General features: G+C 42.8%; 1 protein-coding gene and 1 long non-coding RNA gene across 2 annotated transcripts; both read left to right on the forward strand.

The window, feature by feature from the left end:
- Window positions 1-8,983: 8,983 nt before the first annotated feature.
- On the forward strand, window positions 8,984-9,680 carry LOC142652828 (uncharacterized). The gene is made up of 2 exons (XR_012847940.1): window positions 8,984-9,379; window positions 9,641-9,680. It is a non-coding gene; the product is annotated as an uncharacterized LOC142652828 (long non-coding RNA).
- A 2,330-nt stretch (window positions 9,681-12,010) lies between these two features.
- LOC142652539 (uncharacterized) lies at window positions 12,011-75,735 on the forward strand. The gene is made up of 17 exons (XM_075828188.1): window positions 12,011-12,078; window positions 14,366-14,434; window positions 15,865-15,910; window positions 20,319-20,402; window positions 23,853-23,983; window positions 27,597-27,719; window positions 32,102-32,141; window positions 32,662-32,790; window positions 33,539-33,584; window positions 39,201-39,234; window positions 56,033-56,107; window positions 56,187-56,243; window positions 57,508-57,627; window positions 67,910-68,000; window positions 69,049-69,132; window positions 69,556-69,669; window positions 75,569-75,735. Exons 1-17 carry the CDS (start codon window positions 12,025-12,027, stop codon window positions 75,733-75,735), a joined length of 1,464 nt encoding a protein of 487 aa, XP_075684303.1. The 5' UTR covers window positions 12,011-12,024.
- The last annotated feature ends 68,444 nt before the right edge of the window (window positions 75,736-144,179 follow it).

Here is a 144,179-nt window from a genome sequence, read left to right on the forward strand (position 1 = left end):
TAATTACATTTTTCCGTGACCTCCTCTATGTTTGTGTTGTGGTCTATCTTGATGATATCTTGATTTTTTCTCCAGATCCTATGGCGCATCAGAGACATGTTCGTCAAGTTCTGCTAAGGTTAAGGGAGAATCGTCTGTACGCCAAGTTGGAGAAGTGCATGTTTTACAGAGATGCTCTACCCTTCCTGGGCTACATCGTCTCGAATCGAGGCCTCGAGATGGATCCTGAGAAGGTAAACTCTGTCCTGGAATGGCCACGCCCTCAAGGCTTGAGGGCCATACAGCGCTTTTTGGGATTCGCAAATTTTTACAGTTTATTCTAAACTTCTCCTCACTGACTTCTCCTATCTCTAACCTCACTAAGAAGGGCATGAACGCCAAGGTGTGGACTCCCGAGGCAGAGTCCGCATTCAATAGCCTGAAGAGTGCCTTCACGTCAGCCTCTATCCTCCAGCATCCGGATGTCTCTCTGCAGTTCTCATTGGAGGTGGACGCATCCTCTGTTGGTGCTGATGCACTCCTGTTCCAGAGAGTTCCCAAGGGCAAGTCAATGGTATGTGGATATTTTTCTAAGCTCTTTTCTTCCAAGGAACGCAACTACTCGATTGGCGATCGGGAGTTACTGGCCATCAAATTGGCTCTGGAAGAGTGGAGACATCTACTAGAGGGCGCAGCTCATCCGATCCTAATTTTTACAGACCACAAGAATCTGACCTACCTCCAGACGGCCCAATGGCTGAACCCTCGTCAGGCCAGGTGGTCACTGTTCTTTACCAGGTTCCAGTTTGAGCTCCATTATCGCCTTGCCGACAAGAATGTGAGGGCTGATGCCTTATCCAGGTCTTTCGAGACGGAAGACACCATGGAGATTCCACAGAGCATTATTGATCCGTCTTGCATTGTCTCTGTCAATCCCCTGCAAGTTGGGGACATTCCTCCATGGAGGACTTTTGTGCGCCTGGCTGATCGTGGAAGAATCCTCTGCTGGGGACACTCCTCTAGACTGGAAGGTCACGCGGGGGTCCGTAAGACCGGGGATCTGATTGCTCGTCATTTCTGGTGGCCCACGCTGCCCAAGGACATTATGGACTTTGTTTCTTCCTGTTCTGTATGTGCAGCCAACAAGGTCACTCACTCCAGACCTGCTGGTCCGCTCCAGCCATTGCCTGTGCCCAATGCTCCCTGGCAGCATATAGCTATGGACTTTATCACGGACCTGCCGCTCTCTGCTGGATGCACTGCTGTCTGGGTGGTGGTGGACCGATTTTCGAAGATGGCCCACTTCGTTCCTCTGACCGGTCTTCCTTCTGCTCCTCAGTTGACCAAGTTATTCATCCAACACATCTTCCGCCTGCACGGCTTGCCGCGGCATATTGTATCTGATCGGGGGATTCAGATTACTTCGAAATTCTGGAGAGCCCTCTGCGGACTCCTCGGTGTGAAGTTGGACTTTTCCTCAGCCTACCATCCTCAGTCTAATGGTCAGGTCGAGAGGATCAACCAGATTTTGGAGAACTACCTACGCCGCTTCATCTCCAAGCACCATGATGACTGGGTGCAGCTGCTTCCGTGGGCTGAGTTCTCATATAATAATCACACCAGCGAGTCTACTAGGCAAAACCTGTTCTACGGCCAGCACCCACGAATTCCTCTCCCGGTGCCTGATACTTCCAAGGTACCAGCGGCTGACTCCACGTTTAGAGACTTCTTGCAGATCTGGCAGCAGACTTGATCCTCCATCCTAATGGCAGTGGACCGCATGAAACGGAAGGCTGACACAAGGAGAAGAGAGCCTCCTCGGTTTCTTCCTGGCACTAAGGTCTGGCTGTCATCCTGGAATATCCGACTGAGGCGTACCATTCGAGATCCTGCAGCAGGTCAACCCTGTCGCCTACAAGCTTCGGCTGCCTCCCACCCTCAGGATTCCCAACTCCTTTCATGTCTCCCTCCTGAAACCAGTGATCCTGAACCGTTCTTCCATGACTCCCAGCCCTGCGGTTGCCTCCAGTGGCCCTTCGGACATCTTTAAGGGTCAAGGAGATCTTGGACACCAAGAGAGTGAGAGGAAAGACTTTTTATTTGGTGGATTGGAGGGGGTTTGGCCCTGAAGAGAGGTCCTGGGAGCCAGAGGAGAATCTCAATGCTCCTACTCTTCCGAAGAAGTTTCTCTCTCGCTCTGGTCCCAAGAAGAGGGGGGATACTCTAATGTCTGTGACTGCGGGCCATCAGCTCCAACCTCACCCTGACAGCCACAGCCACGAGTCGGCAAGCGCTGGCCACAGCCTCCACCTCAGGAGATGCCACCGCTCGCGTCCACTCACCTCAGCCGGATCCCGTAGGGTGCGAGCGCACGCTTGTGCCCGCTCTTAAAGGGGCAGCGCACGCCGGATATTCTGATGAACCTTGACCCGTGAGTGCCCTGGACTATAAGAGGGGTCCAGCCCCCTGCTTCTATGCCTAAGCGTTGTTGTGTTCCCTATAGTTTGTCTATGTGATGGCCTCCTAGTGTGTTTCCAGTTTCCTGTACCTGTTCCAGTTCCTGTTCCTAGCATTCCATACCATCCTGGTCGAGCACTGTCCTGTGCCAAAGTCGTGTCATGCTGTATCCACGTCTGACCTGCTTCACCTCGCCTGACGTCTACCTGCTGCCTTGTCCTAGCCGAGCCTGCCCTGCTGCTGTCTGAGCTGCCACAGGTACCTATACGAACTATAGACATTCACCTGCACTCTGTTGGCCAGCTGCCTTACCGTCAAGACGGTACGGCCCAGTGGGTCCACAGACCCTTCGTGACAGTTATCACAATTGCAATTATTTCTCTTTATCGCAAATTTTTTTATGTATGTGAATATAACTCCCTAAAAACTCCACCATGAGAAAGAACAGCTCATAAGGTTTCTATTGTACTTTTGTCTCCAGCTGCAAACCTAACGTCTGCATCTAATGAAGAATTATAACATTACATTTGAAATGTAATGTATGTCAATTTGAAATATTCTCATTGTGTGCTATTGGCTGAATCAGAGTTATTGTTACATTGCCACTGATTGGTTACCTTAAGCCTACACCCCTTTTGAATGATATTATTGTAATTGAGTTGACTTAGAGGAGTATTTTGAGGATACAAGCAATGTCTGTGTGTTTATTCCTCTCCAATATATATTGATATCTAATCTATGATTAGGATGCTGGATACATTTCCTGGAGTGAGTTTCTGTTGGAACACTCGCCTAAATTTCAGTAATATATTTTGAGCCATGACTTCTAAGACAATAGCCAATAGATCGGCAGATGAAGGGGGAGGGGTTCTTATGCAGGTTAAATGTGACTACATTTATGAAGCAGTCAGATTACTGTCAGACCTGAACTTCTATGAGAAACTCACAAGTAACCCCACCGATGGATATGCCCTAGAGTAGGGGTCTCAAACACGCAGCCCGTAGGCTGCATGTGGCCCCTGAGACTGTCATCTGCGGCCCGCGGGGCACCGCAGCTCCCTCGGAAGAGGAGAGAGCAATCTGATGGAGGAGAGTGCCAACACTCCTTCATGCCGTCACATAGCCCACTGTAGATAGTGCACCCCCCCAGCGAGTTTGACAGTGCAACACCCTCCCTCCCTGTAGATACCTCTATTGGGGCTCGCTCTAGGAGTGGAATCCCCAGCCAGAGCATTGCCGACACCAGTGATGTCAGGGGCTTCCCCAAAGAAGGAGTCCCAGCACAGAGACTATACAAGCACTCTGCTCCGAGACTCCTGCTCTGGGGAAGCCCCTTCTGTCAGAAGCAGAGCTGGAGTCCCAGTCAGAGTGCTAGAAGCGGCTCTGCTCCAGCTGCAGCAGTTAAGTGTGTGGCTAAGTTACGCTTAGATGCCTTATACAGAACAGACGATTTAGAGAAAGCAATCACGTCAAACGAGAAAACCAAATCTATACCAGTGATTCGCATTATCATTCTTTCAACATGTTTCCAGAAGGGGGTTATAACGGGACATGACCACCATATGTGTGTATATGAACTCAGGTGTTCTATACCATCTAGATAAGAGCTTATAGTGGTTTTCCTGAAGGCGGATACAATTCGAGAAACCATGCGAATTCCTAAGCACGAGAATAGTGTCCGAGTCAGAGAAAGGGATAACTGTCTCCTTTCCCATGATAAAATAAAGTTTGGCATAGGAGACGAAGATCTATTTACCAGTACATTTTACAAATATTAAATTTTTCTAGTAGTGGGAGTCCAAGCTAATAATATCTTTTCCATATCATTTACGTCTCTAAGTGGGGAGTAAAGGTTTAAAAATTTCAAGCACAATTGTCTGAAGTGAGCGTAATGCAAGAATGTAAGACGCAATCCTGGCAAATGAGTGTGAAAATGATGTTCGGACAAGTTGTAATTTTTAATAGCACCATTTTGGGGTGCATAGAATTTATTGATTAACTTTTTTTTTGGAGGGGAATAGAAAAAAAACTGCAATTTCGCAACTCTTTTTTGCGTCCTAAATTTTCGCCGTTTACTATGTAGTATAAATAACATAATAACTTTATTCAGCGGGTTGTTGCAATTGCAACGATACCAAATTTATATAGATTTTGTATGTTTTACTACTTTTACACAGTGAAAACACTTTTTTTTCAAAAGTATTTGTTTTTGTGTCTCCATATTTGAAGAGCCATAACTTTTTTATTTTTTCACCGATGCGGTTGTATGAGGGCTTTTTTTTTGCAGGACGACTTGTAGTTTTTATCGGTACCATTGTGGAGTAAATGCGACTTCTTGATCACTTTTTATCACATTTTTTTTTAAGGTAGGATTCAAAGAAAAAAGCAATTTTTGCATTGTTTTTTATTTTATTTTTTACGACATTCACCGTGCGGGTTAAATTATGTAATAACTTTATAGTTTCGGTCATTACGGATGCGGCGATACCAAATATGTGTAACTTTTTAACTTTATTTTGTTTTTTTAATAATTAAGCAGTTTGTAAGGGGAAAAAGGTTGTTCATTTTTTGTAACTTTTTTTTAAAACTTTTTTACTAGCCCCACTAGGGGACTTCACTATGCGATCCTACGATCGCATTTATAATACACTGCACTGTACACTGTGTATTATGCTTGTCCGTGTAAAACGGACAGGAATCTGCTAGGCCATGCCTCTACCATGACCTAGCAGGCATACACTACAGGCAGACCTGGGGGCCTTTATTAGGCCCCCGGCTGCCATAGAAGACACAGACACTCTGCGAACTTCGCCGGGTGTCAGTGGGATGAGAGGGAGCTCCGTCCCTATCTCCAAAACCACTCAGATGCAGCGCTCGCAGGGTTAAACAGGTGAGATCGATACTGATACTGATATCGATCTCACCCGTTCGAGCAGGGATGCCCCAAGCCCTCAGCTACCTCTGGTAGCGGAGAGCAGGGAGATTTAACGGCTCCCTGCTCTTATTTACTTATTCTGGTGCAGCGCCGTAAAAAGACTATTGCATCAGAATAAAGCCACGAATAAAGGTCACGAATGGGTTAAGATCAAAATAGGCCTGGTCGTTAAGGGGTTAATATGTGCTAAAATACGTTTTTTAAAAATCCCCCGCTGGTCTTTGGTTACGCTGCACCAGTGATTACTTTTTGTCTCAGCATTTGACTGCAGCCGCCAATCATTGGCACAATGGTAATGTCAGTGGGCCTGTCATGGTCATATGTCAAAACAACACATCATTGCTAGAATGGCATAAAAAAAAGACTAGCAGATGACTTAGGGAACAGTCAGCCGAAGATAGGTTGAACTTTATTTTTAGGCTCTGTTGACACTGCCGTAGAGAATTGCGCTTGGTGCCTCCATCGGCAGTTGTGCCACATTTGACAGCAACAACAGCACAGCATACATCGCTATTCTTAGCATCAAACGGACGCAACAAGGCATCCCGGTATGGGGTTCACCTGGCGCAGTTAGCACCCGTTGTATGATGGATCCGTCACTGTGACTTGATTTCTGTTACGGATGAAAGTCACAATTCTAAGATATGAATATAGCCTTTCCTCCATTTGAGGGATATTTATTAATGCAATTACGCCATATTTATCAAGATGACACATACACACATTCGGCCACACAAGTGAAATTTTCATCTGTGTAAAAAAATAAGTGATTTTATTAAATGTTTCTCCACACTTTTATTCAATAGTGTTGTAGGAAGATTCTTTAGTAGCTGTACCATATTTCTCTGCAGTTTTACGTTGGGTAACATAGAGTGCAGTAAGCGAGTGAGTGTGCCCTATAGCGTGTGTGAATATAATTGTATATATATATATATATATATATATATATATACACTGCCGTTCAAAAGTTTGGGGTCACCCAGACAATTTTGTGTTTTCCATGAAAACTCACACTTATATTTATCAAATGAGTTGCAAAATGACTAGAAAATATAGTCAAGACATTGACAAGGTTAGAAATAATGATTTTTATTTGAAATAATAATTTTCTCCTTCAAACTTTGCTTTCGTCAAAGAATGCTCCATTTGCAGCAATTACAGCATTGCAGATCTTTGGCATTCTAGCTGTTAATTTGCTGAGGTAATCGGGAGAAATTTCACCCCATGCTTCCAGAAGCCCCTCCCACAAGTTGGATTGGCTTGATAGGCACTTCTTGCGTACCATACGGTCAAGCTGCTCCCACAACAGCTCTATGGGGTTGAGATCTGGTGACTGCGCTGGCCACTCCATTACAGATAGAATACCAGCTGCCTGCTTCTTCCCTAAATAGTTCTTGCATAATTTGGAGGGGTGCTTTGGGTCCTTGTCCTGTTGTAGGATGAAATTGGCTCCAATCAAGCGCTGTCCACAGGGTATGGCATGGCGTTGCAAAATGGAGTGATAGCCTTCCTTATTCAAAATCCCTTTTACCTTGTACAAATCTCCCACTTCACCAGCACCAAAGCAACCCCAGACCATCACATTACCTCCACCATGCTTGACAGATGGCGTCAAGCACTCTTCCAGCAGCTTTTCAGTTGTTCTGCGTCTCACAAATGTTCTTCTGTGTGATCCAAACACCTCAAACTTCGATTCGTCTGTCCATAAGCCTTTTTTTCAATCTTCCCCTGTCCAATGTCTGTGTGCTTTTGCCCATATTAATCTTTTCCTTTTATTAGCCAGTCTCAGATATGGCTTTTTCTTTGCCACTCTGCCCTGAAGGCCAGCATCCCGGAGTCGCCTCTTCACTGTAGATGTTGACACTGGCGTTTTGCGGGTACTATTTAACGAAGCTGCCAGTTGAGGACCTGTGAGGCGTCTATTTCTCATACTAGAGACTCTAATGTACTTGTCTTGTTGCTCAGTTGTGCAGCGGGGCCTCCCACTTCTCTTTCTACTCTGGTTAGAGCCTGTTTGTGCTGTCCTCTGGAGGGAGTAGTACACACCGTTGTAGGAAATCTTCAGTTTCTTGGCAATTTCTCGAATGGAATAGCCTTCATTTCTAAGAACAAGAATAGACTGTCGAGTTTCACATGAAAGCTCTCTTTTTCTAGCCATTTTGAAAGTTTAATTGAACCCACAAATGTAATGCTCCAGATTCTCAACTAACTCAAAGGAAGGTCAGTTTTATAGCTCCTCTAAACAGCAAAACTGTTTACAGCGGTGCTAACATAATTGCACAAGGGTTTTCAAGTGTTTTCTAATCATCCATTAGCCTTCTAACACAGTTAGCAAACACAATGTACCATTAGAACACTGGAGTGATGGTTGCTGGAAATGGGCCTCTATACACCTATGTAGATATTGCATTAAAAACCAGACGTTTGCAGCTAGAATAGTCATTTAGCACATTAAGAATGTATAGAGTGTATTTCTGATTAATTTAATGTTATCTTCATTGAAAAAAACTGTGCTTTTCTTGCAAAAATAAGGAAATTTCGAAGTGACCCTAAACTTTTGAACGATAGTGTGTATATATATATATATATATATATATATATATATATAATAGTTGCCAACATTTAAAAAAAAATTCCAGACATTTAGGCCTCATACACACTTCCATCACCGTTTTCACGGCTGTTTTTCACGGATTTGTGTGTCCGTGATTGGATCATTGTGTACACTTCCGTGTTTCCGTTTCCGAGCACCGCGCATGGTACTCACTGTCCAGCGGTAGTCACTGTCCAGAGTGCTGAAAGAGTTGCGATCAGTGCTGGATAGAGAGAAGGGGCTGCACTGATCGGCAGTAACTCTTTCAGCACCCTGGACAGTGACTACCGCTGGACCGTGAGTACCATGTGCGGTGCTCACAATATAGATTTTTAATGTTTCCTTTAAAAGTCCCAACTCAGAAAAAAATAGTCTGGACTCCTGGGAAAACGTTTCATCCCATGTGACTGCTGCAGCCAAGCACAGGCTGCAGCGGTCACATGGACTGCCGCGTCACCCAGGGAGGTCGGACTAGATGTCAAAAGAGGGACGCGTCACTAAGACAACGGCCGGGATACGTATGAACTTATGTTTCTTTCTATCACTATCACTCTCTATCCAGCACTGATCAGCAGCCTCTTCTCTCTATCAGTGCTGGATAGAGAGAAGGGGCTGCCGATTAGTGCAGTGCAATAGCTCTCTCTACGTGTACTTCTGCCCACCCCCGGCCATTGCTAGGCAACGGCTCCGTGGACGCAGATACAATTGAATATGGCACTTGCCGGGACGCGTCAGTTGCCCGACAGTAATTTGGCAGGACTGTCTCTGTAAATTCAGGACAGTGCCTGCAAATACGGGACTGCTGAAAACTATGACTAAAAAAAATTTAAAATAAAAAATAAAAATATATATATATATATATATATATAGAAAATCTCGAAGTTGGGGATTCTTAAAAAGCACCCAACACTCGATGCACACACAAAGCGGAACGTGAGCACAAGGGTCTCCTGGTGCACTGTTTAATAGTGCCCCCACGTCCACTGTTTAATAACGTCCCCAACGTGTGCTTCCTGAAGCCCAGAACCAATAGGAGTGCTGCACAGAAATATCGTCATCATACAGTATTGGCCACAAGAGATCGCGTTCTCATGTACAGCGTTTGTCTCCGGTACAATCTTCTTGTTGGCGCCCATGCAGCTCGGAATTACTGATTAGTGATCGCCGGAAAAATGGTTATTTTATGCTCCTACCCTGAGACATAAGTGTATATACTTTGACGTGCTCTGTAGTTGCCTTGCAATGTAGAAGATGGTGCCACAATGTGATTTTCAGCTGCAGGACGAGCGATAATAACACGGACAAGAGCGGTTTCATGGAGTTTATCTTGGTTCGTTTCTGTGCCTCGGTTTTCTCCAGATGAGTGGGATAGGCGGCTAGCTACATAGAACTCCTGGACTGCGTTGCTTGACTTGGTGAGTGACCCATAGAATACAGTGGTTGCTGAAGTGGTCACCTGCTGCATCTGAGTGATCTGTATAGTACACAATGTGATCTAGTTGTGGACACGTGAGGACCATTGTAGTTTGTGTAAGAAGAATGGATGTTCTGCACTTTCATTGTCCAGTGCATTATCCTTCTCAAGTTGTCTAGCTAATTTATTATTACTTCCTGTTATTTACATACTACCAACACATGCCATCAAAGACTTTCCCCTCATTGTATTATTTATTTAGGTACCGTAGGCACAATGGGCCTCATGTACAGTATCAAAGGTAACACCTGCTATGAATAAAAATATGTTCAAATCTGTAAACGCTTCTCAATGGACTGAAATGAAGCTTCATATATTTCTCCTTCGTGCCGGGTGATCGATTTAGTATGACTACCAGTAATTCCATACTTTCCAACATTTTGAATTATTTTTCCAGGGATACTTAGGGTGTGGTTTATCTGGTGGGTGTGGCTAAGGGGCGTGGCTTTCTTCCCAGAATTCTGTATACCAATAAGCGAACAAAAATGTATGCACTAGTTTGGCTGATTATCTGGTTGTATACAGGCAGGTGATGTCTCTTATCACGAGGGCTTGGTGATATGTGCTGTCCGCTACTGGTAGCGTAAAGACCAGCGTAGATAGTGCCCTGCTTAGATAGTGCCACAGTGCCAGACACAGCCCCCTTTGTAGGTGGTGCCACACACTCCCCTCTTGTAGATAGTGCCCGGGTACCACCCAAACAAATAAAAAAAAAAAAAAAAAAAGCTTATACACACTGAGCCCTGTTCCCGCAAAGAACGGAGATCCACAGACTCCTGCCAGGGAATGCGGTCCAGGAGGAGCCCCTGAAGTCACTGTCCATACGTGGACTGGGACGTAAGGGGCTCCCTCTATGAGCCTCCCACTCCTGGTGGAGTGCATGGCTGATACAATTGAATATGGCAGTTGCCGGGACAGTAATTTGTCCGGGTTGTCTCAGTAAATTCAGGACCGTCCTGGCAAATTCGGGACGGTTGGCAACTATGTAAGGCTGGATTCACACGAGCACATTACGTCCGTAATGGACGGAACGTATTTCGGCCGCAAGTCCCGGACCGACCACACTGCAGGGAGCCGGGCTCCTAGCATCATACTTATGTACGATGCTAGGAGTCCCTGCCTCTCCGTGGAACTACTGTCCCGTACTGAAAACATGATTACAGTACTGGACAGTTGTCCTGCAGCGAGGCAGGGACTCCTAGCGTCGTACATAACTATGATGCTAGGAGCCTGTTGTACAGCCCGTAAGCGTATGCGCGGTCTCTGCTGTTCTCGCGGTCTTTTTGTCTATTTTTTTTTTCTGAGTCCACAGGATGTTTATTTATACTGCAGAATCCTGGCACTTTTGTTGCTGTCTTTCCGCATTGAGTTCAATGGGAAGTTAAAAGTCGCAACAGGTAGGAAATGTTGCGATTTTTGCGACAGTAAAGCTTCAATTCTGCCGCAAAAAAACCCACACAAATCTGGCGGGGAAAAACAACCTTTTTCTTGTTTAAATTCAATAGGAAAGTCTACGCTCACCGGTGTTCCCATAGCGTTGGCTTCTTGTTTCCCCTGGCCGTTTTCCGTTAAGTCAATCACAGGCTGTAGCGGTCATTTGGGCTGCAGCGACATAAAAGGTCGTTTTGCATGGAGACTAGAGAGACGCGTCGCTATGGCAACGCCAGTGAAGGTGAGTGCTGGCTTTTTTTTATTTTTTTTTCTGTTTTACGCCGTGGCGATTCTGGCCAAAAATCGGCACCACAATTTGGTGTGGTCTTTTGGCCGGAATTCCCTGCGGGCTCTAGGTCCGATACACTGTGTTTTTTACACAGCATATCCAACCTGTGTGAACATACCCTAAATCCGCAGATGAAACATCTGAGACGTTTGTGCAAACACATGGATTTCCCATTGAAATCAATGGGAGGAGATTTAGGTGCGTGAAATAAAACCCGTTTTAGCATCGCATAAGTTTCCCTTTATCTAAAGTCAAGTTTTGCGTAATGTTCATACACCTTTTCAATAGAAAAAATAATGCAATATTAGTCTACATGCAGGCGGTACATCTTTTGCTGTGGACAATACGCACCTAAAACGCAGGAAATTCGCAGATCAAAACGCACCGAATAGTGCAGTTTTTACCTTTTTATTGCATTTTTTAGGGCGTTTTCATGCTGCGGATTTTGATGAGATTTTCCTCCGCACTAGGCATATACAATTCGCAAGCGGAAACGAAAGATAAATTGCCATTCTGCAGATTTTTTTAAAATCCGCACCGCAGGTCAATTTACGGGCAGAAAAATACCACAGCGATTTCCTGGAATCTCATTGACTATGCCTGGAATGTATTACACTGCGGTTTTGCTGCACGAAAATACGCGTGGTAAAAACCGCACGTATTACGCATGGTGTGCATTGACCCTTAGGAGTACTTCTGGGCATGGGAATAGCCGTGGTATAGGAATCACATGCTGCAGCTTACATTTCTATTTCTGAGCAATTTATTAAGCACAACTGCTTTTCAAAATGGTAAATATGAGAAATATATTAACCTTTTTTATTTCTTTTTTTTTTTCTCTCTTTAGGATAAAAAATAAAATAAGGATGGAGGACTCGTCATCAAGTAACATTGAACCTGAACCCCAATTTTTTTGCCATGTAAGAATTAATAGGGGTTGATAAATATGTAATAAAGTTTTTCATTTGTGCTCTGAGACACATTATTATTATTTTTTTTTTTTTTTTATACCAGACCCGAACAAATCTTTGTAAGGTCTGGTGGCGGCTCCAAAACTTTGCATTAAGCATTGACTCGCCCTCCGTTTAAAGATCAGTGAGGGGGGGGATTCTAGATCAATGTCTCACAACTTATCTAAGCCTGACACCCCCTAGACAAAGAAATGTGAACCAAGTACCTCAAAATTACTCTTCTGATGCAATGTTAAAGGGGTTTCAGCATATTTTTATTTTTTATTTTTTTTGGATACACTACTCCGATTATACTCTCTGTATTATTTCCTCAGGTTTTCAAGATCTCTGCTTGTTGTTATTTAGTGGGAACATTTATTGTTTACACCCAGCGGCTACAATTCTGTCCATGGTCATGTGATGGACACACAGGTGCACGGCTCGTTATGGTGTGTGTATCCGAGCTGTCTCTTATCCACTGGAAGGAAACAAATGTTCCTACTGAATAACAACAAGCAGAGATCTTGAAAACCGTGATAAAATTAATAGAAAGTAGGGCAGATCTGTGTTTGCCGGAGGAAGGAAAGGCATATTATTTTTATAATATCTTTTAGGACAGACCTCCTATTCTTCATGAATAAGAGGCTAAATATATATTAAAAAGCCTGAAAAATCGGTTTGATGGCACACTCGCCCACACAACAATTAATACCATCTCACGCATTTCAATTATAGCACAATTTGTCCACAGGATATGCAATAAATGTCTTTATTGGTGGTCTGGCTGCTGAGACCCCAATTTACTTCTATGACCAGTCTATAACATGAGAGCACCATCCTTTTTGCCACACACATGCATGGCAGTCTCTAATAGTAAGACGGTAATAGAAACACTGGCGCAAGAAACTGGTGGACCCTCCACCTCTTCTCTGCTGGTTTTAGTCCAGCGACCAGGGTTATCCAGGCTTTTCGACATTTATGGCATATCCATTTAGGTTACGATACCAGAATACCGATACTTTGCGTAGTATTGCGATACTCTATACCAAAACGATACTTGGCCAACAACAATAATAATAATAAAAAAAAGGTTCTTCCATTTTCTGATGTGAGGCACTGGTGTGATGAATTTTGAATAATGTGCTTCACATTAATAGTAATTAACCCCATCATGTTCCTCGCAGTCATAATGGACAACAATGGGTTAATGTGTGAGGTACATGATGGGGTTAATTACTATTAATCTGGGGCACATGGAGGTTCAAAATTCATAATACCTCGTGCCTCACGTGAAAGAAAGCCGTTTTTATTATATTTTTTAACGGCGTAAACATCATAGATGATATAAATTTGTTATTACGTGCACGACAATATTGAATATGTGTGTATTTTATGTATTGAGACTTATTTTAATTTTTATTGTATAAAATGTGTTATTTTTTTATTTAACATTTTTTTTTACTTTTTTTATTTTTAAACTTTAATGTACTGGCATATATCTATATGCCAGTACGTTAGCCTGTGTACGGATAGTACACAGGCAGCTGTTAGGACATACCTCAGTATGCCCTAACAGGAAATATGGTGAGACAGCCCTGGAGTCCTTCAATGGACCCTGACTGTCTGCCCATATATGGTATGTCCCTCGATCGCATCACAGAGATACCCTGTAACGCAATCCAAAGGGCATCCCCCCCCCCCTTCTTATTTTCCTCTTGAATGCTGTGGTCAGTTTTGATCGCAGCATTCAAGGGAATAGCAGCGGAGATGAGATTTCTCTTATCTCCGCCATTAGAGCGGGGCTTCGGTGTCCCTGACAACAATTGTGCGCGGTCAGCGTGAGGTGATGCGGCCGGCGCTACACCAATGAACGGCGGCGCAGGCAGGAAGACAGAGAACATGGGGGAGTTTTGCAGTGCGCCCGCCATGTTCTGTCTTCAGTGCCGGCGCTCATACGTGTAGCGCTGGTTGCATCACCTCATGCTGACTGCGCGCGCCACACTTGTCAGGACTCCGGAGCAATGGCTGTACAACACATGTATTACACAGCTGCAGCCCCGCTCTCACTACATTCGTGTGTTACAATACTAAGCTGTGCGGCCGCACTGCTTAATATCCAAATACATGAATTAACGGTGTTTGAGGGTGCACGGTACTGAAATAGTATTGATATTTCGATGCATCACGCAATACTATATCGAATAGATATCTAGCATATTAGTGTAACTGATTTTCCTTTTTTTTTTTCTTTTTATAGCTGTGCAGTATTTCTTGTGCTTCAGCACTCAACCTTCAAAGTCACTTTTTGGGCATGAAACACAGAAAGGTGAGAACCTTTGATGATTCAAAAATAAATTGATTGATTTTTGTGTTTTAGGTTGCTCATGTTGGAATAACCCATATTTAGTGGAAATGAATATATTCTTCAGTATAGGGGTGAATTAAATGTTAGTGTCCAAGTTAGGGCTCATTCACATGACCGTTGTTTCCTTCAGTGTTTGTTTGTTTTTTTTGTGTGGATAGCATACTGAGCCATTAATTTCTATTGGGCCATGCAAACATCCGTTTTTTTTTCACGGATTCGTTTGTCCGTATTATTCTTGTCCGGATTTGCACCGACCTTGTCTATGGGTCCGCAAAAACAACTGACTGCACACACAAGCCAACATTATCTGAATAAAATAAATTACATAATTTTTTTTTTATGATTATTCGTAAAAGATGTAAACGAATATATTTCATTTAATACGAGATGGCCAAAAACTTCAAGGGAGGGCCATCTCTTACCCAAGTTAACGTTGTTTTTGGCTTTGTCTTTTTTTGGCGGGGGGGAGGGTATTTGTTTTACTAATGCATAGGGGCTTTTGTGGAAGTAAAAAAAAAAACTTGCAGTGTTTTGGTGGGACACATTATTTCAGCAGAAGATGCTTGGCTTTAAAGGGAATGTGCCACTCTGATGTCTTCGGCACCTCACTTTTCCAACATTTGCACACCTATAAACGAAGATAAAATTCTCATGGTGCCATACACTGTGCCCCTAAATATAAAAATAACTATACACAGTTCCCCTGTATTAACTAGTACCATACATTGTGCCCCTGAATATAATTGTCAAACACTGTAAAGCACCACATACACTGTGCCCCATGTAGATTGTGCCACACACGGCCCCCACATGTAGATATAGTGCCACTCCCCCTGTAGTTAGTGTCATTTTACCTGTCCCCCACTCCAGCGCCGTCCTCTCTTCCGACGATGCAAGTTTGTCTCTTCTGACCAGCCTGCATCTAGTGGAGCAATGTCGTCTTCGCGCCACCTGCATCACAAAATAAGGCCGAACGGCGTGATGTCAATTGTATCTCCCTCCAGAGGACGCGGATACAATTGAGTCCAGGGGCCTTCAGTTTTGTCACGGCTTTTGACGCGATTCGCGGTTAAAAATGGGACAAATCTGTGATGTAGTCTTTGGGCCGCCATGGGCCCCCCTTAACAGATCTATGAGGATCCGCCACTGTCTGTGACATGTATAAAGCTCATTGTGCAGGGTGGGAAATTAGGAGAGCAGTGTCCTTCACCTTTTGTGAATGGTGTGATCCTATGTAATCTATATGTAGATGTTATCCTTCGTTATGATCATGCTGAGAAGTCCTCTCTACAAAACAAAGTGTTAAGATGGTTTTACACAGGCAGATATCGCTGTTTTTTTGTTTTCAGTTTCTGACGTTCTTGCTTCTTTTTCTTTTCTTGCGCTGTAAGGTAGAAGAGGCTGTCCGAAATAACACAACTGGCGAGAATAAAACTGGTGAGCGCAAAACCTTTCTTTACTGCACTGTAGAAAAAAACGAGAGCTTAATCCCAGAAAGCAGTTGAACAAGCAGCGTGGTTTGTGACTGCGAGGCCTCAGAACTGCTCTGGATGGAGATGTCCTGCTGACTGTAGTTTGTTGCCTTTGTATACAAATCTTTCAGTAGTAGACTGTTTGGGGCACAGAGTCTATTTTATGTTTAGGTATGGCTGGAGTTCATAAAATGCTGGTTGTTTGAAGGAGAAGGCAAAAATTGGATCCAGCGCTGGTATGAATATAAAAAGGAAACTTCTTCCAAGTTTTATTAAGTATTTAAAAATAAAATCGGCAGGATAATTTCCTTGGTACAAAGGGTGGTTCAGGAAATATGCAATGCATACGTGTTTCAGACGCTTGCTGCGTCCTTACTCATGGCTTGTACTGTACAACCCATGAGTAAGGACGCAGCAAGCGTCTGAAACGCGTAGGCATTGCATATTTCCTGAACCACCCTGTAAAGGATCTGCCAGGCACAGCTTCGGGGTTAACGCCCATAGATAATCAGTCTGCACCTGCTTCTATGTCTGTGAGACTGACTCCATCTTCCACCACTCAGGGTGGCAGGCTTAGAAGTGGGAGAGCCTATCACAGCCTGGCCAGACGGAGCTAGCTCCCGCCCTCTGTCTATTTATACCTGCCTTTCCTGTTCCTCCTTTGCTTGTGATTCTTCTCGTTTGGTTTCCTGGCCCTGCTGCATCGTCTTGTACTATTGCCCTTGCTTCATATTGACACCGGCTTGCTGACTACTCTCCTGCTCTGCGTTTGGCACCTCGTACACTCCTGGTTTGACTCGGCTTGTTCACTACTCTCCTGCTCTGCGTTTGGCACCTCGTACTCTCCTGGTTTGACTCGGCTTGTTCACTTCTCTTGTTGCTCACGGTGTTGCCGTGGGCAACTGCCCCTCTCTCCCCCTATCTCTGTGTACCCTTGTCTGTTTGTCTGTCGTGCACTTATTGAGCGTAGGGACCGTCGCCCAGTTGTACCCCGTCGCCTAGGGCGGGTCGTTGCAAGTAGGCAGGGACTGAGTGGCGGGTAGATAAGGGCTCACTTGTCTGTCTCCCCACCCCCGTCATTACACACCCTTTGTACCAAGGAAATTATCCTGCCGATTTTATTTTTAAATACTTAATAAAACTTGGAAGAAGTTTTTATATTCATACCAGCGCTGGGTCCAATTTTTGCCTTCTCCTTCTAATCCATGCTGTGTGCCGACACGAGGACCCGAGCGCTGCAAGCATCACAAGTCTGTGTCAAGATGAGCTGGAGGATTCCTCCTATTTCTTCCTTCATTTGGTTGTTTGAGTAATATTTTTTTGTAGTATTAATCAGGAGTTTTCACTTCTTATTAGGAAACTTCTTCTCACTCCTGCTTTAGATACTGATGATTTTATTGCTGCCTGTGGCCCATGATCTTTCTTCACACTGCTGGTAGCAGTCCTTGTTTCCCATCATTAGGCGTGGAGAAGTCGCAGCCAGCTAGCCCTCTCACCTGCTGTTCCCCTGGGGGTCAGAATTTTCCACAGGGGCTACTTTGTATCAATTCACTATCTACCCCATGGTCAGGGAGTCTGTAAAAGGGACAGGGATTAGCAGCTGCTTCTGGTGAAATCCAGCAGCCAGTGTTCAATACCCTGCAGCACAGCCGCATGGGAAATTGAAGCAGTACAACCTTTAAAGGGAAACTATTAGCAGCAGTTTTGAGGAGAAATGTTTTTTTGATTGCGTATTTGATGTAGAATTTCGGTTTTGGAATCCACAATGAAATTCCCCAACAGATTACAGTGCAATGTAAGTGAACCCCATTCACTTACAGCATAAAAAGAATCTGAAGCGGATTCTAACAATGCTACAGATTTTCAAATCGGTTTCAGATTTCTGCTGTGGATTTTATTTGACCTATTGCAATGTAATAGGTGAAATCCATTGCTAAATCTGCGTATAACACATGCACATTTTGTTAGTGCGGATTTCCAGGCTGGTGTTCCAAAGTATTTACGCAAAGTGTGAACCTGGTCTTATTTGAAGTGACGGTTTTTGAATATTCATCAGGGGCTTCTGCCTTTTTTAGAATACATAATTTACCAGATTCCTCCACAAGCTAACAGCTGATTGGCATGTCATGTGACCTCATGCAATAGTGAATGTGATAGGTCAAAAACTGAAGCTGCAGCTTTTAGACTCCTTCACAGACCGGAAAACGCCTTAGACTCATTCACTCATATGTGAAATTTCTGTGGAAAAAAGTTCAACTGGACACTTAAAAAAGCAAAAGACCATATTTAATTAAATTCTCTTTAATGAAAAAATATTTTAAATGCTTAAAGAGATTGTCCACGCACGGACAACTGATGACCTATCCACAGGATAGGTCATCAGTATATGATCGGTGGGGGTCCGACACCTGCCCCCGCACTGATCAGCTGCCTCCAGGCGCCAGATGTTATAAAGGGTACGCAGTAGTCGGAGCCGGAAGCAGATGGCTCCGACTACTGCATAGCGGCCGTGCTGCAGAACTGTAGCTCTGCTCTTCTTCACTTGAATAGGAGCAGAGCAGCGGTTCAGCCGCTATTCCGTGACCGGAGCGATCTGCTTCCGGCATAGACATCCTGTCTGGAGGCAGCCAGGGCAGCTGATCAGTGTGAGATCCAGGTGTCGGACCCCCACCGATCATATACTGATGGCCTATCCTGTAAATAGGTCATCAGTGTGTGGACATTCCCTTTACTGACACATTATGTGTATGCTCGTTATGAGTAGCAGGTCATTGCCGCATCATGACGAGCTAATCGTTTTTCGTGGTATTTTTTTGTGCGGCCAGAAGTTACATTAAAGGGGTTGTCCACTACCAGACAACTGATGACCTATCCACCGGATAGGTCATCAGTATACGATTGGTGGGCGTCCGACACCCGGACCCCGCTCTGATTTTCAGCTACATCCATGCCGGAAGCAGATGGCTCCGGTCATGTAATATCGGCCGAGCTGCAGCTCTGCTCTTATTTAAGTTCTGCAGCATGGGCGCTATGCAATGTACGGAGCAAACTGCTTCCAGCTCTGTGCATTGTATACTGTGCAATGGCATACGGTTCCCTCAGGCTGCTGAAGCAGCTGATCGGTGCAGGTCCGGATGTCGTACCCCCATTGATTGTATAATGATGACCTATCCGGTGGATAGGTCATCAGTTGTCCGGTAGTGGACAACCCCTTTAAAGTCTATAGTAACATATACAATACACTACACACCACGTTTTTGAGGCAATTTTGTGGTCGATGGCTATTCTTTCCAATTGTAGCATTCTCTAGGTATGGAATTTTGATAGGGCATATTTACCATAAGCTTCTTTATAGAATGTCAAAAATGCCAGACAAACGCATGTACAAAGTGACACCAAATGAAAAACTCTTTATAAAACGTTTTAATAACACTAGTGTACTTACTTTTTGGACTGCTGCTTTGTCTGTGCTTTAAAAAAGCCTCCATCTTTATTCTTAGATTTTCCCCAGCTTTCTCTTCCTCTCTGCTTTGCTATCAATCCCATGATGCTTCAGCACATGACAACCTAAAGACAATACCATTTCTGCATGCCGGGGGATATATTTTCCTAAATAGGCAGAGAAACCATAAGTATACAGACAGGGAGGTGGCACTATATTCACTATATACTTCTACATTATACCATGTGACAGTAATCTAAGTATCAGTGGTAGCTGATTCTAATAGTTTCTGCCCCCCGCTTGTGCAAAACTAGTGTGGTACAGAAACTGCTGAAGCCTGAGATGGGTGACACCATAGATCTCCATAGACACAAGTAGAGAAAGCGTGTCACTGAGCCTCATTCACTCTGCTGCTAAGCAACCATCCCAGTCTGATATATAGAGATAGAAGCAGCAAGAAAAATAACAGGTGAGAGACTGACACATGGAATACCATAACGGTACACATGGGAAAGTTTAGCTTGGCTGGAGTGTCCCTTTAATAAATTTGATGCCACTATTACATCTTCTTTTATGAACTAGCTGCCATGCTGGCATAATCCAAAAAATAAATAACCTATTTCTGTGTAGATACATATATACATAGACTTGCACGTCACAATTTCTAGAGATAGGATTCCTCAGTGCCCCCATATTGGGGGGGGGGGGGGGGGAACAAACAGCAGAGCTGTTCTATAATTTATTTGGCAGAGCTCTCTGCTTACTGGTGGATGTCTGAATGGAATCCTGAAGAAGACAGCTGCACTTGATAAATTGACCTACTTTTGGGGCTACACATCAAGCACATGAGGACTGCATGCGGTTTTCTCAGCTGCCAGTTGTGCCCTACTGTCTCACAGCATTATTCTCAATTCTTTCTGTTTTCTTTTAGACGATGAGGAGCAAATCTTCGTAAAGCCTAATGCAACATTACAAGAGCAAGTTGATGCATGCAAAAATTCCGAACCTGCTTTAGGTAAGGGAATTTATTATATATTTTTATGCAGCATGTTGATTTCAAGTAGCACTTTAATTTCTAAGGAAAATGTCTCAATCCATTGTTCAGGGACCATAATTTCATGGATTCTCAAGTGTACAGGGTTAAATAAAAGTTGCAGTCAAAGCATATTACCAGTAATGCACAGTTTTTAATGTACCAGGAAACGAAAATAAATTGTTTGTTGGGTTTCCGCCATTGTTTTTTGGGTTTCCGTTTTTTACGCCTTGCATGTCCACTCTATTTTACGGGTCAATACAATAGGCACATGTGACTTTTTGATCAATTTTATTAATTTTTTTTTTTGGCGAAAGCTAGTTGATTAAAAAGCATTGATGCTTGCATTGTGAATATTTATATTCCAATAGCATTTGCCTGGCTGGTTAAAGGGAATGTGTAGCGAATTAAAAAATGTACACGTTTTCATATTGCTTACATAATTTCTTGTCAAAAATGGGGGAAAAAATGTTTTTGTTTTTTTACTTTTTAGTTATTTTAATTTTCTTATTTCATTTTTTTTTTTAAATAAAACTTTAGATATTTTTTAGTCCCCTCCCTTTCAGGAGACTTAACATGCAATCTTTGGATTTATCGTGCAATATACTACAATACTTGTGTATTGCCGTTATCTGTGCTCTAATTATAGATCGCAGAAGGCAGACCTGGAGGCCGGCAACCGATCGGCACCCTGCAATTTCTGCACAGGGAAGCGGGGGTGCGAACGGGGACAGAGGGAGCCCCCTCCCTCTGTTTAACCGCTGAGATTCTGCGTTTGCTATTGAACGCTCGTTCATTCGATAATTGGCCTTTGTAAAAGGACCTTTTAGGCAACACCTCCTAAAAAATGGGCAGGTACTTATCTGCTGTGACTGAAAACAAAGATGGAGACTTGTGAAAAAATTTATTATATGGATTAATTTAAAATGCGTTACTGCTATATTTACTGTACTTGGCACACATTTTGATCACCATGGGAATGCTCTAACCAGGAACTCCAGTATTGAAAAGCTCTTGACATCACTGTCTACACCGTGTTCCAAATTATTATGCACATTGGATTTAAGTGTCATAAACATTTAATAGTTTTTCAATGAAACTCATGGATGGTATTGTGTCTTAGGGCTCTTTGGATCATTGTAATCAATCTCCGACACCTGTGATAATCAGTTTGCCAGGTGTGCCCAATCAAAGGAAAACTACTTAAGAAGGACGTTCCACATTATTAAGCAGGCCACAGGTGTCAAGCAATATGGGAAAGAAAAAGGATCTCTCTGCTGCCGAAAAGCGTGAAATAGTGCAATACCTTGGACAAGGTATGAAAACATTGGATATTTCAAGAAAACGTAAGCGTGATCATCGTACTGTGAAAAGATTTGTGGCTGATTCAGAGCACAGACTGGTTCGTTCAGATAAAGGCATAATGAGGAAGGTTTCTGCCAGACAAATTAATAGGATTAGGAGAGCAGCTGCTAAAATTCCATTGCAAATCAGCAAACAGGTATTTGAAGCCGCTGGTGCCTCTGGAGTCCCGCGAACCTCAAGGTGTAGGATCATCCAGAGGTTTGCAAGTGTGCATAAAGCTATTATTCGGCCACCCCTAAACAATGCTCACAAGCAGAAACGGTTGCAGTGGGCTCAGAAATACATGAAGACTAATTTTCAAACCGTGTTGTTTACTGATGAGTAAACCCTGGATGGTCCAGATGGATGGAGTAGTGGATGGTTGGTGAATGGCCACCATGTCCCAACAAGGCTGCGACGTCAGCAAGGAGGTGGCGGAGTCATGTTTTGGGCTGGAATCATGGGGAGAGAGCTGGTAGGCCCCTTTAGGGTCCCTGACGGTGTGAAAATGACCTCTGCAAAGTATGTAGAGTTTATGACTGACCACTTTCTTCCGTGGTACAAAAAGAAGAACCGTGCCTTCCGTAGCAAAATTATCTTCATGCATGACAATGCACCATCTCATGCTGCAAAGAATACCTCTGTGTCATTGGCTGCTATGGGCATAAAAGGAGAGAAACCCATGGTGTGGTCCCCATGTTCCCTGACCTCAACCCTATTGAGAACCTTTGGAGCATCCTCAAGCAAAATATCTATGAGGGTGGGAGGCAGTTCACATCAAAACAGAAGCTCTGGGAGGCTATTCTGACATCCTGCAAAGATATTCAAGCAGAAACTGTCCAAATACTCACAAATTCAATGGATGCAAGAATTGTGAAGGTGATATCAAAGAAGGGGTCCTATGTTAACATGTAACTTGGCCTGTTAAGTTTTTTTGATTGAAAGAGCTTTTGATTTCTGTAAATATGACCTCCTGATGCTGTAAATTCAACAAATTACCATTTTACTTCTCTTTACAACCTTTAAAAAGTCAGCGAAAAATAACATTTGCATAATAATTTGGAACGCAGTGTATATATGGACAGTGACTTCAGAAGTTGCCCTAGGGCAGTCCCTGGGACGACATATCACACTTTATACCATACAGTATATCTCCGACAGAAGGCCAAAACACGTGAAGGGGGCCTTAGCCAGAAAATGACTTATTGACTTCTGTAATGGCGTGTTGTGCACAATCTGTGTCATATGTGTAGGGGTCAGGAGGGGTGAGCTGTTTACATCACATTGTCTATGGTGTGATCCTGTGTCATCTGCCTTCAGCTTTATAATCGGAGTGTTTAGGCCCTTTTACACGGGCCAATGATTGGGCAAACAAGCATGAAAGCTCCTTCCCGATAATTGCCCTGTGTAAACCGGGCAACGATCAGATGATGAACAAGCAAACGCTCATTCGTCGGCTGATCTGCTAGTTTATGCAGCACAAAACATTCTAGTTGTCGGCAGCACGTCTCCTTGTGTAAATAGGGTGATGTGCTGCCGACATGATTGAAATGCATGGAGACGAAGGATCGTAGTAATGATGACTCATCCCCATACATAACCAAGCATCGCTCCTTGTGAAAGGAGCAAACGACTGCCGATCAATGAGCTGCCACGTTGATCGGCGCTCATTTTTATGGCCCATTTCATGCCACGTAATAGGTCCTTTACCTGTCATTGTTATCCTGCCCTCTAAAGTAAATGGATGACTTTAGAAAAGTTATTTCTGCAAATCAGGAAGTGTCTGCCTATTGTGAGTACTCTATGGCCAGTGTTAAAACTTCAATATTTTAGGTCCCCTGTGTGAAGGAGTGGCGGTCACAAATTCGCACTGCCACTCTCTTAATTCTCTATGGTACTCCGAGCTAGCCGAGAACTGAACTTATTGTAACCAGTGCATATGGTCAGGGTTTATATCGCAAGTCACACAATTGTAGTTCACAAGCCGCTGATTGGAAAACACTGATGTACTTGCATAATGATGTAAAGAGTGGTGAATGTATAGTTAAAATAAGTTTCATATTTAATTATTCTCTTCTTTTTTTGCAGGTCTTGAGTACATATATCAATACAAAAAACATGGCTTTAATACCTATGAGTGCAAACTGTGTGAATGTCGGTCAGGACTAACACACATGTTCATGCATATTGTTGGTGCCAAGCACAGAATTACTTATTTGGTAAGATAATTCTGAGATGTGTAAAATGTGCTTTTTAACAATTTAAAGTATCAGTGTGAACAGTGGCGTAGCTATAGGGGTCGCAGTTGCGTCCGAGCCCTGAAGCCTGAGGGGCCCACGGGCCCCCGTTGCCATACAGCAAGCTTCCTAAATAAATCTTCTGTGCAGTGAAGCCGGCACTTCCTGGTTACTACGGTCACATGGTACACTTAGTGTACCACGTGTCTGTGTTCAAACGTGACACGTCTTCCAGACAGTGGAGTGGAAGAGTCGGTTCGGAGGACTCCAGGTAAGCTGCAGTCTGTAATGTGTTGTGATGCCTTGTAATGTGTTGTATTGTGCTGTTAAATCACAGCCCCCCCTCCTATCTCCACTGCAAACTGCACAATCCAACACAATACAGTATAGTACACATGACTGTATGAGAGCGGGGCTGCTGTGTGATACATGTGTAATACAGCCATTGCCCTGCTCCTGAGTCCTGACATGTGCGCGCCGTCAGGATGATGTGATTTGGCCGGCGCAGCACTAATGATCTGCGGCACTGAAGAGAGAACATGGCGGGTGCACTACAAAACACCCCCATGTTCTGTCCTCAATGCCTGAACCGCCGCTCGTTAGTGCAGCGCCGGCCGCATCTCCTCATTCTGACCGCGCGCACACACTTATTGTCAGGAGCGGGGCAATGTCTGTATTACACAGCCGCAGCCCCGCTCTATAACCGCGGAGACCTCTCATCTCCGCCGTTATTCTCCTGAATGCTGCGATCAAAGCTGACTGCAGCATTCAGGGGAAAATGAGAAGGGGGATGCCCTGTGACGCGATTGAGGGACATACCGTATATGGGCAGACAGCCCAGGGTCCATTGAAGGACCCCAGGGCTGCCTTACCATATTTCCTGTTGTTAGGGCATACTTAGGTATGTCCTAACAGCCTATGTACTATCCGTACACAGGCTAATGTACTGGGATATAGATATATGTATTATAGATTGATAGGTATTACCCTCATACAATTTTATATATAATATGTTGGAGCAATGAGATTCACACTAGGTGTACACCACCGATTTATGATATATGTATAGTAACAGGAAAGGGAAAGAGGAAAGTAGTGTGATCAAATAATATTGAAAATAATAAATTCTTTATTAGTAAATAGTTAAAATAACAATGTTAGCTGAAAATTTGTAGTGCCAATGACCCCTCACTTGACACTATAGACAAATAAATGTCTTAATTATTCTTACTCCGTTGGGGAAATATGCGAGTAATGGGACAAGTAGCCTAAATCTTAGATGTATATTGATATATTGATTAGCCCACAGTTGTATATGCTGAAGCAAAGTGTTGTGGATATAGATATATGCCAGTACATTAAAGTTTAAAAAATAAAGTAAAAACAAAGTAATGTTAAATAAATAAAAAATACACATACACCTTTTTTGCAATAAACATTAAAATAAGTCTCAATACATAAAATATACACATATTCAGTATTGGCGCGGCCGTAATAACCTGCACAACAATTTTTTTGCATCATTTATGAGGTGTACGCTGTAAAAAATAAAATAAAAACTGCTTTCTATCACTTATTGTGGGGCACGAAGTGCGATGATGAATTTAACTTCCATGTGCCTCACATTAAGGGCTCATTTACACGAGCGTGTGCGTTTTGCGCACACAAAAACCGTGGCGTTTTGCGTGCGCAAAAGGCACTTAACAGCTCCGTGTGTCAGCCCTGTATGATGCGTGGCAGCGTGCTTTTCGCGCAGCCGCCATCATGATGACACTCCGTTTGAATGTTTATCAACTGAAAAGCACGTGGTGCTTTTCTGTTTGCAAACATGCTTTTGACTGCTGTTGCGCGAATCACGCGCGTCCCACGGAAGTTCTTCCGTGTGGTGCGCGTGATTTTCACGCAGCCATTGACTTCAATGGGTGCGTGATGCGCACAAAGATAGGACATGTCGTGAGTTTTTTTCAGTGGACTTAGGCTGAGCAAAACTCACGGACTGTCTGCACAGCCCCATATACTAATATAGGTGCGTACGACACGCGTGAAAAGCACGCGCGTCGCACGCATGTATATCACGCTCGTGTAAACGAGCCCTAACCGTAATTAACCCCATGATGTACCTTACACATTAACCCATTATGACTGAGAAACATGATGGGGTTAATTACTATTAATGTGAGGCACGTTCAAAATTCATAATCACACCTCGCGCCTCACATCAGAAAACGGAAGAACTTTTTTTAAAATTATTACTGTTCACAAAGTATCGGTATCGTAGTGCAAATTTTGGTATCGTGACATCCCTACACTGTGGGTCGCGTCCCCCTGGGGGTCCGTGTGAAGACCTCCGGGGGGTCGCGAGTCACTCACCGAGGTCCCGGTTCCATTCAATGCTGGAGCAAGGAGCGGACATCTCCTTGATCCAGCATTCACTGTGCCCTGAGCGGCTCGACACAGGCTGGTGGGATGTAGCGACATCATCGCGCCTGTCTGCGCCGAGTCACTCATAGTACACACCGGAGGAGGCGAAGGATCCTTCACCCGACGTGGGAACGGGGATAGGTAAGTAATTATGCTATTTTTCTATTATGCACATATTGGGGCATTATACTGTATGGGGGCTGATAAGATGGGGGGCATTATACTGTATGGGGAGCATTATACGGTATGGGGCTGTTATGGGGGGGCATTATACTGTAACGAGGCTGATAAGATGTGGGGCATTATACTGCATGAGGGCTGATATGGGGGAATCCTACTGTATGGGGGGCTGTTATGGGGGGGCATTATACATTATGGGGCATTATACTGTGTGGGGGCATTATACTATGGGGGCTGTTGGGCAAGGCGTCTGGGCATGGGCGCGCACAGGGGTCTGATGATGATGATGGTGGTGTTGGGGAGTGGTAGGGGGGCCCAAGCTGAATTCTTGCACCCGGGCCCATTAGCCTTTAGCTACGCCCCTGAGTGTGAATATTTAGAGTGGGCAATTTAAACATTTATTTTCACAGGGCCTGCAAATTTGGGCTATCACATTTTAAACCGCAGTCTGAAGTAGGGACCCCATTGACGTTCTCTATAGATATGTCTATAGATTTGCAACTGTGGAGAATGCAACACTGTAGCTTTGAGGGTTGGGTTTATTTTTTTGCTAGTCCAGGTGTATTTTTCAATGCATATAAAGTAAATAATGAAGCAACTTTACAAATTGACTTGATGAAAACTATCCTACCTTGTGCCTACAGATCTTATACAGCCCTATGTTTCCATGGTTGCAGACTACATACAAAGCCTGTGTAGTCTCCTACAGTCATGTCTTACTCCCCCTCTTCTGTTGTCTGAAGGTTAGCAAGAGAGAGATACATGACTTCAGGATCAGGCTACACACAGGGTATGCTTGTAGTCCGTAACCATGGCAGACAGTTTTTTAATGAACACTAAATTAATTTTATTTTTTAATCTTAGATAAATTGGAATTATTACAAAGGTGTACATACTCTTTTTTTATTTACAGTAAATTGCAATTATGACTCTCACACTCTCTCCGTATAATATATATATAATGTGTGTATTTATTTTCTTTCTTTTTTTGCAGAGTAAACATCATCCTTCACTGGGAATTTCTGGGCCATATATAATGAAAGGTCCAAAAAAGCTGAGAAAATTGAGGGAAACCTGCCTTACGGTTGAAAAGGAATTTGGAAGGCAAAAAATAAATGTACATTTTTTTTTTTATTTTTTTTTTATTCAACCAATTATCTTCAAATGATGTAATAATGTAGAAACTAATATGACAACATGTTTCTCTCTAGAATTAACTTGGATGAAATTCTGTCCGCATAAGGGTTCAATTAAAAGCTTCAATATGCAAAAGGAAACATGCGTGCGAATAAGCTATGTGTCGCTGGTGCGACCTATATAAGACTGGTTTTAAAAAAAGCAACGCCTTTTTACATATGAATATTGCGATGAAATTGTAATCGTAGTAACATAGTAAAGAGGTGGGACACCAAAGTCTAGATGGGTGGTTTAACACCTTCCCGACATCCGCTGTATATATACGGTGCTGTCGGGCAGGGCTTCCCGCAAAACGCAGTACCATTACGCCGCGGTGATAGTGCGGCCTCAGGAGCTGAGCCCGCACCATCACCGCCGGGTGCCAGCTGTATATTACAGCTGGCACCCTGAGATATCGGCCAGGACCGGAGCTAGCATCCGATCCGGCAGATTAACCCCTCAGATGCTGCGTTCAATAGAGATCGCAGCATGTGAAGAGTTTTTAGCCACCGGCACCCCAGCAACGTGATCTCTGGGTTGCCGGTGGCTGCAAAGGCGATCGGTGGCCTAAGACTTACCTCCCGGTCTGTCGGCAACTGAAGCCTGCTATACCCCGTTCGACGGCGGGGCCTAAAAGGCTTCCGGTACCATCGGCAAGATGGCATCGGCTCAGCTTCCGGCTCAGATGCTGAGCCGGAGTCGTCAGCAGTGGATGTCCGCTGTACGTTACAGCAATGGCCTCCTGTCTGCCAATACGGATGCCTATTAGGCCCCGACCGGAGGCTGATCGACTTGCTGTCAGTGAATAACTGACAGTTCTAATACATTGCACCACATAGGTAGTGCAATGTATTAGAGCATCAATCAAACAGTTGGAACTTCAAGTCCCCTAGTGGGACTAAAGAAAAGTGTAAAGAAAGTAAAAATAAAAGTTGTAAAAAATAAAAGTAATAACCTAAAACACGATCGCCTTTTTTCCCTTATGTCATTTTATTATTGAAAAAAAATAATAAAACCATACATATTTGGTATCGCAGCATCCGTAACGACCTGAACTATAAAAATATTATGTTATTTGTCCCTCGCAGTAAATGCTGTAAAAAAACAACCTAAAAAATAATGCCAAAATTGCTTTTTTTTTGGGTCACTTTGTCTTCCAAAAATTGAAATAAAATGATCAAAAAGTCGCATGTATCAAAAAATGGTACCTTTAAAAACTATGGCTCGTCTCGCAAAAATTACAGAAAAAATACATTCTTTTTACAAAAGTAATTTTATTGTGCAAAAAGTTGTAAAACATAAAAAATTGCTATAAATTAGGTATCGCCGGAATCGTACGGACCTGCAGGATAAAGATAACATGTAATTTATAACACATGGTGAACGCTGTGTAAAATTGGTTAGCGCTCCAATAAGTCAGGAAGGAAAAACATGCAGTTGTGCCAGCCCGAGGGGAACATTCCTCCTGTTTTCAAGTGGCGATTTATCAAGGCCCTAAAATTAGGCAACCAGGAAGGGGAGGGCTCAAACATATCTGCTGGTAGCGAGGGCGCCCGTATTATACCAGGACAACACTTTGCCAGCAAAATTCCTCAAACTGCAAAGGAGCGGAGTGTGGACCAAATGGGAGATAAGTAAGGACATGATTTATCAGTGCGACACCGGCATGTGCAGAAATGATAGCTTCGCAGCGTAACAAATATTTATGGATTATTTTATTGTTTACCCCATTATTATACCACCTGACTATGCCCCTGATGTACTCTGCCCAGCTTACATGTACCCCCACATTATAAACTGAAATGCCAGTAAAACTCAAAACAAAACTACTACCAAGCAAAATCCATGCTCCAAAGGCTAAATGGCGCTCCTTCCCTTCTAAGCCCTACAGCGTGCCCAAACAGCAGTTTACTTCCACATATATGGCATCGCCATACCTGGAAGAACCCTTTTAACAATTTTTGGGGTGTGTGTGTCTCCAGTGGCATAAGCTGGGTATGACCTATTTCCCACTGAAATGTGACATCTAGGGAAAAATTGTAATTTTTACTTTGCACCGTCCGCAGCGCAATCATTTATGGAAAAGACCTGTGGGTGAAAATGCTCACTACACCCCTTAATAAATGCCTTTAGGGGTGTAGTTTCTAAAATGGGGTCACTTGTCAGGGGTTTTTTATTATTTCACATCAGAGCCTCTGCAATTTTGAACCAATACTTTGTAAGTTGCCAAATTTGGCCTCAATTTTGCATGGCACGCTCTCACTACTGAGCCCTGTCTATAGTCCAGGCAAAAGATTAGGGCCACATGTAGGGTGTTTCTAAAACCGGGAAACACAGCATAATAATTAGAGATATGTCTTGTTATGGTAGCACAAGCTGGGCACCACATATTGGCATATCTATGGAAAAAATAAAATTTTCACTCTGCAACATCGAGTATACACTAATTTCTGCAAAACACCTGCAGGGTTAAAATGCTCGCTACACCCCTTGAGGGGTGTAGTTTCCAAAATGGGGTTACTTGTGGGGTGTTTCCACTGTTTTAGTCCCACAGGGGCTTTGCAAATGCGACATAGCAACCGGAAACCAATCCAGCAAAATCTGCACTCCAAAAGCCAAATGGCGCGCCTTCCCTACTGTGTGCCCAAACAGCAGTTTATTACCACATATGGGGTATTGCCGTACTCAGGAGAAGTTGCTTTACATATATTGTGGTTCTTTTTTTCCTTTTATTTATTGAGAAAATGAAAAAATTTTGAGCTAAAGCGACGTCTTATTGAAGAAAATATTTTTGTTTTATTTTCACTGCCCAATCCTAATAAAATCTATGAAACATCTGTGGGGTCAAAATGCTCACTACACCCCTAGATGAATTCTTCAAGGGGAGTAGTTTCATGAATGGAGTCACTTTTGGGCAGTTTCCACTGTACTGGTTCCTTTAGGGGCTTTGCAATAGCAACATGGTGTCAAGAAACCAATCCAGAAAATCTCTACTCCAAAAGCCAAATGGCACTCCTTCTCTTCTGGTCCTTGCCTTGTGCCCAAACAGCAGTTTATAACCACATATGGGGTATTGCCGTACGCCAGAGAAGTTGCTTTACAAATGTTGGTGTTAATTTTTTCCTTTATATGTTGAGAAAATGAAAAATGTTGAGCGAACGCTACGTCTTATTGAAGAAAAAGGATTGTTTTTATTTTCACTGCCCAATTCTAATAAAATCTATAAAACCCCTGTGGGGTCAAAATGCTCACTATACCCGTAGGTGAATTCCTCAAGGGGTGTAGTTTCCAAAATGGGGTCACTTGTGGGAGGTTTCCACTGTTTTGTCCCTTCGGGGGCTTTGCAAATGTGACATGGCCTTCGCAAACCATTCCTGCTAAATTTGAGCTCTAAAAGACAAATAGCGCTCTCTGCCTTCTAAACCCTGCCGTGTGTCTACACAGCCGTTTAAAACAACACCCCACATGTGGTCATAGTTGGGAGAAATTGCTTTACAAATGAGGCAGTGCTTTCTCTCCTTTAGTACTTGTGGAAATGAGAAAAAAATATTTAAACCTATGTTTTCTTTGAAAGAATGTAGATTTACATTTTCACTTCCTATTTCTGCAATAAACCTGTGGGGTCAAAATGCTCACTATACCCCTAGATATTTTCCTTGTGGGGGTTTCCCAAATGGGTTCACTTTTGGGAGATTAGTATACCAAAGCATTATTGCCTGTCAGTGTAAAACTGACAGGCAATCTATTAGGCCATGCCTCTGGCATTTGCTGAAGGCAGACCTGGGGGCCTTTGTTAGGCCCCCGGCTACCATGGAAACTCGACGGCACCCCGTGATTTCTTTGCGGGGGTGCTGATGGGGGTGACAGAGGGAGCTCCCTCCCTCTCTCAAACACATTAAATGTTGCTGTCTCTATTGACAGTGGCACCTAATGGGTTAAACTGCCGGAATCGGAGAGCACTTTGATTCCGGCAGGAGCCAGGCTATGTATAACAGCCGTGCTCTTGCCGCTGATCGCGTGGGTACACTGGCAGTACCCGCGCGATCACAGGACGGATATATCTGTCCTTATGCGGGAACTAGCTCCTACACAGGACGGATATATCCGTCCTTCGTCGTTAAGAGGTTACTCAGCCTGACAATTTTGTCTCTTTTCACTTTATGGCTATATGGTGTTTTTATAACGTATTACAACTATATGTAGTATTGCACCTATTTTTGAATTGTGCTGCATTTTCACGAATTTTTTTATTTTATTTTCTGTACTAATTCCAAGTTCTGTAAAAAATGTTATGCTTTTTTTTTTTTTTTTTTTTTCGCTTAGGTTATGGAAGGAATGGAAAGTGAGTGGTCTTTCAGTACTGGTAGGTATTGTTACTAAATGTGTTATTTCTTTTTACTGTTTAATAATGAGAATTTACACATTAGACCTCTTCATTTCTTATAGTTGCCTTTTATTTGCGTTCGAGAACATTAATAAGATTAAAGGGGTATTCCAGTTTTAGCAAATGGTTTAATCGTTTTATAGAGTAAAGATATCCTATTTTCTAATATACTTTTGTGCATAAATTCATCACCTTTTTCAAGATCTTTGCTTGTAGTCATTTAATGGTAATCTATATTTTTTACTTCTGGAGAATGAAAATCTTTTCTGGTCGTGTAATGATTACACAGTTGCACAGCATGTTAGTCATGGCAGCACTCTCAGAGCTGCCCACCTGTGTGATCACCACATGACCAGGACAGATCCCAAAAACGGTTTCCATTACATGCCTGCAAGCAGCTCTTGTTAACTGAACAATCGATGAAGACTTAACTTGCTTCAGCTTGCACAATCTGTTCACACTAACTATAACATAATTATGTTTTGTGATGATCACATAGATATCAGTGGTGCGTCAAGTGTATATTACAATCCAGACAGCGAACAGGAACATCTGGACTTCACCACTGATGACTTTTTTGACACCGATGACAAACCTGCAGCTTCTGAGCATGATGTAACGTTTCTAGGTAATCTACTAAATATTGATGCACCATCCTTCAACACTGAGAAATATGCATAAACGGCTATATCTTTCGTGGTTCTAGTTACTGCTCGATCTTTAAAGGGTGACTTAACTTGTCCTAGTGACATGTCAGAAGTTTTGATCGGTGGAGGTCTGCGCACTGAGACCACCACCGACTGAAGAAGCGAAGCGGCAAAAGCGCTCGGGTGAGCAATGAGCCGCTGAGTTTCTGATCGGCTTTTCTCTGAACGCTGAGCAGTTAGTGTACGGGTTCATAGACTTTCTATTAAGCCCGTACACCAATTGCTCGGCTTTCCCAGAAAAGCCGAACAGAAACCATGCGTCTCAGCACTCACTCGAGCGCTTCTGCCACTTCATTTTAGCGATTGGTGGGGGTTTCAGTGCTCGGACCTCCACCGATCAAAACTTTTGACATGTCAGAAGTTTTCTTAAAGTTTTTAGTTATGCTTTAAATGTAGTTTCCCTATATATATTCTTACAAGTGGAATATTTATCATAATAAACTGTTTACTTAAAGTATTTAATTTTTTTTTTACATTTTCCAATTATACAGCAATTCACTCGCAATTCAAAGTATAAATTAGCTGTAAGACATTTACTTAGTGTCTATATATGTCAAAGTGAAAAGCGAGTTGTGCACTCAAGCTATATATTGCTCAACATAATTGGCCATATTGTGTATTCCTTTGTCTGTGAACATATTTATGAACATACACTGCTTATTTTTGTAGACTTAAAGTCAGCACATGAAGCAAGTCAGAAGGCGGCAGAATCTAGGTAAATATGAGCGATGATATTAGACAATTTCTTAAAATGGATTTATGTATATATCCGTGCGGTAATTCATTGCATTTGCAATACATCCAAAAGACCATGAAAAGAGAGGTTCTGTTAGTTATGTGCTCACACATAAAGCCATGAATTGCTACTCTATTTGAGCAGTGATGTGAACGAAGCATTAAAGGGGACCTGCTAGGTGGAAAATGCAGTCCAATTTGTGAGCAGCATGTTTTGGAGAAGGAGCAATTGAGCAGATTGATACATTTTAGTTTTGTAGGAAAAGATTTAGCATAACTTTAAACCCCTGCTTATTCTAGGCTTTGGAGTCTAGTGGGTGGTCCTACTCCATTATTGACCTCTCTTTCCATGCACACTTATACAGGGAAGGCAGTCAATCATTGATTTAGACCACCCACTGGACTCCTAAGCTCAGAATAAGCAGAGGTTTAATAAAGTGGATCTGTCACTTCTTTATGCTGCCCTGTTTGAGGGCAGCATAAAGAAGCGATCGGTGATTTCCGCGTGCTATCAATTATTTCATGTTAAGTAGTTTCTGAGTATTTCCATTTTATACTTATGGCGTGCGGCCTGCGATGTAGCCGATGAGCCCAAGTGTGCTCAAAATAGACACACACACACAGGCCGGCATAAAGAAGTGACAGATCTGCCTTAAATTAATAAATGACAAGTTATGCTGAATCTTTTCCTGCAAAATTATATATCCATCTGCTCAGGTCCCCCTGCTCTATACCATGCTTCCTGCACATTGGACTGCGTTTTCAACATGTCCGGTTCCCTTTTAACCCGTTAGTGACCGCCCCATAGTGTTTTTACGACGGCCACTAACGGGCTTTATTACGATGCATAGACCTTTTTACGGCACTGCATTGGAATAAATAAACAGAGCAGGGAGCCGTTCAATCTCCCTGCTCTCAGCTACCAGAGGTAGCTGGGGGCATCTCTGCTCGAACGGGTGCGATCGATATCCGTATCGATCTCACCAATTTAATCCCTCAGATGCGGATCTCAGTGGTTTTGGAGAGAGGGAGCTCCCTCTCATCCCACTGACACCCGGCGATAAGATCGCCAAGTGTCTGTGTATTCTATGGCAGCCGTGGGGCCTAATAAAGGCACCCAGGTCTGCCTGTAGTGTATGCCTGCTAGGTCATGTCTCTGGCATGACCTAGCAGATGCCTGTCCATTTTACACGGACAGGCATAATACACTGCAATACAGAAGTATTGCAGTGTACTATAAATTTGATTGGATAATCGCATAGTGAAGTCCCCTAGTGGGACTAGTAAAAAAGTAAAAAAAAAGTTTACTAAAAAGTGAAAAAAAATAAATGGAAAAACCCACTATTTCGCCTTACAAACTGCTTTATTATTAAAAAACATAATAAAGTAAAAAAGTTACACATATGTGATATTGCCGCGTCCGTAACGACCCCAACTATGAACTTATTACATAATTTAACCCGCACGGTGAACGTCGTGGAAGGTAAAATAAAAAAACTTTAAAAAATTGCTGTTTTCTTTGAATCCAGCCGTAAAAAAAAAAAAAACTTGAGAAAGTGATCAAAAAGTCGCATCTACTACAAAATGTTACCGATAAAAACTACAAGTCGTCCCGCAAAAAAAAAGCCCTCATACAACTGCATCGGCGGAAAAATAAAAAAGTTGTGGCTCTTCAAATATGGAGACACAAAAAAAAATACGTTTTCACTGTGTAAAAGTAGTAAAATATACAAAATCGATATAAATTTGGTATCGTTGCAATCGCAACAACCCACTGAATAAAGTTATTGTGTTATTTATACCACACAGAAAACAACGTAAATTTAGGACGCAAAAAAGTGTGGCGCAATTGCAGGTTTTTTTTTCAACCCACCCAAAAAAAAAGTTAATAAAAGTTAACCCGTTAGTGACCGCCAATACGCCTTTTAACGGCGGCCACTAACGGGCTTTATTCGGATGCATATGCCTTTTTACGGCACTGCATCAGGATAAAGTAAACCGAGCAGGGAGCGTCAAATCTCCCTGCTCTCAGCTGCCAGAGGCAGCTGAGGGCTGGGAGCGTCCCTGCTCTGCCGTGTGAGATCGATGTAAGTATCGATCTCACATGTTTAACCCCTCAGATGCGGTGCGCAATAGCGAGCACCGCATCTGAGTGGTTTTGGAGAGAGGGACGGAGCTCCCTCTCTCTCCCACCGACACCCGGCGATAAGATCGCCGAGTGACTGTGTCTTCTATGGCAGCCGGGGGCCTAATAAAGGCCCCCAGGTCTGCCTGTCATGAATGCCTGCTAGATCATGCCGCAGGCATGACCTAGCAGATGCCTGTCCGTTTTATACGGACAGGCAGTAATACACTGCAATACAGAAGTATTGCAGTGTATTATAAATGTGATCGGAGAATCACATAGTGAAGTCCCCTAGTGGGACTAGTAAAAAAGTTAAAAAAAAAAACAGCTTTTCCCCTTACAAAATGCTTTACTATTAAAAAACCAAAATAAATTTAAAAAGTTACGCATATTTGGTATCGCCGCGTCCGTAACGACCCCGACTATAAATCTATTACATTATTTAACCCGCACGGTGAACGCCGTAAAAAGTTTAATAAAAAACTATGGAAAAATTGCTGTTTTCTGTGAATCCTGACTTAAAGGGAATGTGTTGCCAGAAAAACATGTTTTTTTTAAAAAAATTAAACATTTAGGCCTCATGCACACGACCGTGTTCGGTCCGTGATATACGGTCCGCATGTCGGCCGCTTGTCCCGGACCGTACAAAGTACAGGGAGCCGGGCTCCTAGCATCATACTTATCTATGACGCTAGGTGTCACTGCCTATCCACGTAACTACTGTCACACACTAAAACATGATTACAGTACGGGACAGTAGTTCCGCGGACAGGCAGTGACCCCTATCGTCATAGATAAGTGTGATGCTAGGAGCCCGACTCCCTGCACTGTGTTCGGTCCGGGACATGCAGCCGACATGCGGACCGTATATCACGGACCGAACACGGTCGTGTGCATGGGGCCTTAGTGTGTGGGTGATTAAACATTGTTCAAATTTTTTTTATTTTTTTCACGAGTCAGGAAATAGTCAGGAAATATTATAAATGAATTCTAATTTATAATACTACCCATTTTTGGTCACTAGATGGAGCTATTCCCAAAATTGCAGCATTGCAACATTGGGTTAAAAGCCCTCGCTCTAGTGAGCTCTCAGCATCCCCCCCTCCTTTATCCTGGCTAGTGCCGGGATAAACGAGGGGTTTGAACGGTGTAACCTCCTACACTGTGTCGCCATTTTTTTAGCTAACACACAGTGTAGTAGGTTTACATACAGTAGTAAACACACACAAACACGAACATACATTGAAATCTCTTACCTGCTCCTGCCGCCGCGGCTCCCTCCGGCCCGTCCGCTCCGTTTGCTGCCGCTGGTCCAAGTGCACAAATCCGGAAGCCGCGACCGGAAGTAGTAATATTACTGTCCGGCCGCGACTTCTGGTCCACAGGAAAATGGCGCCGGACGGCGCCAATTTCGAATTGGACTGTGTGGGAGCGGCGCATGTGCAGTTCCCACACAGACGCCGTACACTGAAGTCAATGGGACGGGAGCCGTTTGCAGTCCCTATGGGACTGTGGCTGCCGTATTCCATGTCTGTATGTGTCGTTAATCGACACAGACAGAAATGGAACAAAAAATGGCAGCCCCCATAGGGAAGAAAAAGTGTAAAAATAAGAAAAAGTAAAACACAAACACACAAATAAATATAAACGTTTTTAATAAAGCACTAACATCTTGAACATATGAAAATTTTTTTGGGTGATGACACTGTTCCTTTAAAAAAAAAAAACGTTATAAAAAGTGATCAAAAAGTCGCATCTACTCCAAAATGGTACCAATAAAAACGACAAGTCTTCCCGCAAAAAAAAAAAAGCCCTCATACAACTGCATCGGCAGAACAATAAAAAAGTGACGGCTCTTCAAATATGGAGACACAAAAACAAATAATTTTGAAAAAAAAGTGTTTTTCCTGTGTAAAAGTAGCAAAACATACAAAAACTATACAAATTTGGTATCGTTGCAATCGTAACAACCCGCTGAATAGAGTTATTGTGTTATTTATACTACACGGTAAACAGCGTAGATTTAAGACGCGAAAAAGCATGGCGAAATTTCAGGGTTTTTTCTATCTCCCCCCCCCCCCCCCCCCAAAAAAGTTCATAAAAGTTAATCAATAAATAATATGTACCTCAAAATGGTGCTATTAAAAAATACAACTTGTCCCGCAAAAAAACAAGACCTTATACAGCTGTCGACGCAAAAATAAGAGTCCTAGCTCTTGGAATGCGACGATGGAAAAACTTAAAAAATGGTTTCTTCATTAAGGTTTAAAATAGGCTGGTCATTAAGGGGTTAAGGTTGACCTCTTATTTTTAAATCCTTACTTATCTCTTTTCAACAAGTACCTTTCGCAAAAAATAAATAAAACTGACAGCAAGTTTACTCCATTCTAGGCAATATATCAATAAGCCTAGACGGAAGAATACATTTATTAGGCTTTAGATTGTAATGTTTTTATTTTATTACACAATTTGACAAAAAGCAAGAAAAACGCGAGGAGCACGATTACATGTAAATGATTGCCTCTATTCCACCACTAACTGAATTCACAAACTTTAAGGAAAGGGGGGAAAAAAGGCAAATAAATAATGATTCTCACAGCCCCTTGGAAAGTTGAGCACCTAGGATCATCCTTCTTGCGCGTTAAAAATGTTATGTATATACAAGGCTAATCACCTCCCAAAACCTTTTTGATCTTTAGAGTACATACAGACATGGTGGAAAAAAAATAGCGTAACAAAATCTGCTTTATATCTGTTTTGAGGCCCTTTTACAGCTGTCGACACTCGGCCGGTGCAGCGAGCGCCGATCAACGAGACAGCTCTTTGATCGGCGCTTGCTTGCTCCTGTCACACGGAGCTATGAATGGGGACGAGTGGTCGTTACTCCGTCCCCATACATTATCATGTCGTCAGCGCGTCTCCCTGTTTACACAGGTAGATGTGCTGCCGACAACAATAGACTTTTACTTTTTTAAAACCATACGACCAGCAGATGATCCAGCATTTGCTCGTTCATCTGCTGATCATTCACCTGTTTACACAGGGCAATTATCAGCAACGAGCGTTCTATTAACGCTCGTCTGCCCGATAATAGTCCTGTGGAAAAAACCCTTTACATGCAGGTTCTGCTGTGGATTTCACCATTTGCATTGTGTTCCACTATCTCTCCTCCATGTTCCCTAGTTGTCAGAGCAGCCCCCCCACCACTTCCCCAGTGATTACGGCAGGGCCACCTACTCCCTTTTTCTCAGCAGGCAGTTGCAGCAAGCCTGCCAAGACCAGTCCCCCTCCCAGTAGTATCCCCCTATGTACTCCCGTGATGCACCATCTGCTGTATGTAGTGTCCACTAGATCTGTTTTGGATGCTTTCTACTTGTACACTTTCTTCTGCATTAAATGTAATATCCTAGTTATATATGTTGTTTTTCATGAAGTATTAATTTTAGCACATATTTTTTTTTTTGCAATCAGTGACTGTATTTCACAAACCGCAGAAGAATCAGAGGTAAGAATTGTGTCCCTGAGAATAACCATGTATGTGAACAACACAGCCACTCCAGTTACATATGTAATAAAAATAGATTTCTTGTTAATATAATTGGGTATAGGCCACTAGGATTCGGACACTAGGTAGAAAAAAAGTGCTGAGGCAGGCTAATCCGTTTTAGCCTACTGCCTCTTGGAGATGGACACAACCTGCTCCTCAGGTCTGCTGCACTTTCTTCTTTCTCTTTCTTTTTCTTTTCGGTGATTCTCTAGACAAAAGATTTGGATTCCCTAGCCAAATCTGCCTTTGTGGCGGCAGGTTCTGTCCTGCACCCAGCATTCACCACCTCCTGGGTCGAAGCTTGCTCTGTCTGGGCTAAGACTAATTACCAGAGTTTTACAAAGTAAGCTCCACAGGAGGACCAGATTGATCTGGCTTCCCAGCCTAATCATGCCTCTCTTAAATTCCTATGCGAGGCCTCTCCGGAGTCCACCATGTCGCTGCCAGATCAACTGATAATTCTGTGGTGATACGCCACTCAGTTTGGCTAAAATTTTGGGCGCCGGACCCTGCTACTAAGAAGGCTCTCATTGTTCCCTTCACCGGAGGTAAGCATCTGGATGAACTTCTCTGAGACCATGGTGGTCCTCGGCGTCAAGAACGGTTCTTGACGCCAACAGCCTTTTTCATCTCACTGAACTCTTAAGCTCAGAATGAGCAGAGATTTAAATGAATAAAGTACAAGTTATACTGAATCTTTTCCTACAAAATTGATATATATGTCAATCTGCTCAGTTTCTTTTCTATATAACGTGCTGCACACAGAATAGTCTGCATTTTCAACATCACAGGTTCCCTTTAAATCTCATTTGCCACTTCTCTGCCTAATACCTCAACTTATCCAGATCCATTTGTAACCTAATACAGTCCTCCTTTTGTGTTTATTACTTTACACAGTTTAGTACAATTTATTTTACTGTGCAATCCCTCTACAAGGTCATTAAAAAAGATTGACTAGATTAGGGCCCAATACTAACCCGTGTGGTACCCCAGCAGTAACAGTGACCCAATCTGAATATGAACCGTTAATAACCACCTTCGGTTTTCTATCACTAAGCCAGTTACTTACCCATTTACACATTTTCCCCTGTCTTAGCAGTCTTATTTTGTTTATGAACCTTTTATGCGGCACAGTGTCAAATACTTTGGTAAAATCAAGAGATGACATCCAATGATAAAACCCTGTCCAATCTAGAACCCCTTTATAGAAGCCAATCCGATTTAGTTTGACCGGACCGATCCCCTCATAAACCCAAGCGGATATGGAGTTATATGTTTATTTTCAATGTGATACTCCAGGATAGCATCTCTTAGAAAACCTTCAAATGTTTTAGCCACTATAGAGCTTAAAGAGGCTCTGTCACCAGATTTTGCAACCCCTATCTCCTATTGCAGCAGATCGGCGCTGCAATGTAGATTACAGTAACGTTTTTTGTTTTTTTTTTAAAACGAGCATTTTTGGGCAAGTTATGACCATTTTTATATTTATGCAAATGAGGCTTTCTAAAGTACAACTGGGCGTGTATTATGTGTGTTACATCTGGGCGTTTTTACTTCTTTTACTAGCTGGGCGTTGTGAATGGGAGTGTATAATGCTGACGAATCGGCATCATCCACTTCTCCTCACAACGCCCAGCTTCTGGCAGTGCACAGACACACAGCGTGTTCTCGAGAGATCACGCTGTGACGTCACTCACTTCCTGCCCCAGGTCCTGCATCGTGTCGGACGAGCGAGGACACATCGGCACCAGAGGCTACATTTGATTCTGCCTCTTTAACCCCTTCCCGCTCCTGGACGTACTATTAGGTCATGGTAACTATAGCGTTCGCGCTCCATGAGCTAATAGTACGTCTCGGGAGTAACGGCCGTTTCGGCCGTCCTCCCGACACATACAGGAGCTTTGACAGCTGCTGTCTTGTTCAGCAGCTGTCACAGCTCCTACAGCGGGGACCGATCGCTGTGTCCCCGCTGATTAACCCCTTAAAAGCCGCATTCTATAGAGATCGCGGCTTTTTAGGGGTTAAGCTGCCATCGCCGGCCTGCTACACGATAGCGGCCGGCGATGGTGACTATGGCAACCGGACACCAAACAATGGCGTCCGGCTATGCCATAGACGGAAGCCTAGTGGGTCCTGACAACGTCAGGACCCACTATGCTTGCTGTCCGTGAGTAGCTGACAGTTCTAATACACTGCACTACGCATGTAGTGCAGTGTATTAGAATAGCGATCAGGGCCTCCTGCCCTCATGTCCCCTAGTGGGACAAAGTAATAAAGTAAAAAAAAGATGTGTAAAAATAAGAAAATAAAAGTTTTAAAAGTATTAAAAGTAAAAATCCCCCTTTTTACCTTATCAGTCCTTTTATTATTAATAAAAATATATAAACAAACAAATAAACTATACATAATTGGTATCGCCGCGTCCGTAACAGCCTGAACTACAAAATTTTTTTGTTATTTATCCCGCACGGTGAACGCCGTAAAATAAAATAATAATAAACCGTACCACAATCACAATTGTTTGGTCACTTCACCTCCCAAAAAATGGAATAAAAAGAGATCAAAAAGTCGCATGTACCGAAAAATGGTCCTGATCGAAACTACAGTTTGTTACGCAAAAAATAAGTCCTCGCACGGCTTTATTGATTGAAAAATATAAACGTCTGGCGCTTAGAATAAGGTAACACAAAAAGTGAATGATTGTTTACAAAACGTATTTTATTGTGCAAACGCCATAAGACATAAAAAAAAACTATAAACATCTGGTATCGCCGTAATCGTATCGCCCCGTAGAATAAAGTGAATATGTCATTTATAGCGCACGGTGAATGCTGTAAAAAAAAATAGAATAAAAAACAATAGTAGAATTGCTGTTTTTTAGTCACCACGCCACCTAAAAATAGAATAAAAACTGATCAAAAAGCCGCAAGCACCCCAAGAAAACTACAATGTATTCCTCAAGGGGTCTAGTTTCCAAAATGGGGTCACTTTTGGGGGGTTTCCAATGTTTTGGCACCACAAGACCTCTTCAAACCGGACATGGTGCCTAATAAAAAAGAGGCCTCAAAATCCTCTAGGTGCTCCTTTGCTTCGGAGGCCAGTGCTTCAGTCTATTACCGCACTAGAGCCACATGTGGGATATTTCTCAAAACTGCAGAATCTGGGCAATACGTATTAAGTTGCGTTTCTCTGATAAATCCTTTTGTGTTGTAAAAAAAATGGAATAAAGAGGATTTTCTGACAAAAAAAAAAAAATGTAAATTTCACCTCTACTTTGCTCTAAATTTCTGTGAAACACCTAAAGGGTTCATAAACTTTCTAAATGCTGTTGTGAATACTTTGAGGGGTCTAGTTTCTAAAATGGGGTGTTTGATAGGGTTTCTAATATATGGGCCCCTCAAAGCAACTTCAGAACTGAACTGGAACCTAAAAAAAATAAATAAATGAGGCAATACTTCGCTTCTTACATTATACTGATAATGAGCCGTGCCCACCCCGAGATGACCCCAGTTTTGACCGTTTGTATAAACGGAGACCCCTATTAGACCGTTTCAGTGCCCGGTTTTCCAAAGCATTCACCCCCAAGAAGTGTATTTCTATTGATGAGTCCCTGGTACATTTTAAAGGGAGGGTTCAATTCCGCGAGTACCTGCCGGGTAAGAGGGCAAGGTATGGCGTGAAGATGTCTAAGCTGTGCGAGAGTGCATCAGGGTATACCTACAGGTTTAGGATATATGAAGGAAAGGCCACCCCCAAACCAGACTGCATCCTGGACTACAAAAGGTACATGGGAGGGATGGACTTGTCAGATTAAATCCTGAAGCCCTACAGCGCCATGCGGTGTGGTATAAGAAGCTGGCCGTGCACATCATACAGATGGCTTTGTACAATGCGTACGTGCTACGTCGATGTGCAGGCCAGACGGGAACTTTCCTGGAATTTCAAGAGGTGATTATCAAGAACCTAATCTTTAGGGACCAAGAAGGGGGGGGGGGCACCCAGTACTTCTGGAAGCGGGGCCACACGCATCGTACCAGGGCGGCAACACTTTCCAGGAGAAGTTCCCCAAACTGGCAAGAAGGCAAAAAGTCAAAAGAGGTGCAAAGTCTGCTATAAGGGATGACACAATATATCAATGTGACACGTGTCCCGAATAACCAGAGCTCTGTATGAAAGAGTGTTTTAAAATTTATCATACATCCCTTGGTTTATAATTTACCCCAATTTTACTTACCCTGATGCACTCCGCACAGCTTATCCCCCCTCGTCTTTCCCCTCTGAGCCCTGCTGTGTGCCCAGGCAGCTGATAACAGCCACATGTAGGGTATTGCCATACCCGGGAGAACCCACATTACAGTTTATGGGTTGTATGTCTCCGGTCAAAATGCTCACTACACCTCTAGATGAATGCCTTAAGGGTGTCGTTTTTAAAACGGGGTCACTTCTTGGGGGTTTCAACTGTACTGGTACCTCAGGGGCTTCTGCATACATGACTTCGCACTAGAAAATCCCCAGTAGGCCAAATGGTGGTCCTTTCCTTCTGAGCCCTCCCATGGGCCCAAACGGCAGTTTATCACAACAAATGGGGTATTGCGGCACTCAGAACAAATTGCGCAACAGAATGGGGTATTTTGTTTCTTGTGAAAATAAGAAATTGTCAGCCAAAACTACATATTTGAAAAAAATAATTTTGTTTTCATTCCCAGCCCAATTCAAATAAGTTCTGTGAAAAAACTATGTGGTCAAAATGGTCACAACACCCATAAATGAATTCCTTGAGGGGTGTAGTTTCCAAAATGGGGTTACTTCTGGTGGGTTTCCATTGCTTTGATACCTCAGGGGCTCTGCAAATGCGACATGGCACCCGAATACCAATCCAGCAAAATCTGGACTCCAAAGAACAAATAGCGCTCCTTTGCTTCTGAGCCCTCCCATGGGCCCAAACAGCAGTTTATCACCACAAATGGGGTATTGCCGCACTCAGGACAAATTGGGCAACAAAATGGAGTATTTTATTTCTTGTGAAAATAAGAATTTTTGAGCTAAAATGACATATTATTGGAAAAAATATATATTTTTTTCATTCCCAGCCCAATTCAAATAAGTTCTGTGAAGAAACTATGGGGTTTAAATGGTCACATTACCCATAAATGAATTCCTTGAGGGGTGTAGTTTCCAAAATGGGGTCATTTGTGGTTGGTTTCTATTGCTTTGATACCTCTGGGGCTCTGCAAATGTGACATGGCACCCGAAAACCAAACCAGCAAAATCTGCACTCCAAAGAACACACAGCGCTCATTCCCTTCTGAGGCCTCCCATGAGCCCAAACGGCAGTTTATCACCACAAATGGGGTATTGCTGCACTCAGGAGAAATTGGGCAACAAAATTGAGTATTTTGTTCCCTGTGAAAATAAGAAATTTTTATAAAAAATTACATCTTATTGGAAAAAATGTCTTTTTTTTTTTTAATGTCACAGCCCAATTGAAATAGGTGCTGTGAAAAAACTGTGCGGTCAAAATGCTAACAACAACCATAAATGAATTGCTTGAGGGGTGTAGTTTCCAAAATGGGGTCACTATTGGGCGATTCCTACTGTTTTGGCACCTCAACACCTCTTCAAACCTGGCATGCTGCCTAAAATATATTCTAATTAAAAAAAGAGGACTCAAAATGCACTAGGTGCTTCGTTGCTTCTGGGGCTTGTGTTTTATTCCACGAGCGCACTAGAGCCACATGTGGGACATTTCTAAAAACTGCAGAATCTGGACAATACATATTTAGTAGTATTTCTCTGGTAAAACCTTCTGTGTTACAGAAAAAAAAATGAATAAAATTGAAATTCAGCAAGAAAAATGAAATTTGCAAATTTCACCTCCACTTTGCTTTAATTCGTGTGAAATGCCTGAAGGGTTAAAAAACTTTCTAAATGCTGTTTTGAATACTTTGAGGGGTCTAGTTTTTAAAATGGGGTGTTTTATCAGGGTTTCTAATACATAGGCCCCTCAAAGCCACTTCAGAACTCAAGAGGTACCTTAAAAAAAAGGCTTTTGACATTTTATTAAAAATATGAAAAATTGCTGTTTATGCTCTAAGTCTTGTAACGTCCAAGAAAAATAAAAGAGTGTTCAAAAAACGACGCCAATCCAAAGTAGACATATGGGAAATGTGAACTAGTAACTATTTTGGGTGGTATAACCGTCTGTTTTACAAGCAGATGCATTTAAATTCTGAAAAATGCTATTTTTTCAAAATTTTCTCTAAATTTTGCAATTTTTCACCAATAAACACTGAATATATCGACCAAATTTTACCACGAACATGAAGCCCAATGTGTCACGAGAAAACAATCTCGGAATCGCTTGGATAGGTTTAAGCATTCCGACGTTATTACCACATAAAGTGAAATATGTCAGATTTGAAAAATGGGCTCTGAGCCTTAAGGCCCAAACTAGGCTGCGTCCTTAAAGGAACAGTGTCATCACAAATTATTTTTTTATATGTTAAAGATGTTAGTGCTTTATTAAAAACGTTTATATTTATTTGTGTGTTTTGTGTTTTACTTTTTCTTATTTTTACACTTTTTCTTCCCTATGGGGGCTGCCATTTTTTGTTCCATTTCTGTGTGTGTCGATTAACGACACATACAGACATGGAATACGGCAGCCACAGTCCCATAGGGACTGCGAACGGCTCCCGTCCCATTCACTTGTGTGTACGGCGTCTGTGTGGGAACTGCGCATGCGCCGCTCCCACACAGTCCAATTTGAAATTGGCGCCGTCCGGCGCCATTTTCCTGTGGACCGGAAGTCGCGGCCGGACAGTAATATTACTACTTCCGGTCGCGGCTTCCGGACTTGTGCACTTGGACCAGCGGCAGCAGACGGAGCGGACGGGCCGGAGGGAGCCGCGGCGGCAGGAGCAGGTAAGAGATTTCAATGTATGTTCGTGTTTGTGTGTGTTTACTACTGTATGTAAACCTACTACACTGTGTGTTAGCTCAAAAAATGGCGACACACAGTGTAGGAGGTTACACCGTTCAAACCCCTCGTTTATCCCGGCACTAGCTGAGAGCTCACTAGAGCGAGGGCTTTTTACCCAATTTTGCAATGCTGCAATTTTGAGAATAGCTCCATCTAGTGACCAGAAATGGGAAATTTTATAAATTAGAATTAATTTATAATATTTCCTGACTCGTGAAAAAAATAAAAAAAATTTGAACAATGTTTAATCACCCACACACTAAATGTTTAATTTAAAAAAAAAAACATGTTTTTCTGGCAACACATTGCCTTTAAGGGGTTAAAGAGGCTCTGTCACCAGATTATAAGTGCCCTAATTCCTACATAGTATTTTTTTAATTTTTTTTTTAAAACGATCATCTTTGAGCAAGTTATGAGCTAGTTTAGATTTATGCTAATGAGTTTCTCAATGGACAACTGGGCGTGTTTTTACTTTTTACCAACTGGGTGTTGTACAGAGGAGTGTATGAGGCTGACCAATCAGTGACTAATCAGTGACATACACTTCTCATTGTTCCAGCCCAGCATGATCCACAGCACAGTGTGATTGTGCAGTGAAAGAAGTAAACACGCCCAGTTGCTAAAAACACAATACTCGCCCAGTTGGAAATAAGAGAAAACACGCCCAGTTGTCCATTAGAAAGACTTATTTGCATAAATATAAAATTGCTCATAATTTAGCCAAAAATGATAATTTTTCCCCAAAAAAACCCAACACATTACTGTTATCTACATTGCAGCGCCGATCACATGCAGTAGGAGATAGGGATTTGATAATCTGGTGACAGAGCCTCTTTAAACGTAAAGGCCTATATTTTCCGGCTCACCTTTGAATTTTTTTTTTTTTAATATTGGCACTACATTTGCTATTCACCAGTCCTGTGGAACAAATCCTATCATTATATAGTATCCTGAAATATTAAAAATAATTTCTGTGTTTCAAATGCTCAATAGCTTTTCAACAAACGGTGTATAAATTAGTAGTACAAGAGAATATAAGAAGCATTGTTATAAATACTATTAGAGAAAATTCCTCTCTCCATTTATCAGGCTCCTATCCTACCCCTCTTACGTCTCCTTTCTAAGGGTTCATTCAGTCTGACTGTACTGCTAAATACATCTCCAGACAAGATGGCCTATCGGCTTACTGAGGGAGCAGGTTACATAGAAGTCTGGGGAGGGAGAAGGAGGCAGCATCCTTAGAGATTGGCAGAAAGACAGTCGCTGCTGCAGCATCTGGTGGGTGTTCTATGGCCCCTCAGTGCTGATTCACAGCAACATTGCTCATTACTTGTGTAATGTCCTCAATGTTGCTGCTGTTTCTGAGGGTGTTCTACAAAGAGATAGGAGAGCAGGTTGTTCTTTTCTCTGTGTGCTTTGTATAGCAGACATGCCATACAAAGAAGTCAGACTCCATCCACTAGTTCAGGAAAAACTTAGTATTAGAGCCTGCAGAGGGGAAAACTGCTTTAAAATGTCCCGAAATTTAGTGTTTTTCCTCTTATGCACACACATGATAGCTTATTCTGAAAAATCACCTAAAAGGTGTGGTATGCTTTAATCTTTTTAAGGTGGCTCTGCACTTCTTCCTAGCTTAGACAGGTGACATTTAATGGCGAATTTACTTTATCCCTCTGCATTAAACCCAACATTTAATTATAGACTGAGGAAAAGAAAAAGCTCAATAAGTTTGCTTTCTTCTCATCCACTATTTCTTCCTCATTACTTTTTAAAAGGTTAACGCTTTCAATTTTACCATTTTCATTATGGCTACAATTGAAGTACATTTTAGGGTTAGTTTTACTCCCTTTGGCAATAAGTGTGTCTGTCTCCAGCTTTGCTGTTTTTCAGTTTTGTTCTTTTTTTTGCCAAATACATTTTTTCCCTTGTAGCTTTTTAGTGCTTCTTCATTGCTTTCCTGTTTAAGAAGCTTAAATGCTTTCTTTTTGTTATTTATTGCCCCCTTTATTTGCCCAAAAGGACTCATTGTGATTCCTTAACTGGACAACTACTTAGTAAATGCCTCCTCCAGAGAGGAAAATATTTCGAGTCTCAGGATCATGCTGGACACCTTGAACAGATTCAGATGGCTCATCAATGAAGACTAGTCGTCTCTGGTCCCAGCCCAGCGCATGGAGTTTACTGGGAATGATTTTCGACACCAGAACTGCCAGTGTTCTCTCTGGGCACAAGATCATTGCAGTCCAGGCTGGGGTGGCTCTCCTTTGCAAGTAGGATCCAGTTTTCTGAATCCATACCGACAACTACACGGGGGTTGCCTATATTGGACAGCGCCTGGAGCAGAGCGGCAATAATATACCATCTGTTTCAGCAGTCCACATGCCAGGTGTGGACAAATGGGCCGCAGATTTCAGTCAGAGGAAGCTAGATCTGAGGAACGATCACTTCATCCTTAGATTTTCCTCTAGATCGTGCAGAGGTAGGCACTCCAGACGTCTGTCCTTGCATCTCGTCTCAACCATAAGGTTCCAGACCACGTGGCCAGTTCTCTCGTCGTTGACGCCCAGGTCACTCTAAGGAAGGGTTCTCTTCTTTTTTTCTTCCCTCCCCTTCTGCCACCTACGAGAACTCTTAAGTGCGTCAAGGAGGAAGGCATTCCAGCCATCCTGGTGGCATCAGACAGGCTGGGCCTGGTACGCAGACCTGGTTGATCTACTCGTGGACGCCCCATGGCGCTTTCCGCCACGACATGGCCTTTCTCAAGGTCCCTTGTTCCACCCCACTCTTTCAGCTTCGTTAAACAACTTAGCTAATGAAGCCGAGATTCTGAAATTGCGCAGTCTTTCTGAGCATGTCATCCAGACAGTTTTAACAGTAAGTAAGCTTCAGTTGGCTAAGGTGTACCGCTGTACGTGGAAGGCCTATTTCCGTTGGTGTAAGCAACGCAATTTCCATCCCTTGGTGCCTCACACCTAGGATTCTGTCTTTTCTGCAATCTGGATTGAGCAGTGCTTGGCCCTTGCTTCCTTATAGTGCCTGGTCTCTGCTCTCTCTATCCTCTTTCAGTGAACGCTGGCTTTTCATTCCCTGACAGATTAAGACCTTCTTGCAGGGTGTGGCTCATGCTGTTCCTCCTTTTCGGCAACCTTCTGAACCCTGAGATCTCGACCTGATTCTGGAAGTTTTTCAGGCCATCCATTTCGAGCCATTGTGGGATGTCTTTCTCAGAAGTAATGTTCACAAGGAAGGCAACCTTCCAGGAAAGAAAACTATCAGATTGGTTTTGGAACTGGCAAGGCTATTTCGTAAGCCGCCTTCTTGGTGATCCACAGGGATATGATAGTGTTCCGACACATCCCAACTTTTCTCCCAAAGGTGGTCTCTGCCTTCCATATCAATGACACGGAGAGAAAAACAAAAAACACCCGGCACACATCGTGCATCATCTCTTGTTTAAAGTGACAACGGGTCGGGGGTAAGCGGTTGTGCTTACCTTCTGGTGTTGTGCTAGGAGCACAACACCCAGAAGTGCCTGGATGGTCTCAAAGGACTGCAGCTGCTAAATCCGTGCAGGGGCTGTCAGGGCTCCCTCAGTAGATCGAGATAAATGGAGAAAAAAAGGAGGATAAAAATCTCCAGCGCTGTCCAAATGTTGTGGAATTGAAGGATTCAATCCAAGGCAAGAAGTTTAAATGAGCTATATGTTTAATGGATAAGAATGCTACGCGTTACGAGATCGGACCGATCATACCATAGGTATGTTTCTTTGCCTGATGTAAAGCTCGTACATAATCGGTTAACCTACCATACTGCATCTGGAGCAACTGTGGAAAATAACATCCTAGCTTAGGAACCGTGCCAAATAAAACTTCATAGGGACTCAACCCTGTCCTTTTGTTGGGTGTATATCTCACCGAAAAGAGGGCTAATGGTAAACACTCGGTCCATGGTTTCCCGGTTTCCACCATTGCCTTTTGGATTTTAAATTTTAGAGTCCCATTTAACCTCTGTACCTTCCCACTACTTTGTGGATGGTATGGTGTATGGAATGCTTGATCTATTCCTAAATCTGTCATGATCTGAGTCATTACTTCTCCTGTGAAGTGAGAGCCTCTGTCACTCTCCATTACCTCGGGTACTCCATACCGGCACACCACTTCAGCCATTATTTTCTTGGCAGTGGATATTGCAGTTGCTTTGGCCACTGGGAAAGCTTCTGGCCAACCTGAAAACAAGTCAATGCACACAAGTTCGTATTCATAAACTCCCACCTTTGGTAATTAGATGTAATCGATCTGCAGTCTCTGAAAAGGATACAAAGGTCTTGGGGTCTGTTTCTGAGGTACTCTTACAGTTCTTCCCACATTATTGTGAGCGCATATCATACATCCCTGGGTGTATTTTGAGGCCATCAAGCTGAAACCAGGGGCGAACCAATGTCTATTTACCGTGAGTTACCTGGGCCATCATAGGATGCAACGTTCTGGGTAGGCAGAGCCTGTCTTTTAAAGTCCATAACCCATCTCCCCCCTTGGATGGCACCTTTTTTCCTGCCATGTCCACTGTTCCTCTGGGCTGGCTTGTTTCTGTAGAACTTGTAACATTTTATGGTTAACAAAGTCACGCACATCCTCCGGGTGTAGTACAGTCTTTTGTGGCAGCATGGGGGCAGATGTTTTTGCTGCTTCTTTGGCTGCTCTATCTGCTAAATCATTACCCTTGGTTTCCATGCTGTTCACCTTTAGTGTGTGCTTTTATTTTTATAATGGCTACCTGAGTGGGTTCCATTAGGGCTTCCATTAAGACTTTTACCAGGTCTGAGTTTTTGATAGGTGTGCCTGCTGACGTGAGGAACGCTCTAGCTTTCCATATAGGGCCATAATCATGAGCAATCCCAATAGCATACCTTGAGTCCGTATATATGTTAGCTGTCTTATCTTTTGCTAACCTACAGGCTTCTGCGAGAGCTTTCAACTCTGCTTCCTGTGCTGACGTGTGATGGTAGTGCCTCGGCTTTGTGTACTACTTGTGTATCTACTACTGAATATCCTGTATGGAAATTACCATACTCAAAGTACCTTGAACCATCCACAAAGAGAATAAAGTCAGGGTTATGTAATTGTGAATCCTTGACATGTGAAAAGCCCACAGTCTCCTGGGCCATACGATCATGATCTTCCATGGAAGGAAGAAATTTAGACCAAATACCTGTATCTTCTCCCCCTTGCTCCAAAGGCAGTAAGGTAGCTGGATTCAGGGTGGTACATCTCTGGATGTCACCTGCTCAGGAAGAAGCAAAGCACATTGTAATTTCAGATATCGAGCAGTAGACGGGTGTTTCGGCTGGACCTCTGTGAGTACTGCTGAAATGTCATGGGGGGCATAAACAGTCACAGGGGGGTTGAGTACAAGATCTGCTGCCTTGTCCAGGACTGCCTGCACTGCTACTATTGCCCTGACACAAGATGGGGCCCCTCTGGCTACCGGGTCCAATCTGACTGAGTAGTAGGCAACAGGATGGTGTTGTTGACCATGTGACTGTGTAAGGACAGCGCTGGCATGTCTGTGTAATTCGGTGCAATAAAGCCTAAAGGGCTTGGCATGATCTGGAGTTCCTAAAGCGGGGGCTGTTTTAAAAGAATAAAAATTTGTCCAGCGCCTCTCCTGTGAGATAAAAAGGTTCAGTTTTGAGACAATCATATAGCGTTTGCTTAAGAGCCAAAGCATTGCGGACCCAGGATCGACAATATGATACTAGCCCTAAAAAGGTACATGGGGCACTAAAAGTTTGTGGTGGGGGTATTTTTGAAACTACTTGCACCCTTTCAGGTGTTAGGTGTCTAATCCCTTGTGACACACATTGGTCCAAAAATTTCACCGTGGTACAACAAAACTGAAGTTTCGCTCGTGAAACCTTGCATCTTTTTGTCGCCAAAAACTGCAGTAATAACATTGATGTTTGGATACACTGATCCTGGCTGTGGCAACATAATAAAAGATCATCTATATATTGAAGAAGGACCATATCGGGGTCAGGATTCCAATCTTCAAGACCCATTGCAGCCGTATACATGCTGGGGGAATTCTAGGTGAGGCAAACGAGTGAAGGCAAACAAGTACCAACAGTCAGGCTATAATGGCACAGAAAAGAAAGCATTTGCCAAATCAATTACAGTAAAATGTGTGGCATTGTAAGGAATTTGGGCCAACAAGGTCTGGGGATTTGGCACAATCAGGGTATTAAATACAGTAGCAGTATTGACCGCTCTAAAATAATGTACCATACGATATTGGGCTGGTTCCCCCTTATCCGTCTACTTTTTAACTGGGTACAATGGGGTATTACATGGGGACACGATTTCAGTAAGGATTCCTGCCTGCAGAAAATCCTTAACACTGGCAGAAATGGCTTCGGACTGAGCTGTGCTCAAAGTGTATTGTTTCTTCTGTGGGAGTGGGTGGCCAGGATTGAGACTTAGTCACTGGTGGAACTGGAAGAACTCCTACATCCGTAGGGCCAGCTGCCCATAAGCTGACTGGTATCACGCTAAGGAGTGTCTCCACTTCTGATGGGGGACAGACATAACACTTGAGACAACGACCGTTCATCCCAAGAGTTAAGATCACACGAAGCAATAAGACATAATTCTTCCTCTCCCCGGTGTCGTGTCAGCTGCACTGTCCCAGCTTCTAGATATTCTATACTGGCCCTGAGCCTCTGTAACAAATCTGCTTCTAGTAAATTTACATGGGTAGTTTCACTAGTGACGATGCGAGTGACTACAGATTTGTGAGGACCAAACCAGAGGACAAGTGGCTTTGTGAGGGGGTTCTGGACTACTTTCCCCTCTACCCCCACACATGGTCGTGTTTCACCAGAGATAAATGAGTGGGTATTTGACTGGCACTTACTACTGATGTGGCTGCTCCAGTATCAATGAGAAAAGGAATTGGCCTCTGCCTCTGCCCTTCTATGGGTAGAGATCCTAACGGAACGGGTCCTAATTTAATGGGCAGTATTGAAGCTATTGTGCCAGCTCCTGGATTACCAATTTCTCATTGATACCCATAATCCTCCTCATTGGGGCGATGCCTGCCTGAGTGCTGCAGAGGAGGTTGTTCTTGAGCTCCTTCCTGTGACTGAGCTCGTGGCTGCCAATTGGGGTCTCTAGGTCACCTTGGGGCTTTGCAATCTCTGGAAATATGTCCAGGCTTAGCATAATTGTAACAAACTAATTATCTGTTTTTGGGGTCCCCTGCCCTGTCCCCCTTGATTCTGATGCTGGGGATAGTAGGGAGCCTCTCCCGCTACAGGATTTTTTCTTCCTCGGTTGTTTCTAACTTTGTTCTAATCCCTGCGCCACTTTCATGAGATCTCGTGGGTGTAGGCTCCTTCATTCAGGGCGGGCTACTCCTACAGCTTCTTTTATGGGTCTCCTTAACCCTTCCATAAAGGATAAATCCCTTTTTCTCTTTCACTTCCTCATTCCTTTCTCTGTTCCCGTCATCATCCCCATCTCTTACCATCATAACATTCATAATAAAACTTTCCTCACATTCGATCTCCCTCGCCCCTCCTCTCTGTACTTCCTTGGACACTTTTTCACAGGCATTCGCTTGCTCCGTAAACTTTTTATCTTTCAACCATCCTCTATGGGTTCTACATACCTCACCCCATTCATGAGGGTCTCCTCATGTTTTTTTGACTGCATATCTCCCTTCTCTTTGTTTTACTATATCCACCGGAGAAACTCCGGGTTTCTCCTTCTGGGGTGTCAGTGTTACTAAATTCCCCATCTTGGTCACGCTACGTGTCCCAGAATCACCTTTTTTTTATTTTTTTTTTATCTACTGGCATAGGGTTAGACTGATTAGATTCTCACTTACTATCTATTTTCTACAGTCCCCCAAACACGTACGTGTCCCAGCATCACCTTGTCTACTGGCATAGGGTTAGACTGATAGATACGATTTTCTACAGTCCCCCAAACACGTACTTGTCCCAGCATCACCTTGTCTACCGGGAGGGTGCTGATAGATTCTCACTTACAATCTATTTTCTATAGTCACCCACAAACTACTCTGGCCAGAGCTTTAAACTGCGGACCGGGGTCTCTGACACTCACCCACACAAAGACCAATACAATATAGTAACAAAACTCCAAAAATGGCAAACAAAAACAACAATCCTAGCATGAGTGAGGCATGATCAAAAACTCATTCTTTACCTAAAACACATTCACACAACCGTTACAGAAATCAGGCACTTTTCCTGATGGAACAAGGATTCATGGACTGGCAAGCATTTAAGTCCCTCTTACCTTATGTCTCCCACTCATCCCCGAACTCACAGTGTAGGACAGAGAAGGTGCAGAGCAAAGTTGTAAGAATAAAGGCTTCTTACCTTCTGCTGCAGCGATGGTCTGCACGTTCCTGGCTAGTCACTGCAGGGTGTTCGGAGAGTCAGGGGAGCATCAAGGTGTAGCTGCCGGTCCCTGTTCGGGCGCCAATTTCTGTGGTCGCAACGGTACCACTACGCCTTGATTTCTGTAGGTTCCAAATTTAGAAGAAGGTATATACGAGCTTGGTGAGTCAAATCACTCTGAGACCATGTTCTCAAAAAGAAAGACTCCAATTTATTATCATACACAGCGTATATTTATAAGACACAGAACAAAGAGCATAACGCTTATTGTAATCAGCAAAGGGAGAATTCCTCCCTCTGACTTGAGCTCCATCCCAAACTGTTACTTCTAGCAACTATTTTACTGCCAAGAAGAAATACCTTAAGTAATCTGCAGAGCATCTGCAGACTATTACAAGGCAAACTAAAAGACAAAAATGAATATCACACTGTACAGTGTATACTGATACAAAATACAAAACATGGAATTTTGAAATTATTCCTTCACACTATGGTCTACTACGCTTTTTCCATCCTCAAAAAAAAAAAAGTGCGCATAAATATATATATATATAACATTTATTTTTGAAGATGGAAAAGCGTGGTAGACAAAACTTTCCGTCCCGAGGGATACCGCAAAAAACTTACACTGCACTACATAAATTTTTTTTTAAACATGGGAGCCTAGGGGTGACATATGCCACTGTATAGCATACTTCACAGTTATACGTTTAATGTAATAGCCTTTTATGACTTCTACATTAAACTGATACCATTATAATCTATGGGCGATGGATGCATTAATCTGATGCCTATAGTGGCATCCATCGCCATTAGACTCTAATGACCCTGTTCATGACGTGTAAGTTAAATGGATACCATTAGAGTTCATAAAGTATACATTTAACGTACACCTTTAAACTTTATGGTGACTGATACCACTGTTAAGTCATCCGTTAGCGCCTTCGTTCAACGTATACGTCTGAAGATTTCCTGGCATATACATTAAAACGTAGGCCAAAAGCATGGTGTACATGGCATTACTGATATCTAAATTATTCCCTATAGGAGTTAATTGGATTTAACTAGGTTTTATGTTTAACTACGAATGTCATGAGACTGATGCACTTAATATACGTACTGTAACTAGAGGTACATTTTAAAGGCGATAGTTTGGGGAGGCATATTATTGTATCTTTAAGCAATAAACCTCTCTTGCAGACATTGCCCAGACTCTCAAACCATATTATTATTCTAGTTTAAGCACCATTACATAATGTTAACCCTGTAAGATTCTGGTTTATGGTAAACATGCCCCCACTGAGAGCACATCAGAATTTTTGTTAAGTAATTGGTATTGTGCTTTCAAGGAAGGAAAACATAAAAAAGATACGGAGAATGAAGAAAGTAAAAAGGATATTCATGAGAAAGAAGTGCACAGCAAGGTAAATTCCAGTTTTATTCTTTGAACGGTTTGCTCATGTTGACTGAAATCCATATTAATCAGTTTTCATTTTTTTGCAGGAACCTTGCGAGTCTGGCCCAAACTTTACAAATACCGAAGAGCTATTAGATTTCTTGGTTAGTATTATTGTGGGCCATGTGCACGCGCTGCGAATACTATCCGCTACGGAATAGGCTGAAATTTGCGTCAAAGTCCGAATGTGTTACATTTGTAATTTACACGTAAAAATACTGAACTGTTTTAGTAATGTGCAGTATTTTTAAATTTTTTTTTATGTTCGACTTTTTTGTCTCTGTCGATTTGTCTAAGCCAGTGTTTGCTATCCAGGGTTCTTTGGAAAGTGGCAGCAACAAGACCTGCCGCAACAAGCAGTCAATAAATCTGAGCCAAAATATAGCGCTGGACAAGAATTCTAGAAAGCTTTAGCTACCGCTAAATCAAGCTTATTTGAGATGAGTAGCGGGGGTGGATTCACACATCGCGTACTTGTTGCAGATGTTTTCTTGCGGAAGAGGCGGAAACAAACCCCATTCATTCATAGCATAAAAAATTTGGATTCTAAGCCTGTTCCAGATACATACCAGCAGCATGCCCTATCTTTTTTTGTGGAAATGAAATGACAAGGATTTCATTTATTGCAATGAAATGAGTGAAATACGAGGCTACATTTCGCACCTGAATCAACAACGAAATCCGTATGTAACTTCCTTGCGGGTTTTGGTACAGATTTTTTGATGGTTCTACAGCGTAATTTTTATGTGATGTGTGAAACTAGCATAGGGCTTCCTATGGAGCGGGAATATTTTTACAAATAAAAATAAACCCTTCAGTTGTCTGATTTTTACATATGATTGACAATAGCGCAAACCAGAAATCATTTTATTCTCCTTATCCCGTGGTGCAGCTACAGTAACACCTTTCATATATAGATACAGAACAATTCGGATACGTTTTCTAGCAAATCTGGTTGGTTATGTGACATTTCTAATGGTTTTCCTCCAGTTGGCTCGGACTATAGCTAATCCACAATGCCATGCAATCTGCTTGGCTATCTTTTGACATGGGGCATAGAGAGGGCATTTATTCACATTGATGCCTCTGTTCTCTGACACCCCATGGTGCCTCTGCACCAAAACAGACGATTGCCTGAGAAAGAAAAGGAAAAGCGCATGCTGTTTTTTTTTTTTTGTATAGGTGCCTTGTTTTGTTTTTCCAGAAATATCGGCCACCTCTCTAGTCTTCTGTAAGAAATAAAGTAATAAATCTCATGTTCAGTGGTCCTTCGTAAGTCTTTAGATAGTAATGGTAAAAAAGGAAATTGTATTGCAATATACATAGTAAATCGGAATTCTAGCTAATGGTTGTTACCATCCCTTGTAGGAACATTTCAGGATTTTGGAAATTACAGATGCTAAATTTGTCATTACCGTTGTCGAAATGTTGTCAATTGCTGTCGTGCGGTACAAGACGGCCTGTAAGGAAAATAACAAAAAGGACTTGGTGAGTTATTTTTACACAAACATATATACTTGACTATTCTGAAGCGCTTGTGATGATAGTATATTCTTAAGGCCTGTTCACATTACGATTTTGGCAGCGCTTAACATATACAGAGACCAGGAAAATGCTCCCAGTGTATACGTTAAGCATAGGCTGTGACAGATGGTTAATAATGGCACCCCTCTCTATAGACTTTAATGTTACATGTTAAATGCATAAGTCATGAATTCTTTTGCCCCTATCCATGACGTACACGTTCAACGGATACCTTTATAGTTTATGGTTGACGGATACCACTGTTAGGCATCTGTTTAACACATCAGTCACTCAGACTTTAATGATATCCGTTTAACGCGTAAGGCATGAAAGGCAATAATGTATACTTTATCATATACTAGTGACGTATGCCGTACAGTGGATGGTTAATGCGCAGAGGATGGTGCAGAGTGAAAATTACAATTTCCACTGATGTGCCATTTTAGTGCACTATATGTTGTGCCCAGTTTGTGCCACAAATACTACATAAAATATTAACCAGGTTCTCCCGGGTATGGCTATGACATATCGGTGGACGTAAACGGCTGTTTGGGCACGCTGTAGGGCTCAGAAGGGAGGGAGCGCCATTTGGCTTTTGGAGCGGATATTTTGGTTGATAGTAGCTCTGGCGTTTTGCTGGTATTTCAGTTTATAATGTGGGGGCACATGTAGGCTGTGCAGAGTACATCAGGGGCATAATAAGAGTATAATAATGGGGTAAATAAATAATAATCCACAGATATGTGGCCAGTGTCGCACTTATAAATTGCACCCGATCCTATCCGCTTTTGGAACGCTCTGCACATTTTGCATCGCCATAATCTGGGAGCCGGAACTTTTTTATTTTTTCACCACTGGAGCTGCGTGAGGGCTTATTTGTTGCGGGACAATCTGTAATTTTCATTGGTACCATTTTGGGGTACATGCGATTTTGTTGATCACTTTTTATGCCATTTTTCGGCAAGCCAGGTGACCAAAAACCATCAATTCTGACAATGATTTTTATTTATTTTTGACGGCGTTTATCCTGGGCTATAAATGACCATTACACTTTATTCTGCGGGTCGGTACGATTACGGCGATACCATATGTATATAGGTTTTTTTATGTTTTGCAGCGTTTGCGCAATAAAATAACTTATTTAGAAAATAATTTATTTTCTGTGTCACCATATTCTGAGAGCCATAATTTTTTATTTTTCAGTCAAAAAAGCTGTGTAAGGACTTGTTTTTTGCGGGACGGGTTGTTGTATGTATCGGTACTATTTTGCCGTACATGCGACTTTTTGATCACTTTTTATTACATCTTTTGGGAGGGGTAGTGACCAAAAAATAGTGATTCTGGCATTTTTTTCGTTTATTTTTTTTGCGGTGTTCACCGTGCGGGAAAAATAATATTATAGTTTTATAGTTGGGGTCGTTACGAACGCGGTGATACCAAATATGTGTACTTTTTTTTTTTAAATGTGCATTTTTTTCCTATAATAAAATACTTATTATAGGAAAAAAAAGCAGTTCTTGTTTATATCACTTATAACTTTTATTTTTACACTTTTTTTAAAACATTTTTGTTATATTTTTTTTACTTTTTTCACTTGTCCCACTAGGGGACACTTAGACTTGCAGCTCTGATCGCTGCTGGAATACATTACACTACACACGTAGTGTAATGCATTCCAACTGTCAGTGTGACTTCACAGTCAGACTGACAGGAAGCCTACGACGAACACCCTCCGGCTGGTCCTCATAGGCTTCTGTACATGGCAGCCCGGAAGCCATTGTCTGGCGTCCGGTTGCCATGGGTACCATCGCCAGCCCCCGTGATTTCACGTGGGGGCTGCCGATCGGCGCTAAACACCTTAATTGTGGCGTTCAAAATCGAACGCCGCAATTAAGGGATTAACTGCCGAAATCAGCGGCGATGGGCCGCTGATCGGCAACGGGGAATGCAGGGCAGACACCCTGCACAGTTAACCGCCGCTGCGGTGTAGCGCCGCGCGGCGGTTAACTGTTAAAGCACAGACGTAACTTCACGTCAAGGTGCGCGAACTTCCTGCTCACTTTGACGTACAGTTACGTCATGGTGCGTTAAGGGGTTAAAGGGAATGCGTAGTTAGAAAGTAACTATTTAAAAAGGTTGTTGTTATAATCCTATTGTTTTTAAACAATTTTGGGTTTATAGTCTGACATTTGTCAGTTAACTCTGATTCGGTGCAATTGCCATAAAGCACACTGTACTGCCCTCTGAGGAAATATACATATAAAGTAAATCAAATGCACGATAATTTCCAGAATATTTGTTATTGTACAAAAATTTTTGTTCATGATTAGTATTTTGCTGACTAGTTTCAAAAAAATAAATAAACTCTAATGTTCACATGATGTTTTTTGCCGTTGTTTTACCTATAAGCAGGGAAAAGCTGGCTGTGATGGATGTCTAGCTGTGGCATCCATCACCCATAGGCTATAATATCTGTATAATTGATACATCATAAAAAGTGAACATGAAAGTTAATGACCTCAATTGAACGGAAACTAATGTAGTCTGAGTGTAGGATGCCACTGATCCGTCATAAAAAGCTATTGAAAAGCTCATGACTTGGGCTATGTTCACATCAGCGTTGCTCTTCTGTTGATGGGTTCCGTCGGAGGTTTCCTTCGGGTTAACCCCTCAATGGAAAGGCAAACTGAAACCTTCACTTCCGTTTCCCTCACCATTGATCTCATTGCCCCAAGGCAATAAATGTTAAGAAAAAAAACGTTAAATCAATAAAACATTATATATAAAAGTAAAATAAATACAAATTATAAATCTTTTTTGCACTGGTCACTAGAGCAGTCACAAAAACCTGATATTTCCTGTTCTCTATAGCTCACTAGTCAGTTTTACTGTTTATACAGGCACAAGAAGAGGTTCATAATTTAATTATGATTCGAGGGCAAGCGCTCTGATTTTCTATTTGCGATTCCAAAAGGGCCATGCTAGGCCGTTGCATCCTCCTAGGCTACTATTGCTCACTGGATTTAGTCTGCAGTTATGGAATGCTGTCGGTACAAAGATAAGGTTCCCTCCTTTCGGGTTAATGCCCATTCCACAAGGGCAGTCTGAGGTTCCTGGGCGAAACGACATAAAGCTTCAGTCTCTCGGGTCAGCTAGGCTGCTACCTGGGTTTCCATGCACACGTTCATGAAGCTCTACCAGATTCATAGCATGGCTTCCTATGATGCCAGCCTGGGTTGCAAATTGCTCCTAGCTGCTGTGGGTTAGGCGGGTCGCATGGCAGGTTCCTTCTTTCCGGATTTCCCGGCCCGACCAAGGTACATGTGAACTAGACTCTTTGTATCGTAGTCATTTAGGCTACATTCACATGACAGTGAAAAAGAATGGCCATTTAAAAACTGTTTAACTCTCAGTTTTTCATGGCATTTTGCATCAGTGTGTCTCCAAATTTTAATCTATTTCAAGTCTGTTTGTCCATTTTTAATGGCTGCTTGTCATCCAATTGCCATCCGTTTTTCAAAAGCCGTTAAAAAAAAAAAAAGTTAACAGCTTTTATTTGTCAGTTGTTTTTTTGTCCCTAACCCCTGAAAATACCACAGTGCCCATGTAGACAGTGCCACAGTTCCCACTGTACATAGTGCCACAGTGCCCATGTAGCTAGTGCCACACAGTGTCCATGTAGATAGTACACAAAAAGGAAAAATATCACAGCACTGGACAAAATATGGGTGCATGCCTCAATAGGACTTGATCCAAAGTCCCTTGGAGTAGGCAAAAAGAAAAGCGCAAGGCAGCACTTCCAAAATACAAATAGGAGCTTTATGCACCCAATGTGATAGGTCCTGCTGTACGGAAACTTCTCAAGCATGTTTTTCACATGCTTGAGAAAGGTCCTGCTGGACTGCAACGTCGCATTGGGTGAATAAAGCTCCTACTTGTATTTTGGATGTGCGGCCTTGCTCTTTTCTTTTTGCCATGTAGATAGTTTGACATCCCCCCCCCCATATAGTGCCACAGTGCCCCTGTAGGTAGCGCCACTGTAGCTCCCTCTAATAGCGGAATCCCCGGCCAGAGCACTCCATATATGGACAGTGACGTTAGGGGCTTTCCCAAGATTGGAGTCCCCAGCCAGAGATCTTGCGATGCTCTGGCCTGGGACTCTGTATCTAGAGGGAGCCCCTGAAGTCACTGTCCATATATGGACAGTGACGACGAGCTCCTCTTGAAGAGAAATCCCCGGCCAGGAGTAGCCGACGCTAGGAGTCCCAGCTTTCGCACGGAACTGCTGTTCCGTACTGTATCATTTTGTACAGTACAGAACAGCATTTCTATGGGGAAGCAGGGTCTCCTAGCACCATAAATGACTATGATGCCAGGAGTCCCGTTCACATGTACTGTGGTCAGGCCGGCAAATCCGACCGTCACAAGGACCGTTTTTCGCGGTCGTGTGAAACGGTAGAGGCAGAGCCGGGAGAGAGGAGATGAGGCTCAACTTTTCAGAAGGGGCGGGCCAGGCAGGTGGCAAGAGCTTCCTCCTGCAGCGCAGCGGCGCCACTAGGGAAAAGAGTAAACGATTCTGTTAAAAAAGCAGAATGGTCAGAGGCATTGATTAATCGCCCAGCCCTAATCCAAAATGTATTTATCCAAAATGTGTGTTGCCTTTTTAAGATGCACAAAGAAACGGGTAACATTGAGGAAAATATACCAAGGAAACTTAATGCAACAGGTCAGACACATCATGCTTAATTCACTTTGAAATCGGAAGATGTCCAGAACTTCCATCCGCTCAGAACTGGCAGAAACCTGTGGGACACATGTACACCCAACTACTGGCCAGACTTCTCCGAACAGAAGTGCTTTTCTTGAAAGAATTGTGGCCAAAAAGCCATACCTACGACGTGGAAACAAGTCAAAGCAACTCAACTATGCACAAAAACATAGGAACTGGGGTGAAGAAAAATGTCAGCCGGTGCTCTGGACTGATGCGTCAAAATTGGAAATATTTGGCTGCAACAGAAGGAAGTTTGTTTGCCGAAAGGCTAGAGAGAAGTACAATAATGAGTGTCTGCGGGCAACAGTGAAGCATGGTGGAGGTTTCTTGCAAGTTTGGGGCTGCATTTCTACAAATGGAGTTGGGGATTTGGTCAGGATTAATGGTGTCCTCAATGGTGAGAAATGCAGGCAGATACTTATCCATCATGCAATACCATCAGTGAGGCATCTGATGGGCTCCAAATGTATCCTGCAGCAGTACAACGACCCCAAACATACAGTCAATGTCATTAAGATCTATCTTCAGCGTAAAGAAAAACAAGGAGCCCCGGAAGTAATGATATTGCCCCCACAGAAACCTGATCATCGAGTCTGTCAGGGATTACAGGAAGAGACAGAAGGATTTGGGGAAGCCTACACCCACAGATGTGTGGTGTAGTTCTCCAAGCTGTATGGCACAACCTCACTGCAGAGTTTCTTCAAAAACTGTGTGCAAGTGTACCTAGAAGAATTTATCATGTTTTGAAGGCAAAGGGTGGTCACACCAAATATTGATTTGATTTAGATCTCTCTTCTGTTCAATCACTTTGCATTTTATTAATTGATAAAAAAAACTCCAGTTATAGTTTTGAAAGCATTTTTATTTTGCAGCTCATTCTAACTGCCTAAAACTTTTGCACAGTACTGTGTGTGTGTATGTATGTATGTATATATATATATATATGTCGCAATAACACCTCTAATGCTTGTAAAGCCTCCTAAATGCTTTGAAATCAATCTCATGCATATTCTTACATGTGAGACTGAATTCATTTTCAGCGAGAGGGCGGCACAATAGGACATGTACTATAAGTGCACGTGTGGAGAGGTTCTCAGTACTTCTTTAAATTCCCTGGCAGTTTCTAATATCATAGGTAGTCAACCAGAATGTAGGAGGGAGTGCAGCGTCACACGTCCCAGTATATGGGAGGGTGTCACCTTTTCCAGGTCTGAATAAACCCATCTATAGCTCTCTATGTGCGGCTGTGTAGCGTCCTTAGGACCCCCTGGCCGCGCCCGGATTTTAGAAGGGTTGCGAAGGACAGAGGAGGGAGAAGTCTCTTCTGTGGCAGCACCCGAGTCAGTCCTCACAGGAGGTAGAGATCGAGGTAAAAAGACCTCCAGGTCACGGTGAAAATGCGTTTTGCCTGGAAAAACCACATTATTTTGACGCAATTTTGGAATATATATCTAAATCTCATGTAAAGTGTGCGCTGCAGTTCTAGCTACAAAAGTATTTAGAACTATATTCTCATAGTATATAGATGTGTGCGTTTTTTTATAGCTTTTATACAGAAATGCAATACAAGTTTAAAACTGGACAAAAACATTGAGCAATTTCTAACTATGTAGAACAACTGTAACGTTAAATAATATTGTAGAGTAACCATAATTACCTAATAATGTCAATACTTGTGCGTAACTTTGATGCTGGCAGGACCAGTAGTCGTCAGCTGGGTGCTGCTGTTGACTCCCTGTTGTGCTGTGTGCCAGGAATTCTCTGCTTTCTCAGCATACCCAGGAGATTCTCTATGATTTATAAGCAGGGTGTCTTTATTAACTGTCGGGGTTGTTCCTTGGAGACCTGTGTGCACCACGCCAAAAAAACTCTAAGTAGGGGAATGAGGATGGTATAAATGCAGATGGGAGCTGTAGAGAAGGTAGCGCCCATTTTGAATGTAAAAGAACTCCGCACAGGTTGCACATTAAAAAAAACATTAGTCTGCCTCGAGACCCTAAGTTCGGAAACATCATCACAGACCACATGTACAGCTACCAACTTCTCAACCACCAACCCTCAGTTTTATCCTAAAACATCCAGAACCGAATCGATGGATCAATTTCAACTACTGGTGGAAAAAGAGCTACAAGAGTTATCAGACAAAATAAAGGAAAACACAGTCGAATCAAACATCTCTAGCCGACTGAAAAATGCTGTCAAACTACTCAAAGAAAATAAAGACACAACCATCAAAAACTCAGACAAAGGAGGAGCAATTGTAATAATGAACAAAAAAGACTACCAACAGGCCATACTGGACCTGTTATCGGATAAAGACACTTACATTCATCTGGACGTCAATCCAACTGAAAAGATTCAACTCCTAATGAAATCGTTACTAACTGAAGGTTTTACTCAAGGTTTTCTTACCCAGAAACAATTCAATTACATCTATATAGAGAACCCCATTACTCCGATCATACACGCGCTACCAAAAATCCACAAAAACATTTCTCCTCCACCCATGCGGCCCATAGTGTCAGGCATAGGGTCGTTATTGGAAAAACTATCTGAATGGTTGGACTCTTTACTACAGCCTCTTGCCCAAAAATCACCAGGATTTTTGAAAGACACTAGAGATGTACTCTGTGCGTTCCAACAAAAAATCTGGAAAAACAACTTTACTTGGCTTACTTGTGATGTCATTTCACTGTACACGTCAATCCCACACAAGTTGCACATGATGCACTAAAATACCATTTGGATACCTACAGTACATATAGTCCAGATTTCCAGAAATATATCCTGGACATACTGATGTTTCTCCTTTTACACAACTACTTTCAATTTGATCGAAAATATTTTTTGCAAATAGCAGGAGTTTCAATGGGAGCTAAATTCTCCCCATCAATTGCCAATCTCGTTATGTCCTGGTGGGAACAAAAATTCATCTTTTCAGCAATTAATCCATATGATAACAATTTGGAATGGTATGGCAGGTATATCGACGACCTTCTATTTATATGGAAGGGAGACGTTAATACTATCCTGCCATTCATCAAGTTCCTTAATAACAACGATTACAATCTAAGATTCACCCAAATTCTATCACATTTTTAGACTTAGATTTAAAAGGTGAAACCGATAAAATTATCGAAACAAAAACCCACAGAAAACCTTCAAGCGGAAACACAATACTGCATGCAAACAGTCATCATCTTAAACAGACCATCAAATCCATACCAGTAGGAGAAATGTATCGGGCAAAGAGGAATTGCACCTCATACTCTCAATACACAAAAGAAAAAGATCAAATCCAAGAGAGATTGTCTAACTGAGGATATCCAAAATGGTCCCTCAGACGAGCGGACAACATTACATCAAAAACGAATAGGGCCGATCTACTTAAACAGTCAAATACATGCAAAAAAATGGACCCGAATAAACCAACACTCATCCTCCAACAAAGCAATCAATTTTCACAAATAAAACAGATTGTTAACAAGTACTTACCTATACTCATGGAGGATGACAGCTTAAGGACCATTCTGAAGGAGGGATGCAATATAGTAGCAAGGAAGGCTCCATCCTTAGGAAACATCTTGTCCCCATCTCTTTTTTTCTTCTGCAGAACCCAAAACAACGTGGTTAGAAAATAAAGGTTTCTACAAATACGGACAGCATCCGTGCAAAGTTTGTACATATACCCTCACTTCCAAAACCTTTTAAAACTCAAAATATTCCGAAACTTTTACCATACAAAATTATATAAATTGTAACTCAGAGTCAATAATATATCTAATTGAATGTACCGATTGCAAGTTGAAATATGTCGGGTGCACTAGCCGCAAATTAAAAACCCGTATACTCGAACATCTCAGTTACATTAGAAATACCAATATTATTAATATATCTAATGCAGCAAGGCATTTTATCCAACACCACAAAAGATCAACAAATACGTTCGCCTGCTATGCAATCGAAAAGATTCACAGATCTAAAAGAGGGGGAGATGTAAAACACAAAATGCATCAAAGGGAAGCTTATTGGATTTTCCGATTAAACACCAGAGTACCACACGGCCTTAATCTAAAAAAAAGAGCTTATGTTTCTTTACTAACACAACGTATAATATTAACAACAAAATATGAGTATTCATATAATACACACAAAATATTATTCAATTATATATTCAATTTCTCATATTTAATACCTAATAACTATCAACCTACATACATGTTCGAAAACGAAGGGCGATATATCCTCTAATGAAATTAACCTGTAGGACTATAAAGAACATGAAGGGCTATATATATATATATATATATATATATATATATATATATTTTTTTTTTTTTTTTTTTTTCTTTTCCAATGAAAATAATTTGTAGGATCATATAGAACATAGTCAAGATTTTCAGGGTTTTTCTCCTTTTCTGACAAGATTATACACATGTTGTTTAATCATAATTTAATTCTGTTTTAACCAGTCACGTATATATTTTGAAATTCCAACAAGATAACCATTTAGATAATATATACATGCCTTTTTAGCCTTTCCCACACATTGTTCCTCAACCACCTAAACACCCTTTCATGTGTCTAGTTTTTTCTTTTTTCCCATACTCAGCCATCATACACATTACACTGACTATGTGCGACTAAACGAAACAAGCGATTTCTATGCACACACCTGTTTTCTAATTTTTTCAAAACATACCATCAGCTCCCACACACAATGTGTATATAAACGAAGGAGCTTACCTTTTTCTCACGAATACAATAAGTATTAACTTACAACATCGATATAAAAAGTTCAAAATACTTACCAATCAGATGAATCCCGGTCCTTTGATCAAATGAAGGCGGGCAACAAAGAACTGACGCTTGCGTCTCAACGGGGAACTCCTCCTGAAACGCAATCAAATAAACAGGTGTCATCCCGGATATATAAAATTCCACATTCGCAGTCAGTATTCATAGAGCCATGGTTAAGAATGCAGGCGGCGTTCGAAACGCGTAGGCCGTTCACCCCTCTCAAATATCTTGGCAATACAGGACATCAATATTTCTTTAGCATATTTCTTCCATGGATCGCTATTTTAACAATTTAAATTAAAACTTGGAAAAAGCTTGCTTTTATACTCTTTCATCAGCGCTGGATCTACCCCCCCCCCCCCCTTGGTTTTTGTCTTTATTAACTGTCGGTTGTTCCTTGGAGACCTGTGTGCACCACACCAAGAAAACTCTAAGTAGGGGAATGAGGATGGTATAAATGCAGATGGGAGCTGTAGAGAAGGTAGCGCCCCTTTTGAATGTAAAAGAACTCCGTACAGGTTGCACACACACAGGTCGGCCCTGGGTTTGTGTCTCAAATTTCAGTTATTGCATAAGATTTGTGAAAAATAATTTAACAATCTTTATCAGTATATATTTTACACATTGTATCAAATGTGATAGCATTTTAAGCGCTTTTTTTTACTGTTTTAACAGTCTGTGTCCAAATCTCACGCTACTAATAAACCAGGCAAATGCAAGAAGCAGGATCCAAAACCTTCTGTTGTGCAACCCCAGGCAAAACAAGGTAATTAAGTCAGTGTGTGAAAAATTTTATGGGTGAACTCAAGGCATATCCAAATATGAGTTTCACTGGTTTGAAGGGGTATTCCCAACTCCGATACAGGATATGACATAACGGTCTGATAGATGCAGGTTCCACCTCCAGCGCCTATGGCACCCCCGACCTGCATGGTGACTCAAGCGCTGCAGCCATATAAATAAATAAAGAGGTATTTGTTTCATGTGCATGGCTCTCTCTATTCACTGCTATGGGAGTTCAGGAAACAGCCGAGCACACTTGCCCTGTTATTTCCATAACTACCATAAAAGTGATCAGAGTGAGTCTCCCCATTCAATGCCTAGATCGGCGATGGGCGGCTGCCTCACCAAGTAGGTGTGTGACTTGTGATCAGGGTTGGGAATACACATTTAAAGGGAATAAACCAGAAAATTAACTTTTGTTAAAACATAGTTTTACATACTTAATTTTCCATCTACTGTATTAAAAATCATAAAATACACCAGATTTTTACTCTGGCCACTGAGCCTCATAATAGACTTGACCCTTCCTGTTCTGTAAAGATCATTTCTCAGTAGTCTCCTCATTATCATCACAGGCAGGATTACAATGAAAGGTACAACACAGTATCCACTATTGACCATAGGTGATGAGCACCGCTCCTCTCCTCCCCCTTCCTTCACAATGACCCGTACACAGGTCACGGAACATGCCTAGAAAACTCCACCATGGGAGTCAATGAGTCTTCTTCAGTTTGAGGTTTCATATGTGCACGTGACTGCTGTAAAGCAAACTACTGTTCATAGCTCAGCGCAACAGCTAGGGCAAGATGGGTGCCCCCTTAATTCTGTGCGGAAAACAGAATAAAAACATGTACACTCAGAAAACAAAAACAGATTAGAGAAAAGGAACACATTTCATATCCATCAGATTAGCTGAGGAGCTTGGGGAAAAAAAAAAATTCTATTCAATATGTACGTAGGTTTTTTTTCTCCCAGTTCGAGATACTGCTCCTTGTGTAAATGTATAGAATTTTTTTTCTGTTGACTTTCAGGTCCTGTTTCAGAATTTAACAGCACATCACCTCCTGGGGAAACAAAACCACCAGTGCCTAGCTCATCTTCAAGTATGCCGCGAGGTACGTCTAACTAAGTTTTAACGTTTTTTTCCAGTTCTGTGGCTTAGGCCACTTTCACACGCACAGCAGTATTGGGAAGCCAAAAGATTTGTACCTCTGTCTTGCACCCATTCCAAGTTTTGGCTTCTAAATACTGAAGCAAGCTACTGCCGTGTGAAAGTGGCCTTACTCCCTCTGAATTTATTATTGGTGTTTGGGCTTTAAAATTACACTTTGGGGCTATAACATGTGGTATAAGATAGATGGATGGCTCGATGAAAACATCTGAAAATAAATAAAAGTACATTTCAGATTTTAATTATACGATCAAGTAATGGCAATACCTTTATGTGCATGAATTCCTGCATCTCATGATCTATTTCCGTGATCCATGTATAGCGCTTATTCACGTTTTACAATATTTTGTGTGTGCTCCTTTTGTAGTGTCTACAATAAAAAGCAAAGAAATAACGCTACTTTCAGATCCACTTTTAAATAATCAAGTGTCTATAGATCAACCTGGATCATCTTCAGCAACTACTCCCGACCAGTCACTAGGTATAGCATGATACAGATTTTATTTCCATAGACTATACATTGTATTTCTGTAACTGTGCTGCTTTACATAATTTAGACACCTACGTATTTGCTGCAAATGCATTGTTGTTCACAGCCTTAGGCTTCGTTCACATCTGCGTCGGGGTTCTGTTCATGGAGTCCCCCTGACGGAAAGGTTTTACGGAACCCATGACCGGAACCCTGACGCAGATGTGAACGAAGCCTAACCCTTGTTTTTACTATACCCTTGCTGCCACAAGGAGGGTCTTTTAAGGTCCATAGCCAGAACTGCTAACCTTTTATATAATTTGATCAAGCTTTGATTCCCTTCCCTAAGATTATCTAAATTTATATATGATTTATCAGTTTCCGAAAAAGAACTCTTAACCGCTTCCCGACCGCCCACTGTATATTCACGTCGGCACTTGCTGGGCTCTGTGCAGTGCCGACGTGAATTCACGATGGGTGTTAAAAGCACGATCCGGGTGTCTCAGAGTAGCGCTGACACCCGGATCGCGCTGTTATCACCTGCCTCTGGTCCCGGAGATATGATCGGGACCTGATTAGTTCAGGTCCCGGTCATGTGATCGCAGGGAAAGTGTGTTGTAGCAACGAACTGGAAAGTTTGTTGCTATAACAAACTGGAAAGTTTGTTGCTACAACAAACTTTCCTGGGGACCGATTGAGGGTGCTGCAGTCGGTTATAAGGCAGAACCGGGGGCCATACAACGGCCCCCGGGTCTGCCATGCAAGGCAGCCAATGAGAACCAGCCGGAGGCAGGTCCTCATAAGCTTCCTGTCAGTGTGACTCTCAGTGTCACACTGACAGTTTATAATACATTACACTACCTAGTAGGTAGTGTAATGTATTATAGCAGCGATCAGTGCTGCCAGTCTTCAAGTAAAAAGTAAAATATAAAGTAATAAAAATGTTTTATAAAAGTGTAAAAACAAGTTATGTTACAAAAACAAAAAAATGCTTTTTTTCCTATAATAAGTCTTTTATTATAGGAAAAAAATGAAAATGTTAAAAAAAAGTACACATATTTGGTATCACCGCGTTCGTAACGACCCAAACTATAAAATTATTTTTCCCGCACGGTGAACACTGCAAAAAAAATAATTAAAAAACAATGTCAGAATCACTATTTTTTGGTCATCAACCCTCCCAAAATATAGAATAAAAAGTGATCAAAAAGTCGCATGTACCCCAAAATAATACCAATAAAAACTACAACCCGTCCCGCCAAAAACAAGCCCTTACACCGCTTTTTTGACGGAAAAATAAAAAATTATGGCTCTCAGAATATGGTGACACAGAAAATAAATTATTTTATAAAAAAATGATTTTATTGCGCAAACGCTGCAAAACATAAAAAACCTATATACATATGGTATCGCCGTAATCGTACCGACCCGCAGAATAAAGTAAAAATCAAGCACCGTAGAAGGAAGTCGGCACCACTCTCAATCTTCACAGCATGGAACAGGCAGATAGATGCAAGTGGAGTCAGGGTTTCCTCATTTAAGCAAACTTCGGGCGGTGCTCAGCATAAAAACAGACAGTCTTGTAGTATAATATAGATGAAAGAAATGAAAATGCGGCACTCACCCGTTTGCAAATCTTTTTAACTTTATTGTGTCACCTTGGCGAGGATAAAAGCATTACAGGGAGGACAGCTAGTTGTAGGTTACAGCCTGTTTCGCGCTGGAGATTGCGCTTCTTCAGAAGAAGCGCAATCTCCAGCGCGAAACAGGCTGTAACCTACAACTAGCTGTCCTCCCTGTAATGCTTTTATCCTCGCCAAGGTGACACAATAAAGTTAAAAAGATTTGCAAACGGGTGAGTGCCGCATTTTCATTTCTTTCATCTATAGAATAAAGTAAAATGTCATTTATACCGCACGGTGAACACTGTAAAAAAAAAATACAAAAAACATTGTCAGAATTTATGTTTCTTTGTCACTTTGCTTGCCAAAAAAATCTAATAAAAAGTGATAAAAAAAAAATCACATGTACCCTAAAATGGTACCAATGAAAAGTACAGATTGTCCCGCAACAAATAAGCCCTCACACGGCTCCGTTGGAGAAAAAATAAAAAAGTTCTGTCTCTCAGAATATGGCGATGCAAAATGTGCAGATCGTTCCAAAAGCGGATAGGATCAGGCGCCATTTATCAGTGCGACACCGGCCACATATCTGCGGATTATTATTTATGTACCCCATTATTATACTCTCTTATTATGCCCTGATGTTCTCCGCACAGGTTACATATGCCCCCACATCATAACTGAAATACCAGCAAAACCCCAAACAGAACAGTTACCAAGCAAAATCTGCGCTCCAAAAGCCAAATGGCGTTCCCTCCCTTCTGAGCCCCACAGCGTGCCCAAACACCAGCTTACGTCCACATATATGATATTTTATATCCGGGAGAACCCGCTCAACATTGTATGAGGTATTTGTCTTCAGTGGCACAAACTGGGCACAACGTATTGTGCATTAAAATGGCATATCATTGGAAAATGTAAATTTTCAATTTGCACCATCCGCTGCGCATTAACGCCTTCGCGCACCACGACTTAATAGCATGTCGTGGTGCGAGGGGTTATATATGGAGCGGGCTCACGCGCTACGCCCGCTCCATATTCTGCAGGTGTCAGCTGCGTATTACAGCTGACACCCGGGACTAACGGACAGGAACAGCAATCGTGCTGAAACAGGAGCCTGTAAAATGACATTATACTGCAATACATTAGTACTGCAGTGTATTGTACCAGCGACCTAATGATCGCTCGTTCCAGTCCCCTAAAGGGACTTTTGGGAGGTTTCCACTGTTTTGGTACCTCAGGGGCTTTGCATATGCGACATGACACCCGAAAACCATTCCAGCTAAATTTGAGCTCCAAAAGCCAAATATTGTTCCTTCCCTTCTGAGTCCAAACAGCAGTTTATTACCACATATGGTGTATTGCTGAAATCAGGACAAATTGCTTTACAAATTTTGGGGTGATTTTTCTACTTTATTCATTGTAAAAATTAAACATTTCTATGTTTTTTCAGAAAAAAGTAGATTTTCATTTTCACGGCCTAATTCCACTAAATTCAGCAAAAACTGTGGGGTCAAAATGCTAACTATACTCCTAGAAAAATTCCTTGAGGGGTGTAGTCTTCAAAATGGGGTCAGTTTTGGGGGGATTCCACTGTTTTGCTCCCTCCAGGGCGTTGCAAACGCGACATGGCACTGAAAAACAATCCAGCAAAATCTGCGCTTCAAAATCCAAATGGCGCTCCTTCCCTTCTGAGCTCTGCCATGGGTCCAAACAGCAGTTTAGTACCACATATGGGGTATTGGCGTAATCGGGAGAAGTAGCTTTACAAGTTTTGGGGTGCTTTTTTAATCTTTATTCCTTGCAAATATTATTTTTTTTAATATTTTTTCTGAAAAAAAGTAGATTTTCACTTTCACAGACATACTCCAATAAATATAGTAAAAGACCTGTGGGGTCAAGATGCTAACTATACCCCTAGATAAATTCCTTGAGGTGTGTAGTTTCCAAAACCGTCTCACTTTTGGGGGATTTCCACTGTTTTGGCACCACAAGACCTCTTCAAACCTGACATGGTGCCTAAAATATATTCTAAAAAAAGGAGGCCCCAAAATCCACCAGGTTCTCCTTTGCCCCTGAGGCCGGTGTTTCAGTAAATTAGCGCTCTAGGGCCACATGTGGGATATTTCTAAAAACTGCAGAATCTGGGCAATAAATATTGAGTTGCATTTCTCGGGTAAAACCTTCTGTGTTACAGAAAAAAATGTATTACAAATGAATTTCAGCAAAAAAAAAAAAAATTGTAAATTTCACCTGTACTTTGCTTTAATTCCTGTGAAGCGCCTAAAGGGTTAAGAAACTTTCTGAATGCTGTTTTGAATACTTTGAGGGGTGAAGTTTTTAATATGGGGTGATTTATGGGGTCTATCTAGTACATAAGGCCCTCAAAGCCACTTCAGAACTGAACTGACCCCTGTAAAAATAGCCTTTTGAAATTTTCTTGAAAATGTGAGAAATTCCTGCTAAAGTTCTAAGCCGTGTAACGTCCTAGAAAAATAAAATAATGTTCAAAAAACAATGCAAATATAAAGTAGACATATGGAATATGTAAAATAGAATCTATTTTGTGTGGTATTACTATCTGTTTTACAAGCAGATACATTTAAAATTAGAAAAATCATAATTTTTGCAAATTTTCTCTAAATTTTGGTGTTTTTCACAAATAAGCAATGAATTTATTGATCAAATTTTTCCACTAACATAAAGTACAATATGTCACGAGAAAACAATCTCAGAATCGCTTGGATAGGCAAAAGCATTCCAGAGTTATTAACACATAAATTGACACATAATAATAATAATAATAATAATCTTTATTTATATAGCGCCAACATATTACGCAGCACTTTACAATGTAGAGGGAACATGAAAACAATATCAGACATTACATAGTGACAAAGTTCATTTACAATTCAAACCTGGGGAGTGAGGACCCTGCTCGCAAGAGCTTACAATCTATGAGGACATAAGGGAGACACAAAGTGTAATAGTGTTTGTTCTGTACAATGGTCCGGCCATTTTTATACACATGCGGTGGTAACATAAAGCTGCATGAGCCGGTCACCAGCCAGTATCCGTGTATGACGGACAAAATGTCAGATTTGAGAAAATGGGGCTGGTCATGAAGGTCAAAATGAGCTTGGTCTTGAAAGGGTTAAAATATGAGCTGCTACAAATACCACATGGAAGCATTTTCTCATAAGATAGTACAAGTTGTTTTACATCGGTCTGGTTTGGAGTGCAGGATAATCCCTTCCCGACAAAGCTATTTCCGTTGTGTTTTTTTTTTTTTTTATTTTAGTGGGTTTTTTGCTACCCGCATTCCAAAAACCATAAAAAATGTTATTTATTTATTTATTTATTTTTCATTTTTCTGTCGACATAGCCATACGAGGGCTTTTTTTTTTTTTTTTTTTTTGCAAGACCCTTTGTAGTCTTTATTGTGCCATGAAATGCACTGTGAAGCTTTTAAAAATTTTTTGTGGGGGATGGAAAAATAAACAGCAATTTCTCCTTCGGTTTTTGGGTTTCGTTTTTATGGCGTTCACCGTGCAGTAAAAATTACATGTTCACTTCATGTTGTGGGTCAATATGATTACGCTGATACCAAATTTATAGATATATTTTTTTTGTGTTTTACTGTTATGAAGAAAAACGATTTGTAAAAATAAAGTGTTTTGTCACGCAATATTATGAGACCAATAACCTTTTTATTTTTCCCTCAATGGAGCTGTGTGAGGACTTAATTTTTACGTGGTTAGCTGTAGTTTTTTATTAACACCATTTTGTGGCACATGCAACTTTTTGATCAGTTTTTAATCCATTTTTTCAGGGATGTAGGTTGACCAAGCAACAATTCTGTCAGATTTTTTTTTTATGGCATTCATTGTGTGGAATAAATATTGATATATTGTAATACTCTGTGACACAGCGACACCAATTTTACATAACTTTAGGGGAAAAATGGGAAGAGGGTATTGTTTTTCCTAAATTTCAGTATTCCTAGAAACTTTATCGACATAATTTGAAATAAAAAAATATGTTTAAGTCCCACTAGTCCAATACACTGGACTACTTATCGTAAACCCGCAGTCGCACCAAGGGGGGGGGGGTGACCGAGGGGGTTCCTCAAATGTTGGGAAGAGGTCAATAATTAGCACATATACCACTCACTCCTTTTATAAGTTCACATGTTGGCAGCTCAAATGAACAAGCAGTATCTCAGATTATAGTGCTCAAGATATTGTGTGTGTACTAGATAGACATCATTTGAAATTTTTGTTTTACAGGCCCAGAAAGGAAATCTCCAGAAAAGTTATTTCCTGTTTCAAAGCCCAACAACACTGGGAGACTCGGCGAGAGAAAAAAACTGATATTTACAGTATCCTCAAATAAGTCTCAAGGTACTAGTGAAAAAGTCCCTAGTCCTCAAGCTGTACGTTTTGTCTATTATTAAAAATCGGTCGATTTTTCAATTTAATTTGTATTTGAAAATTGTTCCAGAAGCAAAGTGCAACAAGAAGCAAGAGTCCCATGGTCCTACAGCCAATTATATTGCAGCGACTAATGTATTTAATCAAGATAAAAGAGAAGGTAATTTTATTAGTTTTTCTGAAGAGGGAAATATCTGATAAGGAGTCTTTCTAATAAACAAACAAACATTGGTGGTGTTTTTAAAGGGGTATTCCGATTAAAACAAGTTACCCCCCTCTCCGTAGGGTAAGGGGTAACTTGCTGATCGGTGGGTGTCCAACAGCTCGGATCCCCACCGTTTACGAGAACGGGAAGCCCAAAGTTGCCCGAACCCCAAGTCTGAACCGAGCGACAGGTCGCTCATGCGCACTGCCGCTCCATTCATTCTCTATGGGAGCGCCGGATATAGCCGAGTGCAATGTTCGGTGTATTCCCCCTTTTAAGCCCTTCTTTCGGTTTTTTTTTCTCCACGTCTTGCAAAAGCTTTAACTTGGTTAATGTTCCGTCAACATAGCCGTATGAGGGCTTGTTATTTGCTGGATGACTTGTAGTATTCTAATGACACTATGAAATGTACCATTATAAATTACTGGGAAATGGAAAAAAAAAAAAATTTGTAGTAAGGTGATCAAAAAAAACTAAAACTCTGGCGTTTTATACTTTTTTCGTCATGGCGTTTACCTTGCGGGTTAAATAACATTATACAGGGCGATTCAAAAAGGGCGGTGCAAAATTATAGCCTCGGTATTCGTAACCGAGAGACAATAACACAAATTTATGAACCTAAAAACACACACTATCTATCCAAGTTTTATCTATACACTATAAATGTTCAAAGTGATTTCCATTGGTGACACGGCAGATGTCCAACCGATAGTCCGGTTCTGTCCAGACGCATGCCAACATATCCTCGGATATGGACTCCACTGTTTTAGAGAGCATTGTTTCAGGTCGTTCAGATCCTGTGGCTGGGGGGCAGATACACGGAGTCCTTGATGTAGTCCCACAGAAAGAAGTTGCATGGTGTTAGATCTGGCGATCGTGGAGGCTAGCACCAAATTGGTGAATCGTTGTTTCTGTTGTTGCCGATCTAATGTTCCGGTAGAGTTTCATTCAGGTATGGGCGAATATCCAAATGGAAATGTGGAGCTGTGCCATCCTGCTTATAGGCTACGTTTGGCATAAGCCATTCCTTTAACATGTCCAGGTAGGAGTGGCCAGTGACCGTATCCTCTGCAAATAGGGACCAAGAACATTGCGCCTGCTTATTGCACAGAACACGTTTACTTTGGGTGAGTTTTTCTGAGCCCCAAATTCTAAAGTTGTGGCGATTTGACCTTCCCACTGAGGTGAAAGGTAGACTCAGGCTGGTGTTCAGCGATATCAGTGAATGCGTCCTCTTCCAATCGGCCCTGCAAGTCAATGCAACGTCACAGCGTTTCGGTTTGTCATCTGGTTTCAACTCTTTGAGAAGTTGTAATCTGTATGGTTTACAATGCAGATGTTTTCGTAATATACGCTGTACCATGGTTTGTGGCACCTGTAGTTCCATACTAGTTAGCCTGGTCAACTTTCTAGGACTACGCTCATACACGTCTCAAATTCTGTGCACTGTCTCTTCTGAAGTCTTCAGGCAGCCTGCACTTTTCCCATGATAAAAACACCCAGTTGTTTCGAATTGCTTCACCCAACGCGAAATGGAGTTTCTATGCGGAGCACATTTACCAAATTTATTCTGAAAGTTTCGCTGTACTGTCACAACAGATCCCGTTCTTGCAAATTCCAACACACAAAAAGCTTTTTCTTGCTTCGATGTCGACATCTTATGTCACACTATGTAAACACGCTTCAAATTTGGCTCTTGAAATTGAAAGCTGTGCTGTGATTGGTTGCTAAGGGCAACTATCCCAGTTTTGCTGTGATTTTCAGTCACTGGCCATTTGCCACTGATGTTACTTCAACTACAGGCCTTTTCTTTTGCACCATCCTTTCCGAATCCCCCTGGATCATAATAATTCAGACTTTTACAGATGGAACGACACTATTCTGTGTGGGGTTTTTTCTTTTTTTTGTTTTGTTTTTTTAAATTACTTATGGGGGAAAAGTTTTTGATTTTTTTTGTTTTTGTTTTTTTGTATATTATTATTTTATTTATTTTTTACATTTGACTGTTTCCTAGATTTATTTATTTTTGGCTCCCTAGGGGACTTGAACAAGCGATCGTTTGCCTATGGCAAACCAAGGCAGTTGGAAATACACACAAATTTTTCCCACGTGCTTACTTACAGCGTATTCCAGAAGCCACCTTATGTGATCTAGTGGTGTCTGACCACGTGGCTATCTCTCCTGACCTTCTCGACTCCTACCCAAAGGAAACTGTTTGAAGGATGGAAATTTCTAAATAAAATCAGAGTATTATTTTACCTACTTGTTATAGTGATGGGGGTTGGAGTTTGATGTAGGCAATACCAATCATAGATTTGAGCCCTTGTTATATTGGAGGATGGCTAATGCGGTCATAAGAGAAACTTTTTGAGTATACTTTTATATATCATAACGGATGTCTCAGATCAGTATGAGGTAGCCACTGAAAACCTATGGGAGGCATATTCTACCTTCCTCTTTTCTCCTACAGAGGCTGCTGGCAGGAAGATAGAAGTTTGGCTGGATAGAAGGGAACGTTTCTATAGGACCCAATTTGAAGCGGACATGTTCCGCTTTTGGAACAAGTCAATCAGATTACTGGCAAAACTAGCAATTCCTCCAAAAGAGCACTCAAAAATCACCAATAATTGATCCCACCTGAATAGCAAATCAAATACTCCTATTACAAAATACAGGCAGGATAACCAGTATATTGCAAAATATAACATCTTTATTAGATATAAAATACAGAATATAAAATGGAATTTTACACAAGTACTAAAAACCTCCTATAGAAAAAAATGCATGGGTAAATACAGCAAAGTACCTGAACATTGAATGCAGCAGCCCTATACTGACAAGTGTCGAGTTGGAGAAAACAATTAGACTAGACAGGCACAAAAAGGACAGAATACTGACCAACAGAGGGGGACCCTGATCCCAAACACGTGTTTCGCCGCCTGCTTCGTCCGGGGGTTAGATTCCCTAACTCTACACTTGTCAGTACAGGGCTTCTGCGTTTATTGTCCAGGCACTTGCACTTTGCTGTATTTACTCATCCATTTCTTTCCATAGAAGGTTTTCAGTATTTATGTATGGGGATCCTTGCATCATGGGATTATCGTTCCATTTCACATTCTGTATTTTATCTTGTATCTAATAAAGATGTTATATTTTGCATTATACTGGTTATCCTGCCTGTATTTTGTGATAGGAGTATTTACTGGCAAGACTAGCCTAAAGGAAATTTTTCCAGTCCTATATCACACCCATGAGACCTAAAGATGTCCATCAATTTCACCCGAAATGAGTCAGTGACATACTAAAAGACTTTTATGCCAATCTTTACAATGATCCGACGCCTCAGGTGGGCTAGGAACTTCTAAGGAAGGTGTTAAGGGGCCCCATCTCTGGACCGTATCCATTATTTCCTCCAGGTATATAAGAGACTTTTTATGTCTATTTTTAGGTAGTTTTATTTTGTACTTGTACATCATTCTGATTAAATCTGTAGAATTGCACCCCTAACAGTCTCATTAAAATTTAAAAACAATTTTGAAAGATTGACGGAGGTGCAGAGGGTACAATTGGATGCCCCCCTGACGGTTGAGGAAGTGAGGGAGGCACTTGGGTCGATTGGAGGGGACTCCTCGCCCGGTCAGGATGGATTACCTTTTGAGCTGTACAGACGTTATGGAGAGTTGCTTCTCCCCTGTCTTTTGGAAGTCTTTAAGGAGTCATATGCGATAGGGGGAGTATCTAGATCTATGTCGGAAACAACGATCGTATTGATTCCTAAGAAGGACAAGGATTTGACGGATACATGGTCGTACAGGCCCATATCTTTATTAAATACAGATGTGAAGCTGTTAGCTAAGGTGTTGGCAAGGAGGCTACAGCAGGTGATCCCAGGAATCATTCACCCAGATCAGAACGCTTTTATTCCGGGTCGAAGTACTAGTAATTGTCTGCATAGACTGTACACTAATATACAAATGGGAGAGGGGGAGCTCCGCTACATCCTGTCTTTAGATGCTATCAAGGCGTTTGACAGGGTGGAGTGGCGGTTCCTATGGAGAGTAATGACAAGGTTTGGCATAGGGGATACATTTATAAATTGGGTTAAAATAATGTATTCTGCCCCATTGGCCAGGGTAAATGTAAATGGTGAACTATCTGAACCAATTATGTTGTCTCGGGGAACACGGCAGGGTTGCCCCCTCTCTCCGCTTCTATTTGCTATTTTTATAGAACCATTAGCCATGTTGATTAGGGGCGATAAAGAGATTAAGGGATGTGGCTGTGGTGGGGAAGGGGATAAAATGGTTCTGTATGCTGATGATATTTTATTGTGCTTGAAAGAAACCCCAACTTCCGTTCATAGAACGATGCAGGTACTGGAAACCTATGGTAGATTTTCGGGTCTTAGAATCAATTGGTCCAAATCATGTCTTCTCCCATTGGATCAGGAACAGGACTCCTCTTTTGGAGATCTTTCTATCCTAAGATTGGGCCAGCCATTTGAATATCTGGGTATAACTGTCTCAGGAGTTGTTGAGAGATTTAGTGCCTTGAATATGCTACCAGTGATCAAGAAGGTCAGATCAAAAATAGCGGTATGGCAGAAACTTCCCTTATCCAGGGCTGATAGGATTGGTCTGGTTAAAATGGTGGTGCTCCCACAGGTCTTATATGTACTGACCGCAACACCAGTGTGGATAGACAACAATACATTTAAGATGTTGGAATCTTTACTAAATGAATTGATTTGGGGAAGAAAGCGTGTTAGGATGAAACAGGTTTATTTGTGCAAGAATACGTCTGAAGGGGGACTATCCTTTCCTTACTTCCGGGGGTACCTTGTGGCCGCCGGATTGAGGCTTCTGATTCAATGGGAGAAGGACCCGGCCCTCAGGAGGTTGCTTGATTCAGTGGGAAAGAAAACTGGAAATATGTTGTCCCGTTCATGGCGGGCACTGAGAGAGATGTTAGGTTTTAAAGGAATTCTCAAGTTTACTCCAATTTGGGATAATTATAATTTTAGAGAACTTGGGACAATTCCGGATATAAATTTCTGGAAAAATAGAGGGATTTTTTTTTATCTCACAGATTATTATGGATAAACAAATAGTCACTTTTGATAACTTGAAAGAATGGTATCATATTGAAGAGAAGTATTTATTTCTATATTACCAGATTCAGCACGCATGTAAGCAAATTGATGTAGCACGGATTCAATTGGAATCTCACAGGGTAATTGATTATTTATTAGTAGTTTCACAAAGGAAAAAATCACTTTCACATATTTACCGCTCTATTATGAGCACATTTGGAAAGCAAATTCACTTTAGAGCACAAGCCAAATGGGAAAGAGTTTTAGGACCAAAGGATGAATCTCACTGGGATCATTGTTATAGGAGTATTAGCACGGTCTCTCTCAGTGCCGCCCATAGGATGGTTCAATTTAATATAACGCATAGATTGTATTATACGCCTATACCCCTACAGTCAATGAATTTGAAGGCAAACTCTTTCTGCCTACGTTGCCAACTCCCTCAGGCGGCCTTTTTGCATTTAATTTGGGCTTGCCCTGGAATAGCCCAATTTTGGAGGGAGATCTGCTCGGAGATCAGCGGTTCTTATGGACTGGTTGTCCCATTAGAGGTTGAGTACCTGATTTTGGGCAATTTAAGCGATTTGCAGATGTCAAAGGACAAAAGAGCTTTATTGGGGAAATTGCTCTACTTGGCCCGTCTTCTGATTGCTAGACTGTGGGGGTCTAGCTCTCACCCAACACTGCAAAACTGACTGGGCTTGGTTGGTAAAATTTAGAAATATGAAAAGGTATGGTATGGCAATGCCAACAACATCGCTAAATGGGAACGAACCTGGTTATAGGCTAGGGTAAGTTCTCAGAGTAACAACTAAGATGGAGATAAAAGGCACATTTTTATTTATTATGTGTTTTTTGTTTTTTTTTTTTTGTTTTTTTTTTCCTTCATTTCCTCCCCCCTCCCTCTGACCTCCTCTCCCCCCAAGGGTATCTATAGCATTGCATATTTTTTCTTATTACATGTTTGTATGTACTATGTACTTCTTTCCCTTTTGTACTGCTGTAGAAGAAAATAAAGATATTTAAAAAAAAAATAATTGGAAAACACATGCTGAAAATGTCACACTTTTTTTCTATTGTAGATTTTGAATTTATGGCTCAAGTAAATATAGTTGGCACATAACTCAAGTGTCTTAAGTGCATTTTGACCCCTTTGTGACGCAACTCTTTTTAGTTTTAAAGGGGTTGTTCTGGATGTAAACATGTTTAAGTAGGGGCTGGAAATGAAATAAACCAAAATAGCAATAATTACCTATCCTTGCCCCTGGCAATCCATCGCTGAGGCTCCGGCAGCACTCCCTTGGTTGTTTACATGCACGAAGCATGTAACCGCTGCAGCCAATCAGAGGGCTCAGTGGTGACCAATCATATTTCTGGCATAATGCCAGAAATACAACACATGACTGCTGAGCGCTCAGATTGGCTGCAGCAGTCACATGCTGCGTGCATGTAAACAACCACCGGGTGAGCCACAGTGATGGATGGCCGGGGGCAAGAATATGTAAGTATTTTTATTTTTATTTTTTTGTTTCATTTCCAGCACCAACTAAACAAATTTCACATACCAGATGACCCCTTTTAAGGATCAGTAAAAAATGTTTTCCCTTTGTTCCAGCAGGCCGAGCTTGTCTATATTTTTTTCTTCAATGCAGCAGTATAAGACCTTGTAATTTTTTGCAGGAGTTGTAGCCTCTATAGGAACCAATTTACCATGCAGGATAAATAACATTTTAGTTTTATATTAAGGGTCTTTACTTTGTGACGATACAGATTTGTGTTTTTTTTTATTCCTTTTTTTTTTTCTTTTCTTTTTCAATAATAAAACTGTGGAGTAGAGTTAATAAGTTAAGTGTAATTAAAATAAAAAATAAAAAAATGTAACGTCACAATTAGAGATCAAGTATGGTCTCTGATTTGATAAGGGGGTCGATCACATGAACAAAAGTTTGTTACCTCTCCCCTGCGGTCATCTGAAGCCATACAGGGACAGAAGAAAGATCACATATTTCCTGCACTGCTGTTCCACGTCCCCCACTTTCTTCCCCCTCTGCTCTTCACTCAGGCAGAAGTGAGAGCTGTAATGCAGCTCCCACTTCAACCTGCTCTACCTCGGGCTGGAGCTGCGATCCTGGTCTTATTTTAAAGCCAAGATTCTGAGCTAGAGCCTTTTATTAGCCATTTTTATTATTTGACAATCTGTGCGCATTCAAAACAGTATTGTCCTTTTCCTGTTGTACGGATTATCTCGATCTGTGCTCATTCGGGGGTTAAAGACACAGCAATTTTTTTGATAACCGCATTCGGCCATTCACAGAGACTTAATTTTTCTTCTACAATTTCCCTATTATAAAATAGATACTAACTGTTGGAGAGGCCCGGATTTCTCCATGGTTTGGCTGCTGAGGCCATAGAAGCAAAAGTTTGAGAAGCCATGCTGTAGGATATATATCATTATTGTATACTCTTGCTATGTATCACTGTATGAGTTTTGTGTCATGAGTCAGGACCCTGAATAATTAAATGGAGTAAACACTACTATTACTTGATGCATCCCTAATGTAAAGGACAGCTGTGAGCAATTCAACTTCCCATGACTGCCCTTCCAGTGCCATCCGCAGAATACACAGGATATGAAGGGGAAAAGATGCAGTATTCGGGAACACGGCGCCTGACAGGTAGGTATTCAAAACAAAGTATATTGAAGTAGGCTTTATTTGTAATTGATACTACGCGTTTCAGGACCGGACAGGTCCCTACCTCAGGTACATACCATTGGTACATACCATTGGTGTTCCCGAATACTGCATCTTTTTCCCCTTCACATCCTGTGTTCGTTTTCCCCGGGAATATAACTTTTTCTCGTGGGACAGCAGCGGGTGGCAGCCGACGTCCACAACGATCTTCGTGTATTCTCTTTTCCATGCTCAGCAATAGTGTTGTGCCTATCCTAGCCCAACACTGCCAGGTGAGTGTATCCGCTCGCCTTTTACTCACATTGTCCTCCGTTCCTTACAATATTACCTTAGAGGAGCGTCGTTGTCCTCCTCTCTTCGTTTTTCTTCATCCAGATATCCGCAGAATACAGGCATTGTATTCTTCTGACATTTTGGTTGTGAATCCCTACACGAATTCTAAAAGTGCTTCCTCTTGTTGGGCAATTTGGGTAGTACAAATATTAAATATAATGTTATGTGACGCCAAGCAAGAAGAACATTTCCCCTGCAAATAGTGATTGTTTACTTGTTGTGACATGGGGACTAGTGGACAGAAGAGAAAATATGATATTCTTACTATTGGTAAATATCACAATGTTTGATTGTAATTTAGATGGAGACGATCTTTCAATGATCACAGATTTTATATAATGCTTTAAGTGCATTATATTTAATATGTTTATTGTTACTATATAGATGTTCGTCTTCAGTAGCGCAAAGTGTGGTTACATACAATTGGTTGTGAATATAGATTTGTTTGGAATATCCTGAAGTGGTAGATACTCCCCGCATTTTTCCCAGTATTAATATACTCCCTAACATTGGATATAAATAGGACATTGACAATACTGGAAATATAGTAAAAAAATAATAATACTTTATTACAGATTCTAAATCCCCTCGTGAAATTCAGCAGCCCCATGGCTTACAAGGAGGAGTGATCAGCTCTGTAGGAAATATGACCCAAGGTTTGTCTTTTGTTGTTGTGAAATGTTAGATGTGCAGCAGATCCCAACTTGATGCTGCAGCCAATTCCTAATTACTGTTAAATTGTTAATTGGAGCCTAGATGGCGGTTAAGAAGTCCGCGCACAGCTATCTGGCTGGAGTATGGAATAAAGACGGCTGCTGCCGGAATGTGCTGACCTCTAGTGATATTGGGACTGATTGACAGTGACTTCTGTCAGTCCATGGGGGCCTAGAGGTACAAGAGCAGCTGCTGTTCTTAAAGAACATTGCAGCTCTGTGTGATGTTTTATAGGGCCCCATGGCTAGTCTTTTTTTATGGCTACCCTATGGCGCTATTTGTTTTATGTATGTAAGAGTGCAGTGGTATGATTAAGTGCAGATATGACTAATAGATTCATAGGGTGTAGGAATGGCCTAAAAAATGTGTCCAAACACAGATCACAAGTCCTCCCTTCCGCAATGCACACCCGAATGAATCAGTCTGCACCCACTATGATCCCTGTTGTTTTCTGTACTAAATACGTTAGATATTTCAGTAGGGAATGCTACCTCTTGTGGGGTACCACAAACCAGGGCTAAGAATTTTAAATGTGACATGTTAGAAGATATTTAAAGGGCACAAACCTTTCAACTTGATTAAAAATACCATTTGCCCACATAATCTGCAGAACAAAACCACAGTAATTGGCATGTGGCAAAAGACAGTGGCATTCGGCATGTGTGTAGTTGCCCTACGTTTTTTGCGCCATTAGAATTTGACTTATCGCTAGGATATGACATCATTTTCTGATTGGTCGGGGGTGAAGTCCAGCTGTCGGGGCCCCGACCATTCCTCAAAGGGGAGGATTTTTCCTGCAAAGCAGTGCTGCCATCCACCTACTATGCAGGGAACTGCAACACTGCCACATTGGTTGCCGTTCCCTGCACAGTGGGTGATTGGGCGGGAGCGTTGCTTCTGCCCCTTCATTTAGTTTATCAGTCGGAGGTAATAGAGGTCAGAGCTTCAGCTATCCTGAAGTGATGGCATATCCTAATGTGTATGCCATCACTTATGATTGAAATTCAGAAGGAAGGCGGGAAGTAGGAAGGTAAAGTGGACTAGTCGAGTTGGCTTTTTATTATGTCTAATATAGACTTGGCGCCTAGGGCATTGATTTATATTACAGTTGTCTGCAGTATGGTCTAGTATTCTTAAACATAAAACATTATTGTAGTGGTAGCCTAGATTTTCAGGGGCCTATTAATATAGAGATGAACATGGGACGCCTATCATTAAATGTTAAAAGTCTAATTATTGCGGGGGAGGGGCAGGAAAATGTGACATCAGTCGCATGAGTGTGCCTTCTCCAGTCCCATGCAGGGCAGCACCAGGTCAGTCTTGCAGCAATCCTTTGTCGACCTTTCTAGTGTGTTGACAGTTTCTTTTATTGTTGTAAATCATATTTATGTAAATTTGTTATCACTGTACTTCACTAATGCCTATACTTTTTATGTATCTTGTTTTTACAGCACTTCAAAACCCAGTCTATTCGGGAGCTCCTTTTGCACAAACCCGATTTGCCCCCCCTGGTGCTCCGTTTCCACCAAGAGCTGCACCTCCACTCTTCCCCATTGCAAAAGATGACATTATTAATAAATTCTTTGATAGCATCAAGAACATGGAAGTTAATGAAGTTATTTCAACATTGAACAAAATAACTGCTACGAATCCTGCTTTCAAAGGTAACATGTCCGTTGCTCCTGTCCGTTTCCCTCCGGCGTGTTGCAGAACAGCCGGAGGGAAACTGATGCTAGAACGGATCCCATGGCTTTCTGTGGGTTCTGTCCTGGCACAGGGGACATCAGTTGTGGCTCGGTACGGCGCTGGACCTGTGCAGCAGCCGGTTCCAAGAAGGTTACTGGCAGCGTTTTTGGGTTCGGCTGCCAGGAAGGGAAGGTCCGGGGCCGTATCATATCTGTTTTAACTGTGGCCGGATGAACACCTGGTGCTGCCGCATCTACCTTCCGACAGCACCCAGCGGGAAGGTGGCTGGGGGTATGTCCCGCTTTCAACTGTATTTACGTCCTCAAGTTGCAGATGCAGTTGAACCCAATTCTGAATTATAACCTATATATATTTTCTCAGCCAATATATCATACTCAAGAAATCAAATGCCTATATCCATTAAACCAAAAATAGATCTTGATACATTATTATTTCATCAAAATAATTTTATGAACCCAATTCTGAAGCAGGGAACCATCTTCAGAATTAGTTCAGAGCAGAGGGAGCTCCTCCACTCGCAGAGGACTCCCCGGGAACAGCATTACCTTAAAGGGAATGTGTTGCTAGCAAAACATGTTTTTTTTTTAGTTAAACAATTAGTGTGTAGGTGATTAAACATTGTTCTAATTTTTTTTTTTTTTTTTCACGAGTCAGAAAATATTATCCATTGGATTCTAATTTATAATATTTTCCATTGCTGGTCACTAGATGGAGCCATTCCCAAAATTGCAGCATTGCATGTGGTAAAGCAACCACATTGCTTTATGCTGCAAAATTGGGTAAAAATCCCTCGCTCTATTGAGCTCTCAGAATCCCCCCCCTCCTTTATCCTGGCTAGTGCCGGGAGAAACGAGGGGTTTGAACGGTCTAACCTCCTACACTGTGTGTCGCCATTTTTTGAGCTAACACACAGTGTAGTAGGTTTACATACAGTAGTAAAACACACTGAAACACAAACATACATAGAAATCCCTTACCTGCTCCAGTCGCCGCCGCTCCCTCCGGTCCATCCGCTCCGACTGCTGCCGCTGCTCAATGTGCAGAAGTCCGGAAGCCGCGACCGGAAGTAGTAATATTACTGTCCGGCCGCGACTTCCGGTCCAGAGGAAAATGGCGCCGGACGGCGCGCATTTCAAATTTAACTGTGTGGGAGCGGCGTATGCGCCGTTCCCACACAGCGGCGTACATGATAGTGGATGGAACGGGCCCCGTTCGCAGTCCCTATGAGACTGGAGCTGCCGTATTCCATGTCTGTATGTGTCGTTAATCGACACATACAGAAATGGAAAAAAAAATGGCAGCCCCCATAGGGAAGAAAAAGTGTAAAAATAAGAAAAAGTAACACACACACACACAAATTAATCCTAACGTTTTTAATAAAGCACTAACATCTTTAACATATTAAAAAAAAAATTGTGGTGACACTGTTCCGTTAAGCTCTGTGCTCTTTGAAGCCCTTGACGTCTGAGCGGCATCCCCGTTGCCGATGATCTGGCCAGGGATTGCGCTCCTAGAGGAAACTCCTGAGGTTACTGTCCATATATGGACATTGACATCAGGGACTTCACCTAGAGCGGAATCCCAGGCCACAGTCTGCAATGGGAATTCCGCTCAAGGAGTAGCCACTGACGTCACAGTCCATATATGGACAGTAGCGTCAGGGGTTCCTCCTGGAGGGAATCCCTGGCCACAGCATCTGCAATGCTCTGGCCGGGGATTCCTCTGCTAGAGGGAGCTTCAGTGGCGCTATCTACAGGGGAAGGGGGGTAGCACTATATACAGTGGGGGTGGCGCCATCTCCAGTGGTATTCTCTACAGGGGGGTGTGTGGCACTATATACAAAGAGCAGCATTATCTACAGAGGGCACTGTGGCATTCTCTACCTATGAAATTCATCTGTTTTTAAAAATCTATCAAAAACAGAAGACACGGAACGGATATAAAACAGATGCAAAACTACCGTGAAAAAGGGACCTAGACGTCCGTCTCGAACGGCCAACACCCGAACACTGTTTTGTTAATAGAAACAAAAGCAATCCCTGCGTGGTGTGGGGTGGGTTTGGGTAGCTTTAATGATGCCAAAAACTAGCTACTCCCTGAAATTAGGGCTAGTGTTTGTCATCTTTCCAGGTTCACAAGGCTGCTTCGTAGATCTGACCTGAGGTCAGTGGACAGCAGCTGCCTTCTGGGCCCTCTCTCTTGGCGCCAGTCTTAGCACTGCACTGAATATGACACACGTGACATTACAATGTGTGTGTCAGACTTCAGTGTAGCACTGAGGATGTAGCAGAGAAGGAGAACCCTGACGTGGTACACAAGTATCTAATCTATCATGAATCCAATCTATCACAAACTATGCACCACTCTGATAAAATTGGCACACTTTCAGACCCTAGACTACCTTTTTGGTGGACCATTGTGGTAAAAACTGATGGTTTTGTAGTAAAAATTGTGAAATGCCCTGATGGCAACGGATTCGTTTTTGCATTCGTTTTTGCATCCGTTTTTGTATCCGTTGTAATCACTTGAGAGACAAAACATCTGATGCTGATGCAACTGATATATGTGAACGCACCCTAATAGATGCCTGTTCGGCTGTTTCTGTAACTCCCATAGAGTAGAATGTAGAGAAAAATGTCACCTTTTAGAACTCTATGTTCTAAAGCTGTCCATAAACCTATAATAGCTGTCGGACGAATGCTCCTTTGGGCAGTTGCTTTGAAGGAACACTCTAGGCAAAACAAATTCACTGTGTGATGCCTAGTGCAAGGCCTCAGGAGGTGATACATGAAGTAAGGTTCTCTCTTTTGTGTTTATCCCTGTGTCATGTCACATCCGCATAGGCATTGTGATACAGTCAATCCGTTTTTGCCCACAGTGTTCCTTTAAAAAATAATGAAGAAGCGCTCACAATAAACCTAGTGTTTAATAACCTTGGAATTTGTTTTTGAAAGCAAGACAGTTCTGCATGTATAATGCAATATTTAATTATTTATTTGTTTATTTTAGGAATTCATGTCCCAAGTCTTATTCGGTATTTAACGGAAACGGGGAAACTGAAATCGGCACAAAGTATGCAACAGCTGAATCCATGAAAGGGAGCAGTGTTTTTTTTTCTGTTGAAATAATAACTTGAAATATTTTCATTGTTCAATAATTGGTCTGTAATTTGAGAATATGAAAATTCACTTTTTTGTAATTATCTGTAAATATATACATATTTATATAAAACTACACAATTGATGTAAGAGTATTCTATTTTTTTTTAGAATTTGTCTTAAAAATGTGTTACGTTTTTTCTTTTCAAAGGACTTGCTTATTGCAAACAACATTTTGTATTATTATAGTAGACTTCTTTTCTACTTTTAATTGGACATTGCAAGTTTTTAAGGCTTTGGTTTTAATAAATGAAACCGGTATGTCAATAATTTTATTCTTCTTAACCCCTTACCGCTGCAGCCTGTTTTCACCTTCCTGACAGATCCCCGTTTTTCAAATCTGACATGTCTTACTTTGTGGTTATGACTTTTGAATGGTTTTACTTATCCAAGCGATTCTGAGGTTGTTTTCTCGGGACACATTGTACTTTGTCAGTGGAAAACTTTTTTTTCTTTACATTTTTGTGTATTTCACAAATCAATGAATGTATCGACCAACTTGTAAGACAACTAGTTATACCACACAAAATAGTTACTAGTCAACTTTTACCATATGTCTACCTTATGTTGGCATAATTTTTTTTTTTTAACATCCTTGGATTTTTTTCAGGACGTTAGTAGCCTTATAAGTTTAGCAGTCATTTTTCCCATTTTCAAGAAAATTTCTAAAACCTGTTTGTTTTTTTAGGGACTAATTTAGATCTGAAGTGACTGAGGGGTCTATATGTTAGCAACCCTCTATAAATCGCCCCATTTTAAAAGCTGCACCCCACAAAGTATTTATAATAGCATTTCAAAAGTCTCTTAACCCTTTAGGGTTGACAAAGGAATTATAAAGCGATGGTGAAATTTGAACATTTCATTTTTTATATAAAAATATTCCATATGTGGCCCTAGTGTCCTACTTGACTTCAACACAGACCTCAGAATTGAAGGAGCACCTTGTAGATATTGGATATCGGGTATTCTTTTTATTCAAATGCATTTTAGGCAGCATGTCAGGTTTGCAGGAAAAAAGCACCTCAACGTTTGTAAAGCAATTTCTCCGGAGTACGGCAATACCCCATATGTGGTCATAAACTGCAGTTTTGACACACGGCAGGGCTCAGAAGGGAAGGAGCGCCATTTGGCTTTTGGAGTGCAGATTTTGCTGTATTTGGTTTCTAGGCACCATGTCACATTTACAAAGCCACTGTAGGACCAAAACAGTGGAAACTCCCCAAAACTCATTTTGGAAACTACGCCCCTTAAGGCATTTACCTAGGGGTGTAGTAAGCATGTTGACCCCACAGGTATTTTCCAGAAATTAGTGTACATTGGATGTTGCCGAGCAAAAATGGAAATTTTTCCATAGATGTGCAATTTCAGTATCCAATATGTTGTGCCCAGCTTGTGCCACCATGGAAAGACCGCTCTCTAATTATTATACTGTGTTTACAGGTTTTAGAAACTCCCTACATGTGGCCCTAATTTTTGGTCTGGACATACAACGGCTCAGGAGTGAAAGAGTAGCATGAGCATTTGAGGCCTAATTTAGTGTTTTATAAAGTACTCACAAGAGATGTAGTGAGCATTCGAGTGTTTTCCAGAAAAGAATGCGCTACGGATGGTGCAAAGTAAAGAATGCAATTTTTCCCCAGATATTCAATTTCAGTGCCCAATATGTTGTGCCATGGGATTCACACACCCCTAAAAATGTTAAAAGCGTTCTCCCGGGCATGGCAAACTCTATTTGCGGGTCTCCGTTTCCACCAAGAGCTGCAAATCCACTCTTCCCACATCGCAAAAGATGACCTTATTAATAAATTCTTTGATGGCATCAAGAACATGGAAGTTGATGGTTATTTCAACATTGAACAAAATAACTGCTACAAATCCTGCTTTCAAAGGGAATGTGTCTTTTGTATTAAAATGTTGAAACTTGGTTGATTACGTGGGCTCAAAATGAAATTAAACTGAAGAATGACTGGGTATGTTTTGGGCCTTAAAGGTTTATTCCTAAATTACATTTATGTCATATTCACCGGATATTCCGTTAATGTCTAATAGATGCCTGATAGGTTGTTCTGCTGTTTCTGTAACTCCCATAGAGTAGAATATAGAGCGCAAAATGTCACCTTTTAGAACACTATGTTCTAAAGATGCCCATAAACTTATAATAGCTGTCGGCCGAACGCTCCTTTGGGCAGTTGCTTTGAAGGAACACTATTCAAAATTGATTCACTGTGACATGCCTAGTGCAGGGCCACCGGAGGTGATGCATAAAGTAAGGTTCTCTCCTTTGTATTCAAAAATCCCTGTCATATATGAGGAAGTAAACTGTTGTTTGGGCACACTGTAGGGCTCACAATGTGATTGTGGGGTGCCAATGGCTGTCATGGCAGCCTGATGGCCCCCAGGTCTGCCAGCTTTGTACTCCTATTAAGCCCCATGATGGGAGCCGGTAAAAAGCACAATATGCTGCAATACATAGGTATTGCCGTATATTGTACCAGCGAACAAGTGATTGCTTGTTGAAGTCCTCTAGGGGGACAAAAAAAATAAATTAACTGCTAAATAAAGTTGAAAATTTTTTAAGATAAGCCTTTTTACATTTTTCCCCTAAAGTTACTGTCTTTTTTGGACTATAAGACGCACTTTTTGTTATAGAAACTGTGCTGTAATGTTGTGCTGCGTCTTAGAGCCTGAAGGCACGCAGCTGTCAGTGTATAAAGAATCAGGAGACTTAGGGTATGTTCACACGGCTTATTTACGGACGTAATTCTGGCGTTTTCCGCCTCGATTTACGTCCGAAAATGCGGCTCGATAACGTCAGCGAACATCTGCCCATTGAAAGCAATGGGTTCTACATTGGTCTGTTCCCACGAGGCGTAAATTTACGCGTCTCTGTCAAAAGACGGCGCGTAAATAGACGCCCGCATCAAAGAAGTGCCTGTCACTTCTTCAGACGTTAAATGGAGCCGTTTTCCATGGACTCCATGGATAAACAGCTCCATTTACGTCCGTAATTGACGCAGCGAAAAAGCGACTCAACATGCCATTACGGCTGAAATTACGGAGCTGGTTTCTCCTGAAAACAGCCCCGTAATTTCAGCCATAACGGACGCTGCCGTGTGAACATACCCTTAGCGCGGTGCGTCTAAGGTCCTTGCAGTTCAGTGTAATGGAAGCAGCATGTCCTGTGCTGTGTAAAAAAAACAAACATCTCTGGGTTATCTGCTCACTGAACAGTCACATCTTACAGCTCTTGCACACGACCTAGATCGGGCTGTGAAAAAGGGTCTTGTGTGTCAGCCGGATTTCCCGGCCCGACCGTCATAGACATTTATGAGTCTCTGTCTCCCCACGGAACTGCTGTTCCATACTGAACAAAATAATACAGTACAGAACAGCAGTTCCGTGGGGAGACAGAGACTCTAAGGCCCCATGCACCTGAACGTGCTTTTGCTGCTGCAATTCCCCCGAAAATCCACGAGAGAATTGCAGCCCCATTCATTTCTATGGGGCCATGCACACGACCATGGTTTTCACGGTCCGTGCATGAACCAGGAGCCCGGACCGCAGAAAGAACGGGCAAGTCTTATTAAGGCTGTGTTCTGCGGTCCAGGCTCATTGAAAATAATGGCCGCGATTTGCAGGCTGCTGACAGTGCTGCTGGCCGACCCGAAACATTAGTACACACAGTACAGTAAATCTATGCAGGTACTGATCTGCAAGGACCTTCTAGCCACGCCCCCTCCTATGTACAGAGCAGCAGGAAGAGCAGATTCATCACTATTAACTCCTGTCTCTCCACACCTCTGGTGAGTTCAGGGGAGGGTGAGAGCACTATAGCTGCCAATATCTTGTATTTCTGTTGCTGACATTGTATTGAGGCACCGTGGCTGGCATTGACTGGGAAATTTTTTTATTTTATTTTTTTTCATTTTCTCCACCTAATTCTAATAAAATCTATGAAACATCTGTGGGGTAAAAATGCCTACTACACCCCTGGATTAATGCCCTGAGGGGTGTAGTTTCCAAAATGCAGTCACTTCTCAGGGATTTCCACTGTACTGGTACACTAGGGTCTCTAGACATGCTACATGGCATCCAGAAACCAATACATCAAAATCTACATGCCAGGTATTGCTCCTGCCTGTCTGAGCCCTGCTGTGTGTCCAAACAGCAGTTTAAGACCACATATGGGGTATTGCCGTATTCGGGATTGTTTTACAAACGTTGGAGTGCCTTTTCTCCTTTATCCCTTGTAAAAGTTTAAAAAAAATTTGATTTAAATTCATTTTTGCCACCTAATTCCAATAAATTCTGCAAAAAAGCCTGTGGGGTCAAAATGCTCACTATACCCCTAGATGAATTCCTTGAGGGGTATAGTTTCCCAAATGCAGAAACTAATCTCCGAATCGCTTGAATAGGTTAACCCATTCTAAAGTTATTTCCACTGTTTTGTTACCCAAAAAACATCCCAGCAAAATTTGAGCTCCAAAAGCCAAATGGCGCTCTTTCCTTTCTGAGCCCTCCCATGTGTCCAAACAGCAGTTTATGACCATGTATGGGTTATTGCCGTACTCGGGAGATATTTCTTTTACAAGTGTTGAGGTGCTTTTTCTCCTTTATTCCTTCTGAAAATTAAAAATGTGAGCTGAAACTTATTTTTATGAGAAAAAATTTAGATTTTAAATTTTACTGCCGAATTCCAATAAATTAAGAAAAAATCCTGTCGTGTCAAAACGCTCGCTATACTCCTAGATAAATTCCCTCGGGGATGTATTTTTCAAAATTGTGTATTTTGGGGGGTTTTCCTATGTTTTGGCCCCACAAGACCTCTTCAAACCTGACATAGTGCCTAAAATATATTCAAAAGGAGACCCTAAAATCCACTAGGTGCTTCTTCATTTCTGAGGTCTGTGTTTGAGTCCAGTAGCACACTGGGGCAATATGAGGGAAATGTCTAAAAACTGAAAAAATGAAATTTCTAAATAAAGACATTCTAAATACTGTTTTGTGTACATTGAGGGATGAAGTTTTTAAAATTTGGATGTTTTGGTGGGAGTTTCTAATATATATATATATATATATATATATATATATATATATATATATATATAAAAGCCCCTCAAAGCCACTTCAGAACTGAGCTGGTCCTTAAAAAAAATAGGTTTGGAAATTTTCTTGAAAATGTAAGAAATTGCTGCTACAGTTATAAGCCTTGTAACGTCTTAAAGTAATCGGATGTTCAAAAAATTATGCTAATGTAAACTAGTTACTATTTTGTGTGGTATTACTATATGCCTTACAAGCAGATACATTTGAATTTAGAAAAAGGCTAAACTTTCCAAATTCTCTCTAAAATGTTGGTGTTTTTCACAAAAACTGAATGTACTTTGTTAGTGGTAAAGATTGGTCAATGCAATGTGTCACGAGAAACTAATCTCAGAATCGCTTGAATAGGTTAACCCATTCTAAAGTTATTACCACATAAAATGACACGTCCGGTTTGAAAGAAAGGGATGTGTCTCCAAGGGGTTAAACAGGACAGCGTAGTATGACGACAAATCAACTTTGAACTTTTTTTTTTTTAGAAAGCTCAAAAACAAAAAACGGGTGTGTGGCCAGCTTTGGCGGAGTGAAGAGCTGGCATTTCTGAGCTCCTCTGACTTTTACAGCTTAATCTTCTGGAATACTGCTGTCTATCGTGGTAAATGCACCAAAATAGGGCTGGACAAAGCCTTCTACCTGCCCTGCTTTAATGCTGGGTGGTATTAAAAATAATTTTTGCTGCATTCTAGCCTCACAGGGCTTAGCCTTGATTGCGCCTGGCTCTTTCCTCTTCCACTACATGGTCTGCTGGTAGGCTCACCCCACCCCACTCACCGGAGCCTCTGAACATGTTTGCAGAGCCCTCTCCTAGTGTGCTGACAACCTATCTCTGACCTTTCCTGGTAAGATTCAAGATGACTTACGGACCTAGGCATCTACAGCCTCATAGCAATAACTCCAATGCACTCTCTGACTGTGACCTAAGTGACAAAGACCCCAGATGATGCAAGGTTCTGTTCAGCCTCTCCCTCTAAATAAGCTGGGGTCCCCTACTGTAGTGTTAGTACAGGTCTATTAATTTAGGATGTTTGGTTTGAGATCTGTATTAGTTTAGGTGCTCTGGTCTGGGGATCTGTATTAGTTTAGGTGGTCTGGGGTCTGTATTTATGTATGGTGTCTGTTCTGGGGTCTGTATTTCTTTAGGGGGAGTCTGGTCTGTGAACTGTGATAGTTTAGGAGGACTGGGCTCTGCATTTATTCCGGGGTCTATTTATTCTAGGGTCTGGTCTGAGGTCTGGATTTATTATGGGGTCTGGTCCATGATCTTAATTTATTTGTGTTTCTGCAGAGGCTGGGGATGGCTGCAACCATCTTTAGGGGTTGTCATGACGTTCCAGGCCTGTGGATATTCTCTTTCCTTTTCTTCCCGATCAGAGAAGACGTCACTTTTGAGTCACTGGATTTATAAAGGAGCTGTCACCTCTTCTGACATGTCTGTTAAGGTATGTTCACACGGCTTATTTTCGGCCCGTAAACGCCTGAAAAATCTGAAGCAGAACGCTTCCAAACATCTGCCCATTCATTTCAATGGGAAAAGCTGCGTTCTGTTCCGACGGGGCATTTTTTTTACATGGCCATTTTCTAAAGCTGCCGCGTAAAACGCCCGCGAAAAAAAAAGTGCATGTCACTTCTTGAGCCGTTTTTGGAGCTGGTTTTCATTGACTATAGAAAAAACAGCTCCAGAAACGGCCGTAAAAAACGCAGCGAAAAACGTGAGTTGCTTAAAAAAAAAAGTCTGGAAATCAGGAGCTGTTTTCCCTTGAAAACAGCTCCGTATTTTCAGACGTTTTTTATTTTGTGTGTGCACATACCCTTACAGTAAATTCTTCTATTCCACAAAATGCGTTTCCTGCCGGCACACTAAAGCAGGTAAATGATCCTGCAAGGCATTAAAGATCGCATATCGTTTAGTAGCCTCATTCAAACCCTGAACATTCCACGTCAGAAGATTAACCGTCCCCACCATAAAGACATACCAAGAATAACAAATGTCTTACCCTGTTATCACAAACTGAAACAGAGAAAAGCACCCCTGTCTGTGCATTGTACTCTTTGACAACCCTATCATCCCACCCCCACCCCTCAACATACCCAACTAGACACCAAAAAAAATAAGACAGCATTTTCAGCCTATGAAATGAGAAGTATAGCCCCAGCCAAAAAACTGGTAGGGTAACCAATAAAAATTTCCAAATGAGCCAGCATGCAGAAATAGGAGACACCAAAATAGCAATAGACTACTCTGGACTGCATTGCTGTTAGTAAGAACCATGTGTAACATACAACAAGGCAGTATTCAAAAAAGACCGTTCTCCTACCATTTGTAGAAAAATAACTACCAGATTCACATTGTACAAGTGTGCAATAGACATAAGTAAATATGTAGAAAACAAAAATTTAAAGTAAACAGTTACAACAGAGCAGTCCAGCAATCAGCACTAAATCTTGCAGTAGTAGACAAGTTGGAATCAACTGGCCGCTTCCTCAAACGAAAAAGGCACATTCCAAGGCCGAGCGAAAGTAGAAGATCTCAAGTGTCGCCTCTATCATCTCATCGCAGGCGCCTCTCATGACGTTCTATCCAGGACATGGCTTCCAGCGGAGTAGCAAAAAAATGAGTCTCACCCAGCACACGAAGCTTGACCGGGTATATCATACCATATGCGACATTCAAATTGAGTTGTTTACGCTTGACTTCCAGAAACTTTGCTTTCTTCCTTTGCACTTCTGCGGAATAATCAGGATAAATAGACACATTCGAGCCTTGGCTAGTAAGATCTGTATGATCTCTAGCCTTACGAAGCACCATGTCTCTGTCCTTAACCTCTTCCCGCGCTGCGCCGCAATAGTACGTCCTGCAGAGGGGTTAGTTCCCGCATCAGGACGTACTATTGCGGAGTAGTTCCCGGCGCACACTGTCCTAACGGACAGTGTCCGGGAACCGGGAGGTCAGCTGTCCCTGACAGCTGACACTCCAGCCTTGCCGGTCAGCGGACCATCGCCGCTGATTTAGTCAATTAACCCCATAAATGCGGCGACGGATTGCCGTCGCCGCATTTAAGTGGTTTGAAGCACATCGGCAGCCCCCACGAAGTGATCGTGGGGGCTACCAATGCTTGTCGTGGTAATCGGAGGTCAGATAATGACCTCCGGGTTGCCATGTACGGAAGCCTCGGAGGAGCAGCCTCCGGCCGGTCCTCCGATGCTTCCTGTCAGTGTGACAGTTACGTCACAATTACAGTTGGAGTACATTACACTACGTGTGTAGTGTAATGTCCTCTAGCAGCGATCAAAGCTGCAAGTCTAAGTGTCCCCTAGTGGGACAAGTGAAAAAAGTAAAAAAAAGAATAAAAATGTTTTAAAAAAAAGTGTAAAAATAAAAGTTATAAGTTATATAAACAAACACTTCATTTTTTTACTATAATAAGTCTTTCATTATAGGAAAAAAATGAACACGTTAAAAAAAGTACACATATCTGGTATCACCGCGTTCGTAACGACCCCAGCTATAAAACTATAATGTTATTTTTCCCGCACGTTGAAAAAAATCAATAAAAAACTACACCAGAATCGATATTTTTTGGTCACCACCCCTCCCAAAATAGAGAATAAAAAGTAATCAAAAAGTCGCATGTACCCGAAAATAATACCGATAAAAAAACCCGTCCCGCAAAAAACAAGTCCTTACACCACTTTTTTGACTGAAAAATAAAAAAGTTACGGCTCTCAGAATATGGTGACACAGAAAATAAATTATTTTATAAAAAAGTGATTTTATTGCGCAAACGCTGCAGAACATAGAAAAACCTATATACATACGGTATCGCCGTAATTGTACCGACCCGCAGAATAAAATATAATGGTCATTTATAGTGCACGGTGAACGCCGCAAAAAATAAACTAAAAAACATTATCAGAATTGCTTGTTTTTGGTCACCCGGCTTGCAAAAAAATTTAATAAAAAGTGATCAAAAAAATCACATGTACCCCAAAATGGTACCAATGAAAGTACAGATTGTCCCGCAACAAATAAGCCCTCACACAGCTCCGGTGGTGAAAAAATAAGGAAGTTCTGGCTCCCAGGAATATGGAGATGCAAAATGTGCAGAGCGTTCTAAAAGCGGATAAGATCCGACACCATTTATCAGTGCGACACTGGCCACACATCTATGAATTATTATTTATTTACCGCATTATTATACCCTCTTATTATGCCCTGATGTACCCCGCACAGCTTACATATGCCCCCACATTATAAACTGAAATACCAGCGAAACCCAAAACAGAAAAACTACCAAGCAAAATCTGCGCTCCAAAGGCAAAATGTCGTCCCTCCCTTCTGAGCCTTGCAGCGTCCCCAAACAGCAGTTTGCGCCCACATATATGGCATCACCATACCCGGGAGAACCCGCTTAACGTTTTATGAGGTATTTGTCTTCAGTGGCACAAACTGGGCACAACATATTATGCACTAAAATGGCACATCAGTGCAAAATTGTAATATTCACACCATCCGCTGTGCATTAACCCCTTTGAGCACTATGACTTAATAGCACGTCATGGTGCGGGGGTGATGTATGGAGCGGGCTCACGTGCTGAGCATGCTCCATACGCTGCGGGCGTCGGCTGTGTATTAGAGCTGACACCCAGGACTAAGGGACAGGAACAGCGATCGTGCGGTTACAGAAGCCTGTAAAAATAACAATATACTGCAATACATTAGTATCGCAGCATATTGTACCCGCGATCCAATGATCGCTAGTACAAGTCCCCTAAGGGGACTAATAAAATGTGTAGAAGAATTCAAGTTATTAGTAGTGAGAAAGAAAAAAAAGTTACAAAAAAAACCTTTTCCCATTTTTCTTCAAAAGTAATGTAAAAAAATAAACAGAATTGATATCGCTACGTCCGTAAAAGGCCGAACTATTACCATATGCCATTATTTAACTCGCACGGTGAACACCGTAAAAAACTTAAATAATTTAAACCGCCAAAATCGCTGTAGTTTTCGTTTTTACTGCACGACGAAAGCTGTAAAAACTAAAACCCCAAAAAATGGAATCAGATTTTTTTCCTATATTCCTATATTTTCCTATTTTTTTTTCAGTTTCCCAGTACTTTTTATGGCACTTTAAATGGTATCAATAGAAACTACAATTCCTCCCGCAAGAAATAAGCCCTCACATCACTCTACTGACAGAAAAAGAAAAAAGTTATGGCTCTTGGAAGGCGGGTAGTGAAAAACGAAAATAAGAAAGCAAAAAATGGATCAGTCCTGAAAGGGTTAATTCATTTCTAATGAAAAAAATGCATGACCCCATGTGGGGTATTTCCGTACTCGGGAGAAATTGCTTTATAAAAATTGGTTGTTTATTTCTCCTTTATCCCTTGTGAAAATGGGAAAATTCAACATTTTAGTGTAAAAAAATTGTGATATTAATTTTCTCCGCCTAATTCTAATAAATTCTGCAAAAGACCCGTGGAGTCTATATTCTCACTATACCCCTAGGGTGTTTCCAAAATGGGGTAACTTGGGGGGCTTCCACTGTTTTGGTCTCTCCAGGGCGTTGCAAAGGCGGCATGGCACCGAAAAACAATCCATCAAAATCCGTGCTCCAAAATCCAAATGGCGCTACTTCCCTTCTGAGCGCTGCCATGGGTCCAATCAGCAGTTTATTACCACATATGGGGTATTGCCGTAATCAGGAGAAAATGCTTTACAAATGTTGTGGTTCTTTTTTTCTTTATTCCTTGTAAAAATTTAAAATTTCTATGCTTTTTCAGAAAAAAAGTTGATTTTCATTTTCACTGCCTAATTCCACTAAATTCTGCAAAAAACCTGTGTGGTCAAAATGCTAACTATACCCCTAGATAAATTCCTTGAGAGGTGTCGTTTCCAAAATGGGGTCACTTTTGGGGGGTTTCCCCTGTTTTGGTCTCTCCAGGGCGTTGCAAGCGCGACATGGCACAAAAAACCAATCCAGCAAAATCCGTGCTCCAAAATCCAAATGGCACTCCTTCCCTTCTGAGCCCTGCTGTGGGTCCAATCAGCAGTTTATTACCACATATGGGATATTGCTGTAATCAGGAGACATTGCTTTACAAATGTTGGGGTGATTTTCTTCATTATTCCTCGTAAATATTAAAAATTTCTATGTTTTTTCAGAAAAAAAGTAGATTTTAATTTTTACAGACTAATTCCAATATATTTAGTGAAAAACCTGTGTGGTCAAAATGCTAACTATACCCCTAGAAAAATTCCTTGATAGGTGTAGTTTCCAAAATGGGGTCACTTTTGGAGGGTTTCCCCTGTTTTGGTCCCTCCAGGGGGTTGCAAACGCGACATGGAACCGAAAACCAATCCACCAAAATCCGTGCTCCAAAATCCAAATGGCGCTCCTTCCCTTCTGAGCCTTGCTGTGGGTCCAATCAGCAGTTTATTACCACATATGGGATATTACCGTAATCGGGAGACATTGCTTTACATATGTTGGGGTGCATTTTCTTTATTATTTCTTGTAAATATTACAAATTTCTATGTTTTTTCAGAAAAAAGTAGATTTTCATTTTTACAGACTAATTCTAATAAATTTAGCGAAAAACCTATGCGGTCAAAATGCTAACTATACACCTAGATAAATTCCTTGAGGGGTGTAGTTTCCAAAATGGGGTAACTTTTGGGGTGTTTCCACTGTTTTGGCACCACAAGACCTCTTCAAACCTGACAAGGTGCCTAAAATATATTCTAAAAAAAAGGAGGCCCAAAATCCACTAGGTGCTCCTTTGCTTCTGAGGCCGGTGCTTCAGTCCATTATCACACTAGGGCCACATGTGGGATATTTCTAAAAACTGCAGAATCTGGGCAATAAATATTGAGTTGCATTTCTCTGGTAAAACCTTCTGTTACAAAAAAAAAATTGATTAGAAATTAATTTCTGCAAAAAAAATAAAATTAGTAAATTTCACCTCTACTTTGCTTTAATTCCTGTGAAACGCCTAAAGGGTTAAAACACTTTGTAAATGCTGATTCGAATACCTTGAGTGGTGCAGTTTTCAAAATGGGGTGATTTCTGGGGATTTTCTAATATATAAGGCCCTCAAAGCCACCTCAGACTGAACAGGTCCCTGAAAAAATAGCCTTTTGAAATTTTCTTTAAAATATGAGAAATTGCTGCTAAAGTTCTAAGCCTTGTAACGTCCTAGAAAAATAAAAGGACGTTCAAAAAACGATGCAAACATAAAGTAGACATATGGGAAATGTTAACTAGTAACTATTTTGTGTGGTATTACTATCTGTTTTACAAGCAGATACGTTTAAATTTAGAAAAATGCTAATTTTTGCTAATTTTTTCTAAATTGTGGTGTTTTTCAGAAATAAATACCAAAATTATCGACAAACAGGCTGGGTCCTGAAGGGGTTAAAATGCAGCAATTTAATCAAGATTGGATGGGGTGGAGCCCCAGGTGGCAAAGGCCTGGTGGGGACCCGGTGAGCCCTTTCAATAGCAAATAACGGCGTCAAATTGTCTCGACCAATTTTCTCCTGAAGCCACTTTTCAAAAAAATCATCAGGATTAGTTCCTTCAGCTCTTTCAGGGACACCCACCAAGCGGATATTATTACGACGATTACGTCTATTCTCTAAATCGTCCGTCTTCGCCCTCAAAGCCTCAATCTTCTGAGCTTGTTGTCTGGCATCTCTCACCACCGGAGACACAGTATCCTCCAACTCTGACACCCGAGCTTGCAGTCGTGCGTTTCGTCACTCTCTGTATGTCATGCTTGCTGATAGCCAAAGATTCCATAATGCCCCCCACTTGCATCTGAAGGGCGCACAGAGCAGAATTACACTGAGTGACCACCATAAACACATAGGTGTAGGTTCAGGGCTAACATCAGGCTGAGTAGAAGTCCCTGGTAAGGAAACAGCAGCCGAGGATGGCAGTCCCCGTTCAGCATCCGATATATCAGGGGTAGTCCCCTCCAGCTCCACATTAACATTAAAGAGGCTCTGTCACCAGATTTTGCAACCCCTATCTGCTATTGCAGTAGATCGGCGCTGCAATTTAGATTACAGTAACGTTTTTATTTTTAAAAAACGAGCATTTTTGGCCAAGTTATGACCATTTTTGTATTTATGCAAATGAGGCTTGCAAAAGTCCAAGTGGGCGTGTTTAAAGTAAAAGTCCAAGTGGGCGTGTATTATGTGCGTACATCGGGGCGTTTTTACTTTCACCGCAGAAGAAATGCTAGCACAGGCTTCCAGTATCCGTAGTTTCAGTTGCTGCACATCTCGTATCTTCACAGCATAGACAATTGCCTTCAGATGACCCCAAAGATAAAAGTCTAAGGGGGTCAGATCGGGAGGCATTTCTTCTGCGGTGTTGCTATCAGTGTGTGAAGAGTGGGAGAAGAGGGTTGCATTGACAATCCAACACAATGGGCAGCACTTTGAACACATTTTATAAGTGGTCAGAAACTTGTAAATAACTCATGAAAGAATAAAGTAACGTTAAAACCAAGCACACCATTGTTTTTCTTGTGAAATTCTCGATAAGTTTGATGTGTCATATCACCCTCTTCCCATTGAAAAAACTAAAGTTGGATACAAAATGGCCGACTTCAAAATGGCCCACATGGTCAACACCCAGCTTGAAAAGTTTCCCCCCTCCCATATACTAATGTGCCACAAACAGGAAGTTAATATCACCAACCATTCCCATTTTATTTAGGTGTATCCATATAGATGGCCCACCCTGTATACTTTGATCTATCGCGGCTAGGCAAAATTTATAAACATGAACATTAGGTTCTTTGTTAACATTTAGATCAAATTGTATATAAGCCCACTTGCCACTTCACTGCGACCTCTTTAAAGTGGGTCCCTACTCTATCGGTTGCAGCACCGCATGGCGGTCACCGTCACTGCAGCAACGCTCCTGCAGAGGGAGAAGCCCAGAGGCCCAAAAGAATACATGCCATCAGGCCATGCCAAGCCTCCTTGGCTCTGGGCCACGTCCCCCCACAAGTGCAGCACCATAGCAACAGACACCACCCGACAGTAGCACAACATATAAACAGATGGAATAAGCTCACCTAACCATGCACTCCCAGTGGACAACTGAGAGCACAAGCAAGAGCAGAAACACTTATGAGGTCATTCCTAAATTAAAATCAGCTGGGCCAAATGTGTGGAGTGCTGGTACCAAGTAAAAAAAAAAATTAGGGGGATAGACAATATGATAATGTCACCTAGTGAGAAACTAGACATGGACTGCACATCCACTATATACTTTGATCTATCGCGGCTAGGCAAAATTTATAAACATGAACATGAGGTTCTTTGTTAACATTTTGATCAAATTGTATATAAGCCCACATGCCACTTCACGGGGACCTGTTTAAAGTGGGTCTTTACTCTACCGGTTGCAGCACCGCATGGCGGTCACTGTAGCAGCGCTCCTGCAGAGGGAGCAACCCCCTATATAGTCCTTCCCTGTAGTTAGTTCCCCTATATAGTCCTCCTTTGTAGTTAGTGTCCCCTATATAATCCTCCCCTGTAGTTAGTGCCCCCTATATAGTCCTCCCCTGTAGTTAGTGCCCCTATATAATCCTGCCCTGTAGTTAGTGCCCCCTATATAGTCCTCCCCTATAGTTATTGCCCCCTATATAGTCCTCCCCTGTAGTTATTGTCCCCTCACCTGTAGTTAGTGCTGTAATGACAGGGTAGGGAGACAGAAAGGTGAGCCCTAATCTACCCGTCACTCAGTCCCTGCCTACTTGCAACGTCCCGTCCTAAGCGACGGGGTACAACTAGGCGACGGTCCCTACGCTCAGTAAGTGCAAGACAGACAAAACAGACAGGGGTACACAGAAGCAGGGAAACGGGGCAGCTGCCCACGGAGACACCGTGTGCAACAAGAGTGGTGAACGAGCCGAGTCAAACCAGGGGAGAGCGAGGTACAAAACGCTGAGCAGGAGAGTGGTCAGAAAGCCAAGGTCAATAACAAGCAGAGGATCAGTAGTACAAGCAGCAGCAGCAAGCCAGGAAACAAGCATAGAAGAATCACAGGCAAAGGAGGAACAGGAAAGGCAGGTATAAATAGACAGTGGGCGGGAACTAGCTCCGTCTGGCCAGGCTGTGATAGGCTCTCCCACTCCTAAGCCTGCCATCCTGAGTGGTGGAAGATGGAGTCAGTCTCACAGACATAGGAGCAGGTGCAGACTGATTGCCCATGGGCGTCGACACAGAACCTGTGTCTGGCAAATCCTTTACAGTACCCCCCCTTTTATGAGGGGCCACCGGACCCTTTCTAGGTGGACCTGGTTTATTGGGGAAACGAAGGTGGAACCTCCTGACCAATACCCCAGCGTGAACATCCCGGGCGAGTACTCAAGTCCTCTCCTCAGGCCCGTATCCTCTCCAATGGACCAGGTACTGGAGGGAGCCTTGGACCATCCTGCTGTCCACAATCTTGGCCACCTCGAATTCTACCCCCTCAGGGGTGAGAACAGGGACCGGAGGTTTCCTCGAGGGAGCCAAGGACGGGGAGCAGCGTTTAAGGAGGGAGGCATGAAAGACATCTGGCACTCGAAAAGACGGGGGCAACTCTAGTCGGAAGGAGACAAGGTTAAGGACTTCAATGACCTTGTACGGCCCAATAAACCGGGGAGCAAATTTCTTAGACGGGACTTTAAGGCGCAAATTTTTAGAAGATAGCCACACCAGATCCCCCACCACAAACAAGGGGTTAGCAGAACGTCTTCTATCTGCCTGAGTCTTTTGTATGCTCTGGGACGCCTCTAGGTTCTTCTGAACCTGGGCCCAGACTGTGCACAGTTCCTGATGAACGACATCTACCTCGGGAAACGGAGGAGAACTGTGGATTAAACCCAAAATTACAGAAAAAGGGGGAGACCCCTGATGAGTTACTAACCCGGTTATTAAGGGAAAATTCGGCGAGGGGAATGAATGAGACCCAATCATGTTGACAGTCAGAGATAAAACACCTTAAATATTGTTCTAGAGACTGATTAGTCCTCTCAGTTTGGCCATTAGTTTCAGGATGGAAGGCCGAGGAGAAGGACAGATCAATCTCCAACTTTTTACAGAAGGCTCTCCAAAACAATGAAACAAATTGTACCCCTCTGTCAGAAACAATATTGACAGGAACCCCATGGAGACGCAGGATGTGTTTGACAAACAAGGTAGCTAACGTCTTAGCATTGGGTAGTTTCTTGACGGGCACAAAGTGGCACATCTTACTGAAACGGCCTACTACAACCCACACTACCGACTTGCCTTGAGATGGAGGCAAATCGGTGATAAAATCCATGGAGATATGGGTCCAAGGTCTCTGGGGAATGGGCAAAGAACATAGTAAGCCCGCTGGTCGGGACCTGGGAGTCTTGGACCTAGCACAAATTTCACAAGCGGCGACGTAGGCCTTAACGTCTTTAAGCAACCCAGGCCACCAATAGTTTCTGGCAATGAGATGCTTGGTACCCAGGATGCCTGGATGGCCAGATAGAGCAGAGTCATGATTTTCCCTGAGTACCCTTAGCTGGAATTGCAGGGGAACAAACAGCTTGTTCTCAGGAAGGTTCCCGGGAGCTGAACCTTGATCAGCCGCAATTTCGGAGACTAAGTCAGAATCAACAGAGGAAATGATTATACCTGGAGGCAAAACACATGAAGGATCTTTCTCCGAAGGAGGGCTGGCCATGAAGCTACGCGACAGTGCATCAGCCTTAATATTTTTAGACCCAGCCCTATAGGTGACCAAAAAGTTGAATCTAGTAAAAAATAACGCCCATCGAGCTTGTCTCGGCTTTAGCCTCCGGGCAGATTCTAAGAAAACCAGATTCTTGTGGTCGGTAAGGACAGTTACCTGGTGCCTAGCCCCCTCCAGGAAGTGGCGCCACTCTTCAAATGCCCATTTAATGGCAAAGAGTACGTGGTTGCCAATATCATAGTTACTCTCAGTGGGCGAGAACTTCCTGGAGAAGTAGGCACAGGGACGGAGAAGGGTGAGGGACCTGGTACCCTGGGACAAGACAGCCCCCACTCCCACCTCGGAACTTCCACGATAAATGGCTCAGTTTGGTTAGGCTGAATCAGCACTGGGGCCGAGATAAAGCACTTCTTAAGGACCTCAAAAGCCTGGACCGCCTCTGGAGGCCAGTGGAGGAGGTCAGCACCTTTTGCGAGTAAGATCCGTAAGAGGCTTAGCGATGACCGAGAAGTTAGCAATAAATCTCCTGTAATAATTAGCAAACCCCAGGAAGTACTGTAACGCCTTCAGGGAGGCAGGTTGGACCCATTCAGCCACAGCTTGAACCTTGGCAGGGTCCATGCGGAATTCATGAGGAGTGAGGATTTGACCTAAAAATGGTATCTCCTGCACCCCAAACACACATTTTTCGGTTTTAGCAAACAGTTTGTTTTCCCGAAGGGCCTGGAGCACCTTCCTGACATGCTCAATGTGGGAGGACCAGTCCTTGGAAAACACAAGTATGTCATCAAGGTACACTACAAGAAATACCCCCAGGTAGTCTCTTAAAATCTCATTTATGAAATTCTGGAAGACCGCGGGAGCATTACACAACCCAAAGGGCATGACGAGGTATTCGAAATGACCTTCGGGCGTGTTAAACGCAGTCTTCCACTCATCCCCCTCTTTGATGCGGATAAGGTTATAAGCCCCCCGTAGATCAAACTTAGAGAACCATTGGGCCCCCTGAACCTGATTGAAGAGATCAGGAATCAAAGGAAGGGGATACTGGTTCCTTACAGTGACCTTAATCAAGTTTCGGTAGTCAATGCACGGCCTAAGACCACCATACTTCTTCCCTACGAAGAAGAAGCCAGCACCTACCGGAGAAGTAGAGGGGCGAATGTAACCCTTGGCCAGGCATTCCTGGATATACTCTCTCATGGCTTCACGTTCGGGACAAGAGAGATTAAATATCCTACCCTTAGGGAGCTTAGCTCCTGGTACCAAATCGATTGCGCAATCGAATTCTCTATGAGGAGGTAACACTTCGGAGGCCTTTTTAGAAAAAACATCAGCGAAGTCATGAATAAACTCAGGTAGAGTGTTCACCTCCTCAGGGAGAGAGATAAAATTAACAGAAAAACATGACGTCATGCATTCATTACCCCATTTGGTAAGATCCCCAGTATTCCAGTTAAACTTGGGATTATGCATCTGCAACCAGGGAAGGCCTAAAACCAAATCGGACGATAATCCCTGCATCACCAGTACAGAGCACTGCTCCAAATGCATGGAGCCAACAAGGAGTTCAAAAACAGGGGTATGCTGTGTAAAATAACCATTAGCAAGAGGAATGGAGTCGATACCCACTACCGGGACAGATTTAGGCAAGTCAATCAATGGCATAGCTAGAGACATAGCAAATTCCACAGATATAATATTAGCAGAAGACCCTGAATCCACGAAGGCACTGCCGGTGGCAGACCTACCCTCAAAAGAGACCTGAAAGGGAAGCAAGATCTTATTAGGTTTCATATATACGGGAAATAGCTGTGCGCCCAAATGACTTCCCCGATGGTCACTTAGGCGCGGAAGTTCTTCCGGCTGCTTATTCTTATGCCTAGGATAGTTGTTCACTTGATGCTTGTCATCCCCACAGTAGAAGCAGAGACCATTCTTCCTGCGGAATACTCTACGTTGTTGGGGAGAGACGGAGGCCCCGAGTTGCATAAGTTCATCCGAGTTTTCCGTGGAAGAATGAAGCAACGGAACCTCGGGAGCCATCATGGGGGGGTCAGAGGGGAAGGCACAAAAACGTTCCAGTCGTCGTTCCCTGAGACGTCGGTCAAGACGTACCGCTAAAGCCATAACCTGATCTAGGGAGTCAGAAGAGGGATAGCTAACTAACAGGTCTTTCAGGGCGTTCGACAGACCCAATCTAAACTGGCACCTCAAGGCAGGGTCATTCCACCGAGAAGCTACACACCACTTCCTAAAGTCAGAACAGTACTCCGCAATGGGTCTCTTACCCTGACGTAAGGTCACAGCTGACTCTCGGCAAAGGCAGTCTTGTCAGTCTCGTCATATATGAGCCCGAGAGCGGAAAAAAAAAGATCAACAGAGGAAAGTTCAGGGGCGTCAGGAGCCAAGGAGAAGGCCCATTCTTGGGGCCCGTCCTGGAGCCGGGACATAATTATACCCACTCGCTGGCTCTCAGAACCTGAGGAGTGGGGCTTTAAACGGAAATAGAGCCTACAACTCTCCCGAAAGGAGAAAAAAGTCTTCCGGTCCCCTGAGAACCGGTCAGGCAACTTGAGGTGGGGTTCAAGAGGTGAGGTGGGGGGCACTACCAGGGTAGCATCATGCTGGTTGCCCTTCTGAGCCAGGGCTTGGATCTGTAGGGAGAGGCCCTGCATTTGCTGAGCCAGGGTCTCAAGGGGGTCCATAGTTTGTCAGGGACCAGGGTAGAAAAGGTATATGGGCCTGTGATTATGTAATGACGGGGTAGGGAGACAGACAGGTGAGCCCTAATCTACCCGCCACTCAGTCCCTGCCTACTTGCAACGGCCCGTCCTAGGCGACGGCATACAACTGGGCGACGGTCCCTACGCTCAATGAGTGCACGACAGACAAACAGACCAGGGTACACAGAAGCTAAGGGAAATGGGGCAGTTGCCCACGGCAACACCGTGAGCAACAAGAGAAGTGAATGAGCCGAGTCAAACCAGGAGTGCACGAGGTACAAATCGCAGAGCAGGTGCGTAGTCAGTAAAGCCAGGGTCAAAAATGAAGCAAGGTCAATAATCATAGCAGGAGCAGCAGAGCCAGGAAACAGAAAAGAATCACAGGCAAAGGAGGAGCAGGAAATGCAGGCATAAATAGACAGAGGGCGGGAGCTAGCTCCATCTGGCCAGGCTGTGATAGGCTCTCCCACTCCTCAGCCTCCCAGCCTGACTGGTAGAAGATCGTGTCACTCTCTCAGATTTAGGAGCAGGTGCAGCCTGATTACCCACGGGCGTCGACACAGAAGCTGTGTCTGGCAGATCCTTTACAATAACGCTACTCATGTGTCATGACAATGAATATACATTCCCTCCAGCCAGGATGTGATGTGTATTCATTTTCCTGACCACTTCTGTAGCTTCTCTGTGATTTACAGCACAGCACAGCGAGATCACGCTGTGAATGACAGCTTACAGCGTAATCTCGCGAGACTACGCCTGCTATGCTGTAACTCACAGAGACGCTACAGAAGTGGTCAGGAGAATGAATACACATCACGTCCTGGCTGGAGGTAATGTATATTCATTGTCATGACACATGAGTAGCGTTATAGTGTGATTATGTGACTGCACATAGCGATATAGCTATATCGCTATCTGCAGTGTAAATGAATGGAGAGAAGTGTATGACGCTGATTGGTCACAGATTGGTCAGCGTCATACAATCCTTTGTACAACACCCACTTGGTCACATAGTAAAACACGCCCAGTTGTCCATTGAGAAACTCATTAGCATAAAGCTAATATAGGTCATAACTCCGTCAAAAATCATCGTTTTTCTAAATAAAAAACACTGCTGTAATCTACACTACCAATCAACAGTTTAGGGTCATTTAGAAATTTCCTTATTTTTGCAAGAAAAGCACAGTTTTTTTCAATGAAGATAACATTAAATTAATCAGCAATACACTCTATACATTGTTAATGTGCTAAATGACTATTCTAGCTGCAAACGTCTGGTTTTTAATGCAATATCTACATAGGTGTATAGAGGCCCATTTCCAGCAACCATCACTCCAGTGTTCTAATGGTACATTGTGTTTGCTAACTGTGTTAGAAGGCTAATGGATGATTAGAAAACACTTGAAAACCCTTGTGCAATTATGTTAGCACCGCTGTAAACAGTTTTGCTGTTTAGAGGAGCTATAAAACTGACCTTCCTTTGAGCTAGTTGAGAATCTGGAGCATTACATTTGTGGGTTTGATTAAACTCTTAAAATGGCTAGAAAAAGAGAGCTTTCATGTGAAACTCGACAGTCTATTCTTGTTCTTAGAAATGAAGGCTATTCCATGCGAGAAATTGCCAAGAAACTGAAGATTTCCTACAACAGTGTGTACTACTCCCTTCAGAGGACAGCACAAACAGGCTCTAACCAGAGTAGAAAGAGAAGTGGGAGGCCCCGCTGCACAACTGAGCAACAAGACAAGTACATTAGAGTCTCTAGTTTGAGAAATAGACGCCTCACAGGTCCTCAACTGGCAGCTTCATTAAATAGTACCCGCAAAACGCCAGTGTCAACGTCTACAGTGAAGAGGCGACTCCGGGATGCTGGCCTTCAGGGCAGAGTGGCAAAGAAAAAGCCATATCTGAGACTGGCTAATAAAAGAAAAAGATTAATATGGGCAAAAGCACACAGACATTGGACAGAGGAAGATTGGAAAAAAGTGTTATGGGCAGACGAATCGAAGTTTGAGGTGTTTGGATCACACAGAAGAACATTTGTGAGACGCAGAACAACTGAAAAGATGCTGGAAGAGTGCCTGACACCATCTGTCAAGCATGGTGGAGGTAATGTGATGGTCTGGGGTTGCTTTGGTGCTGGTAAAGTGGGAGATTTGTACAAGGTAAAAGGGATTTTGAATAAGGAAGGCTATCACTCCATTTTGCAACGCCATGCCATACCCTGTGGACAGCGCTTGATTGGAGCCAATTTCATCCTACAACAGGATAATGACCCAAAGCATACCTCCAAATTATGCAAGAACTATTTAGGAAGAAGCAGGCAGCTGGTATTCTATCTGTAATGGAGTGGCCAGCGCAGTCACCAGATCTCAACTCCATAGAGCTGTTGTGGGAGCAGCTTGATCGTATGGTACGCAAGAAGTGCCCATCAAGCCAATCCAACTTGTGGGAGGGGCTTCTGGAAGCATGGGGTGAAATTTCTCCTGATTACCTCAGCAAATTAACAGCTAGAATGCCAAAGGTCTGCAATGCTGTAATTGCTGCAAATGGAGCATTCTTTGACGATAGCATAATTTGAAGGATAAAATTATTATTTGAAATAAAAATCATTATTTCTAACATTGTCAATGTCTTGACTATATTTTCTAGTCATTTTGCAACTCATTTGATAAATATAAGTGTGAGTTTTCATGGAAAACACAAAATTGTCTGGGTGACCCCAAACTTTTGAACGGTAGTGTACATTACAGCGCCGATCACATTATGTACAAGATAGGCCACATATAATGTGGTGACAGAGCCTCTTTAACAATGATAAAGTATGTCAAATGGATCTGACATAGAAGCATAAGGAATCTTACACTAGGATCCGTCTTAACAGATGTAACCTCTCATTGTAAAGATTTGTGGACCAGTAACGAGACCCCACAGGAGTAACTGGAATAAGAGGCATGATAACCATACCTGATCCATGGCCGTGGAAGAGCTCGCAGTTTGGAACCGAGTAAATGAGTCTCTTGTAAAATTAAAAACGAAGGACCTTTTCAACTTGACATTAAGTCCTCTCACGTTCCAGGAAATAATTTTAAGATGGCGTAGCGTCTCAAGTGATAAATACAGTTCAGATCCGCAGGACATCAATATACTGGGGTTGAACATTTAAGTTGCTCCCCCTTTGGGAATTATCAACTCCAGTACTCCACGAGACCAGATCACATAGTCAGACAAGGCATATATAAACTAGCAGGCAAGTATGAAAGGCATAGACAATTCAACCCCACCCTACCCATCCCCCCGAACTCGAGACAGGTGTCATTCCCAAATGCAGCATGTAGCAAAAAACAAAAACAGAACTCCAGGGTATGCGTAAATGGTTAGTGAAAGAGGGCAACCCCCTTCCCCTGAAGTGCAGTAAGGATACTTAGTTAGAACCAATAGGCTCAATAGAGCTACAACATGGAAGACAGAAGTTTTGCAGCAATATATCCAAGTCGCGGTATATCTCCCGACACCCATCACAGCTGAGAACATCATCGAGGAAAATCCAAGTCTTCATAGAAGAGAAAAGTTAGTAACATGTTCCATGATAAGGAGTAATTTCCTTTGAATATATTTCCTTACAGCATGGGGAGATACGATTCCACAGGAGTAGAGGAATCAGAGTCCATGACATTCTAACCAGGCAAAGACGTTTTCCGGGTTGTCCAGGAATATTGCTGAGCCATTATGCACCAATCTGAGTTTTGCAGGGTAAATCATAGAATACACGATATGTTTCTCCCTCAAACATTTCTTGGCCTCCGTAAATCGTTGCCTCTGATCTTGTACTTCCAGCCAGTGGCGTAACTACCACTGTAGCAGCCGTAGCGGCTGCTACAAGGCCTGCACCATGGCCAGAGGCTCCGCTAGCAGCCGCTATGGCTGCTACAGCGCGACGCTACTGAAGGGGTTGTTCCTATAAAAGACATGCATTACCTATCCAAAGGATAGGGGATACATGTGTGATCGCTGGGACGCCCAGCGATAAGGAGAATGGGGGACCGAAAGTCCCCCGAAGTTCTCCATGACAAACCTCCTGTGCGCATGCGTGATCAGCGCTCCTTTCATTTTTATTGAACTGCGCAGACCCCGGAAGTCCGAGGTTTCTCATGGAGAACTTCGGGGGAATCTCGGTCCCCCGTTTTCCTTATCGCTGCCAGCGATCACACATGTATCCCCTATCCTGTGGATAGGGGATACATCTCTTTCGTAGGACAAACTATAGGCCGTTTTTTTTGTTGGGAGGGTTGGGGGCTGTATGGCGTTATCTACAGGGGTGCTGTATGGCATTATCTACAGGTGGGGGTTTGGGGCTGTATGGCGTTATCTACAGGGGGGCTGTATGGCGTTATCTACAAGGAGGGGTTTGGGGCTGTATGCTGTTATCTACAGGGGAGGGGGCTGTATGGCGTTATCTACAGGGGGGCTGTATGGCGTTATCTACAGGGGGAGGTCTTTATGGTATTATCTACAGGGGGAGGGCTGTATGGCGTTATCTACAGGGGGAGGGCTGTATGGCGTTATCTACAGGGGGAGGCTGTATGGCGTTATCTACAGGGGGCTGTATGGCATTATCTACAGGTGGAGGGCTGTATGGCATTATCTACAGGGCGGCTGTATGGCGTTATCTACAGGGGGCTGTATGGCGTTATCTATAGGGGGCTGTGTATGGCGCTATCTACAGTGGGGCTGTATGGTGCTATCTATATGGGGGCGCTGTGTGGTGGAATCTACAGGGAGGCACTATCTACAAGGGGGGGTTGTGTGATACCCAGGGGAGGGGGGCCCCATTCAAAAGTTTGCTATGGAGCCCAGTCTTTCCTAGTTACGCCCCTGCTTCCAGCGAAAAGTCGGGAAAGACTCTCATATCTTGGTTGGTGTGTTTCAAAGGCCCCTGTTTCTATGCAAGTTCCAGCAATTTGTCTCGGTCTTTGAAATTCAGAAACTTGGCAATGAAAGCGCGTGGCAGCGCCCTAGGTGGAGGAGCTCTAGTCGCGATACGATGTGCACGTTCCACACAGAACATAGGAGAAAAGGCAATATCCCCAAATGTTGATTTGAGCCAATTCTGTAAGAATGCAGCAGGGTTTGGCTTTTCCACACCTTCAGGCAGACCGACGAAACGGATGTTACATCTACGCAGATGGTTCTCCATGTCGAGTTTAGCCTGCCTTGTGGACTGTTGCGTTTCTAAGGAGTCGACCCTCAATCTCAGGGGAATCACCACATCTTCCAAGTCAGAAATACGTCTCTTAGACTCAGTGGCTCTTTCACAAAACGTGTGTACATGAGCCCTGAGAAGACCAAAGTTCGTGTGAAGGGCATACATTTTTTCAGTTAGAACAAAATGGGATTCCGTAATAGCCTGCAGCATGGAGGGTTCAGAAGGAGAGTCAACAGGTGTGGAAGGAAAGGTGGAGGTCTCAGAAGGCTGCGATGTGCAGGGCCCGGATGCAGGACCAGTGGATTTATCCATTTTGCCCGTAATTTTAGACTGTTTGGGGGGGGGCATTGTGGGATTACCCAAATCAGCAGGATGCAAGAGTAGAGAGATAACTCAGACTAGTGCACAGCCAAACATACGCTAGAGAATTATAGGGAAGGGGGTAAATCCGCCACGCATCACATTATATCCTGATTACATTTGTGCAGTATTAGGCTATGTTCACACGCTTACTAAAAAAACGTCTGAAAATATTCTTCTGATTTTCAGCCGTTTTTTAATCAAACTCGCGTTTTCGCTGCGTTTTTCTATAGAGTCATTGAAAAATGGCTCCAAATACAGCTCAAGAAGTGACATGCACTTCTTTTTCGCGGCCGTATTTTTACACGGGCGTTTCTCAAAACGGCCGCTTAAAAAAACGGCCCGTCAGAACAGAACACTGTTTTTCCCATTGAAATCAATGGGCAGATATTTGTAGGCATTCTGCTTCCAATTTTTCGGCCGTTTTTTAGCCGTTTACAGCCCGAAAAACGGCCGAAAATAGCCTGTGTGAACATACCCTAAGGAGCAACAGCAGGGGGTGTAGTAGCATAAAAAAATATAAATATATTACAGAAAGTTCGCTCACCGTGTCTCCAATGCGTTTCCAAAGCGTTAGTTGGTACGAGTTGGTATAAGTTGATCCAGGTGCTAGTAGATACTCTCAAAAGGTTCCTGTGTCGACAGCAGGTATGCAAGGTAATAGAGGTGAAATAATGGTGGGTATCCAGCACTCGTTATAAAAGTTAAATGGTTTATTAGGTCATGTTAAAACAAAAAGATTAAAACAAAATCCTGGGACCACGCTGTGTAGTAGCATACCCACAATGTCATCAGCAGCCAGCTGCTAAAGTCACTCACCACTCCTTGTAGCGCCAACAAGGAGATGCAGTGGAAAGCTGGAACCCCCAGGAAAAGCTGTCTTAAAATGGTAGCTGTGTTCTCTGGAGCACTGTCTTCTGCAGTGGGTTCACTGTGGTCTGGCCTCCACCTGCTGCAGGGCAGACGCTTGTAGGCCTTTCTCAGAGGCCTCAGCTGCAGTGTAATGCAATGCTCCGGAAGTAGCTGCGGCCCCGGCTTCGGCCACAAATTTAAGCTGGGGATACGGCTGTGGTACTAGGCCCGATACTCCTGGTTACAAGATCCAGGCTAGAAAAGGCACAAAATGAGGATAAAGATCTTCCCCAGCGGAGCTCCCTGCAACACGTCTTCATCTGCCGGAGTCCAGGAAACCCCCCTGTCCTCTGGTTTTTAAGATACGAGCATTGGTCTGCACGTATCTACCAGCCTAGGCCTTTATATTACATGCTCTAATGTAAAGAGCTAGACTACTGAATAATTGCGGAACATAGAGTAAAAACCAGCGCAGATAATGCTAGTGCCACAGTACCAATGTAGATTATGCCAATGTAGATAATGCCAACTGTCAATGTTGATAGTGCCACAGTGCAGATGTAAATAATGCAACAGTGCCCATGTAGATGGTACGAAAGTGCCAATGTAGATATTGCCACACACTGCACCTTGTAGATAGTGTCACACACAGTACCCATGTAGATGATTCCACAATGCCCCCATAAATAGTGCCACGGCATCCATGTAGATAGTGCCACACTTCACATGTGAATAATGCCACACACTGCACCCTGTAGATAGTGCCACACACAGTGGCAATGTAGATATTGCCACACTGCCTCCTGTAGGTGCAATATCTAGAAGAAAAAAAGATACACGTCGCCACATGGTGCGGGTCACCCAAGTAGGATGCTGAGAGATATGCAGAAGTGTGGCAGATGTGCTCACCTGTTGGGGTTTGTGCAATCACAGGCACAACCCTAGTGTAGGCCTGTGTGGAACAGTAAAATAGTACTGCTAACATCAGAAGACCAGAGGGTAATAATTAGCAGAATTTATTATGCTACACTTTTCGATGCTGAACCAGCAACTTCATCTGGCCACTAAACATACAGAAAAGAAGCAGAACATTTAAAGTGCAACACATTTTAAAAAAGAACCACTAAAATCAAACTAACAAATCCCGTCAGGTGAGGTCACAGAGTAATGATGACGGACAAAATAAAATCTTATTATGACTCATATAAACAGAGTAGTGTTACATTTATTAATAAATATGTAGTGTTGATATAAGTATCATTGGTATTCTGTGAGGAACATTGTGGCAGCTGTCATAGCTGTAACAAGGGCAGATCACCACAGTAGCAGTGTAGGGACCCTTTTACATGATAAGGTTGGTGGGTCCCCAAGGTAACCAAACAACGCTAGTAATAGCATGCTCGTAAACATGGCAAACAGCCACATGCCAATGCCCAACGGAAGCCTGAAGGTACCATAAAGCTGAACACAGAGCACATTATAAGAGCTCAGTGACGAATCAGAGTTAAACTGCCTCCACTGGAGACACCAGAAATTTTTTGGGATATGTGCCGCAGGCACCTAGGATAAGATTGCCCAGGCTATGAAAAAATGAACATAAGAATATATATAAAAAACAATGTGTATGTGCACAATTCACTGTGTATAACGTAGAAAAAGGGGGGGGGGGGGGCTCGGATTATAAGAACACACATCATAAATTTAATGGTTGGTAATAAGAACATATACTTGTCTGAATACAAGATATAATAAATACAATAAAAAAAACAATATGGATGAAAATGAAATACAATAAAAATCAATAATAATATTTTTAAGTAGATCAAAGTTGTACTATTAGAATATTAATAAAATACCAAGGAGATCATGGTAATAAATGATATGTGGTGAAGTAGACCATGTGTGGCCACAGTAGACACAGGAAGTGACATCAATAGTGCACTACAAATTCATACAGTGGAGGAAATAAGTATTTGATCCCTTGCTGATTTTGTAAGTTTGCCCACTGTCAAAGTCATGAACAGTCTAGAATGTTTAGGCTAGGTTAATTTTACCAGTGAGAGATAGATTATATATATAAAAAAAAAAAAAGAAAATCACATAGTCAAAATTATATATATTTATTTGCATTGTGCACAGAGAAATAAGTATTTGATCCCCTACCAACCATTAAGAGTTCAGCCTCCTCCAGACCAGTTACACGCTCCAAATCAACTTGGTGCCTGCATTAAAGACAGCTGTCTTAAATGGTCACCTGTATAAAAGACTCCTGTCCACAGACTCAATTAATCAGTCTGACTCTAACCTCTACAACATGGGCAAGACCAAAGAGCTTTCTAAGGATGTCAGGGACAAGATCATAGACCTGCACAAGGCTGGAATGGGCTACAAAACCATAAGTAAGACGCTGGGTGAGAAGGAGACAACTGTTGGTGCAATAGTAAGAAAATGGAAGACATACAAAATGACTGTCAATCGACATCGATCTGGGGCTCCATGCAAAATCTCACCTCATGGGGAATCCTTGATCCTGAGGAAGGTGAGAGCTCAGCCGAAAACTACACGGGAGAACTTGTTAATGATCTCAAGGCAGCTGGGACCAAAGTCACCAAGAAAACCATTGGTAACACATTACGCCGTAATGGATTAAAATCCTGCAGTGCCCGCAAGGTCCCCCTGCTCAAGAAGGCACATGTACAGGCCCGTCTGAAGTTTGCAAATGAACATCTGGATGATTCTGAGAGTGATTGGGAGAAGGTGCTGTGGTCAGATGAGACTAAAATTGAGCTCTTTGGCATTAACTCAACTCGCCGTTTTTGGAGGAAGAGAAATGCTGCCTATGACCCAAAGAACACCGTCCCCACTGTCAAGCATGGAGGTGGAAACATTATGTTTTGGGGGTGTTTCTCTGCTAAGGGCACAGGACTACTTCACCACATCAATGGGAGAATGGATGGAGCCATGTACCATCAAATCCTGAGTGACAACCTCCTTCCCTCCACCAGGACATTAAAAACGGCTCGTGGCTGGGTCTTCCAGCACGACAATGACCCGAAACATACAGCCAAGGCAACAAAGGAGTGGCTCAAAAAGAAGCACATTAAGGTCATGGAGTGGCCTAGCCAGTCTCCAGACCTTAATCCCATCGAAAACTTATGGAGGGAGCTGAAGATCCGAGTTGCCAAGCGACAGCCTCAAATTCTTAATGATTTACAGATGATCTGCAAAGAGGAGTGGGCCAAAATTCCATCTAACATGTGTGCAAACCTCATCATCAACTACTAAAAATGTCTGACTGCTGTGCTTGCCAACAAGGGTTTTGCCACCAAGTATTAAGTCTTGTTTGCCAAAGGGATCAAATACTTATTTCTCTGTGCACAATGCAAATAAATATATATAATTTTGACAATGTGATTTTCTTTTTTTTTTAAAAATATAATCTATCTCTCACTGGTAAAATTAACCTAGCCTAAAAATTCTAGACTGTTCATGTCTTTGTCAGTGGGCAAACTTACAAAATCAGCAAGGGATCAAATACTTATTTCCTTCACTGTATGTAGTGATCTAAAAAAAAGCATAAAAAGTCAGCTATTCGCTGCAGATAGCAAATCATGGGCGATCTCATAAATGTATTACTTTTGTACTATACAGGTAAACTAATAATATTGGGATACTGTTATGTATATAAATTCTTATAATATGTGTAAGACAATCGTCATTTGTATAACATACATAGTTATGGATAAAAATGTTATAGGGGTGCTGAATCTTTAGCCCTTGTGGCCAGTGCGTCATTCTGAGAGGTTAGATCGAATCACTTGCATTACTACAACCTGTGGAAGGTTTCTTTCATAAGAAGTAGCCAGGATTTGTTAATTAGGTTTTTAAATTATATGCAGGAGTTCAGTGACGTATGCTATGAGTAAGAACACTATTGTTCGAAAAACATAAGCGTCAACACACGTAACTCGCGCTCTGTTCTATGCTTTTTAAACAAGTTGGCAAATAAATTTTTACTTTTTAAGGATGTGCTGGAGGACCTTTTTCTATATGGTAGGATTATAGGTTGGACTTGATGGACCTGTGTCTTATTTCAACCTCATCAACTATGTAACATGTAGCTACATGTATTGTAACAGTGGTCACCCAGACATGAAGTGACTGCTAGGCAACCTCAACTCACAAGCCCAAGAAACTAGCTTGAAGATCCTATCTTCATGAGTCTTAATAGGTGCTATCTGTCCCTGACACCTGTTGGCAATGCAGCATGGTCATGACCATTGTTGGTCCCTCCAAGAACCTCAAAGATCAGAGGAGAGGCCCGCTCTCAGCGATCTCGGAGAAGAGAGAGCCAAAGGGGATGTGACCCATCTCTCCCAAATCTTCTGGAATTTTTTGGGGCAGCCTCTGTGAGAATATACCATTCTTTCATAGGGAATCGTCGTGTTAATCAGTCTCTTCCATTGACCTAAGGTTGGAAATTTATCAGAATTAAAGTATAAATTTTACCTAAAATGTGATGTATGAAAGGGTGAATACAATCACATAAGACATTTGTGATGATGTCATGTTCTGATTGGACATGAAGTAGTTTTGGTATATTGTTACTATAAATATAGTTAAAGAAGCTGGTTGTTATATAGCTTTTATATTTCCCAAATGTCACTTTGTTACCTCCAGTATATTTAAAAGGTGACCGTGTCTTGTTTGTGACTTGAAAAAAATAATACCATGAACGCTTCATTTGGCCAGACATTTCAGTCATCATGATCATGCATAAAATGTGATCCTTGTGAGAAAAAATAGATAGGCCATGTTATTTAAACAGATGTAATCCAAACTGCAGCGTGGAACGGTTAGCTATATGTAACTGATCCATCGCATTGTGAATGTCTTATTCAAATATACCATGTACACTTCCCAAGACCCATAGATTTTACAATTAGCATGGATATGGAAGCCAAGTCATTCATTAACTTTACTGTGCTCAGCTGTAACATGCAAGACGAAGATTTAGACAACAAGGAATCCTGCACTTGGCAGTGGGATGACTTAGCAATAGAAAGTAGACCAGAGGAAAGGTGAGAAAATGTGGTTTATTGACGTTGCCTGAGAATATTTTCAGTCATATTTTCAGAAAAGTGCACTATATTTTATGATTTCATTAGTTATGAATGTAAATGATCTAAAATAAAAAAAAATGCCACTTTATACTTTTTTTTTAATGTAAAAAGCTACATAAAAGTGGTGTGGTTTATTTGGGGGGTTACTTGCAAATTTTTTATATTGGCAATATGAAATTTTTTACAATGACTTTTGATTTGGAAACAAAAAAGAATATATAATTGTAAAATGTATGATATTTTACGGTTTGTTGTTTATATGATTTGTGCAACTATAACTGTAAGGAAATGATAAAAACTATCTCTTTTTTAATAGGACATTTTGTCCCTCAGTCCTAGTAGTTTCTTCACCAAGAGTTAAATCTTCATCATCTACAATACAACATGAATACTGTCTTCCATTACTCTAGTCAATTGATTTTCCCTATTGCCTTTTTAAATTAAATTGCCACTGTTCTGATTTTATATATATATATATATATATATATATATAGAGCACTGTGCAAAAGTTTTAGGCAGATGTGGAAAAATGCTGCACAGTGTTAATAGTTATTTTGTATCAGTTAACATAATACAAAGTGAAGGAACAGAGGAGGAATCTAAATCAAATTAATATTTGGTGTGACCACCCTTTGGGTCAGTTCACACGTTGCATAAATTCATTGTGGAAAATCCACAGCAAATACAGTAGCAGCAAAATGGTTGAGATGAAACAAATCTCATCCACATGCTGCGTAAATACTGAGAGGAAAAAACGCTCAGATATTGACCTGCTGTGCAGAATTTTATTTAAGTGATGATATGACCCCCACAGAGCCCTGATCTCAACATCATCAAGTCTGCCTGGGATTACATGAAGACACAGAAAGATTTGAGGAAGCCTACACCCACAGAAGATCTGTGCTTAGTTCTCCAAGATGTTTGGAACAACCTCCCTGCTGAGTTCCTTCAAAAACTGTGTGCAAGTATACCTAGAAGAATTGATGCTGTTTTGAAGGCAAAGGGTGGTCACACAAATTATTGATTTGATTTTGATTTCTCTTATGTTCGTTAAATTTTCTTAATTGATAAAAAAAAAACTGTTTTGCACAGTACTGCGTGTGTGTGTGTGTATATATATATATATATATATATATATATATATATATATACACAACAACCGCGCTGGCACTATGTAGGAGCGGCTGTCAAACACCTCGTTAAGGGGTATTCCGGTTACATACGCATGCGCACTGCTGCTCCATTCATTCTCTATCGGAGTGCCGGAGATAGCCGAGTGCAGCGTTTGGCTTTTTCCGGCGCTGTCATAGAGAATGAATAGGGGGTAAGTTGTTGTAATTTGCAAAATTGTGCGGCCATAAAGGGTGTATTAATTCATGGCCGCACGATTTTGCAGAAAAAGGGGACGGTTTACCCGCATTAACATACGGCCACTAACAGGCTGTGTGACAGCCGCACCGAACATGGTGCCGGTGCGGTTGTTAGCCGCGTTGTGACCATGTCAGGGCCGCTCCGTGTGGCCGTACCCTTACAGATTACGCAAAACAAAAATAAATCCTATTCAGCTGAGCTCTAACTATACAAAACATTGGTTCTAACTATATCTGGGCTTTTCTAAATGGCACTGGACAAAAAAGCGATGTCGTTCTACCCAGTCTCACCTTGCAGACACATTAGTGGTGCACTCACACATGGCGTATTTGCCTTGTATCTCTGCAGTGTAAGAATAAGCTGTGAAAAACTACTATGTATGCCTATGGGAAAATATTCAGATTTCTTTAGTTCTTGTGTTGCAGAACATATTTTCTTGAAGCATACTTTGGAAAGTTTTCTGCAGCGTATGTTTTACACTGCGGAAATACAAAGTAAGTACGACATGTGTGACTGCACCCTAGCAGAGATCTGACAGACACTGAACACACTCAGCGTACCTTATTTTATGCATGTTACAGCTAAATAATAAGCAGCCTAGTCCAGGTTTTGTAGCTATTTTTGAAAATCTGCAGCATACTCTGAATCTGTGTGATATTTTTCTGATACATGTGGATGAGTTTTTGAAAACCTCATCTACTTGTATTATACTGCAAATTGCTGTGGATTTACTATCTACATCATCCTTTCAGCACAAAGATTTGCCCAAAGAACTCAGTCTAAACCAGGGGTCTCAAACTCGGCCGGGTAAGTGGGCCACATATAGAAAAAATGTGACGTTGACAGCCGCATTACTTTCAAATTTGATACAATACAAAGTTATTGCTAATCAATTAGTTATTTGAACTACTATAGTACTACATTACATTACTATAATAATACCGCTAGGCTTAAACTTAACGGAAATTTGTGCGTTTTCTCCACGTGCTTATTTCAACAATCCAGTTTTCCAGCTTAAGTGTTGCTAAATGCAGTCCAGCGGCTCAGTTGGCAGCATTTGGCAGATACACAAATGTCAAGATTGGGCACCCCCTTTTTAGATAGTGCCACAGAGCCCTCTATAGATACTACCACAGTGCCCTCTGCAGATACTGCCACAGTGCCCTCTGCAGCTACTGCCACAGTGCCCTCTGTAGATACTGCCACAGTCCCCTCTGTAGATAATGCCACAGTGCCCTCTGTAGATACTGCCAAAGTGCCCTCTGCAGATACTGCCACAGTGCTCTCTGTAGATAATGCCACACACCCCTAGAATATGCGAGTGTCCCCTGTAGATACTGCCACACATCCACAGTGCGCTCTGTAGATACTGCCACAGTGCCATCTGTAAATGCTGCCACAGTGCCATCTGTAGATGCTGCCACAGTGCCCACTGTAGATGCTGCCACAGTGCCCTCTGTAGATGCTGCCACAGTGCCCTCTGTAGATAATGCCACACACACCCCTTGTAGATAGAGCCACACACAGCCCCAGCAGATAGCTCCATTGGGGCTCCCTCTAGGAGTGGAATCCCCAGCCAGAGCGTTGCCAACGCTTTGACCAGGGATTCTTCTGCTGGAGGAGCCCCTGACGTCACTGTCCATACACAGTGACGTCAGGTGATCCTCCTGGACCGGAATGTGCTGTCAGGGGCAACCACAGACCCGGCATCCCAGAGCGGAGCTCTGCTCCGGAACTCCGGGGAAGCCTCTGATATCAGTGTCCATATTTTGCGTCCCGGAGCAGAGCCGCTTCTAGCACTTTGCCTGGGATTCCAGCTCTGCTCCTGACATCACTGTTCATATATGGACAGAGATGTCAGGGGCAACCCCAGAGCTGGAGTTCCGGGCAGAGCGCTAGTAGCTCCTGACATCACTGTCAGCTGTGCTCCTGACATCACTGTCCAGCTCTGGGGAAGCCCTAGACATCTCTGTCCATATATGGACAGCGATGTCAGGTGTTTCCACAGAGTCCCGGAGCAGAGCCGATACTAGTGCTCTGCCCGAGACTCCGCTCTGGGAAAGACCCTGACAACACTGTCCATATATGGACAGCGATATCAGGGAATTCTACAGAGTGCCGGAGCAGAGCCGATACTAGCGCTCTGCCCGGGACTCCGCTCTGGGGAAGACCCTGACAACACTGTTCATATATGGACAGCGATATCAGGAAATTCCACAGAGTCCTGGAGCAGAGCCGATGCTAGCGCTCTACCCGGGACTTCGCGCTGGGGAAGACCCTGACAACACTGTTCATATATGGACAGCGATGTCAGGAAATTCCACAGAGTCCTGGTGCAGAGGCGATACTAGCGCTCTGCCCGGGACTCCGCTCTGGGGAAGACCCTGACAACACTGTCCATATATGGACAGCGATGTCAGGGAAATTCACAGAGTTCCGGAGCAGAGCCGATACTAGCGCTCTGCCCGGGACTCCACTCTGGGGAAGACCCTGACAACACTGTCCATATATGGAGTCCTGGAGCAGAGCCGATACTTGCTGCTCTGTGTCCCACGGGCCGCATGTGGCCCGCGGGCCGCGTGCTTGAGACCCTGGTCTAAACCATGAATAAGCCCCCGACCTTATTTCTCATATATATATATATAGTTTTATATAACATGTCCAACAAGGATTATTCTTTTTTTTTTTTGCTCAGTCACAGCATTGGAAAGTAATTCTTCAAGGTATCATACACATTGTATATATTATCACATCCAATGTGCATGAAATACTTATCTAATATAACATTATACAAATTATAAATAGATATACAAATGACATTATTACAGGAAAATCTTATTGTTTTTATTTCTAGGAAATCCTTATCTGAATTTGATTCTGTAAATAAAGAAGGATATGAACAGAAACAGCAAACTGTTTTTCTAGTTCAAAGATCTCCTCTGCAAACCATCAGGGCAGGTATACTTGGCGGTTATATGCAGGATTATCAATTGCCCTACAAGAATATGCTCCCTGTCCCTCTGTTTGTGCCAAGCAGACGGCACATGTCAGATGCGCCATCTCAACAAGATCTCCACTCCAAGCAGAAGATGACTCATACAAATGGACTTTACACTGACAAGCGAGATATTACTGGTCTTATTAACAGATTACCTAAGGTTATACAACCCGTTAAACTTAGGGTTTCAAGCTTAATATCTCCTCCCCCAAGCTTATATAATACAAATACACATTAATATAGAGTTTGACATTTTGAAATCTCACTATAGCCTTCTAGCAAATATTACATAAGAATTTTGAAAGTGGATGGAACGCTTTAATCTTGAATCACTAGTAAATCCCAAGTGGTTGCCACAACTTTATAATTTGTTTTCTTGCTAGTGATATATACATTGTATCCTTAATTCTTTTTAAATTTGATTTGCAATGGATCTGCTAAAAGTCATAGTCAGACAAAAAGTACATAAGAATATTTTTAGGGAATGTTTAATGGCTTGTTGGATGGCTATTATAGAACATATTATTTTCATTGTTAGTCACTATGGTGATTGCTGCTGGGCAGAATCTATGCAGGTCTAATGCCAACAAAATTAAGGTACCAGGTTATATAAAATGTTATATATGATTACTAGGTATCACATATTCCTAATAAATGACAAAAGCGAGGTAGCAACTTATTATGGAGAATTTGTATACACATGTTTTCTATTACAACATGATTGTGGGTGTTGTTTGTATACAGTCGCTAAGCAATCTGATCAGCTCGGAGTAATATTTATTTACTTGGCATTCTGAGTTATATAATCACAGCCAAAACATGACTTATATTACACCGGCTCATCTCAGAAACAGATATAAATCATCCCTTCTGACCTTCTTTCTTCGACAGTTACTGGCACACATTTCATGTAGAGCTACATTTTTACAACTTTAGTTCCTGTTGGGTATCCAAGAAGGAATGGACAATGATAATTACTTTATCCTTAAAGGGGTTTGCCCATCAGGGACATTTATAGCATATCCACAAGATATGCTATAAATGTCAGATAGATGCAGGTCCCATCTCTGGGATCCGCACCTATGTCTAGAATGGGGCTCGCATGCTACGCAGCTTCCATAACTGCCATTCACTTCTATGGGAGTTTCGGAAACAGCGTAGCTCAGCAAGCTATACTGTTTTCTGACTACATGGTTGGAAATTACAAGTGGTAGCAGGAACAGAGAAAAGTAAAATGGGGTTTAGAGGGCCCCATACTAGAGATAGGTGTTTGTCCCATAGGTGGGACCCGCATCTATCTGACATGGATGACATATCTTGTGGATATGCCATAAATGTCCCAGATAGGTAATCCCTTTAAAGAGGCTCTGTCACCAGATTTTGCAACCCCTATCTGCTATTGCAGCAGATAGGTGCTGCAATGTAGATTACAGTAACGTTTTTATTTTTAAAAAACGAGCATTTTTGGCCAAGTTATGACCATTTTTGTATTTATGCAAATGAGGCTTGCAAAAGTCCAAGTGGGCGTGTTTAAAGTAAAAGTCCAAGTGGGCGTGTATTATGTGCGTACATCAGGGCGTTTTTACTACTTTTACTAGCTGGGCGTTCTGACGAGAAGTATCATCCACTTCTCTTCAGAACGCCCAGCTTCTGGCAGTGCACAGACACACAGCGTGTTCTCGTGAGATCACGCTGTGACGTCACTCACTTCCTGCCCCAGGTCCTGCATCGTGTCGGCCACATCGGCACCAGAGGCTACAGTTGATTCTGCAGCAGCATCAGCGTTTGCAGGTAAGTCGATGTAGCTACTTACCTGCAAACGCTGATGCTGCTGCAGAATCAACTGTAGCCTCTGGTGCCGATGTGTCCTCGCTCGTCCGACACGATGCAGGACCTGTGAGTGACGTCACAGCGTGATCTCTCGAGAACACGGCTGTGTCTGCACTGCCAGAAGCTGGGCGTTCTGAAGAGAAGTGGATGATACTTCTCGTCAGAACGCCCAGCTAGTAAAAGTAGTAAAAACGCCCCGATGTACGCACATAATACACGCCCACTTGGACTTTTACTTTAAACACGCCCACTTGGACTTTTGCAAGCCTCATTTGCATAAATACAAAAATGGTCATAACTTGGCCAAAAATGCTCGTTTTTTAAAAATAAAAACGTTACTGTAATCTACATTGCAGCGCCTATCTGCTGCAATAGCAGATAGGGGTTGCAAAATCTGGTGACAGAGCCTCTTTAAGGTAATCGTCTTTCAGACGAGCGTATTTTACATCCATATTAAATTCATTTTTTTCCGGACCGTAATTAGGAGCTAATGTTAATCAATGAGGCTATTCACATGGGCGTATAAAATACGTGCATATTTTAAATTCAGAGCATGCACTACTTTCATACGTATCGCGGATGGAAAACACCAATTGAAGTCTATGGGGAGTGATTATAATATGGATGCATCTATATGTGGTCGGCATGTAACCCATATGTCATTAGTATTACATGCGTTTTTTAAAGGAACCGCATTCAATTATCCATAGGATAGGTCATCAGTATATGAATGGTGAGGGTCCTTCAGTGAGCTATCTTTATGTCGGCCTCACTGAATATGATTTTTCCTGCCCCCAGGCACTGGAAGCTATGCAGGGGTCGGTGCCGAAAGCAGATGGCTCCGACCACTGTATAGTAGCCATGCTGCGGTACTGCAGCTCTGCTCCTATTCAAGTGAATAGGAGCAGAGCTCCAGTAACCCAGCACAGCCGCTATACAATGTACGGAGCCTTCTGCTTCTGGCACCTACCTTGCATTGCTTCCTGCGCCTAGAGGCAGCCAGAACAGCTGATCGGTGCGGGGTCAGGGTGTCGGACCTCCACCGATAATATATTGATGACCTATTATGTATATAGCTCATCAGTTTAAAAAAACAGTCCTGAGCCTGGACAACCCCTTTAAAGTCTAACCGTCATTTGCAGCTGTAACCTGATCCTTCAGTGAGCCATCTTCATCTGTGCCTTACTGAATACGGATTACTAGTAAATTGAGAGTGAATGATCAGTGCAAGAGACAGGGTAGAAGAGGAGAAGAGTCTGCTAAGTGAAGAAAGCAGCATTTTTCCCTAATAAGATATATTACAATGTTTCTTATATCTGCTTGTACTATTGATTTATGGGGAAAAAATGTAATGACAGTTACACTTTAACAGCGACTTGTCAGCTGTAATGGTGTATATATAGCACTATGTTATTTTATTTTAATATAGTCATCCTAAACCCATTTAATTTTGAATGACTATAACCATTAACTTTTCTTGAATTAGGTATTTTGCAAGTGAACTACATCCAACAGTGGTCGCGTCTGGCAGCTAGAATTTTGTAATATTAGGCTCTGTTCACATGGGTAAAGAGGCTTTTATTTCTGATGAATCCATGATATATTAAGTTTTTAACAGATCTTATTGGATTTAACAGGTTTCACAAAATTAATTTTTTTTACTGGGTGGAATAGTGTTGCAGATTATGATATTCTACCAATCAAAAGCAACAGAAACTTGAAAGAACAGAACCTAACTGATACCAAATGATAACATAAAAAAAAAATTAAATCAATCATTGCTGTAAAGGATCTGCCAGACACAGCTTCTGTGTCGACGCCCGTGGTTAATCAGTCTGCATCTGCTCCTAGGTCTGATAGAGTGACTCGATCTGCTACCACTCAGGCTGGTAGGCTCAGGAGTGGGAGAACCTATCACAGCCTGGCCAGACGGTTCTAGCTCCTGCCCTCTGCCTATTTATACCTTCATTTCCTGCTTGTCTTTGCCTGTGATTCTTTCCTGTTTCCTGGCTCTGCTGCTCCTGCTATTATTATTGACCTTGCTTAATTTTATCCCTGGCTTTACTGACTACACTCCTGCTCTGCGTTTGGTACCTCGTACACTCCTGGTTTGACTCGGCTTGTTCACTACTTCTGTTACTCACGGTGTTGCCGTGGGCAACTGCCCCATTTCCCTTAGCTTCTGTGTACCCTTGTCTGTTTGTCTGTCGTACACATATTGAGCGTAGGGACCGTCGCCCAGTTGTACGCCATCGCTTAGGACGGGCCATGCAAGTAGGCATGGACTGAGTGGCGGGTAGATTAGGGCTCACCTGTCTGTCTCCCTACCCCGTCATTACAATTGCCTTAACAGAAACTTTCACTATATGACAGAAGAGAAAATAAATAAGGAGAAAAAAATCCACTTTCAGCACAAAATTTAACAGCCATCTTATTTAAACAAATATTCATTCGATGTATACCTCCGATGGAAGGTATCCTGCAGTATCCCACTAATTATACAGTGTGAGACATCACCCGACCCAGGCAGAGCGCTACCTGTAGGAAGTATATATGTTACAAAGTGCAAAAGAGTTTGGGTTCTTAACAGTATAATGCAATTTTAGATGATTTTAAGTATGGTTTAACTTGTGTTGTTTATTGTATGTGTATAATCACCAGAAATAGGCTGAATGACATCGGTGAAGAGGAAGAATGTAATAAAAAGAATAGGTTTTACATAAAAATGAATAATGGCTGCGGCGGAAAGTGATTAAAGAGATCAAGCAACTTTTGTATGTAAATGTTATAGGTAGTATGTACGTTACAAAGTGCAATAGAGTTTGGGTTCATAACTATATTAATACAATTTAAGATATGTGCAAACAATGATTTTGTTATTGTAAGTGTATAATCATGAGAAATAAGATGAATGACATCGGTGAACAGGTACAATGTAATAAAAAGCATAGGTTTGACATATCCAGGTATGGCCTCAAATGTCTTGTGCTCTTTATATTTCGTACATGTTTCATATGTATGCTTTGGGTTATTTTTACTGTGCGGTAGCCCTTTTCCCATTGTTACGATATACTGTATAGGTGTAACTTCACATTATAATGTCTTCTTAATAACTACACACCTCTAAAGAGTCATATTCTATATATATATATATATATTTGTTTTCAAAGGTATACATAGCCTTTAAGCATATCTATCCACATTACCCAATTAGGCTGGGTCATAGACCTTCAGAGTTTCGGAATTACCAGCCGTGTGGCCATGATAAAGTTCCTAAGTAGACCCTTCCTAGCCGGGGTCAGGGAATCTGGCATCAGCGATAGGAGAGCTATTTCCGAGCAGTTCTAAACAGAGGCTGAGCAGAGCGCGTTGAATAATTTAAATAGATCATCCCAGAGTGGTAAAACTCTCAGGATTACCCACCATATATGGGTCAGACTACCATTGGCAGAGCCACATCGCCAGCATGTGTAGGGAACCATGGGGTACATACAGTGTAGGAGAGCTGGAGTCTTCTACCACCTAGACAGGATTTAAAAATTCTTTTTTTTGTAATTTACATGAAATTGGAGATTTTATGGGTTGAAATAGAAATTCTGTCCGAATCTTTGGTTCAATTGTTTTTTTATTATTTTTCAAATAAAAGAATAAATGCATAAGATACACGTCAAACATTTTGTTCAAACAGAAAATCACAGTATCTTAACAGCGTTACATCTTTACAACATTACAAGAGCAAGGTAGCAGTGTGTGCAACATCGCAATTTGTGGTATAACAATGTTTACAGTAGTCATATCAGAACTAAACTTGATGACAGAAAGGACTGTCCGTCCAATACTTCCAGATACGGGTAAATTTGGGAAAAGAGAAATTAACATAAGCTATTATTTTTTCGTATGCAAAAGCTGTGTTAATTAACGTCAACAGTTCTTCCAGGGTGGGTAGATCAGCACTCTTCCTTCCAGTGTCTGGTCACAACTAACTTTGCCATAACCAAAATTTTGCAAGTCAACATTCTAAATTTGGGAGGGACATCATCCATACGTAAAAGAAGTAAGGCTAAATGGGGATATGCAGGAATCCGGATGCTAAACAAAGATTCTAACAAATTAAACACACCTTGCCAGTAGCTATTTAGTACAGGACAATCCCACAGTACATGTAGCAACGTGCCTTTATGGCCGCATACCCTCCAACAGACATCTGGTACATTTGGAAACATTATATGCAACCTGTCCGGGGTATAATACCATTGTAGATTAGTTTTAAGAGCGGCTTCTACCTGTGAGCTACATTGCAAAGAACTGTGAATTAATTTATAGGCTTTCTTCCATTCAACGTCATCAAAAGTTGTGTCTAGAGTCCTTTCCCTTGCTCGCATATTGCAAGTTTTATAAAAATCTGCGTTAACTGTTAACACACTATATATTCCTTTCAAGATCTTAGCGGATTTATCAAGCATACCAAAAAGTGTCAGATTACAAATAGGATGTAGTTTTTCTAAGGTAGAAACAAAGTGTCTGACCTGTAGATATTTATAAAAGTCATTCTGTGGAAGGGAATAGGTAAGCTTTAAATAATCAAAGGAGCTAAACTGGTCATTACAATATAGATGTGACACCAAGGCAATTCCTCTAGACTTCCAGCTCATTAAGTTCAAATTAGGAATAGCCAGTTCTAAAACGTCAAGGGGGTGTGAGACAGTGACAGGTAAAGTCATTGAGGGAAGGTACATTTCCCCTATAATCCTGTCATATGTATCCTAGGCTCCAGGGAATGAGTATTTTTTGCAATAGAAAGCTCTAGCTTTCCAATCTCGGCTTAAGGAAAAGCCGGAAAAAGGGCCTGGAGTTGGATTGGGGAAGAGCAGGGCGGGTTCCCCAATCCCTAGTCCATCTCTGTTTGTAGGACAAGGCTGCTGCTCAATTAGCTGCACCTGCAGCCTGTGTATAAAAAAGGTGCAGACACAGTGTGTGTCAGTCTCACCCCTGACTCAGACCGGAGACTACTAAGTCTGGAGTAGCCTGTATTCTATGTGAGTAAAGACCTGTGTTACTTTGTGTCCAGTGCCTGGTAGGAAGGCACTTGGTATAGTTAGATAATATCTTGTTTAGTTAGTGCTCAGCCGAGCAGGATTTATTTTGTATTTTGCCTTGTTGTACAAGAGGCTGTTTCTTTGACAAGAATAAAACACAGGCAAAGCCCTGTTATGAACTTTAATGCACGGTGTCCCTGTCTCTGGCTACTAAGAAACCGCTGTACCAACCTCTCCTGATGCTAAACCCTCACAGGGGGTATATGATTGGGGAGAGGAAGGCGATCAGTTGAATTCTTTTGTATAAAAGACAAACAACCTAAAGCCGCTTTTGTAAGTGGGGAAATATTTGAGGGTGTAGCAACATTCCAAAGATCTAGAAACAGGAGGGCCTTCATATTCGATGGGAAAACATAGGACGATTCAATTTGAACCCAATAAATAGAGAGATCCGCCTTCCACCCCTGCCACCAAAGTAGAAGAATAATAGCTATAAATGTCAGGGATCCCCAAACCTCCCAGTCTTTTATCCCTGATCAGAATATGAGAGGCGATACGTGGCTTACGATAAGACCAGATAAATCCCAATAAAGACTTTTGAATACGTTTGAAAAAGGTTTTAGGAACGGCTATTAGAACTGTTCTAAATAAATATAAAAGCTTAGGTAATAATAAAATTTGGAATGCGGCAATCCTGCCTATCCAAGATACCTCAGATTTGTGTAACCTAGTCATTTCTACTTGGACGCTTTGTAAAAGGGGTTCATAGTTGGCTCGGTACAAAGACTTATGTGACTGCGTCAGAGAAATACCCAAATATTTAATACCTTTTTCCTGCCAGTCAAATGGGTATCTATGCTTAAGAAAATGAAGTGTTGAGGCTGAAAGGTTCAATGGGAGTAATTGAGACTTTTGGGTATTAAGTTTATACAATGAGATCTGCCCAAAATTCTGAATACATTCCAAAGCAGCTTCCAAAGAATCCTCCGGGGAGGATAACGAGAGTATAATATCATCTGCGTACAGAGAAATGGTATGGATTCAATTTCCTATGCAAATTCCATGGATATTAGGTTGCGTTGTTAGGAGTTGCGCTCTTAGGAATTGCGCTAGGGGTTCCATAGATAATATAAACACTAGAGGGGAGAGAGGACAACCCTGCCTAGTGCCATTAGTCATTCGGAAATTATCAGATAACACACCATTAGTATACACCTTAGCCGAGTGACATGAATATAACGCTCTAATAGCAGAAATTATACACCCCTTGAACCCCATTTTCCCTAATGTAGAAAAAGCGTACTCCCAATGAATAAGATCAAACGCTTTTTCAGCATCAAGCGCTAACATAACTGAAGGTGTATTCGACTGTTCGATAGAATGCAAAAGACCCAGGACTCTACGGGTATTGTCTGACGCCTGTCTTCACTTCACAAACCCTACCTGATCTTCACCTATCAGTAAGGGCAACAAAGGGGAACGTCACATAGCTAAAATTTTGGCATATAAGTTAACGTCTACATTTAGCAGAGAGATAGGACGGAAGTTTTGAGGAACATCCATAGGTTTCCCTGGTTTCGGAATGGTGACAATTAAAGCAGACTGGTTTTCTGCTGGCATTGACCCAGAGTCCATAGCTTTCTGATAAAATCTGCACATAAATGGCAGTAATATGCCTTGCATCGATTTATAATACATGTTGTTAAGTCCATCTGGACCAGGGGACTTGCTACTAGGTAATAGCTGAATTGCAGCAGATATTTCCTTTTCCAATATCGGGGAGTTCAGGTTAGACAATTGACTCTCAGAAAGTTGCAGTAATTTTATTTTATGGAGAAAGGTCTGAATGTCTGTACCAGACGGATGAGGGGAAAAAGGGTCATTCTCTAAATTATACCAGGAAGAATAAAAGTCTTTAAATTGATTAGCTATGTCTGTGGGATGAGTTCGTTTCACCCGGGTGTAGGGATCTATCAGAAATGGAATCTTAGATTTCTGGTATTGTGACTTAAGCCTGGCCGCTAACAATTTACCTGCTTTATTATTCTGAGAATAATACCGGGCCTTAGTTTTTTAAAGATTTTTTTCATAATCAGAAAGTAAGCTACACCTAAGTCGTTGTTGAAGGGTAAAGAGCTTTTCCGCTTGTTGCGGAGTCTGCATGGTTTTATTTTGGGTTTCCAAAGTCTGGATTTCTGACGTAATGGAAGAAATTACAGCTAACCTGTTTTTTCACTTTATGACCTAAGCGAATGAGAGTACCTCTAATAAATGCTTTATGAGCATTCCAGAGGGTAAAATCATTGATTTGGGAAGTGTCATTCTGTTGGAAATATTCTCGGAGGACATTGGCGATGGTTTGTTTGTGTTCAGAATGAGACAATAAAAAGGGGTTACATCTCCAAAGATAGGTTGGAGTACCCATATTGTTTTCCTCGAGGGTCAAGGTTATTGCTGCATGATCAGACCACTTAATGATCCCAATGGATGTGCTTTTAGCGGTGAAGAGCAAGTCTTTGTCCACCAGAAACATATCTATTCGGGAATAGCTATTATGGGTTGAAGAATAAAAGGAATAATCTCTCTCGGCACTATGTTGAGCGTGCCAGACATCATAGAAATCATGTTTCCAGACCAAAGGTCCAAGCTGAGATTGTAACTGGCGTGTGGGATTTGTAGTATCTAGGGAGGCATCGATTATAGAGTTGAAGTCTCCGCAAAGTATAACTTTGCCTTGCCTAAATTTGTTTACAAGTCTAAACACTTTATGAAAGAAGCGAATTTGGTGACTGTTGGGAGCATAGACATTTATCAATGTATATGTTATATTGTTAATTATACAAGTCAATATAAGAAACCTACCATTTGGGTCTGTGTGAGCTTGAATCAGTTGAAACGCAACAGAATTTTTCACAGCAATCAAAACCGCTCTAGACTTGCTCACAAAGTGGGATTGAAATATGTGAGGAAATAAATTATGGTTAATGCGAGCCGCATATTTTAGCAGAAGTTGTGTCTCTTGAGCACACAAAATATCACATGCTATAGACTGAGCTTCCCGCCACATATGCGCCCGTTTATGCGGGCTGTTAAGGCCATTAACATTTAATGAGGCTAGTGTAAGAACCATTTATAAGATAGAAATGAGTGGATGACTGCAATCCATCTAAAGACATGTATGTATGACTATTTTGCCAATTATAAAGAAAATTAAGATGAGACTTGGAGGCCCTCAGGCTTATTAGCCGCTGGGCCCATGACTGGGTGGCACGGAAAGGGGTAAAAGAGGGCTAGGTTGGGCCAGATTCCCTCACCCCCCCCCCGTCCGAGATAGGTAGGGTGGGGTTTAGGCCTCACATGGATGAATGCACCTGCCCCAGTGGGCGTTTGGCGCGCGGTATGGTGGGCGGTAGCATGGGCGGTCTTGATCACCCCCCCCCCCTGATGGTAGGCTTTATAAGCCAGGGCCGGCAGATATCTTCCTCTTCCGGCCGTTTGTTGTCTGCAGTTACATAGAGTGTCACAGTGAGTACACTTACCTGTTTACAACCATGAACCGGCAAGAGCTTGAGGAGACCATCCGCCTCCGTCTGCAGGAGGAAGGCTCTGTATGGCTGCAGTCTCTCTTAAACGAGACTGCGGCGCCGGAGTCCTCATTAGCGTGTTCACTTCCTGCTCGGCGCTCTGCGCGCCGCTCCAGGCCGCCGGTGCGGCTCTCCCCCTCCGACAACCATCGAGTCTTCCCTGATTCGGCCAGACAGGTCGCGCATGCGCAGTCCTGCACCGCGACGCAACCCTGCACCGCGATTCAACCCTCGCACGTCTCCAGGTTTAACGTCTCCTACCGGTCTGGGAAGGGCTAGGCCACGCCCAGCGACCGCGCGGAGCACATCTGCCACTACTGCAGCTCCAGGGTCTATGGCAGCGGCTGGCCCGGTGGGGTTGCAAAGGCCGACTCCCCTCCCATCAGCACTCCGGATGGGTACCCGTAACAGTACCAGGGGCGCGCCCCCGCAGCACATCCCCCCAGGTACTGTAACCGGAGGGTGGCATGAAACGTCACCTCCCCCGCTGAACGATGGGGATGACGGTTCCCTGGGCATTAGCAACGAGGATTTTTTCCAATGTGAAAAGGATCCACTGAGGGGGAGGCAACAAGCACCACCACCTCCACCGCCCCTGAAACCACCCAATATGCCCCTGGCAGTCCCTCCAGGTTATGTGCCAACGGAAAACGTGGAGCGCGCTTCGTCGGTTAGCTCCAGGGGCACCAACCGAACACGCCGTTCCCGTTCTCGGCGTTCATCCAGACGCCGTTCATCGCAACGCTCGCACAGACATTGTCAGCGGCACAGGAGATCATCGTCAACTTCCGAATCATCAGGCTCCTGCACTGGGTCGTCTCGCAACGGCAGTCCAAGGAGCAGCCATGAGGGACGTCGCCATAGCATACGCTCATCCAATCGACGGCGGGCGACGAGTTCAAGGACAGTGGAGGTACCAGTAGCATCTTCCGCACCTGTTCTTCCCCCGCTGCCTTCGACGGCATTGGTCCCGGCATTGGCAGCTGATCACGGTGAGTATGATTGTCTTCGTGCTTGGGGTTCAGGGAATACTTCTGATGTTGATATAGTTAATGTATTGAGGTCCCTGTTGGCGGGCAGGCCAGTTGCCTCCGCTCCCCAGGCCTCGCAAGCTGAGGCTGGGAAAACGTTGGTGGAAGCGTCTACGTCGATGTCAGGCCCTTCCTTGCCCGCCTTTAGGGATACTTATTTTTATGGCATCCCCCCACTGGGGGCTCACTTGTCTGATGATACCAGGGACAAAATAGCGCGGAGCGACTACGTGGATATTTGGTCCTTGGTATCGGCGGATTCGTCGACTATCGACAAGGAACAACGTTTTGAAAGGGGGGTTACAGCAAAGCCTAAGGTGGCGAGAACTTTTAATAACTGGTTACAGGCTTTTGCAGTATTAGGTTGTGTATCTTCCCAGAGTTGCCCCGAGAAGTCATTCCAGCTGTTTGTATACTTAGACATGGTTTTTAGTGCTTATAAGTCACACGGCGGTTCGGCTTGGTGGCGCTACGATGAGGAGTTTCGTAGGCGAATGGCGCAAAAACTTGAAGTGGGCTGAGACACCAAGGCCACAGACGTTTGGTTGCGGCTCATGATGTCCCAGCGCCACTTTCAGTCAGCGGCCCCCACCCCACCAGTGTTTGGTTCCCCCTCTGGGGTTGGGGCCCACAACGTTAAGCGCACGGGCTCATGCTGGCTTTTCAATGAAGGCCACTGCAAATTCTATGCCGCATGCAAGTTCAAACACGAGTGTTCCTTCTGTGGCGCCGCTCACCCAGCCATACGTTGCAACCATCGAAGCGCGCAGGTCCCGCGTCCCAATAATACGAGCAGGGCTGAGGACCCCAATACGCGTATTAGAGATGTCACCATGGCTAGGCCGGTACCCCAAGATGGGGGAAGCCGCCCTGCTTAGAACGGGTTTCTCATTTGGCTTCTTTATCCCTTTCGTGCCCAACCCGGCGCCTGCGGTGTCGGGTAATTTGAAGTCAGCAAGGGAATTCCCTGAGGTAATCAGAGATAAGTTGACTAAAGAATTGGAGTTGAGCTGGATGGCCGGCCCCTTTTCGGAAATTCCATTTCCCAACCTGCGGGTATCACCTTTAGGCGTAGTCCCCAAAAAAGAGCCCGGTAAATTCCGTTTAATCCACCACCTGTCTTATCCAAAGGGAAGTTCGGTTAACGACGGGATTGACAAGGACCTGTCGGCTGTTTCGTATGTCTCGTTTGACAAAGCGGTCAAGTTAGTCCGGCAGGCAGGACAGGGAGCCCTTATGGCTAAATCCGATGTGGAATCCGCTTTTCGGCTGTTGCCCGTTCACCCTGATTGTTACCATTTGCTTGGCTGCCAGGTGAATGGGCAGTTTTACTATGATATGGGTTGCTCCATTTCTTGTTATTACTTTGAAGTTTTTAGTTCTTTCTTAGAATGGGTTCTCAGGGAGTTGACGGGTTGTCCTACCAATACTCACTACTTGGACGATTTTCTTTTCGTAGGGCCCTCCTCGTCCACGCGTTGTCAATTTTTACTGGACTCGTTCCGTGGTTTGGCTGTCCGTTTTGGCGTCCCCCTTTCGGAAGAAAAAACGGAAGGCCCGACAACGGTGTTATCTTTTCTAGGAATCGAGATTGATTCTGTGGAAATGGTTTTCCGCTTGCAATTGGACAAGGTTGTTAAACTTAGGTCGCATTTGTCTGCAGCAATGGTTGCAAAGAAGCTGCAGCTCCGGCAGGTCCAATCATTAATGGGTCTGTTGGTGTTCGCGAGCAGAGTGATGCCAATGGGTCGTATATTTTCACGTCGTCTGTCCTTAGCCATGGCCGGCGTTCGGTCCCCCATGCACTATGTGCGCATTACGTCAGCCCTTAGGAGCGATTTCCGGGTGTGGCTGAATTTCGTGTCCGATTATAACGGGCGCACCTGCTGGATGACCCCGCCAGTGTCCAACCACGAGATTCAATTGTTTACGGATGCGGCAGGTTGCGCGGGGTTCGGGGCTATCTTGGGCAGTTCATGGTGCGCGGCCCCCTGGCCCCAGTCTTGGCGGGACCGCGGCTGGTGCAAAAATTTAACGCTCTTAGAAATGTTTCCCATTGTAGTTGCCATCGAGCTATGGGGGGGGAGGGTTGGCTAATTTGTCGGTAGTGTTTTGGTCTGATAATTCCAGTGTCGTCCATGCTGTTAACCACCTGACTTCTTCATCCCCTCCAGTGGTTGTGTTGATCCGGCGGCTAGTGTTAAGATGCCTGCAACACAACATTCAATTTAGGGCTCGCCATATTCCTGGTGTGCAAAATACTGTCGCTGATGCTTTGTCGCGTTTTAATTGGCAGGTTTTCCGTTCGCTTTGCCCGCAGGCGGACATGGAGGGGGCCAGCTGCCCGGATACGTTGTGGAGGATGCTGGATCTCAACTGGTCCCCCTTTTAAGGTCATCTCTCGCCCCATCTACTTGGGCGGCATACGGTAAGGCGTGGAACGAGTGGCTGGAAGTAGTTGGTGAGCGGGTCCTGGGACCCGATGAGGCTACCCTCAGAACTTATGTATTGGCTTACTTATTGTCAGAAAGAGGGGTTTCTGGTGCAGTCGCACAGCGGCGGCTGACTGGCCTGGCTTTTTCCTTTAAGTTGCGTTCTTGGCCGGATGTTACTAAGTCTTTTTTCATAGCCCAGGTGTTGAAAGGGTGGAAGAAAGCGTCAGTTAGACGAGAATCCAGACGGCCTGTCTCCTATCCCACTCTACTAAAACTAATTCGGGAATTAGCCGGGGTGTGTTCTTCCCCGTTTGAAATTTCGTTATTTAAAGCGGCATTTGTCCTGGCCTTTTTCGGTGCCCTACGCATTTCCGAATTGGTGGCCATGTCAGCCTCCCGCCTCGGAGGCCTACTAGTTGGCGATGTTGTATTGTCCAGCTCCAGCATCCATTTCCGTATACGGAAATCCAAGACGGACGTATTTGGCAAAGGATGTTGGGTGTCCCTGCGGCCCGTACCCGGGCCGGCCTGCCCCGTGCAGACGATTGCTCATTACTCCCAGGCTCGTTTGTCCGGTTCCCAATTCCTATCCCATTTAGATGCAAAACCCCTCACCAGGTTCCCGTTTGCGGCGGTTTTCAGGTCCGCTTTATCTAGAGCGGGTTTCCCCCCAAAAGAGTTTGGGACTCATTCATTTCGTATTGGGGCTGCTACTATGGCTAGTGAATTGGGCCTGCCCGACGGAGAGGTCCGACGCATTGGGCGCTGGCGTTCTGAATGTTTTGCTGGATATATTCGTCCGGATTTGGTTTTGCAATAATGTTGTTTCTTGATTACAGGTTCTCGCCCTGCGATATGGATCCTTGGGCACTCTTATGTTTTTTGGGCTGAGAGGGGGGCGTCTATAAGACCAGGTGGTCTCTCTCTGGGCAGGTCGGGAGCTGATATTCATTGGAGAGGAATTCGTGGCCTGAGATGGCTGGAAGTACTGCCGGAGGTGGTGGCTATCAGCAGACAGCGAGCAACGCCAATGGTGCTGGTGATTCACGTTGAGGGGGAACGACCTCTGTTCCGTCCGTCTAGGGGAACTGATAGCATTGATTCAATCGGACTTAGAGCGGTTCACGTCGTTCTTTGCTCAGTTGGTTTTGGTCTGGTCGGAGGTGATTCCCCGTGCGGAGTGGCAAGGCGCACGTGATCTTAACGCCATTGAGAGGGGGAGGCGCCTGTTAAACACCAGGGTCTCAGGTATGTCAGAGCCGGGGGTGGGGTAGTTGTTAGGCATAGGATGTTAGAAGGGGATAATAGGTGTCTGCTATTGCAGGACGGAGTGCACCTCACTGATATTGGTTTGGACATCTTTTTGTCAGGACTCCAGGATGGGATGGAGAAGGCTTTGTTCAGGCTGGCCGGGGGTCGTGGGGGAGTAGGTATGCGCAGTTGAGGATGCGCATCCTCCTCGTGGCGGTATTTTGTTATATAAGAAGGGACCTACATGCCCTGCCTTAGGCGGGCTGGCATACGGGTATAAGCGGTAATCTGTTTATTTTGAAAATATTGGTTAACAAATAATAAATAAAGCTGTGGCCGACCCCCAGGTCAACCCACGTTAAAGGTTCAGTTGGTGTTGGTTGAATTATTGGTAGGAACAAGGTAAACCCACCCTAGCCTATATGTGATAGTTATGTGCGCACAGTCTTGGAGGCCCTCAGGCTTATTAGCCGCTGGGCCCATGACTGGGTGGCACGGAAAGGGGTAAAAGAGGGCTAGGTTGGGCCAGGGCCAGATTCCCTCACCCCCCCCCCCCCCCGTCCGAGATAGGTAGGGAGGGGTTTAGGCCTCACATGGATGAATGCACCCGCCCCAGTGGGCGTTTGGCGCGCGTTATGGTGGGCGGTAGCATGGGCGGTCTTGATCACCCCCCCCCTGATGGTAGGCTTTATAAGCCAGGGCCGGCAGATATCTTCCACTTCCGGCCGTTTGTTGTCCCACCCGCCCTCCCTTAGCTGCTGCGGATCCTACTGTTTGAAGTAATAAAATAAAAAATAGAAAAAAGAAATAAATAATAAAAAAAATAAATGTATATAAACAAAATGAAAACGTGTTTTGAACGTATATATGAAACTTTTAAAGAAAAAAAAAAATATCATAAGAATAAATATTTTGTACGAAATGTACCTCATTTACTGGTCATGTTGTGACCATATCCAAGTTTGGTAATAAGGATTTTGTCAAGTGGTTGTTGTGGATGCAATTTATTTGTTTTGAAGCTCATGTCACAGCAGGTAGTATTTTGTTATATAAGAAGGGGCCTACATGCCCTGCCTTAGGCGGGCTGGCATACGGGTATAAGCGGTAATCTGTTTATTTAGAAAATATTGGTTAACAAATAATAAATAAAGCTGTGGCCGACCCCCAGGTCAACCCACGTTAAAGGTTCAGTTGGTGTTGGTTGAATTATTGGTAGGAACAAGGTAAACCCACCCTAGCCTATATGTGATAGTTATGCGTGCACAGTCAATCCTGTCTGACTACGATCACATCTGTTGCAACTGCTGCTAGTACAAAAATAAAAGAACAAAAAACACAGTAAACGAAAACTAAACAACTCTTGCACAAAACAAGAACAGATCAGATCAGACTGTTCGACCTAAAGGGGGAAAAGAAAATAACAGTCAGCTTGATGTCAAGCCCAAGTGGTCACTACTGCACCAATGTAGTTGAGCCTCTGATGGAACCATTTGAGAGAAAAGCTCTCATGTACCTAAAAATGGTAAAGAATGAGAGAATAGGTATTGATTAGTCATATCAACGCTTCGTTTGTTTACGATGATCGACCAGCTGCCATTCATCATGCACTCTATGAAGAGGACGGGTAGAAGGTTGCTCCTGGATATGCACCAATATGTCCCACTTTTTCAAGAGAGCTACACCATCTGGAAGGTTCCGAATCGTGTGGAGAAAATTGTTGCGATGTATAAGTAAACGAACCGGAAAACCCCATCGGTACAAGATCTTGTTGTCGCGTAAGGCGCTAGTAACTGGGGCCAATTGCCTACGTAGTTGCAGCGTTACAGCTGATAAATCCGTAAAAACGGATAGCATTTTGTATGGAGAAGGAATAGCATCTTTTTTCTTGAGGGATGTCATCAACTGCTCTTTGATGTGATAAAAATGGATGCGGGCTAAAACATCGCGCGGCACCTCGTCTGCCAGATGTCTAGGTCTTGGAAGTCTATGTACTCTGTCAATGATGATATCTCTCGGAGAGCACTTAGGGAGCATAGTTTTAATGAAACCCTGCACATAACTGAGCAGATCTTGCGCCGCAACATCTTCAGGGACCCCTCTAAATTTGACATTATTCCTGCGGGATCTATCTTCTAGAGCCGCCATTTTAGCTTTTATCTGAGAGACTTCATCCTCTAAGTCATAATGAGCGTCTATCAATTCGTTATGTGAAGTAACAAATTCACTTATTTTAGATTCAGCATGATGAACTCTTTGTTCTACATCTTGTATTGCCACAGACAAGGGGTGAAGTAATTTAGCAAATCCTGCTTGTAAAGAAACACTAAGAGCCTGCAGCGTGGTCTTCATGGTAAGCTCAGTAACAGGAATGTCTGAAGAGGGCAGATCTTCCAGCTTATTTCCAATCTCAGAAACAAGGGCATCATGGGGTAGATTTTCCCCTACCTGATCTGATGGCGATTCCAGAGAAATCCGTCGCTTCGCCGGGCTCTTGGAACTCGGAGATGGCGGAGAGGAAGATGCAGAGTCAGGTGCTGCGGTCAGAAGATGGCGCCAACGTCTTCCTGAGGAAGGGGTGTCTGTAGCGTCCAGGCCATGGACTGCATTATCAGCGTGAGTAGCCAAGAGCAGAGGAACCAGAGGCGGAACAGAAGCACTCCTCCTCTGTATGTCTGCTGCATATGAGAACCGGGAAGGTGACTGTGAAGGAGGCTCAGAGGTAAGGGATCCAGTCTGAGAACAGGCATCCCCGCCATCTTGTCCCCCGTCCGCATGCCGAGGAGGATAGAAGTCGGTAAGTCGCGTAGGTCTCGTCACTGGCTTCCGACGTCTCGGCATCTTAGTTATATACAGCTCACAGAAGAGAGCAATCTGCTGTATAAAAGAACAAATTCAGAGGCTTACGTCGCTTAAAGAATGAGGATGGTGCAGGAGCTCATTACTCAAGCGGCCATTCGGTTCAACAGCCAAGCCACGCCCCTTCTGTCCTAATCTTGAGCGGAAAAGGATTTCTAAGTTCCCTCTCCTATCATTGACTACATCATAGTTGTAGCATCCATGGCCGAGGGCCGTCGGGCTTACTCAACTGCTGACGCCCGCAGCCATGGATCAGTGAGCGCTGGTCCCCGTCTCCTTCCTAGGAGACGCCAGCGCGCACTTCCGCTCCGGTCCACTTCGTCCCGTGCCCACTCTTAAAGGGCCAGCGCGCGCACATGAAAACAATCATCATCATCAACTCACATGATTTCCTGGACTATAAGAGGGCCCCTGCCCTTCTGATCCTTGCCTGAGCGTTGTTAGTGTATCCCAAGTCTGTCTTGCAAATCGTCCCTTAGTGTTTCCCGTTCCAGTTGTTACCCATGCCCTGTTACCTGTTCCTGTATCCCGTGCTGTGTTCTTGTTCCTGTGCCTACTAGTGTTGGAGTCGTGTCTACTGCACCTGCTGTCGTTTGCCACATCCTGTGTCATCTGCCACGTCCTGTGTCATTTGCCATGTCCAGTATCATCTTCCACGTCCGGTGTGATTCGCCACTTCTGGCGAAACCTGTGGCACCTGTGGCACCTGCTGTCATCCGCCACGTCTGGCGTTACCTGCTGCACACACCTCTATCCGTGCCAGAGCTGCAGCCACTGTCTGGGTTACCCAGGTACCCTAGTGCGGGACTTTGTATTACTGGGGTGCTCTGTTGTTTGGCCAGCTGCCTCCCCGCTACGGCAGTGCATCCTAGTGGGTCCACATACCCACAAACCGTGACAATAGTTCACCTTGTCCAGATCAGCATTCTGTAATCCAGAGAAATAACCGGGCAGAGCCCATTTTTCTTAACACAAAGAGTTTTAAATGAAGTTACGGTCCTACTGAGATTAGCATGTGAGCCAAGGGATCTATAGAGACTCTAGTCACCCATAAGGATATCAGGACGATCCCC

Source organism: Rhinoderma darwinii, chromosome 5 (genome assembly GCF_050947455.1).
Source record: "Rhinoderma darwinii isolate aRhiDar2 chromosome 5, aRhiDar2.hap1, whole genome shotgun sequence".
Lineage (NCBI taxonomy): Eukaryota > Metazoa > Chordata > Amphibia > Anura > Rhinodermatidae > Rhinoderma > Rhinoderma darwinii.

What these genes read in the sequence shown, in the direction of transcription:
- LOC142652539 (XM_075828188.1), top strand. Translation starts at nt 12,025, where the DNA reads ATGGAGGACTCGTCATCAAGTAACATTGAACCTGAACCCCAATTTTTT. An exon ending in AACCCCAATTTTTTTGCCAT is followed by an intron (nt 12,079 to 14,365) that starts GTAAGAATTAAT and finishes TTCTTTTTATAG; the next exon opens with CTGTGCAGTATTTCTTGTGC. An exon ending in AAAATAACAAAAAGGACTTG is followed by an intron (nt 57,628 to 67,909) that starts GTGAGTTATTTT and finishes CTGTTTTAACAG; the next exon opens with TCTGTGTCCAAATCTCACGC.